Source organism: Muntiacus reevesi, chromosome 5 (assembly GCF_963930625.1).
Source record: "Muntiacus reevesi chromosome 5, mMunRee1.1, whole genome shotgun sequence".
Lineage (NCBI taxonomy): Eukaryota > Metazoa > Chordata > Mammalia > Artiodactyla > Cervidae > Muntiacus > Muntiacus reevesi.
Window position 1 is genome coordinate 97,018,713 of NC_089253.1, and position 125,971 is coordinate 97,144,683.

General features: G+C 53.4%; 9 protein-coding genes and 1 pseudogene across 12 annotated transcripts; 6 read left to right on the top strand and 4 right to left on the bottom strand.

The window, feature by feature from the left end:
* Window positions 1-7,284: 7,284 nt before the first annotated feature.
* SSU72 (SSU72 homolog, RNA polymerase II CTD phosphatase) lies at window positions 7,285-32,087 on the top strand. Its single transcript, XM_065935951.1, has 5 exons — window positions 7,285-7,583; window positions 17,039-17,182; window positions 29,330-29,469; window positions 30,207-30,325; window positions 31,566-32,087. The coding sequence occupies exons 1-5, from the start codon at window positions 7,405-7,407 to the stop codon at window positions 31,665-31,667; spliced, it is 684 nt and encodes a 227-aa protein (XP_065792023.1). The 5' UTR covers window positions 7,285-7,404; the 3' UTR covers window positions 31,668-32,087.
* Window positions 32,088-33,098: 1,011 nt separating this feature from the next.
* TMEM240 (transmembrane protein 240) lies at window positions 33,099-38,880 on the top strand. Its single transcript, XM_065936873.1, has 4 exons — window positions 33,099-33,299; window positions 33,518-33,624; window positions 37,815-38,023; window positions 38,181-38,880. Exons 1-4 carry the CDS (start codon window positions 33,243-33,245, stop codon window positions 38,327-38,329), a joined length of 522 nt encoding a protein of 173 aa, XP_065792945.1. The 5' UTR covers window positions 33,099-33,242; the 3' UTR covers window positions 38,330-38,880.
* A 91-nt stretch (window positions 38,881-38,971) lies between these two features.
* Window positions 38,972-54,886, bottom strand: LOC136168465 (ATPase family AAA domain-containing protein 3). The gene is made up of 16 exons (XM_065935952.1): window positions 54,027-54,886; window positions 50,463-50,539; window positions 49,644-49,745; window positions 49,470-49,529; window positions 48,930-48,999; window positions 48,572-48,737; window positions 48,328-48,397; window positions 47,851-48,006; window positions 47,319-47,375; window positions 47,051-47,176; window positions 46,752-46,876; window positions 46,432-46,483; window positions 46,071-46,141; window positions 45,210-45,377; window positions 43,975-44,083; window positions 38,972-39,797 (listed from the first exon to the last, which is right to left on the bottom strand). Exons 1-16 carry the CDS (start codon window positions 54,226-54,228, stop codon window positions 39,648-39,650), a joined length of 1,761 nt encoding a protein of 586 aa, XP_065792024.1. The 5' UTR covers window positions 54,229-54,886; the 3' UTR covers window positions 38,972-39,647.
* Window positions 54,887-61,012: 6,126 nt separating this feature from the next.
* Window positions 61,013-66,321, bottom strand: VWA1 (von Willebrand factor A domain containing 1). The gene is made up of 4 exons (XM_065935954.1): window positions 66,146-66,321; window positions 64,496-65,053; window positions 62,537-62,815; window positions 61,013-62,426 (listed from the first exon to the last, which is right to left on the bottom strand). The coding sequence occupies exons 1-4, from the start codon at window positions 66,210-66,212 to the stop codon at window positions 62,089-62,091; spliced, it is 1,242 nt and encodes a 413-aa protein (XP_065792026.1). The 5' UTR covers window positions 66,213-66,321; the 3' UTR covers window positions 61,013-62,088.
* A 6,215-nt stretch (window positions 66,322-72,536) lies between these two features.
* On the bottom strand, window positions 72,537-75,336 carry TMEM88B (transmembrane protein 88B). Its single transcript, XM_065936874.1, has 2 exons — window positions 74,335-75,336; window positions 72,537-73,528 (listed from the first exon to the last, which is right to left on the bottom strand). Exons 1-2 carry the CDS (start codon window positions 74,608-74,610, stop codon window positions 73,304-73,306), a joined length of 501 nt encoding a protein of 166 aa, XP_065792946.1. The 5' UTR covers window positions 74,611-75,336; the 3' UTR covers window positions 72,537-73,303.
* A 2,338-nt stretch (window positions 75,337-77,674) lies between these two features.
* ANKRD65 (ankyrin repeat domain 65) lies at window positions 77,675-79,851 on the top strand. The gene is given in 4 exon segments (XM_065938341.1): window positions 77,675-77,919; window positions 78,133-78,667; window positions 79,443-79,703; window positions 79,705-79,851. Coding segments are annotated over 4 exon segments (1,188 nt in total).
* A 2,235-nt stretch (window positions 79,852-82,086) lies between these two features.
* LOC136168469 (transmembrane protein 258 pseudogene) lies at window positions 82,087-82,502 on the bottom strand (annotated as a pseudogene).
* A 3,029-nt stretch (window positions 82,503-85,531) lies between these two features.
* MRPL20 (mitochondrial ribosomal protein L20) lies at window positions 85,532-88,612 on the top strand. Its single transcript, XM_065935957.1, has 4 exons — window positions 85,532-85,690; window positions 85,776-85,886; window positions 86,567-86,644; window positions 88,221-88,612. The coding sequence occupies exons 1-4, from the start codon at window positions 85,604-85,606 to the stop codon at window positions 88,392-88,394; spliced, it is 450 nt and encodes a 149-aa protein (XP_065792029.1). The 5' UTR covers window positions 85,532-85,603; the 3' UTR covers window positions 88,395-88,612.
* Window positions 88,613-90,847: 2,235 nt separating this feature from the next.
* CCNL2 (cyclin L2) lies at window positions 90,848-99,022 on the top strand. Of its 3 annotated transcripts, XM_065935955.1 has the most exons (11): window positions 90,853-91,188; window positions 91,662-91,736; window positions 92,018-92,127; window positions 92,914-93,034; window positions 93,976-94,040; window positions 96,498-96,597; window positions 96,779-96,883; window positions 96,966-97,107; window positions 97,573-97,684; window positions 97,765-97,857; window positions 98,001-99,022. In XM_065935955.1, the coding sequence occupies exons 1-11, from the start codon at window positions 90,904-90,906 to the stop codon at window positions 98,353-98,355; spliced, it is 1,563 nt and encodes a 520-aa protein (XP_065792027.1). In that variant the 5' UTR covers window positions 90,853-90,903; the 3' UTR covers window positions 98,356-99,022. The 3 variants fall into 3 exon arrangements, 2 of the variants coding, with proteins under 2 accessions (XP_065792028.1, XP_065792027.1); XM_065935956.1 differs by lacking the exon at window positions 97,765-97,857 and having other exon boundaries at window positions 90,852-91,188; XR_010663318.1 differs by lacking the exons at window positions 96,966-97,107; window positions 97,573-97,684; window positions 97,765-97,857; window positions 98,001-99,022 and having other exon boundaries at window positions 90,848-91,188; window positions 94,618-96,597; window positions 96,779-96,828.
* Window positions 99,023-100,573: 1,551 nt separating this feature from the next.
* Window positions 100,574-105,161, top strand: AURKAIP1 (aurora kinase A interacting protein 1). 2 transcript variants are annotated; one of them, XM_065935958.1, is made up of 4 exons: window positions 100,574-100,710; window positions 101,064-101,153; window positions 104,432-104,877; window positions 104,971-105,161. In XM_065935958.1, the coding sequence occupies exons 2-4, from the start codon at window positions 101,102-101,104 to the stop codon at window positions 105,070-105,072; spliced, it is 600 nt and encodes a 199-aa protein (XP_065792030.1). In that variant the 5' UTR covers window positions 100,574-100,710; window positions 101,064-101,101; the 3' UTR covers window positions 105,073-105,161. The 2 variants fall into 2 exon arrangements, with proteins under 2 accessions (XP_065792030.1, XP_065792031.1); XM_065935959.1 differs by lacking the exon at window positions 100,574-100,710 and adding an exon at window positions 100,715-100,849.
* The last annotated feature ends 20,810 nt before the right edge of the window (window positions 105,162-125,971 follow it).

Below are 125,971 nucleotides of genomic sequence, written 5' to 3' on the forward strand. Positions count from 1 at the left end.
GGCTGCACCTGACCTGAAGGCAGGAACCCAGGGGCCACATGCACAGACTTCTTTCAATGGCCCAGATTTCCTTCTTCGTTAGAGATGCAGCTAAGACGGTAAAGCATCTGCCTACAATGTGAGAGACCTGGGTTCAATCCCTGGGTTGGGAAGATCCCCTGGAGAAGGAAATGGCAACCCACTCCAGTACTCTTGCCTGGAAAATCCCACGGACAGAGGAGCCTGGTAGGTTACAGTCCATGGGGTCGCAGAGTCAGACACAACTGAGCGACTTCACTTTCTTCACTTTCACTTTAGAGATGCTAGTTCATTTCTACATTGTATTGGCTGTCTTTTCAAGTCTTCATTTTTTCCAGTGGTCTCAGTAAAATGTCCCCTTCATTTCTGATGCAAGGTGTTCTTTCATAACTCCTATCCTTTTCCTGTTTGGCTTACAATGAAATATTTGGTTAAAATGTCTGTTTTGGGGGCAAGTCTTTCTGGTTTATCTTCTCTATCTATAGGGATGTCAGCATGCTTCTTTTTTCTTTCTTAAAATATATTTGGCTGTGCTGGGTTTTAGTTTCCACATGTGGAATCTTTAGTTACAGTATGTGATATATAGTTCCCTGACCAAGGATTGAACCCAAGCGTCCTTGCATTGGGAATTAAGTCTTATCCACTGGACCACCAGGGAAGTCCCTTTTTTTCTTGAGTCTGGATGTGAGTCAGTCACTGCTTTGTCCTCTTGGTCACATATAACAGAGCCAGGTTTCCCTCACTCTTAGGTGGGGAGTGGGTGGGCTGGGATGGTGTCTATAACATCCCAGCTCTGCTGTTAACCATGTGTTAATTACATGGCCTCACCTGTCTGGGACCTGCCTTTCTTTTCCTCCCCAACTTTTATCTGGACTCTCTCCTTCCTTTGCCCCGGTGTCTCTGTTCTGCTCAATTAGGATTCCAGTCTGACAAATTCTCCCCATGCCTGTTCCTGTCCCTCCTGGCAACCACTCTGATGTTACACTGCTCACCTTGTTTTGTTTTTTTAAACTCTATACCATGTCTTTGAGATTTATCCATGCTGCAGAATGCACAAATATTTCGTTTCTGTCCATTATGTGCAATTTCTAGTGTGTGTCCCTCAGGCTGACTTGTCCTCACCCCTGGAGGAACACGAGTGGCCGCCATGCTGATCACTGTGTTGCCATGAAAACCCTTGTCCATACTTCTCAGGGACCTGTGTGAGGATTCTTCTAGGCGAGAGAACCATGGATCTTAGGGGTGTGTGTACCTCATTTCACCAATATTTTCAGCTTGTTTTTAATGGCTAAAGCCATGTAGGGAGGTTTTGACTTACTGTCTCACAGGTGCTCCGCACCAGTGTGTTCTATCTTGTGCTCATCTGTCAGCGGTGCAGCAGGGACTGAATTTGAGTCTGTTCTGCTCACTGGAGAGGCTGCCTACCACTCCCCAGTCCTATCAGCTGTTTGAGTCTCCCCTCGGATGAACTGCTCATTCACGTTCATGTACAACTTCCCATCACTATGGCTTTTCCCCCTTGGTTTTCAAGAGCTCTGCAAATACCCAGTACTGTCCAATAGGACTTTCTGAAATTGTGAAGATGTGCTTTATCTATGCTGTCTTAGTGTCCTGGGGCTGCCCCAACAAAACCTCAAACTGGGTGTCTCAGAACAGGAATTTGTCTTCTCACAGTCTGGAGGCTGGAGACCTGAAACCTTTTGCGAGTCTCACTGTACCATTGAGAGACAGCAATAATACCACTCACTGTATTATTGCTCACTTTAATCCATTATAATTTGATTGCATCTGCAAAGACCCTTTTTTAAAAAATATTATTTTTTGTTGTGCTGGGTTTTTGTTTCTGTATGTGGGCTTTCTTGAGTTGTGGTTCACGGGCTTCTCATTGCAATGGCTTCTCTGGTTGCAGGGCAGAGGTTCTAGGGCACTCCAGCTTCACTAGTAGTGACCCACAGGCTTAACTGCCCTTCGGCATGTGGAATCTTCCCAGATCAGGGATCAAACCCATGTCCCATGCATTGGCAGGTGGATTTTTAACCACTGGATGGTTAAAAATGGATGGTTAAAACCATTTGGACACCAGGGAAGTCCAAAGACCCCTATTTTCAAATAAGGGCACATCCACAGATACCAGGAGTTAGGGTATCAACTTATTCTTTTGAGGAACACAATTCAATCACAGTGGTCACTAGTCAGTAGCTATTAGTCATTGTGGATACTGTGGCTGGTGTAACCAAGAAACTGCATCACAAGTTTTAATTAATTTAAGTGTTAAGTTTAAATATCTGTATATGTTTAGTGGGGGCTGTACTGAACAGCATAATTCTAGATACATACCTTTGACCATTTTAGATGTCACAAATATTTTCTCCTATACTGTTAACATTGTCAGTAGTGTCCTTTGTTGAAAACATATCCTTAATTTTGATGATATCAGACCTATCCTTTTTTCCCTGTAAGTTGTATGTATTTTTTTGGTCTTAAGCAATTCTTGCATACTCAAAGAATACGTAAGTGGTCCCCATAAAATATTTCTTTCAACTGGCTTTATGACTTTACTTTTTATGTTTATGTCTTTAGTTGCCTCGAGGACATCTTTCTATATGGTGTGAGGTAGGGATCCAACATTTTATATCAGTACCCCAATCTGATCTGCAGAAACAATCCATCCTTTTCCAGTATATGGATAGCCCCACATTACATATCACATCCCCACACGTGCATGGGTCTCTTTACGGGCGTTGATCTGATTGCCTTTTCCTATTGTTGTACTCTATTAGTCTTATTGTTATAATCTTAACATCTGTAGGGTGAGTTTCCACACTTCCCCCTCTTTAAAATGGATTCAGTGAGACTTATGATTCCAGCCAAAATGAAGTAACAGGGATCAGAATTACTCTTCACCTGAAGCAACTAAAAAACCATACAAAATATGTGAAACAACAGTTCTAAATACATTGGCTATCATGCAATGAAGGGCCATGACCCCTAATGAGAAAGGAAAAAGATGAACTGAGTTCTGTGACTGTTCCAGCTTACTGTCTGGATGACTTTCAGGATGCAGAGGACAGAGAAGGGACTCAGGCAGAGCCCGGTACTGTCCTGAATTGAGTGGATGGCTCTGGGAGGCTAAGATGGCTGGAGATTGAGGGGGAGAAATTGGAAGAAGAGGACATAAAGATCTGTAGCTTAGGACTGACTGGTGTGTGTGAGGGAATCACCGGGCCAAGAAAGGAAGCAACAAATAGAATTAGAGGCAAAATTCCCGAGTTCAAGCAGGGCCAGGAGCAGTGTCTCTAACAACCAGCCAGAGTGCCAATCCACCCACTGGGGACACTGATTCCATGTATATCAGCTGCTGGAGGCTGCGCCATAGCTCACTGATATTCTGTTCATTTTTTCTGTTTCATTTATACTTTCTATCTGTATATCTTCTATTTAATACCCTTCTCTTCTTCAATCTCTAATCTACCGTTAATCCCATCAGTATATTTTTATAGCAAATATTTTAGTGCAATCTATAAAAGAACAATTGATAAATTATACTTTATCAAACTTAACTTTTGACTTCGAAAGACACTGATCAGAGAACAAGACAAACTGCAAGGAGAAAAATTAATCACGTATCTGGAAAATAACATATATACACACACAACTTAATTGGAGCTCCCCAAGTAGGTTAGTGTGAAGAATCTGCCTGCAATGCAGGAGACACAAGAAACCCTGGTTCAATCCCTGGGTTGGAAAGATCCCCTGGAGAAGGGCATGGCAACCCACTCCAGTATTCTTGCCTGGAGAATCCTGTGGACAGAGGAGCCTGGCGGGCTACAGTCCATAGGGCCGCAAAGAGTTGGACATGACTGAAGCGACTGAGCACACAGCACAACTTAATTACAACACAATGATAAATGCACAAATGATTTGGACACCTCATTCAAAGATGACATAGCAACAGCAAATAAGCTCCTGAAACTATGCTTCATTTCATTAGTAACTAGGTAAATATACATTAAAAACACATTGAGATACCATGAGACATCAGCTATTAAAAACACTTAAAACTGAAAAGATTAATCACATCAAATGCTGGCAAGGATGTGGAGAAACTGGAACACTGCTTGTGGGAATGTAAAATAGTACATCCGCTTTGCAAACAATTTGGCAGCAGTGCCTTAAGAAGTTAAACGTACATTTGAACATGTGATCTAATCATCCTGTGCTCAAACATTAACTGAAGAGATATGAAAGAACATGTCCATATGAAGTTTCATTCATGGATATTCACAGCAGCCTTCACTGTAGTAGCTAGAAGCTAGAAACAACCCAAATGTCCATCAACAGGTGAATGGATAAATGAAATGGGGAACACCCATACACTGGAATACTTCTCAGCAACAGAAATGAATAAACTATTTATATGTGCAATATTATTGGTGAATCTCAAAATTAATGTGCTGAGGGACTGCCCCCCCCCACAAAAAAGAGTACATACTCTATGATTCCATTTATGTAAAATTCTAGAAAATACAAACTAAGCTATACAACAGGAAACAGCTCAGTGGTCACCTGATGAGATTGGGGGAGGAGGTGGCGGGCAGGTGGAGGGGAGCCCAAGGAGGAATTACAAAGGGGTATAGGAAACTGTTGAGGGTGATAAATGTTACCATTGTATTTATTTTATGACATACAGGACCTTCCCCCACTAGGGACAGAACCTATGTCCCCTGCTGTGGAAGCAGAATCTTAACCATGGGACTGCCGTTGTTACTATTGTCACATGGATGTACACATGTCAGAACTCGTCAAACACTACCCTTTAAATGTCTAGTTGTAAGTCATTAAATTGTCTTATTTATCCATCTCAGGTTGTTTTATATTCTCCAGCTCTTGAGGAATTAATTATCCTGCTTGATGAATATGCAAGTTACCTTGTGGGAGCTCACCCTACTTTCAATCTTTTATTGGTAATACTTGCTCATGGAGTGTTCTTTGTCCCATGTGACCCTGGTGATGGATGTGTCCTAAGGGAACATTGGGTCCTCTTTATACTGGGGCCCTGGAGATTCCAATGGTCCAAGACTAAGTATATTTTTTATTTCAGCTTGGGGCTCCCATGCCATGAACAAAGTATAAAATTAAACCTCAAAGAGATGCTGGTAGCCTAAGCACAGAGCGCTCTTTCACCCACCTGGGCACCTTCTCCCTCAGGTATCTGCTATATGAGCACTTGGTGAATGTCTCCAGAGGAACAATATTTCTAAATATACTGGACATACGCAACACAGCCATTTTGGCTAGAAAAGGAGGCCCATACGCAACACAGCCATCTTGGCTAGAAAAGGGGCAAGAGTCTGTGAAAGCAGTGGGAAAGAGAAGCAGAGTGCTTAAAACTGTTCAGAGCCATAAGAGCAAGTTAAGGGTGCTACTGGAAGCATAGAAAGGCCAGGGGGAGAAGACAACAACAAGGGTGAGCTTTCTTGAAGCCCGTGACATCTGTCTGCCACTCTTCAGGGCCTGGACTAAGACCTGAAGTATGAGGTTGGCTTATGCAGAGGCAAAAAAAGTAATGGACAAGCAGTTTTCAGTCGGTAGGCCCTTAAGTTCTAAACAGGAAGCTGGGAAATGTGAGGTAGGAGAGCTCAGTATTGCACTGGGATGGTCAGACCATACTGTCTTTGAATTCAGGAGCATATTGGGAAAGCACATTGGTGGGGGGAGGTGTTGTTTTCAAAATGTAAACAGCGCTATTATTTGTGGTGGGTGTAAGAGAAATACATGTTCAACATAAAACACAAAGTCAACGGTGCTTTATTCAAAGCACCCACAACCCTATCGCCCCCGTTCTCACTGCCTCAGTGTTATGTCCTCCTAGACTTATGCTATAAGTATATTTAAATACATAGAGAGCAGAGGGGCCCTCATTCCTCCTCATTCACCCTTCACACCACCCCCCCAACCCGGTCTTTCCAAGTAAATGATTCCTTGTTGCAGTCATGCACTGTCCCTCCCCCCACACTATGCTCAAGGGTCCTTAAATACTCTAAGGGTCTGGTTCTCAGCCTTTTCTTCCGTGAAAACATCAGTAGTAATAGGACACTGGAACATCAGTAAGGGTGGTCACTCACTTCTCTGGTTTCTGAGTTTCTCCAACAGGAAGACTATCTTCTACTGGTGCCCATGGTCACACTTAGTCTACAGAGATATAAAATACGGTCCCCTCCCCACACGCTGTTTGAAGCATCCTGTTCTACCTCTGTTTGGCTCCAGTGACATTTTTTCCATAGGGATCCCCAATTCAGAACATACAGTACCTTTTCACTGCTGCCACCCCTTCACGTCCTCCTTTCTCATCACTTCTGGATCCATAGTGGAGCATCGCCATTCCCTTGCCCCCTCCCTTTGTTGCGCCTCCATTGCAAAACATCAACTCAGTGGCCACTCCAAGCGGCTGGAGGACAAAACCGAGTTGACTAGTTTCACCGTCATATCATGACCCCAAACCCAAACCTCTGGTCGCACTGCGTGCATGCTCAGTCACCTCCGACTCTTGGCGATCTCATGAACTGTAGCCCTCCAGGTTCCTCTGTCCGTCGAATTTTCCAGGCAAGACTACTGGAGTGGGTTGCCACTTCCTACTCCAGGGGACATTCCCCACCCAGGGATCGAACACGCCTCTCCTGCATCGGCAGGCAGATTCTTAACGACTGTGCCAGTGCCTCCAAACAAACCCAAGGATTTAAGTCAATTTGCTCTCCCAACCCAGGAGGTCTCCTCACACCTCCTACTCTCATTTCTAATTGTCTCTGCGAATACTTTCACAACTTCACTTAAATGTCAAACTTTGCAGGGTTTTCAGAGGACACCCACGCGCTGGTGTTTGCGAGAGGCTAGTAAGAGGCTGGGGCAGTCATCCAAGGGGCACGGGGTTCGCCCTAGAGCGCTGGAGTTACGGCGGCTCCGGCGGTAGGTGTGAAAACAACCGGGGCTGACTCCACGCTAAGGAGAGAAGCCGGCGGAGACCAGCAACCTTCAACATACGTCCCAGCTGCCGCGATGCCTCGTACGTCACTCCCGGCGACGGCGAGGGCGGGCGTGACGTCACTCTTGCCGGCGCGACGTCTCGCGCGTCAGTCCCGGCGACGGCGGCTTGCGACGTCATGACGTCAGTTCGAGGCGCCAGGCGGCTCCCTAGCCGAGTGCGGGCCTTGGCCCTCACGCTCGAAGCGGTTGAGCGCTCGCCGGCCAGCCAGGCACCCAGGGGGTGGGGCCTCCCTCGGTTCGCGGCCCAGCGGTCTGGGGCGGTCTAGGGAGGCCGCAGGGACGCCGCACATACGCCCCCCGCCGCGCGTCCTGACGCGCTACGTCCCGGCGCCCCCGCTTCGCGTCATGACTTCCGGGCGTGGAGGCCGCCATCTTGCTCTCGCGGAAGCGGCGCGGCTGGGTGGGAGTTCTGAAGCGGGAGTCGCAGATTGTGCGGCTGCCGCCATGCCGTCGTCGCCACTGCGGGTGGCGGTGGTGTGCTCGAGCAACCAGAACCGGAGCATGGAGGCGCACAACATCCTCAGGTAGTTGGGGCCTCCGCCCTGGTCCAGCGCGCCCCACGGACGCCGGCCGACAGGCCGTCCTTCCGGCTACAGCCCGTGATAGGCAGTCCTGGTTCCTGGTCTCGGACCTAGCTGGCCCGTGCTGGGCGGTCCAGGTTCCTGGCCCGTGTTGAGTGGTGGCGGCCGCAGTTGCTGGCCCCGGCCCTCCCCGGTCCATGCTGGGTTGCGGCCCCGGATCCTGGGCTCGGACTGACCCGTGCCGGGCAATCCCGGCTTTCCGACCAGTTCTGGGTGACGGCGGTTACCAGCCCCGGTTCTCCCCGACCGGTGCTGGGCATCCCGGGTTCTCAGGCGGGCGGTACGTGGCGGCTCCCGAAGGACGGTCGTAGAGGCCGCGCCGCGTCCGGGCTCACTGGCTCCGGGCCCGTGTGCTGCGAGGACTCGAGAAAGCTCGGTCCGTCTGGTTTCCCCCATATGTGCCTAGCGTCACGAAAAATTCAGAATGTTAGCCGAAATGTTTCCGCGTCACGGGAACCTAGTAAACCTGAAAGGCTTATGCTGTTCGTGCGTCCTTAGTACTCACATTTGTCTGAAAACAGTGACCTCCTTTAAATGCTGTGCAATGAGGTGGTAAGTTTCAAGCCGAAGCTTAGGGTCCACGAGAGGACAGGCCGGCTCTGTCCAGGGCGTGTCGCCTGGTATCAAACGTGGAAAACTTGCACAACAGAACCTCAGGATAGAACAAGTCGTTAAAAACACGAAAGTGGCCTGTTTTAATGCATTTGTGTGTTTACTCCTGTTTACATTTTTCAAGTCCCACGCAAAGAATTCCTTTCTCCTTTGGAAAATCTCCAGTCGACAATTTCTGAACCACACGTGAATTTGGTTTCACGCGTTTAGTTTATATTTCAGTGGTAACTCCCTTTTTGCGACTCTCTTGTGTACGTTTAATAAAAGTTTATTCCCATTTGATAGTTTTTTTCGTTCAAAAGCACTTCACAGAATGTGAGATTGACGCCTTGTATTACAGTTAAAAGTAAGGTGTACATGTCAACTTTGATAGTAAAACAAAGTTGAAATTGCTTTTCTCCCGAAGTTTGCTTACTTGGACGTTAAAGGACAGCCATGCCTCGCTTCCCCTACCGCGGCAGTCGGCTTTGACTCTCCCAGTGAAATCAGTTTTCCTGCACCCCTCATTCTTTATGAAGCTGGACATACCAGGTGTCCATGATCTGCTAGTTAAGAGTTTAATTCTTCCCTAACGTCTACCACACTATCCACAGTATTCAATTAATGTGTTTTTTGGTCGAGTGTGGTATGCTTGGAACCTAACAAATTAATGTGGAATTTGTTTCTAAACTAGAATTTTTTTAATTAAAGTTGTTTTAAAATTTGGAAAATCCGAGGATTACAGTGTGCTTGATCTGATCCCCAAACAGTATATCTGTTCAGAGTCACTAAATATTTTAGTGGTAAATATAAAAGAAAGACTGCAAAGTTCACATTCCTGGAAATTATTCAAGAAAAATGAAATTTAATATCTTCAGTTAGAATAACAAGTGACCTGGAGACCACCTCATTCTGCTGGCTCTGGCTGGTTCTGGATCCTTTGTTTTAAGCTCTTTGCATAACAAAGTTGGGATGGAATCTTACGGAAGGAGGTGTTTTTGAATTTCCTCTAGCAAATTTGTTAAATCATTTCTAAAGTTTTGCCTAGCTAATAGTCCTCAGTCACTGCAAAATACAAGCCCTTCCTTAGTTTGAAGTAGCTGGTATAGCCTTGGTACTCCTGTGGAAAGGAGGGTGAAGAGCCCCTGCAGATAATCACCAAGTAGGAATGCTTGTGTACTTTTACCTGTTTTACTGTCTTTCAAATTTAATCAAGAATGAGGGCCAAAGGAGGTAAGTTTAGAGTAACATACATTATTTACGTCATCAGTGTGAAGTTATCTTAGACATGAATCTTAATTCCTAAGATGTTTACATCTGGGGGACAGTCTTCCTTTTGAAAATAATTGTGTTTACATGTTGCAAAACATCCTTGATATCTAAGATGGAAAAGATAAGAATCACTCGAAGTACCGTTTCAGTGTACATTCGTCTTTCTGGATGTTTTCTGTATATACATACACACACTTAAGAGAGATCAAAATACTGTTCTGTAATCTCTTCACAGGATGTGAACGTAGTTTAATTTGAATGTTCATTTCTGCTTTTATTTTAGTATATTGGATTTAAACATATCTGTTCAGATTGAGTAATGGCAGTGGTTTCAAAACCGTGATTGAGTACGCAGGCAATCCTGTGCAGTAGTCACTTTGGTAATCATCCCCAGTGACAGACGTGGGGTTGTTTCTCAGTTTTATAATATCCAAGTTCTTGTACCATTCATGTCTCTGTACACTTTTCTAGTTATTTCCTTGCCATAAATTGCTGGAGGTAGACTTGCTGAGTCAAAAGGTAGGCATATTTTGTATTTTCATACATTCTGCCAGACTGCTTTCCAGAAAAGTGCCTGTTTACAGAACTCCTCATTTCCTCACAATATGGACGTTATTTACATCTTTTCATGCTGCTGGGGCAAAATAAGAACCTTCCCTTTTCTTTAGTTTTAAAATTGCTATTGAGGTTGAACAAATTTTCATGTCATTTTTCACTTTTGAAACTAATTTATGGTATTATCTCCATTTGGATAATTTACAAGGTTTAATAGCATCTTTAAATAATGTATATGATGACTTTTGTTACAAGCAGGGGAGCTTATAGATTTAGAGACATGAGACATAGGTCTTAAAGATGATTGTGAAAAGTACTTAAAAATGACCATGATACATGGCTGATTCATGTCAATGTATGACAAAAACCACTACAATATTGTAAAGTAATTAGCCTCCAACTAATAAAAATAAATGAAAAAAAAATGACATGATAAGGGACTCCCTGGTGCAGCAGTGGTTAAGATTCCGCACTTCCAGTGCAGTGGGCACAGGTTCCATCCCTGCTGAGGGAACTAAGGTCCTCCTGCCTTGGCATGGCCAACAAAAAATATGATAGTGAAAACAGGAAAATTGCATTTGCAATTTGGTTACAACTGCATAAAACTGTGCTTAGGAAAACTTCTGAAATGAACTGTCAAAGGGAATATAGGTTTTTTAGGCTACTCTGAGTCTCAGTTGCAGCATGTGGGATCTAGTTCCTTGAGCAGGGATCAACCCTGGCCCCCTGCATCGGAAACATGGAGTCTTAACTGTCAGACCAAACAAATGCATGCTAGATTATTTACTACTGAAATCCAGTTTTTTCACCCTGTTGAAAATCAGCTCAGGCTGTGTTTTTCTGACATGTTGAATACAAGTGTTAACAAAGGTTGACATTTTCTAGGGCTAGCCATAATTTCCCTAGGGTAATCATTTTTGATCTTTTGAGACTAAATTGTTTGAAATACTAGTCCTGGGAATTCTTTAGGTTTTTAAAAGGAGTGTAGGAAGACTGTTTGTTTCTACAGAGCCTCCTATTCTTTGTACTCTCCAGATTAAGATGTCTCTTTGGTGCCAATTAAATTACTTTTTTGTTCCAAACTATCTCTGGATGTTAAGGGGCATGTTGATTTTTGGAAACTATATTTTTAATTGTAGTAATTAAAAGCAAATTTTAAAGAAAGATTTGTAAAACCTACTGAAGTGAATTCTCAGTCTGTTTTCAATCGTAACTTCCTGGGTAGTGTGATTTGGGGAAGATAAGCAGACAGGCTTCAAATGTGGAAGAAAGAAGGTTAGAGTCATCTCTTGAGCTCCTCTGTGCCAAGTACTTTACAAATGCACATGTCATTTCATCCTCACAACTCTTAAGATGTCCACACGACACAGGTGAGGGGATAAGACCGAGAGCCAGAAGCCCCAGCTGGTGAGTAACAGCAAGGATCTGGACACGGGGCTCCAGTCTGATGGACAAGTAACATCTGATGGGCTGGAGAAAGATCCGGGGTGTGGGGATGCAGCAGGCACCTGAGGCCCTGTGATGCTCCAATCTTTGGTGGGGCGCTCAACTCTCAGTGTCCTCAGTGGAGTGTGTGGCCCCAACCACAGTGGGATGGAGGTGCTCAGACCTCTTCTCCGAAGAGTACCTGGGATCTGAACCCTGGGCCACTCGACACAGCGCACTCCCCATGATGGTACTGAACTCTCCCTTGTTTTGTCCTAAACCAGAGAGGAATGGTTAGCTCTGCCCAAGGCCCCTTGGGCTTCATTTTTTATATTTCCTTTCTGGGTACACTTGGCAAAGGTGAACTGGAGACCGTTTGGGGAGGTGGAAGGATTTGAAATCGTGTCTTTAAGGATGGCAGAAGAGGTGCCTACAGGGGACACGTTTGCCTTCATAGATCTTAAGGGACGTTGCATTGTGTTTTGCTTTTGTCTTCAGGGGGCAGAAATAAGACCAGAAGGATTGGTTGGAAGAAGGTAGATTTCTGTTTGGTTCTTAACATGGAGACGAAACTGGGTAGACCAAGCATAGTATCGGCTTCAGCAGCTAAAACATTTTCCCTGCCTTAAGGATCATCACCAACCTTATATAGGCGAGAACAGGTCAAGCCCAGAGAAGGGAAGATAGTTGGGCGGGTTCACCATGATAAACAGTGCTTAGTGCAGTGTTGGGGCTGGGATGACTCAAGTTTAGATCTTGAGAACCTACTCTGCTGGCCACCACACTGGGGAGGCCAGCGGTGACCAGAAGAGCAAGTTGACCTTTGAAAAGCCAGGGTGGAGGAAGAGCCGGCCTGGAGCAGGGACATCCAAGCAGGAGTTCTCGTGGGGAAAATGATGTATGTCTGTCACAAGCTCTGTGAACGGTGACCTCATGCTGAGAAGCCTCTTGGTTTCTCCTTGACCTTGTGGGATGGCAAGAATAAAATAAATCCTAGAAAACATTTATTGAGAAGTGTTTTGCTAGTAGTGACATCAACCTTACTGGAATGTTAACATTTCAGGAAGTTGATCTCAAGCTTGCAGCTGTTCCACAGTGAAATTGCAGGCAGACATTGGAAGTGTTTTGGTGTGTGAGCAGTTGATTTGTGTTGGGTAAACATGGAGTCATTGTGTAGCTAGAAACTAGGCTGACTAAGTCGTGGATGATTTTACCTGTACTAAAGGTGACATGGTTGTAAGCACATTGTGTCCTACTTAGAGACAGGTCGTACTTTCAGAAGTTTGGCAGTGGTCTAGGATTTCAGTCTTAGCCAAAATAATGCTTTGAATTAGGTTAATAAGTACACTACAGAAAATAGGGAAAATACCATAACCCATAACCTATGCTGATAATTTGTGTGTTTTCATGATCAGTGTTCGTTTTAACTTATTATTTTACCTTTAGACATCAGAATTATAGTTGAAACAATTCTGTTTCCCAGAATTCAGCATTTTATATGATACTATAATTTTTCTAGCTTAACATTTTTTATATCTTAATATTTAACATTATTAAAGTATATATCTCAGATAGTGATAGTTTTTTGATACCTTTATATAAACAAGTTTGTTAAAAACTTGTCTGGAAGATTTATTTAGCATACAAAATAATTGGCCCTTGAGTCAAAGCTTTTTGGTTGTCAGGAATACTTTTATAGTTCTCAGTCCGTTTATGTAAGAAACACGTTGTCACTGTGCACAGTCACACAAGCTGTGTTGTCAGCTAAGTGAGCTTAGAAGAGATAGCACTTCTGTTGCTAACTAGCCTTTCTGCCACTTGTGAACATTTTGTTGGAGGAAGAACAAGCTGAGTTTCTTTTTTTGTGTGTGTGGTTTAAATTCTTCTGCCAGTGAATTCCTGTTTTGGGGGGTTTCATTTTATTTTTAAATATGTTTGGGTAACTAACTGTTCAGGCAGTTGGGGAGGCAGCGAGGAGAGGGCACAGCTGGCACCCCTGGGCCCCCCCCCGCCCCCCCCCCCCCCCCGGCCGTATAGTCTAGTGGGGAGAGCGGCACCTAGCCTTCAGACACCAGCAGGCATCCTCTGAAACATCCTGGTGGGAGTCAGCCAGCTGAAAGATTAGCCTAGATTATCTTTGGGGTAGTTTACTTTTAGCATATGGACAGTGTTTCCTTTGGGCCCTAACTCCAACCTCAGACTCTCCTGTGATAGGAGAGGAAGAGAGGAGGTGACCCACCCAGGCAGCTCAGACTTGCTGCCCCAGCAGTAACAGGGTAGGTGGGCACAAGAGACCCTGTGCTACGGCCTCACCATCTCCTGGAAACCCTGTGGGCAGCTTTTCAGTGGCAGCCTTGCCCTGCCCCAACCTGACATGACCTGGGGTCCTGTTTGGGGTCTGCATTACAGGTACAGTGTGTACCGGGGCCCCCAGGGCACCCTGTTTCCCACTCCCCTGTCACCCCTGTACCACGGCTTTGCTGTCCCTGTGTTTCCCGCCACCTGGGTCCTGGAGGGTCCCTTTATGCCATGCTCCTAGAGTATCTGAGGAGGGGGTTTGGGTCTCTTGATTGCTGCTGAATCCAGCACATAGCAAGCTCCAGAAAATACTGGATCAAGGTGTTATGACAGACCTACCACTAGTAGAAATGGCGATTGTTTTCCTTAAAACCTCAGACATTGGGGTTTTAATAATCTCTTTTGCTGCTGCCGGGCTAAATTAAGGTTTGTTCACTGTATTTCATTATTAATGTGTTTCAAGAGTAGTTGTACCTGGACCCGTTTTAAGGAATTTGAACTTATCTAAGAGTTGTGTTAGTCATTCAGTCGTGTCTGACTCTTTGCAGCTCTGTGAGCCCGCCAGGCTACTCTGTCCGAGGAATTCTCCAGGCAAGAACACTGAAGTGGGTTGCCATGCCCTCCTTCAGGGGATCTTCCAGACCCAGGGATCAAACCCAGGTCTCCTGCATTGCAGGTAGACTCTTTACCATCTGAGCCACTAGGGAAGCCCCAGATTTAAGAGTTAGGTTCATGTAAATAAGTTCTTTAATAACAGATAAATATTTCAAAAGAATGACCACAAGGAAATGACTGAGATATAGAGATACTTTTTTTTAAAAAAAGAGTGATGGAGGAGCTGTGTCTAAATGAATCTTTCACGTACCTTTGTTGGGAAATGTTTTATTTCTCCCATTGTTCCCCAGAATGATTTTGGGGACCCTTTTTGGAGCTAACTTCATAGGTAGCTAACTGAGAGAAGTGGGCTTAGTCATGGTTTCTTAGTCTGACCTCACAGGCGCACTCGCATAAATTTATCATTATTTGGTCTCAGATGACTTGTTTAAAAGAATCAGGGCTGCCACCAAAGGACAGGCCTTTCTCCCCAGGTCCTGTGCGCACCTGTGCGACTTTGGGACAGACCCAGGGTGGTCCTAGATGGTTGTCCAACAGCTGTGCTCACACAGCCCCCTGGCTTGCCTCCTGATGGTGTCACACCTTAGGCTCTCTCTTTGGGAACTGGACTCAGCCCCAAGTCCCCGGGGACTGTGTTTCTGTGGGTACGTGTATTTTCATAGCACACATCCCTCCCTGGTGGACCTGTTCCCTCCAGGGTATTTCCAGGATGGGGAGAGTTGGCTTTATGAGGATACAGTTATTGTTTTGGGCAGTTATTGTGGAGTAGCGGCCATCGTGAAGCCAGCAAGACCAGGATGGCCCCTGCTCTGTGCTCCTGTGGGGACATGACTGTGACCATCTCTGTCACCATGTTGGGAGGGAGTGGCTCCTGGGCTGTTGTCAGGGAGATCTTCATCCCCAGCTTGTTGGTGCTCTGACAGAAAATATTTTTTCTATTGTATATTTCTGACCTGCTGAGGAAACGGGTTCAGATACTGGTGCCATGGTCTGCGGGCATCTGCTGGGGGCCCTTGCATCCCAGCCACCCTTCTTTGAGGTCTGTTTACATCTCAAGTGGCCATGGCCCTGTATGCTCAGTCATCTTTGCTGTCCTCCATGTTCTCCATCATGAGCAACATCCGGGGCTTGGGTGGGGGCACAGCTTGGGCCAGCCAGGGGTGGAAGGACAGGGCTCGGCTTTTACCAACCTCAGAGGGCTCGGGCGAGGTGTTTGACAGAGACCTAATGAGATGCTTTTAAAACGTATGCCCGTGATGCTCTGTGGTGCCAAGCATGGTGGCTGTGCCCCTGGACCCCTGATGTGCACAGTGGCCCCCCTGAGTGACCTGCAGGTCCTTCCTGCTTCTCTGGGAGAACAGTGACTCAACTGGGCTTCTGGAAGTGCTGTGTCTAGTGGGAAGGGACTGTGGGTCTCGCCCCATGGTCACCACAGCCCAGTGAGGTTTTCCTCCTCCGTCCACCTTTCAGCAGAGAGCGACCGGCAAGGGTGCCCACGTGGTGGGGAGGGACCGCAGGCTGGCACTTCTCTGGGTGCTGGGCCTCGAGTGTCCAGATGCACTGGCTCCTCCGTGGACCTCCCATTGTAACAACCAAAAATCCCTCCAGAAGCAGCCAGACCCCTGAGTTACAATAAAATGTACAAAAAAGCTTGAGACTTTGAGAGGCGGCTGCAGAGCCCACAGCGCTGTGAGGAGGACATCAGTGCTACCAGTCCTGGAGTCAGCTACCAAGTCGGTGGGCAGGGACACATCCACACAGACGTGCAGTGGTGTGTGAACACAAGGTTAGGGTGAGCGGGCTGTTTGATGCAGACACTTTGAGCACTCCCAGCCTGTGAGTTTGAGAGGACATGGGGTCTGCAGCAGAGCCCCTAGAGTGAGGACAGCCATGGGGCAACGTGGGTGCCATGTCCAGCTTGTGGGTGCTGCCTGCCTGACCATTTATCAGGAGACACTCAGCCGTCCCCTTGTCTTCACGCCTCACAGGCGGTGCCTTGAGGCAGGAGGCCATTGTGGGGGTGCTTTTCCTGCCCTGGGGTCTCTGGGGCCTCTGTTTAGGTCCTGGGAAGCCAGCATCAGGGCAGCTGGGAACCTGGGCAAACAATTTCCTTTTAAGAGTCACGTGAAAAAAAAGTCACACAACAATCAGAAACAGGATTTTCTAGGTGAATCTTCGTTCGACTGTGTGTCTGCCCTTGACTTTCACAGATAGCTGCCTCGTTCCCTGGAATACATTAATTCTTTGTCTTGTGCTTGGATTGGCTTCATCTAGCTTGTGAAATGTGCTGCAGGATTTTTTAAAATTTGAGTATAAAATACTTAAAAATGGAGGGACTTCCTTGGTGGTCCAGTGGCTGAGACTTCACCTTCCAATGCAGGGGATGTGTGTTCAGTCTCTGGTCAGGGGAGCTTCGATCCCACATGCCTCATGGCCAGGAATCCAAAACGTAAAACAGAAATGATAATGTAGCAAAATCGATGAAGATTTTAAAAATGGTTCACATCAAAAAAAAAAACAAAAAACTGAGGAACATTTTCTCTGAGAATGGTATAATTGTTCAAGTCCATTTCCTATTCCCTTTTAGCATTTTCTGTCTTGTTTAATCCAACTGTGATTCTTTGTCCTTTTGTGTCTTTCAGCAAACGAGGATTCAGCGTCCGGTCCTTCGGAACAGGAACTCACGTGAAGCTTCCAGGACCAGCACCCGACAAACCAAACGTTTATGATTTCAAAACCACATATGACCAGATGTACAACGATCTCCTTAGGAAAGACAAAGAACTGCATCCCAGTGGTTGCCCTTTAACCCCGAGGGCTTGTCTCTGGCGCGTGTCACCTGTGGGCACTCCTCAGGGGCACCTGTGAGGCGGGGGATGCGGCGGCCCGTGTGAGGTGTGCGGGGTCACTGGGTTTCTGTCCCGTACGGGACAGTCCAGGGGTTGGAGACCACGTGGACACAGTCGGTTAAGGTTCTGGTGCGGTGTTAGAGCAGCTTAGGTGAGGAAGGTGGGAGCCCGAACCCCGTGGCTTCGCGCACTGCAGGTAGGTGTGCGTGCGGGTGTGCCCTGGTCCACAGGGGTGCCTCCCACCCTGGTGGTGATCTGGATATCACAAGAGGGCCGCGTTGGCTGCAGAGGAAGCATGTTAGAAGCAGGTAATCTGAGAGCATCTCATTGCAGGAAGGCACAAAGCAGACTGGGTCTGCCCCCTGAGACTCACCAGGTTCTTGTGCACGTGACCACAGGCTGCGGGTGGCAAGGCCGTCCTTGCTGGCTAGGTTTTGGCCAGGGCCTTCAGGGTCACCCCCAGTGCTTTAGGTTCCTGGGCTTCCTCGCGTTACCTCAAGTGATGGTGATTCTCCGGGTGGAGCCTGGGCATGTTCCAAGTGAAGGAGTGTAGACGCCATGTGGAAAGCTGTCTTCACGTTGGCACCCTTGCAGTTTTAATAAACTACGAATGTCCTCTGTACACCTGTAAGTTAGTTAGGTGCGAGGGACCCCAGAGGCCATTCCAGCAACAGCGCTGGATAGAGGCGGTTGCTGCATGCCCCGTCACTGCACCTGTTCCTTCCCAATTGCAGGGGGAACGTCGGGTGGGAGCATCAGGGCAGAAACAGGTGTTTCTTGTCAGCATTTAGGCCAGGCACTGATGCCTGGGTCTGGGACTCACTCTCTGCACAGTCCCCAGGGCCCCCCAGTGCACCTGCCCCACGTCCCCTTCTCAGAAGCCCCAGAACCCACATTAGAAACAGTTGGGAGCACTTCCGGGGAGCTTCCAGGTGTGTCCTGGCCTCCGTGGTGGTGACGGGCTCTGGTAGAGAGTCTTCCCTGAGGTCTGAGCGGTGAGAGCCACCCTGGCCTTGCCCCAGGGCAGAGCTGGGAGCCTGACTCCACTCTTTTGGTACTTGCACCGCAAACACTCCGTGTTGATAGCTTATCTTGAGACCTTGTCTATTTTTGAAGATTATTGTTCAGTTAGCACCATTCATATTTTAAAAGCTCTTAAACTCAACAAGAGAAATGAAACAGGTAATAGTGCACTTGTGCTCCCTTCGTTACTGTAACTCAGGTTCTCTCACATCAGAGCGCTCTCTGGGAATAAGCATTCACACACGAGACCAAATCTGGAGGTGTCGTGTGTGTGCCCCTGGTGACTTGAGACGAAGGGGCAGGGACCAGCCTCTTGAGTGCTCAGATGCTCCTCCAGGGCGACTGCACAGGCCTCTGCCCCCGGGAGTGTCCAGGGAACGGCTGTCTTCGCTGTTGGCAGTCACACCCAGTGACTGACTGCCTTGTCGGCGCCCTCATGAGGCTCTGGGAGGGACCATTGGTTAACTGTCTTCACTTGGGTGGGATTTCTGCCACCTAACTGGGGTGGGAAGGGGCAAGACATGCAGTGCTTGGCTCTTCCTAAGTCAGCCTTTGACCTTTAAAGGAGGAGTGTGGGGGATCTGGGGCCTCCATGCATAAAGGGAATGGCAGGGTGAGGGTCTGCTGACTTGGGCCGGTTGGTGATCACAAGTGGGACTGGGAACCACGTGTCCCCACGTGTTTGGGACACAGCAGACTAGCTGAAAACCCAGGACTGTAGCATGAATGCTGGGACTGTTGCAGACGTGATGGTTCTTGTAATTTGCAATGAAAAGCTAGGAAAATACTGTAAGATGTAAACCAACATTAAGTAAATGTTCAGATTTTCAGGGGAAAAAAAGCCAGTCATTGGGCAGAGGCGGGAGTTGAGACCAAGGTGCTGGTGGGGACAAGAGAGGGCTGAGGACCCTGTGGTTCTTGAGCCCTCAGTGATGTTAATTATTTGGCTAGAAGTAGAGGTTTTGATTCTGGTTTTCTGTCCACAAACAGGAGTGGGGTTGGGAGCCTGCCTGCTTTAAGCCTCTGGCGACACGTGTGGTGACAGGAGCACCTGCTGAATGTCGCTCAGCCATTGAGTAGAGCCAGACACCTGGTGAGGTGTCCTCAGTAGTGCAGGAAGTCTAGGTTCACCTCACTCTCCCAGACATGGCTGCCTCTAAGGGGGGACCTGTCCTTAACTATAAGGACGTCCGTCCACTTCCAAGTGTGTGGGTCCTAGGATTGTACAACCAGCAGACAGAGAAGGTTCTCACCCCAGGAAGCCCCCACAGCCTCTGGCCCACCCCCTACCCGTCAGGTCATATGACTTTGGTCTGTAGCAGCTGGCTTCTGCCTGACACCTGAAGTTTGTACAAGTTTTAGTGGGTACTCAGCTGGCCTTAAGTGTAAATTCCCCCTTTCCTTAATTTCTTTATCCCCTCTGCCTTGGAGTCCTTTTGAAAACAGACCCACTGCAAACTTGGTGTTCCACGTGGGGCTTTAATGTGGCTCTGGGATCAAGTTGGTGGAGGCATCCAGATTTTTTTCGTTTCCTGCCAGAGCCAGTTTCCACAACTGCACTTCCTCCCTAGCTCCCAGCATCGGCTGTGTGGACTCTGTGGCTTAGCCTCAGCCTGCTGGCCACCTTTGGGGAGAGAGAAGTGGTTTTCTTCTAAATGTAAGGATGGCCTGCCTGCGACCTGATGAACAGGGTCCATGGGCCCAGTCACTGGAGGGGCCACCCAGAAAGGAGAGGCAGGGCTCCTTGGGGCTCCTTAGAGGGTCATCTCTATATATATGTTTCAAGTAATTGCTTTGTGAATTACAAAACCACGTGTCTTAGCACGGAAATGTGTGGCTATAAATGCAGTTAATGTGATTTCTAATATGTGTGACCACTTTGCTCCCCAAATGGTGAGCTGAAGTGCTGGTGTAACTATAACACGTTCCCAGATCCCAACTTGTCTTCGGAGCTGGAGGCTGCCTGTTTAGCTGTATCTAGCAGACTTGCCCAGTTTATCTTGTGGATCTTTTGTAATTAATTACCTTTGGGGTTTAGATTTTTTTTAACAATTCATTTTCATCTTCTCAGTTTCATTGTTTTTTAGGCCTTAGATTTATGTTTACACTCACTTCTCCACTGTGTACTTTTTGTTATCTTGGGATAAAAGATAAAAATAAAGGTGATTTCTAAGATTGTAAATCCCACAGCCTCCAGGACTCCATCCTGGGTTTGAGGTTAGTGGACACAGCAGTTCCGTCCTATTCCAAGGCCCCTAGGCTTTTCCAGAACCTTGTTCTTGTGGTCTCTCAGGCTCTTACCACCTTCTCATGCTGTGCTCGGGGAGGGAGGTGTGGAGGGGTGGCTGCCCAGCTCCTGGCCCTTGCCCTGGAGATGCTCTCTGCACCTGAAGCCCAGGCTCCCTCGGGTTCCCACCGTCGGCGTGTCCCACCTGCCCACCTTGCTCACAGTCCCTGGTCACCTTCCCTGGCCCTGTACCTGCCTGGACACAAACTTGCCTGTCTGGCCCCATCTCATTTCATCCTGGTTGGCAGCTGTGGTCTCAAGTGGTTTTTGAAAATGGTGTCTGTTTAACATGGGAGCGTGTTCCTAAGCCAGACACTGGTCCCCAGGGAAGTTCTGATCCAGTTTTGCTGATACTTAAGCTGTTGGGTTTCAAAAAAGCACTCATGCTTAAAATAAAAATTACGGCCTTAAGGTAGATGAGGCCAGAAGAGTAGCTCTCACGTCTGCCAGATGATGCCCCAAGTTGAGTGGCCAGCTGGGTCCCTCCGAGTGAATACGGAGCCTCAGGCCTGGTCCCTGCAGCCTGCAGCAGGTGTGTAGACTGGGTGACACCGTGGCCCATGCCAGTGTTTTCTCTCTGCCTGGTGTCCAGGGTGGTGAGGCCATTGCAGACCTCAGTGCCAGAGTGCCTGCCACTAGCCCTGGGCAGCAGTGGGACAGGTGCTCGGCAGCTCAGCGGCCTTGGGAGCTTCCTCCAGGACTGGCCAGGTGCTCATTGCAGGGCGGCTGCAATCACCCTGATGAATATTTTTTTCAAGACGAGCAAGTCCCATGTGACGTGCTGAGCAGTCCTCAGGGCATGTTCCAGGAGTGCCCCAGCCATCTTGGCCCCTGAGACCATCCCAGTCTAGAGCCATCTGCTCTTGGCCTTGCTCACACCTATGTGTGGAGGCCAGCCCCCTGACAACGGTGGGCTGAGTGTGTTCTCATGATGACACATAGCAGCTGCACCACCCCTCAACTGCCACCCGTTCCTGGAGCCCTGACCTATCCCCAGCCCCTGGGGAGGAAGGGCTGACTCGGCCACAGGAGCTGCAGCCCAGCCCTGCTGCCCCAGCCCCAAGGCCCAAGGGAGACCCTCCTGCTGCTGTTCAGCGCTTTTCTGTGAAGAGACGGACTGGGTGCCAAGGGGAGAGGGTGCCTCCTGCATCCACAGCAGGTGAGGGGTCATCAGGGCTCTCCAGGGGGAGGGGGCACAGTTAGCCTCTGGTCCACTCCTAGTGGCACTTGACTTGCATCTGGAATCTGAACTCCAGGTAGCCTGTGACCAGCGTCGGAGGGCTGGCTGACTGGGAATCCCAGTGAGCTGTGACGGGTGTGAGGTGGGGGCTGGGTAGGCATCAGCAGTGTGTTCTACCCCTTACCCTGGGGAGAGGGCTGGATGGGCCATGCTGAGGGTGGGTGTGGGCCTGGGCCCCAGCACTGTGTGAACACGGTGGACATGGCTTCCTCTGACCTTGGTGGGGGCAGTCTGCTGAGGAAGCCCTGAGCTGGGGTGCTGGTGTAGCTATGTCCTCTCCAGCACTGATCCCTTAACCGGAGGGGAGAGCACGCCTGAAGTCTCAGGCCAGAGCTGTGTTGCCAGCAGGTGCTCCCCCCACCGGCCCCACATCCCCTGTCCACAGGTGAACCTGTACCTTCCCAACGCCATCCTCTGAAGCGAGGGACCTGTCCAGGGTATCTTTGGAGCACATGTCCACTCCAGGAGCGGGTGGAGGTTGAGGGGTGTCACAGGTGCTCTCGGGGAGGGCTTTTCTCTGGCATGGAACCCTTCTCTGTGACTACTTAGTGGAGCATCTCCCTGACTCATGTTGAGGGGCATAGCTGCCCTGTCAGGGCATGTGCTGTCACCGTGACCTCCAAAAACGGGAGATCTATTGGGACAGGCTCTGCCAGGCCACTTTTGGGTTAGGGTCCCATAGGTACCAGGGAACATGGGGCAGCTCCTCTCCTCGCATGGCCTCCTCTCAGCTTCTGTCCTGCCCTTGGGGCTCATGGCCCTTCTTCCCTTGGCTGCCGTGCTTCCCAGACACCTCCGGACCCTGGCTGCTCCCACAGGTCCCCAAGGGGAGCCCTGCTGGGCACAGGTGGTTCAGTTTGCAGTGACCACTGGTGTCTGGGACCGGCCCCCAACCCTCTTCTTATCCAGACAGTTCATTTTCTCATGCCGATTACATTGTCTCAAGGGCCAAGCTCAACCCTCTCTGAGCAGGCTCAGTTGGGGGCGTTTGGGTCAGAGGCCATCCTGGGCTTGGGGCTGTTTCTGCTTCAAACAGTAACTGGAATTTCAGTGAGGGAGTGGGTCATTTTATTTCTCCTTGAACTCAAAGTGTTTGGGGGCGGATCTCCTGCCCCGTGCTGCTGGGAGGGTGGGCGGTGGTAGATGGCCAGAAGAGCGGCTCCTGGAGTGTCACCACATACTCCTGCCCCCACCCGCTGTATAGTGCTTGGGATCTCTTCTGTTTTCGAATCATTCTGTGTAGAAGTGATCTGATGTTTGTAGACTTAATTCATCATCTGAGGATTTTTTTCTCAAGAAGTTTTTAAAAAATAAGTTAATTATCACTAAAATTCTTCAACCTAGGACTCAAGCTTTCTCTTTTGTTTCGAGTTTAACATTTCTATGATGTTGCACACAGATAGCTGGGGTGCAGGTATTTTTTTTTTTTAGTTCTACCAGTTTATTGCTACCAACCCATCTCCCTCCACCCTCGTGCACACATGCTCAGTCATATAATCCCATGGACTTCAGCCCGCCAGACTCCTCTGTCCATGGATTTTTCCAGGCAAGAATACTGGAGTGGGTTGGTATGTTTCTATTTAAAACAAAACACTAAGACTAAAAGATATATTCCCCATTGCATTTTTATTTATCCAGCTAATTTATTTTTTAAAAGTTCTACTTTCTTGAGCTTTCTCTCAAATGAACGTAGCCTTTTACCTGATTTGGACAGTGGTCGACCTCGTTTAAAAGTCTGCTGATACCAGCTCTGGTTTAACGATAAGCTTGTCACCTGCTCCTTTCAGGCTGACTTAAGAATGAGACCCTGACCTTTGACCTCATGGATCCTTCCAGTTACACTGAGGGTTGCAGTCTGTTCTTCTGGCCCAGTTTTGTTTTTAACACCATTTGGGGTGGGGGGGGCGGATGGCAGTGTTTCCTATGAAGAAGAGATACGGTGGTTTCTCACCCCACCAGGACCCATGCAGAGGTGGCCAGGCGCGTGGAGTCCCTCAGATGCTGTGCCCATTCAGGGAGCGCTGGGGCCAGTGCTGGTTGATCAGACCCCCACCTGTGAGCCCAGGCCGAGTTCCAGGTGTGTGTGTGTGTGTGCAGGGGATGGGGGCAACCATGCCCTGGAGCCCAGGCCTGTGAATAGTGTGGTGCAGCTGGTTACATGAAGGACATGATGACAAATGAAATGTATTTGCTGCTTTCCAGTCCATTCTTTACTGACTTTGGCCCAACCACAACGGCTGTGCTACCAAGTTGCAGTCCGGGAAGCTGTGGCTGGGTCTCTGCTTCCATCTACCCTGCCCTTTCCCGGCTTCCTGTAGCCCCGCCGGCCCGGGCCCAGTCCCTTCGGGTGGTCCCCTCTTGCTCCTGCAGCCTCCAGCTGTTGGGAGCACTCTCTCCGTCCAAGAGGTTTCTGATTTTTATCCTTTTTCTACATAATACCTGTTTCTAAAAATGGCACAGTTAAACTTCCCGTGTTGCCCTGTGCTGTCCTCCAGGGTGTCCCGTTTGCAGCGTGTGTGTTTGAGACACCCATTGTGATCTGAAGTCTTCTCTCGGGATGTGACTGTTTAACAAGCGTGTGGTTGTCACAAATGGTCCCGTGGAGACAGGGTTGGGCCTAGCCTGCCCCGCAGTGGCCAGCACCTGTGCTTCTTGGGTTCGTGTTTTTTTACAGGGCCTTACCAGGTCAGTGACTTTGACACAAAACCCTGGGGTTGTGACAGCAGATTGTAGGTGGCATGGGGAAGCCGTGGGCAAGGGTTGGCCCTGTGCAGCCTCAGTGCTCATCCAAAGTGAAGGTGGCAAGGTTGTCACTATGTAATGAGGCTAAAATTTGAGTGAAATGATTGAATTGTTCCCAGATGCAGTGGGAGGGTCATTTCCCTGTTGAGCTGGCCATCCCTCCGTGCCTGGAGGCTTCATGTGCAGGGAAGGGGCTCCTGGCTGCCTCCCTCAGGACTGGAAGGGGTCTGAGGGTAATCTTGACCCTCTTGAATCAGCAGAGAAGAGAGCAGGGCAGCTTACCAGAGCTCCAGACTGCTGAACTTGGAGTTGGGAGGTTACTGTGGGCTTCCAGGGGTACAAGGCCCTGCTGACCTTGGTGCTGAGCTTGGCCCAGCAGGGTTTGCAGAAGCCTCAGCTCTTGTCCAGGGCGTGGCCGGCCAGTTGTCACCTGTCCGGGGCAGCGAGGTGCCTGAACTCCGCAGCTGGAGGCTGGTCCCTGCCTTCAAGCACCTTCCCCAGAAGCATTGGGCCCCTATGTGAGGGGTTTTGCAGCTTCCGTTAAAGTTGGAATGAGCTCAGAACTGGAAGTCATGTCAGGTAGGAGGATGCCTGGACTGAGTGTCCTCTGGGGTCACAGCCCACCTGGCAAGCCCAGCCAAAGGATCAGGGTTCACATCCCAGGCTCAACTCCAAAACAGAAAATGACAGGTTTGGTCTGGTGGTGTACAGGAGCAGAGGTCCTGATGTAGATGGGCCAGGATGTCCTCGGGCTCTAACAGGTCAGCGTCTGGGGCGCAGCTTGGACAAGGGTGTCCTCTGTTGGCAAAGCTCCCATCATGGTGGTCAGACCGAGTCATCCTTTCTTGATGAAGCTCCCATCACGGTAGTCAGATTGGGACCTGCCCAAGTCGCCCCACCTGCCCGACCCGAGAGCCCCCAGTGCGTGGTCAGAACTGGGCTCCAGAGCCTGCTTGTGGGGAGTGAACATGGGTGGTGGTGGACAGTATTGTCCTGAAGCCCCTTTCCAACTGGTGTTGAGCTGTACCGCCCTGGCCCTCCACCTTCCTCCTCAGGGTTCTGTCTCTTCCTGGAGACCCTGCTTCTCTTCTCAGTGTTCTGAGCTCTGCTTTACCTGGGTTTGTCTCCATCTTGTGCACTGGGTGATGTTTGTGGGAATCCAGACTGAGCTGTCTCACCTCCTGGGAAGTGTTTCTCACCTGGGAAGTGTCTCCATCCCTGGGGAAGCCAGACCCTGGCAGGCCTCTGGGCTGAGTGGGGACATGGGGTCCAGGCTCCACTCTTAAACCCATACCCTTTAGGGGAGTATCTGACCCCAACTTAGGGTTCTTCTGGTGTCTCTACCCTCCTTGGAATCTCTTTGTCTGCTTCGTGCATCTGGCCTGGAGTGTTCCATGGACAGCGGAGTCTGGTGGGCTACAGTCCATGGGGTTGCAAAGAGTTGAACACAGCTGAGCAACTAACACTTTCACTTTTGCTCATCCCCCACCCCCACCCCGCCCTCAGCTATCTGCCATCATGGGCACGTCTCTGCTTGGACCCCTGGCTCCCAGCATGGGCTATGTGCCAGGGCCCTGCTCTGTGTCTGCCCGGCCCCCTCGGCCCACCCCCCTGGGCCCTTGTCTGATGGGAATCTCTGCACAGTTGAGCCGACCCCCCTCCCCACCCCGCTCCTGAGGAGGCAGGAGCAGCCACGTGCTTGCGTTCCACAGGGTCAGCTGCTTCACACTGCTGAGGGCTCAATAAGGTGCTGCCCGTGGATGTCCATCTGTCATGGTTGCCAGGTGGACTGTTGAGATCCGTTTCTCTGAGAATTGCTGTTGAGGCAAAAACGTTCAACTGAACCTGTTTTGTGAGCCGAGGACACATGTGTAAGGGCCAAACCTCACTTCTGAAAAGCTACCTTGAGCTAGAACAGGCTGGAGGCCCTGGACATTCCAGTCATGAGCAGGTGCGGCTCCCCTAGCAGGCGGCCTTCAGGCCAGCCCGTGGTGCCCACGGGTGTGTCTCCAACTCATCAGTGTGCCTGCCTTTTGCTTTTTTTTCCCTTTTGCTCTTGAACTTTGGAGATGAGCCACCCTGTGCCTGCTGTGTTTTATTGCACTGTCAGGACAGTCCCTGAGGACCCCAACCTGAACCAGGTGCTCCCCCGTGGGGTTGCTTCGGTGACCCATGGTTGTTCATGGAGAAGCTGTTTAAAGAGCACATCTCTTTTGACAACAGGGTATGTGTCTTTCGATGACTGAGACCCCCGAGTGTCTCAAAACCACCCTCTGTACTTGTGCTTCCCTTGGCAGGAGGCAGACCCTCCTGTCTTCCCCAGGACCACCCCCCCACCCCCCACCCCGAGATGCCGCTGATCACACAGCAGGGGAGGCGCCCCAGTCATCCTTCACCAGCCCCAGGTGAGAGTAGTTGGGATGAGCTGTCTGAAGGCCAAGGGACTGGGGGTGCATGGCCGCCACCCCTGGAATGGGGTGGAGCTGGAGTCGGGGTGGGAGCCTGGACGCCGCATTCTCTGCCCACACCCACCGGGGCCTCCATTCACCTGAATTGGACTTTTGAGCCTGCTTGGATTTCCCTCATATTTCAGTTGGTAAAAAATCCACCTGTAATGTGGGAGACCTGTGTTCGATCCCTGGGTTGGAAAGATCCCCTGGAGAAGGGAAAGGCTACCCACTCCAGTATTCTGGCCTGGAGAATTCCATGGACTGTAGAGTCCATGGGGTTGCAAAGAGTTGGACAAGACTGAGCAACTTTCACTTTAACTTTCCACACCCGTCAAGGGGTTAGTTTCTGACAAGTGTGTGGGCTCCAGGGGAGGTCCCAGCCAACTTCCCTCCCTCGAGGAGGCTCCCTGCCGTGGCAGGTCAGCTGACCCTTGACCCACTATGCTCAGTCAGGCTCACCACTGCACCTAGGCCCAGGGTCACCACTGGCCACCTGAGGATCTGTGGGTGTAGTCCTAGGGGCCTAACACATCCTTCCCACCTGGTCAGACCCCGGATGGGTGGGCCTTCCCTCAGAAGCCAGACCCTAATAAAGGCTTCATCTTGGTGGCAGATGACTCTTCCTGTTATGTTTCCCACTTTTCCTGTCCCCCATATGTGAAGTGGGAGTTCAGTTGGGTCCCTGTGAATCCAGTGGTTTGCAGTTTCACCCTCAAGGGCTTCAAGCACGTGCTGGCCTTGGTCCTGCCCAGCATGGCCTGGGCCTTGCATCTCAGAAATTTGCTGGATAATAGCCCCAGAGGCCACCATTACCCTTCTCCTGTTGCACTGACCAGGGAGCGGGTTTGACCTCTCAACTCAGCCCTTTCTCCTTAGTTACAGCACCTGAATTTCATCTGTTAGGTCATCTCTCTGAATACCTGAGGGTCGAGGAAAGGAGGAGGGGCTTTGCAGGGCTGCTGGGAACTCTGATGAGCAGCTCCCTGAGTGCCTCATGGCCTTCTTGTGGTTGTCACTGTGAGTCTCAGTGTCCCCCGAAGCTGGGCTGTCTGGCAGCAGGTCTCAGCCAGCGTGGGGATATAGGCGCCTCCTCCACCAGGCTGCCCCACGTAGGGCCTCCCTGGCCTGTGTTCCACAGGACATGGATGCCAGGCTGGCCCATGTTCCCTGGACATGGGTGCCAGGCGTCCAAAAGACCGGGTTCTGGGAAGGCCGACCTCAGTGTGGCAGCACAATCTCAGCGGGCAGTCAGGGAAGCAGGCCAGAGTGCGGTGCCACAGTCATTACACTCTTCTAGAAAATGGCCAGAGCCAAAAACACCACCCCCCGTCCCCCCTCCCCACTAACAGGTATCTTTTCAAGTAAAAACTAAATACATGTTAAAGGTAGTTTTCACCATCCAGGATGGTAGGAAATGTGTTTTGAGTAATATGAGCTTGTTTAAATAAATTATCTTAATTTAAAATCTGGGAAAGACAGTAAATGTACCACTCAGAGTTCATAAATCAGCTAATCTGTGTTCCTGAGTAGAGCGGGTGACATGCTTGTCCCACACTATCCGGAATGACCCTTAGAGACTACAGGCCCTATCTTTGGAGCGGTGAGCCCTCCCGTGGGGCCAAGGACACAGCTATCGGCCTTTGGGTGGGGCCCTGTGTGGATCCCTGGGGAGGCATCTCCAGCTTGGGGCCACCTGCTTGGCACAGACCCTGACTGTGAGATCCGTGTGGCCTATCCAAGCTCTGAGGGACCTGGGCCTGGGCCTCCTTGCTCTGCCCTCAGTTAACCCAAGGCTTCTCTCTCCTGGACACACTTCTTGACACTGACGTGTCCTTTCTTGGGTGGACTTCTGGATCTCCTCACTGCGGTGACTGAGCCAGACTTGGGTGTCCATGTGAGCTCAGTCTTTGCCAAAGGGCTGCAGTTCATCGGGGCGCTGGCCAAGATGCTGTAGGACAAAAGAAGCCATTAGGGACTTTACTTCCGCACTTCCAATACAGGGGGCAGGGGTTCTATCTGTGATCTGGGGGACACAGAAGAGAAGGCTGTAGGCTCTTGGTCTGCTTTCTGGAAAGGTGTGAGTCTAAAGGCAGCCTGGTAGACTGAGGGGCATGTGTCCAGACACTGAGCTGGGGGCAGTCACCCCCACCTGACTAGGCCTCTCCAGGGACTGTAGCACATTCTGCGCGCCACCCCCTCCCGCCCCCGCCCCGCACCTGCACCACCCTGATGCTCCTGCTGGGGAGGTGGCTCTGCCTGGGGTGCTGAGCTCGCTGGGGTGTGGGGCTGCTGCACTTAATGACAAGGGTCTTTATCGAAAGTTCCTTAATTCGAGTACTCAGCTATACGCAGAACGGCATTTTACACATGCTGGACAGAAATAAGAGGATCAAGCCCCGGCCAGAAAGGTTCCAGAACTGCAAAGACCTGTTTGACCTGATCCTCACCTGTGAAGAGAGAGTGTACGACCAGGTGGTGGAAGGTGAGCCAGCCCCAGGGCCAGCCCCTGCACTGTGGAGCTGACCTAGGCCACACCCTCCAGCCTGCTGTATATCCAGTGCTTCTGATGCATCCCAGCTCCTGTGGGCGGTCCCTGGTCCTGACCCAGGGCTGATTAAGGATTCCTGGTGTCTGTCCCTGGAGGAGGGCATGGCAACCCACTCCAGTACTCTTGCCTAGCGAATCCCATGGATGGAGGAGCCCGGCGGGCTACTGTCCATGGGGTCCTAAGGAGTCCATGTGTTTGTGGGCTCCTGAGAGCAGGGGAAGTTGGGTGAGGCCACAGAGAGGTGGACAGAGGATCCTTGACCTTTGTGGGCCCTGGACAGGAGATGGTGTCCTTCTGGATGATTGTGTTCATAGGGGCAAAACCACCCATGCTGGCGACAGCATCATGTGTGTTAAGGGTCTTTTTGGTGCAGAGGAACCGGGGCCTGGTCCTTCGAGAGTGAGGGCATTGCTACTGCCCCCTGCACGGTAGGCTGGTTTGTGTTTGTGAGTGTGACCAAGCAGCTAGGGATCCCACTTGAGCACAAGCTTTCCTCCCAGCACAGCTGTGCTCGGCATGAGGCTCCAGGGTGGCAGGGAGTGTGCAGCCTGGTTAGATGCCTGATGTGGGTCCTTAATTGTAGTCCCCAGAGGCCAGGGCAGTTGGGTACCACAGACCCTTCTGCGCTCTGATTCAGAAGCCTCTTACTTCTGTCCTTCTGTTATGGTCAGATCTGAATTCCAGGGAGCAGGAGACCTGCCAGCCCGTGCACGTGATCAACGTGGACATCCAAGACAACCACGAGGAGGCCACGCTGGGGGCATTCCTCATCTGTGAGCTCTGCCAGTGTGTGAGTATCGGCCTGCCCCGGCTGCCTCCTGCACACCAGGGCTTCAGCAGGAAACTGATGAGCCACTCAGTTCATGTTCAGGTTATTTCCAAAGGTTACAACCCAGAACTGTTGAGGTGCCCACAAGTATGAGGGTCAGCAAATTGGTTCTGGCTACAGAATCCCCCTCTGAGCATTTTAGGCTGATCAGTTACAGTAGAGAGCGCCTCACCAGGGGCTGGTTCCATGGACACATGCCTCCTGCCAGTACCCTAACACCTAGCGAAGCTTGGGGGCCCCAGAGATGGTGTTAAAAGGGTGCTGGTCCTCTTTCTCTGGGCTTATCATTCCAGACATCTGGCCCTCCGCAAGTGGCCTGGACATCCTCCTTTCTACAGGAAACCTCAGAATCTTTCACGGCTGCTGTGTAGCTGTGCTCAGAGCGAGACATTTCCTCTTAGAGGTGCAAAAGAACCCATCCAAGGAGAAACTGCTATGCTTTGTCTTACCTTCACCTGCGGTTTCTGCATTTAGGCCAGCTAACTCAGTGATTGGAAAATGAGGAAAACAAGTGGCTTAACCAAGAAGTATAGACAAGCAGGCGTGAATGTGTTTGCTGTGTGAGGGGCCCAGGCCCCTGCTCTCTTGTTACTGTGCCCAGCACAACTTCTGTTCCCATTGTGTCACATGGTCCAGGGTGGCTGCTGAAGCTCCAGCCGTTGCACTTATGATCTGGCCATCATGCAAGAGAAAGGGCTGAAGGGGATGACACGTCCTAGAAGTAGCACACATGACACCCACTTGGTTCATGCTTGTGAGAACTTGCAGAGGAGAGGCAGTGCTTGCAGGCTGAGACTAGGGCACCAAGCTGCCTTGGCCTTAGGCCAGCCCCAGGCCACCCCAGGGCTGCCCCTGGTCATGCCTCCTCCTCCCAAGGCAGTGGTTCTCCACCAGGGACCATCTCACCACATCTGCAGGCACAGTGGGCCTCAGCCGGGAGACACTAGTGGCAGCTGGCAGGGGGTGCACAGGTGCTGCCCGATACCCTGTTGTGCACAGGGCGGCCTTCGGGCTTCCTCGCAGAGAGACAGCGGGCAGGTTGGGTCTGCCGTTTGTGGGGACAGCGCAGCGGCGAGTGTCTGAAGTGCGTGTTCGCTTGAGCTCTGAGGCTGGCCTCTGGCTGCTGCTGCTCTGTGTCCCTGTCCCTGGCGGGTTCCCCTCACAGCACAGCGGCTCAAGGTGGGTCTCTTGTCCACTCCAGATCCAGCACACAGAGGACATGGAGAATGAGATCGACGAGCTGCTGCAGGAGTTCGAGGAGAAGAGCGGCAGGACCTTCCTGCACACTGTCTGCTTCTACTGAGCCCGCCCGGCGCCCGGGCGCCACCCGCTTGAAGCCATCTTTTTGAACTTCCTTTTGTTAATACTTTTTCCTCCCTGATATTTGTTTTTACCTTTAGGTATTCTGCCGGTGGACGGTAGCAGTACCCAATAAACTGTACATATGAAATGAGAAGATACATACATGCCAGATCACAAACAATCAAGTTTTTCCCATCCCACTTTCACTTAGGAGTGGGATCTCGATTATAGTTTTTCTTTAACTGAAAAAAAAAAAAAACCAAAAAACGGTTGATAGCACATGTCCCCCAAGACATCCGCTTCTCACTGAGCATCCCTTTCCTGGCTACCCTAACTGGCTGGAATGTACAAATCCCTGAATAAAGCAACAGGCTGTACTTTTTGGGAAAGAACCTGCCATTGTCCAATAAATAGATGTTGATGGTCACCTTGGCTTCATCCTGAGTTGCCTGGCCCTCCAGTCAGGGCCCTTGGACAACAGTCCCAGGCATGTGGGTCACGGGGAGTTCCCTGGCACCATCCAGAGGGCTTTCTGTTCACAAGCCCCTGCCCCAGGAATATAGCTTCTGCCCCGGGGGTTTGGGACCACTGTTCTGGTGGGCCCTCTTGATTTCTGCAGCAGTGGAAACTCGAGTTCCTGCAGGAAGCTGGGCAGGGAGTTGGGGGGCGGGGGTAGGGGGGAGTGGTCCTGTGTAAGCAGTGCTGTCCTGGGCTGCAGATGACAGGTTGGCCCAGGGCCCCCTCCTCATCCTCCAGCATAATGGGGCAGCCAGATCAGGCCTCTGACTTTCCAAGTGGACCCCTAAGGAGAGCTGGAGCTGAGGCTGGCCCTGCCCCCCCCCCCCCCCCCCCCCCCCCGCAACAGGGGATTCTTTGGCCTTTTCTGAGCTTGGTCGTTGGGCCGTGTGGCCATGGCTCTGGAGTGATCTAGCCGGCAGCCGCCCTGCAGCCCCTCCGCTAAAGGCAGCCTCTTGCCATAGTGGGCTGGGTGCCGACCAGCTGGTCCGCAGCCCCTCACCCCGCGACCCCGGGCGGCGGGGAGGAGGGGCCTCCAGCTGAGAAGTGGGGAGGAGGAGAGCGGAAGGAAGCCCGGGCCTCTCCAGGATCGCCCCGGCGGGTCGGGACGGGACGCGGCCCGCGGTCCCGGGGCTCTGGGCTGGCAGCCAGGGCCGGCCCTGGCCACATGGGGGCGAGCGGGCCCTGCGGCCCCCGGGGAGGGGTCCGGCCAGCGTCTCGGGGGCGGGCGGCCGCGGGCGGCGAGGTCCCTCCCGGGAGGCGGGCGCGGGGGAGGCCGCAGGGGGAGGGGGCCGGAGCAGCGCCGCGCGCAGGGCGGGAGGCAGGGCCGAGGGCGGAGCGGAGCGCGGCGGGCGCGGCGAGCGCGCGGGCCGGGCGGCCGAGGACCCCAGGAGCGCCGCGTCCCCTGCCCCGCGCCGGCCCCGCGCCTCCTCCCCGGCCAGCAGCGGTGGGTGCGCGGCGGGCTGACCTCTGCGGAGGCGGCGGGGGCTCAGCATCGGGCCGGGGCCGGGGGGGCGCCGGGGCCGGGGGGCGGCGCTCCGGCCCGGCCCGGCCCCGCCCGATGTCCATGAGCGCGAACACCATGATCTTCATGATTCTGGGGGCGTCGATCGTGATGGTGAGCGGAGGGGCTTCCTGCGCGCCCGCTCCCCGCTCCCGCCTCCCGCGCCCGCGCACCGCCTCCCCCTCCCGCGCCTTGTTTACGGGCCCGCGCGGCCTGCGCTCCCCCATCCCCGGCTGCCCTGCGCTCCCCAGTCCCCAGTGCGCCGGCCCCGGCCTGGGGGCCCCGGCCCAGCCGCTCGCTCCTCGGCTCTGACCGGTCATGGGCTCTTCCAGGCCATCGCGTGCTTGATGGACATGAACGCGCTGCTGGACCGATTCCACAACTACATCCTCCCGCACCTGCGGGGCGAGGACCGCGTCTGCCACTGCAACTGTGGCCGGTGAGTCTGCGCCCAGAGGGGCACACGCGTGATCACACATGTCGGTGGAAGTGGTGAGCCCCACGCAGGCCGGGCTGTAGGGCCCAGCTGGGCTAGGTTGGTGGGGGCTGCCGAGGCTCTGCCAGGCTGGGTGGGGGAAGGACCTGCTAGGTTCCATCCGCACAGGGTGTTCCGGGAGGGGAGAGGACCCCCTCCCATATGGCCTTTAGAGAAAGGGCCCGCAGGGTGATGTGCAGAACTGGTCCAAGGCCTGGAGGCCAGGAGAGCAGCCGACCAGCCTGGTGTCCCAGGAGGGCTCCTGCCCACAGAGGACACCCTCCTCCCTGGGCCCCCAGCTCTGTCCCTGAACTTTCCTGGGAGCCAGCTAGGGGGAGGAGCAGAAGGTCAAGGTGGCCAAGGCCTCCCTTGAGGGGCATCTACCCAGCCCCTTCCGTTGTCCAGGAGGAACTGAGGCCGGGGGTGGAGTCTGCTCAAGGTCAAGCAGAGGGAGGGGAGCTCCCAGGCCCCTGTGCCCACTTTGTGACACCCCTCCCCAATTCTGTGCACATGTAGTGATGGAGTCTTCCTGGCCATGCATGTTTGTATGTCCATGTATGAAATAAACATCTTCTCATGAGACGCGCATGTGTGTACCGTCTGTGCATATACATGTGCGCACACGCAGCAGTCCCTCAGCCCCACAGGAAGCCCACACGCTGGGGCCATGAGAGTGGACAGAGGCTGAGCAGACGAACTTGCCCGAGGCCATGTGGCCGGTAGGGAACTTGTGCTCTTGACCCTGCCCTGCACTCCTGCTCCAGGGATGTGTGCACACATACTGGGCTAGGGGTTTGTGTGAGAGATCAGTTTCATGCCTCACTAAACATGCTACACGCCTGTGTGTGCAGACCGGATGTTGAAGCAGAACACGGGCATCAGGGCAGGTGGAGACAGGCGTGTAAGTGGCCCTCACGTGTGCTGTGCGCTGGCCAAGAATCATCTTGAGTGTCGCCTGGGTGGCCACACCCCCTGAGGTCCCTGTATTCCTGCCCCAAGACACCCTCCGAGGCCAAGGAATGGCAGGTCAGCTCCACACTAACTGGGCCAACGTGGACTGGGGTGTGAGCAGGGTCCCAAGACCCTCCCGGACATTGGAGGTGTGCCCGGCACCGGCCCAAGCTTCGGCTCCATCGACATTTATAAGGCCCGTTTTCCATGTGAGGGCTGTGGTAGTGTGACCGGCACATATGTGCCAGGAACATCACACCACGGGCCTGTCTGGGCAGACAGGGTGTGTGTATGCATCATATGTAATGTCCAGAGTACACATGGATGGTGTAAAAGAAATCCCCGTGGAGTGCAAGCCACAGCGAGGCCCGCGTGCACAGTTTAGACACAAACAACACAAGAGTCACCCAACTGTAGCGTTGAGTGTTTCTGCGTGTGTATGTGTTCATGTGTGTGTGCTTTGTACACACTGCCGCATACAGGATGCAAAATTCAGTGTACAAACTATTCTTGTACACTGACAACATGTGTGTGTATGCGCAGTACATGTGTGTAACAATATACAGCACCGTGTGCACCCTGTGGGCGTGGTGAGTGTCTGCACGGCACAGGCTTGCATATGAGGCCTCTGTGTACAAACCATGTACGTGCACTGCCACAATGGAGTCTACCTGTGTGTACACCCCATGTGCAGAGAAAGCGCACACACACTTGTGCCTTCTACATGCCAATATGGAGAATATTATGCAGAGGAAACGTGTATAAATGCTGTGGAGCCTGCGTGCCAATAGGCTTTCTGTGGGCGCTCACCATGCATATGCTGTGGGGCCCACAGAGGAGGGCTGTGTGCAAGCCCAGTGCATGTGCATCTCCATGTGACACGCACCATGCTCGGCCCCAGGCGCGTGTGCCCATGCACAAGTGTGGAGCTCATGGGCCGAATTCATGGTATACACGCCGGGTCCTGTGCATGTGGCTGGCGTGTATACACAACATGCGTCCAACTTCAGGTAGACACATGCAACATGCGTGGCCCAGGCAGGACACATGTATGTACACATCACAGAAATACGTGTGCACATGGGTGACCTGAACCCCCACCCACCCCCCAGGGTCTGCCTGACATGGAGGAAGGAGAAGGGCAAGGGGCAGGGGATGAGTGGCAGATGCCAGACCAACGATGGGGGCACAGGTCATGACCTTCGATCCCCTGGAGATCCCAGGCCCCTAGGTAAAATTGGGGCCCTGGTCTCGTCTTACTTGCAGGGGCATTTCTGGCTTCCTTAGCAATCCCATCTTCAAGTTTCCTGCCCTGTCCATGGGTGGGAAGTTGTGGTCCCGAGGATGACCTTCCTTATGGGGACCCAGGAGGCAGGAGCGCAGGAGGCAGGGGCTCAGTGTTTTCAGCTGCCAGAAGGCCTGGCCTGGTCAAGGCGATGGGACTGCAAACAGGTGACTAAGGGCATCCTCTCCTGGGGGCTGGCCACTGCTACACACTGTGGGCAGTCAAGAATTCTCCATCTCTCACTGATGACTGAGTTATTGGTGAAATGTGATCACATGAGCTATGGCTGCCATGTGTCAGGCAGTCCTTGCCAAATAAGCTGGGTCTGCTTATGGGGCTGTGGTGGCTGAGGTGTCTCCCCCCACCACCAGGCCTGGTCACACTCCAGACTAGCTGAGGGGGATGGTCCCCAGGAGTCCCCAGGGGTAGCAGGGGAGTGTGGAAAGGGGCTGCCGTCACCACTGGGAGGAAGGGGCTGGGTGGCCCCTTCTGGCATGGGGGTGTCTGTGAGGGAGGAACTGTAGGGGCCTGGGGTCAGAGATGACCTGTAGGGTTTACTGTTTTTGAGAAGGTCCTCTGCAGGGGAGGGGGCATGGAGCATGTCCAGTTGTGAGGTGGGGACAGGGACTCTTAGCTGGAGGCAAGCAGAAGTGTCGACATGTAATTGAAGGGAAGATGGGGAGAAGCGGGCTTGGGGAGGGAGGAGCTATTTTTAGGTGCAAGTTTGAGGTGTCTGTAGATCCCACGTGGAGATGCCATGTAGGCAGCTGGAGCTTGGAGCAGACATGGTGGGGGGAGGTGGGGACTTGGTGGGGGTGGAGGGTTGAAGAAGCCAGTTGAGGGGCTCAGTAGGAAGAGAACCAGGCAGGAGGACCCCAGGGTGGCAACGACCCTTCAGGGCCAGAGGAGGGGCCACAGCTGGTGAGGGTGACTGGGGGTTCAGGGTGCACTGGGCACCCAAGGCCAGCAGCTCCTTTTCTCCAGCTCTCCTGTGAGAGTGGAGGACCTGGAGTTCAGAGTCTGGTGTCCTGGGTACTGGTCTCCTGGGCAGGGCCACCTCGCCTAGATCCCCAGGATTGCTAGGCCCAGAGGGCTTCCTGGAGGAAGAGAGGATCTGGGCAGGCTGGAGAGAGCTCTGTGGGGAAAGTTCGTTGTGGTCGTCAGAGGCAGGAGAGGGCCTGGAGGGGTCAGTGACCTCAGATTGGACTGTTGAGGGAGGGAAGGCTGAGGGGAATGGCCCAGCCTTGGTGGGTGCTGGGATGCCAGGGCCCATGGTTGTCCAGGAGGTCGTTTACGGCTCCCATCCCAGGATCAGGAACCTGTGTGGGGCAGGTCCAGGGGTGCCTTTGGGCTTCCAGCACAGACAGTGGGGGCAGGGGAGGTTCCTGAGAGGGATGGGGAACCAGATGCCAAAGGGGACCAGACGCCCAAGGCAGGCTCATCACTTGTGGCTTTCCTTGGAGGAGAGGGCAGGGTGACTGCAGGGTTGGGAGGGAGAGGCCAGGGGGGCAGTGGCCAGGAGCCAGGCCCACAGGTGGGCTGTGACTCACTCGGTGGGGATACCCTGTCTGGGCTCTCATCCTGGAACGCCTTTACCTGCTCTTTGTGCCTGTGACCTTGTAGGGGTCGCCATTGAGCCCCGGGCTGGGGGGAGAAGGGAGGAGGGTATGCGTACGGGCAACTGAACTTCACGCTAACCTCTGACCTCGCACACTCCCAGCCTCTGGGCAGGGCAGCTTCCCGCCTCCCGCCTGGGACCCACCAGTGACCTGGGTCCCAGGCGAGTGCGCTGGCCCCTTCCGATCTCAGCTCCCCACAAGGGCTGCTTCAAAGATCCCAGCAGGTGAACGGGTGCGGCTTACTGCGGGGTCCCCGCCCGCCCCGCGGGACAGGTGCCAGCCCGCCCTGCCGCCCCCAGGCACCACGTCCACTACGTGATCCCGTACGACGGGGACCAGTCTGTGGTGGACGCCTCCGAGAATTACTTCGTGACAGACAACGTCACCAAGCAGGAGATCGACCTAATGTTGGGGCTGTTACTCGGCTTCTGCATCAGCTGGTTCCTGGTGTGGATGGACGGCGTTCTGCACTGCGCCGTGCGCGCCTGGAGGGCCGGCCGGCGCTACGGTGAGTGCGAGCGCGGACACCGGGGCAGGGCTCCGACCGTGCCGTGGCCACGCCCCACCCGAGCCCCGCCCACAGCCCCCTCCTCGAGTCCAAGCCCCGCCCACCCGAGCCCAGCTCACCACGCCCGCACCCTGACCGCGCCCCCCCCGTCCCGCAGACGGTTCGTGGACCTGGCTGCCCAAGCTGTGCAGCCTGCGGGAGCTGGGCCGGCGGCCGCACAGGCCGTTCGAGGAGGCGGCCGGGAACATGGTGCACGTGAAGCAGAAACTCTACCACAACGGCCACCCGAGCCCGCGGCACCTCTGAGCCGCGCGCAGGACTCGCGGGGCCGCCGGCCACCGCGCCCACGCTCACGGGACTGGACGGCCGGCCGGGGCCAGGGCGCCCAAGGCCGTCGGGCGCATCCGGCGGAAGGTGCTGTCTCCTCTTCTTTTTATAAAGGGGGTCGGGGTGGGGCGGGGGCGGCGGCACCTGGGATGCAGGCGGGGCCGCGTGCCCAGCCTGGAACCATGTCTGCCGCTTGAAGCCGGAGGCCTCCTGTGCGCCTGCGTCTGTCTCTCCGTCCATCTGTCTGGTTCCCGGAGCTGGAGCCAGCTCCGCTGGAGGGGAGCGCAGCCGGAGCCGGGCGCGGCAGGGAAGGGGTGGGACACCAGTGCGCCCACGTCTGCACACGGGAGCACGTGCATGAGGCGTGTGCGTTCACAGGGCCCGCAGTAGGGGCGTGGGGCAGGGGACCGGGGTAAGCCCCGGCCCAGCAATAAGGCCCTGAGCCCTGCTGTGGCAAGTGCGGCCACCCTGCCCAGGGCATCCCGGTCGGGCGCCTCACTGTGATTCCCACCCCTGCTGGTCAGTAAATTCTCCAGAAAGCTCCAGCCTCTGCCTCTTCTTTCAACTCTGACCCCGGGACCCCCACGGCAGGAATGAGACAGACACTGGGTGATATCTGCCAGAGTTTTTTTTTTTTTTTTAATTGGATTCTGGATTAAAAAGACACCAACTCCAGTCAGGGAGAGCTGTGGCTTCTGTGGGCTGGCCGGTCCCCCTGCGCTGGACATCCTTGGCCATGACGTCTTGGTGGGCTAGTTCCCGAACCCTGGGTTTACAGGTTCACAGACCTGAGGGGCACACCCCTCCAGAGGAGAGTGGTGGGCACCCCCACTGGGCCGCAGAGGGACCAGCTCTGTTCACAGCAGTACAGCTAACAGCTCTGTTCTGGTCCTGGGTGGGACTCGGCAAAGTCAGGTCCCCTCCCTTGGCCAGGCCGCCACTGCTGTTTACAGCTGAAACAGCCAACACCTGCTGGGAAGCAGTGCTGCTAGCTTGGCTGCTGCCCCTGGGCATGGAGAACGGTGCCTTCTTCCCGTCTAGGCTTGGCCAGGGGACATATCTCCCAGGGGTGTCCTGGGGGTGGCCCCAGCCAGCACCAGCCTGGATGTTGGGGGCAGAGGAACCAACCCCCACCTCAAAGATGCCCAGGTCCTGAGCAGCAACTGGTCCCTAGCAGAGGCCTTTGACACTGCCCCGCTCCTGACCAAGGAAGATGAAAACTGCTAGGAGATCAGGCACCTGGGTGTTTCTTCCCGCTGAAGCCACCTGGCCAGTGTGCCTGGGTGTCTAGGCCAGCTCATTCAGCTTGTGTGTGCGGGGCTGGCGGCTGGCTCCCCTCTGCCTTCAGCCACTGCATCTTCTGCCTGTGTTGCTGGATGGCATCCTGAACCCGGGCGTCCATCATGGCCTCAGTGAGGACCCCGTCCTCAGAGGCATATGCCATGGCCTGGTGAAGAAAAGAGTCCTGACTCAGGGCACCAGAGGGGCTGCCCGCACAGCTTTCCCTGAGGCCTGAGGCTCCCAGGTGACTTGATCAGGGCCCACCAGTCACCAGGAACCACTCAGCCTATAGGCCAGCCCCTTCCTTGCTGCCACTTACCCCCCACCTTGAAGACATGCCCCCACCCCACAGAACCCAAAGCCCTCTTGTGGGCAGGGCAGGCGGGGGCAAAGTCCAGGGTGCTCCCATGGGCCTGTTCTCAGACTCAGGAGGGGCCCTGGCCTCTCATCAGGACACACATGCCTTGACTCCCTATGCACTAGTGTGTGCCACACACGCGTGCTCACAGGCAGATCTGCAGCCCAGTGTGGCCGCCATCCCTCAATTCCGTGGTTCTGCCTGCTCCACTAAGTTTCTCAATGACTTTCTAAAAATAGAAACCCAGAGGACTACTTTCAGGAGGGAGCCCCGCCCCTCAACTGCAGGCCCTGCTCTGTGGATAACCAAGCTCCCCCCAGGCCCAGGGCATGGTCAGCAGAACCACCACAGGCCTGACACTAAAGGGAAGCAAAGCCCTCCAGGGGTCAAATGGGGAACATGCACAGTCCACCAAGACCTGGCCCTCACAGGCCCCCAACTGTCCACACACGGTGCTTCCAGAACTGTGGGGCTGCTGTGGGCAGCGCTGCATTCCCCATACCCAGGACCCCAGCCTTGGCACGTGGCTCGGGGAACCAGAGTTCTGCTAGTCAGTTCCCAGTGTGGTCCACAGCATTACAGCTGCCAAAGCAGGTCCTCTGGCCAGGCCACATGTCGCCAGATGACCTAGTATCGCTTCTGCTCCCAGTCATGCAGCCAGTGGCTGACATGTGCCTATCCTGAGGATAGCACTCAAGGGCCCACCAAGCAGGGGGCTCAAGCCAGGCTGGCTGTTTCTCTCCAGCTCCCTGAGGAGGTTCAGCCACGCAGGACATTGGGAGCAAGCTCCCACCATCTGAAACCACCAGTCATTGTGCTTACCCAGGTGGCCCCAGCCTTGAGTCACGGCTGTCCTCAGCACCTGAGCCAGGCCAAGGAGGGAGGGGCTGCCCCTGCGGCCTCCTGTGAGGTACACATGAGAACAGCAGAGGCGGCAGGCTGGGTGGAGGCAGTCAGAGGAGATCCAATGGTGGGAAGGGGTAGGTAGAGGTATGCGGTGACATCACCATGGAGAAGCCAGGTGGTCACCATGTAACCAGGGGATCCAGGCCAACATCCCTGTGATGTTGTGTGGACATCTGATACCCCAATGTGACATGACCAGATGGATACCTTGCCTTTAGGGTCTCCTCCACAGTCCCACAATCCCAGTCGAAGACACCAGACAGACCAGAGGAGGAACACTCTATAGCACTCCTTGAACCCTGAGGATTATGCTCAGAACAGCCCACCCAGAGGAGCCTGAGACAGTAGGATGGAATATCATGGACATCTGGGCGGGTTCTGGGTAAGATCAAGCCTAAAGTGGAATTGAGGGATGTGGTGAGACATTCACAGTGTGGTGGGGGCTGTGCTGGCCTTGTGACTTGGAATTATTAAAAAATTTAGAAGTTTGTTACCAAAAAACACACAAAACCTTAAAGGAGAACTAACACGAATGTTGCTCAAACTCTTCCAAAACACTGAAGAGGAAGGAACACTTCCCAACTCATTCTGAGGCCAGCATCACCCTGATACTAAAACCAGACGAAACACCACATGTAAACTAAAGGTCCAGATCCTCTGTGAATACTGATGTAAAACCCTCAACAAAATACTAACAAACCAAACTCAGTAGCATACTGACAGGGTTATACATCACAACCAAATGGCATTTATTCCTGGAGTGCAAGGATGGCTCACCTAGGGAAAATTGACCTAGACAAATAATTAACAAAATGGACAAAAACCACATGAGCGTTTCAGTTAATGAGAAAAAAAGTTGGCAAAATCCAATACCCTTTCTTGATGAAAACAATAAACCAGGGGGAATTCCCTGGTGGTCCAGTGGTGAGGACTCCACACTTCTACTACCAAGGGTCCTAGTATGATCTGTGGTCAGGGAAGAAAAAGATCCTTCAAGCCATGAGGCATGACAAACCAATAATAGACCAGAAATATAAGAAAATGTCTTCATCCTAATAGAGGCCATATAAGAAAAACTCACAGCAAACATCATCTCAATGGTAAAAGACTGAAAGTTTTTCCACTAAGACTGGGATCAAGGCAAGGATGCCCATTTTCAGCACTTCCAGTCAACACAGCACTAGAAATTGTAGACAGATCAATTAGACAAGAAAAAGAAATAAAAGACATCACACTGGAAAGGAAGAAATAAAATTATCTGTCTGTAGATGATGTGATCTTATTACATACGGTAAACCCTAAAGATTCCCCCAAAACTGTTAAAAGTAATAAACTCAACAAAGTTGCTGGACACAGCAGTAACACAAAAAACCACTTGTGTCTCTACAGTAACACTAAACAACTGGAAAAGAAAGTAAGAAAACAGGGACTTCCCTGGTACTCCAGTGGTTAAGAATCTGTTTTGCAATGCAAGGGACAGTGGTTTGATTCCTCGTCCAGGAAGATCCCACATGCCTCAAACAACTAAGCCCATGCGCCGCACTACTGAAGCTCATGCAGCGAGAGCCCATTCTCTGCAACAAGAGAAACCACTACGAGAAGCCTGCACCCCACAACTAGAGAGTAGCATGCACAGCAACAAAGACGCAGCACAGCCAAAAATAAATCTTTGTTTTTTTTTAAGTAAAAAAAAAAATCCATTTTTAACAGCATCGAAAAGGATAAAATACTTAGGAACTACCCAAGGAGGTGGGAGGCTTGTACATGAAAAACTAGAAAACGTCACTGTAATCTAGGATACCAGAAGATAGAAAGACGTCTGTGTTCATGCACAGAAGACAATGGTGTAACAACACCAATACTTCCCAAGGCAATCTACAGATTCAGTGCAATCCCCATCAAAATTTCAATGATGATTTTTTTGCATAAATTAAAAAAAAAATCCACCCTAAAATTCATACGCAATCTCAAAGGCCCCCAAGTAGCCAAAACAGTCATGAACGTCAGAATTCTCACATTTCCTCATTTTAAAACCTAACGGACAGTGGTACTGGCGCTAAGACAGACACAGGCCAACTGAACAGAACAGAGAGCCCAGACAGAAACCCTCACGTGTACTGTCAGTGACCTCCAACAAGGGGGCCGAGACCATGCACTGGGGAAACAACTGTCTTTCCAACAAATGGTGCTGGGAAAACTCCAAACTATAAAACTGGTAGAAATAAACATGGGGAGAAGCTTTCAGATATTGGATTTAGCAATGACTTGTCTGTGACACTAAAGGCAGGTGACAAAAGAAAAAAATGGAAAAATTCAACTTCATCAAAATTAAAAACTTTTGTGCTTCAAAGGACACTGGTGGCTCTAGTGATAAAGAACCGGCCTGCAAATGCAGGAGACCCAAGAGACACAGATTTGATCCCTGGGTCAGCAAGATCCCTTAGAGGAGGACATGGCAATCCACTTCAGTATTCATACCTGCAAAATCCCACGGACAGAGGAGCCTGGCGGGCTACAGTCCATAGCATTGCAAAGTCAGATACTACTAAAGCAACTTAGCAGCAGCAGCAGGACACTACCAAGAGAGTACAAAAAGGCAACCCACAGTGGGGTGGAGCCTAGGAAACCCCCATCAGGTCAGTCTTGTCCTGTGCCCACAAACAGCTCCTGGGATGCGCCATGCCCTCCCAGGCTGTAGCCCCAGACTCTGCACCGTGTGCCATCACCTGTGCCGACTGTCCTGGGCCCTGGCTGGAGACAAAGCCCAGTGGTTCCCGGGACAGTGCACATGTTGGCCATAGGACATGCCATTGATCTAGAGGGCCCCATTTGACCTGAACCAGAACGACAGCAGGGAGGCCAGAAAATGTGAAGCTGCAGAGGGCCCTGGCTCATTCCCCACCTTGCAGAGGCCCCAGGACCGTGATGGCAGGGAAGTAGGACTTCATGTCACATCTGTCCAGAAACCCTTCAGAAACGCCCCAGTGGGGGCTCAGGAACCAGCCCAACCGCCTTCCAACCACTCCGAGGGTCCCTGGCTCGGTTGGGCTCTGCCCTGCAGGGTTATGTCTCGGCTCACCTGCCACGCCACGGCGAGCTGAGAGATCTCCCGGCCTGACATGCCCTCCGTCAGCTGTGCAATCTCCGAGCACTTCTTTCCGTAGTCAAACTGGGCCAGCTTCAAGCGCCTGTGAGGAGTTCCCGAGTGATGCCTGGGCGCCCACAAGACCCGGGAGCGACCAGAGGCCCGTGAGGGCCTGGCTCCTATTAATAGAGGCCAGGGCGGAGCCTGCGCTGGGAAACCCCAGGGAGGAGTGTCCGAGCCCCTTGCTGTAATAAGCCACACCCTGACCAATGTCCACAGGTGTGACCCTTCCACCTCCTCCCCTGCTGGCATGTCCCTTCCCTGGGAAGCCCAAGACGGGGCCCCGGCGGGGGCCGTGTAAGGATGGTGGGGGCACAGGCTGTGCTCAGGGGCAGCCAAGGGGTTGCTCAGGACGTGCAGGAATGGGCAGTGGGGGTCCCAGCCTGCTCCGAGCCCCACCACCGGCCAGGGGGCCATGTGCCCTCCCCCTGGACCCCCCCAGCACACAGACAGCAGCTGACACTCCTGAGCCCTCTGCATGCAGATCTCGCCCCACGGGGCTTGGCTGAAAGCCCGAGAGAGACCGCTCAAACTCCTGTGAAAAGCCTCAGCTCCTCAGGTTGCGTACAGTACCCGGGCTGCTGCTGGGCCAGGACGTGCCTTCAGGAGCTTAAGGGGACTGGGATCAGCTGGGGCAAAGGGGGAAAGACGCCCAGGAAACAGAGCTTGGTGGGGGTGGGTGGCAGAGGACTGCAAAGTCTGCCTGAGCACAGAAGATGGCTCAGCTGTGCCAGGTGGATCCAGGTCAGTGGGGCTGAGATCTGGTCCCCGGGGAGGGTTACAAATAGAGCAAGCTTATCTGGAGCACTCCTAAAAGCACAGCTGTGGGGGGCGGGGGGATCCTGGACGAGTAAGGAGGGTTACCCCAGCCAGTGGGCCCCGTTGTGTGCAGTGAGGGGCCCAGAGCAAGGCTCAAAGAGTCCAGAAGTGGGCTGCCATGGCCCCTCACTACCAGGACCCAAGTGTGGCCTTGATCTGAGGAGTCTGAAGGTAGGATGGAGGCAGGGAATCAATGAGTGGATAGGCTAGGAGGACAGGGTCTCCAATAACGGGTGGTTACGACCCCGTGGTGAAACCCCAGGGGCAGGGTTAGGGTAAGTGCCCATGTGGGCACTGGGGGGAGGGACCAACATGACAGGCAGGGGGTGCCATGGTGGCAGGACACTTACTGCTTTCCTTCTGTAGCCGGTTTAAGAACATACTTGTCAAAATACATTCTCACCAGGCGCTCCCGCTCCTCCCGCTGCGGTAGCTCAAAGCTGACCATCTCATCGATGCGGTCGTTGATGGCCCAATCAAACTGCTCGGGCTGGTTGCTGGCCAGGACCAGCATGAACCTGCAGCCGACACACGGCAAGAGAGCGGGCAAATGTCCAGCAGGGTCTACTGGGCAGCTTCTCAGCCCACAAAACTGGGGAGATTGGCATCACCCTCTACCACCTGCCCTCCCTGTCTTGCCCCAATTTCCCACTTCTCTTGACTGATGGCCCAGCCTGGGGGGAGGGCCGTGAAACCTCCATGTGCAGGAAGGGCAGGGACCCAGGGACCTAGGATGGAGACAGACCCTTGCCCCTCCCCAGTGAAGTGCAGGGTCTCAAGGCCTGGCGCTCAGCCCAGCAGAGGCACAACCCAGGAGGAAGTCAACACGCCTCCCAGCGGCCAGACTGGGCTCTCCATGGGCAATAGCTGCAGCAGGCAGGGGGCTGGAGGGGCTCTGCCCACGCACAGCACAAGATTTGGGGCCCAGACGGGCCAACCCGACCCAGGGTCACCTGACGGTGTGGTGGCCCGACAATGTATCTCGGGGGAGGTCAGAAGTGACAAGCGCAGTGGCCTGTGGACGAGCATATGCCACTGGGCTCAGCCTCAGCCTACAGCATGTCTCAGGGGTGCCCACAAATGTTCCCTAGTGCCCAAATGGCCTCCCTACTGCATGGAGGGAGGACATAGGACGCTGTCTGGTCGTGTGGGCTGGCTACCCCACAGCAGCCACATGAGCTGAGGCAGGGCTGCTGGCTACCCTTTCTCACTTGCTGCTGTGCTGGCCCGTGCGGTGCAGGAAGGCATTCAGGGTGGCCCTGAGGTCTTCACTGATCTTCTCCTGTATAGAGAAGGGTCAAGCTGTAAGCAGTCATGCAAACAGTCAGGATCCCTCATCCAGGAGGGAAACATGGCAAGACCTTCACAGATCTAAGCTCAAAGGCTGAATGCAGCTTAGCTTTGAAAAGATACTAAACTTCCACTTTTCAAATGAATCGTATGAACAAAGTGTGACTGTGGAGCAGGCTCCCAACAACCTTCCCCTAAGTGTAGATGCGGCCCAGGCCACCTACCCACCCGCTCCCCAGCAGCCAACCCAGCTCAGGACAGATGGGGCCTCTAGACACTTACAGTTGCTCGCTTCCTGAGAAAGGCATCCGCTTCATCCACAAACAGCAGGAGGCTGCGAGGGTAGGGCGACGTAAGGGCAGGCAGGGCACAGCCCAGCGGAAACCCCTCACTTAGCACTGTCCCCAGTGGCCTCTGGGACCCAGAGCATGGCTACAGATCGGGACGTGTCCAGTGCCGGTGTTGGGGAAAGTAACTAAAAAGGGGCTGGTGAGCCCTCATCTTAAACACTAATAAGTCACTGACACCGAGAGGCCCTTGGACCTCAGGGACAGGCTGTGGGGAAGGTACCAACCCCTTTCCCAGCGGGAGCCCCGGCTCACCCTCGCCGGCTGGTGCTGGCCCAGTCGAAGACCTTGTGCATGGCCGTCACGCCGTCCCGCCCCATGGGGGCCACATCCCCGCCCGTCATGATGGCGTAGTCCATACCGGAGTGCAGCGCCAGTTTCTGGGCGTTTGGGGAAGGGGCTTTAAGGGCTGCTGTACCTACCCTCCACCCCACCTCTCTTGGCCACCAGAGCCGGACCACGTGTGTGGAGACACCTGGCCTGCAGAGCTGGACAGGGACATGTGTCCCAGGCAGGTGAGACGCCACCACCCTCAGTCCCGCCTGTGCCCTCACCTTGGCAAACAGCGTTTTGCCAGTCCCGGGTGGCCCGTACATTAGGACATTTCGGTACAGACTTCTGTTCTTCTTGGTGTTCCTCGTGGCGATGGCGATGTCCCGCACACGAGCCTCCAGGCTGGGCTGCCAGGGGACACAGCGGTTTGGGGGCGCTCTGCTGTCCAGTCCATCCCTCCTGAGGGCCTGGGCTGGTGCAAGAGGCCGCTCTCTCTGGCTGGACTCAGCCAGCAAACCGACTCCGGGGAGGTTGGGCAGCCCCACTTACGCTGAGGACGACGCCCTCCAATGCATCCTGAGGTTTACTGAGGAGGCGCCTGCTGACCTGCAGGGTGGGGGAAGGGGAGGGAGAGTCAACACTGGAGCCCATGGCGCGGTCACACCAGAATGCAAGCGAGCAGCTTTCTTGGACAAGGCTGGCAGGGGAGACTGTCCCCAACGGTGACCTCAAGCGCTGACCTCACAGTACAGCCCAGAAGATGCAGGGGAAGCCTGGCTCCCCTCGAGGGGAGTCGGCCCCAGGCTGACTCCAACACCTTCTCTTCCAGGAGGACGGCTCGCTGCAGCCCCAGGAGTTTATAAACAAGCAGGGGGGGTGGTCCACCCAGGGGGATGGCCACCCTGACAGACCCCCAGAAGGACTGAGTGGACCAGAGTGAGAGTCCCCAGGTGCTGACATCACAGGGCCCAAGAGGCAGCATCAAGGAGGCAATGCAAGTCAGCACACAGGAGGAGGGTGGCATCTGGGCAGAAGAGGAGGAAGGGGCCATTGGGTGTGTGCCCCCAAGACCTGTGGTTACCTGTATGGGGTGCCTCAGCGCCTCCAGCACTGTGATGCGAGACGTCTCCCGCACCAGGGATGGCTTCCCCAGCCGGGACTCAATGTACCGCCCCGCGACGGACGTGGCGTTCTTGGCGGAATAGATCCCAACAGCCAGCAGTGTCAGCCCGGCCACCTGGAGTGGGCAGAGGAGGCAGGTGGTTCACCCCATCCCCTGGCTCCCCCACTGTGGAGTCTTGCCAGGCCCACCAGCACCGGTGCACCAAAGGGCTGGCACCAGGGAGATGAAACGGGCATCTGGCATCCCCAACGCCCTCCCCGCAGCCCCACCAAGGTTGACGCTGAGTCGTTTAAAGTGTCCCAAACCCAAAGGCCAAGTCACTTGTGCCTTTCTGGTAGGGGAGGGGTGAGCACTCAGCACAGGCACCAACCCCCAATGGCTTGCAGAGCCCCTGACATGTGAGAGTACCCCAGGGAAGAAGGCAAAGGCGCTTACCGTGGCTGTCACTTTGTCCCAGTCTGTCACAAAGGCACGGAACCCTTCACCAAACAGGGTGCCTGCTGTCCTGCAGGGGAGCAGTGGCATGACCCGGAAGGTGTCATGTGCCACGTGGCCATGTGCCACGTGGTTGGAGGCCCCCAGGTCAGCCCCAAGAGGCACTGCGAAGGACCAGCCAGGGGAGGTGTAGGGCACCCACGTAGGAAAGGGGCCAGCGGAAGCCTGCCAGGCGGGGCCTTACCTGATGGACTCTAGGATGGTCTGGCGGTGCTCAGCAGCCTTCAGGCGGATTTGCTCACGGATGATATCGGCGTTCTCGCGCTCAGCCTTGGCCCGGGCGCGCGCCTCAGCCTCCACCCGCAGCATCTCATTCTTGTGCCGCAACTCCATCTCCCGCTCCACGGTGGCTGCCCGGGGAGGGGGCAGGGGTGGTGCTCAGCCCATGGCCCCCAACCCAGGGCTGCTACATAGGACAAGTGAGCCAGGGCGCCCTCCACCCCCAGGGTCTCAGCAGGCCCACCCTTGATGCTGCTTGGGGAGTGAAGGGCCTAAAGCAAGGGTGTAACCAGTGGCTGTGAGCTTCCAAGTCAGGGCCCTACCTCGCCGCAGGGCCTCCTGCTTCTGCACAGATTCCTCTTGCTTCCGTAAGTTCTCCTCATTGAGAAGTTGCTGAGAAGGAGCCACAAGGGGAAGGGAAGGGCTTCAAGATTAGGAAACAGGCAATATCACACCAACAGGTTAGCTGCTCTGGCCTTGGAGACGTCCCCACCGCTCCTAGGGCTCCAACCTCCTGGGGACGGTGAGTCACCCTGAGGCCTGCAGGCTGCACAGTCTAAGGCAGGAAGGAACCTTGGTCTCCCACTCAGCTCAGCCTCGGGGTGGCCCTGACCCATGGCTGTCCTCATGAAATGGGCCTTTTGGCGAACTGTTGAATTTAGAAGTTAAAATGCCAACAGGCTCGGTGTTTGAATGCCCCCTACAAACTCACTCATCAGTCAAGTCCCACTTGGGAGACCCTCAGGGCAGCTCGGTTGGAACCCTCCCTCTCCGCCCCTCAACCCAGAGCTTGCTGACAAGAGGATCCCACACTCTGGCCCCCATGCACCCTTGGGGAAGATGAGCGGCCAGGCAGTGCTCACCTGCTGCTTTAGCTGGTCCTCGTAGCGCTGCCGGGCCAGCTTGTCCTGGTACTGGGCCCTCTAGGGAGGGAGAGGGCGGTGTAAACACAGCCCAGCCTCAGGAACTAAGGTCTAGGCTGGGCCCCCGCAGGCACAGTCCCTGATGAGCACCCCTCCCCGGCCGCGCTCTCTTACGGCCTGGTGCTGCCTCGTCTCCTCACTCAGGGTCTTCCTCCGCTCCTCAGCCTGCATTCGGATCTGATCGCCCTTCAGCTGCTCTACTGCGGCCTCGTACTCCTGCAAGACACACCAGCTGCTGTGAGCCAGGGCCTGGTCAGGCCTCCTGCCCCCTCTTCCCCCTCTGAGGGGGCTCCGAAGGGGCTGGACAGCGATGTAGCCTGTTCTGCACCCCCACAGGCCTGTGAGTGCTCAGCTGCAACCACACCAAAGCCCGGGAGGACCCAGACCCATAGGCAAAGAGAAGCCAGGAGATGGACTGGGCCAATGCCAAAGCAGCCAGAGAGTCTCCTGGGGTGCCTGTCCCCCCTCAACCCCAAGCCCCCACATGTACTTATGCCAGCTGCTCACTTCCTGATTTGCTTTACAACAACCCAGGTGGAGCACAGAGCAGGGCCTTTTCCACATTTGCTCACAATGTGCTCAGAGTGAGGGCGGGGCTCACCTATGAGAAACCAGACACCTCATCCACACCTGCCTTCCAGAAGGTTCTGTGCAGAACTCAGGCCACACACCTGTGCTGATGCCCGTTTCCCTCGAACCTGAGGAGGTGCCTGTGCACCCACCCTGCACCCACCGCCTGCCTGTGTTCTCTCACCCTCCCCCAGCACCCACCCTCACCGATCACCCCGTCCTCTCCACCCTCCAACCCCTAGCACCCATCTCGCACCTATTGCCTGTGTCCTCTCTGGGCCCCTCCCCACCCCCAGCATCCACTGCCTGTGTCCTTTCTGCCCGGGTCCTCTCTGCAGCCCCCCAGCGCCCACCTTTACCCACCTTGAGCTTGGCCTGATGCTCCAGTTGAAGTGTTTGCTCCTGCATCTGAGCCAGACTCAGCGCCTCCTTGGCATGTCCTGGGGGAAGGGATGTGCAGGCATCAGGACACCAGGCAAGCATTCATGTGGGCTAGGGGTGCTCAAGGACACCCCAGCCACAACCTGAAAGCACGCTTGGCCACACTGGTTCCTGGTCAGATCTGCTCAGAGAGCCCCTGCTAAAAAGAACACTGCCCCATCTTGCCACTTTTGTCTGTTCCACCCCCAACAGAAAACCCACGTGTGGGATCTGCCCCCAGGGGACCGTCACACCCCAGAGGGCTCCAGCAGAGAGGCTGTCCACTGCTTGTCCACTGACAGCAGGAGAGTCAAGCCTGTGATTATACTGTCTATTTTTCAAGTGCGAATGTTTGTCTTCAGGCTTTGATACCTGTTACTGTTCTACAACTGAGCACAGGCAGGTGAGAATCTCAGTAAGAAGCAAAGGAGGATTAAACCAGAAAGAGGGCAATGCTTGCAGGCTGACGGCTCTTCACAGGCCGCCTGTTAGAAACGTGTGTAATTAACATCTTCCAGGTGTGTTCTCTTCATAAGGGGACACATGTGGAAATATGTGGCAATACATGGATGTTCTAGAACGGACCCCAGCACTCTCCTTGCTAAAAAACCCTCACATGGGGCCTAAGAGACCCCTGATGACACAGTTCTGTGTCATCACTATAAAGTCCACGCTTTACCACAAAAACCTTCTAACGCATAAACGCACAGAGAGAAGCTGGGGAGCCCATGAGCCCACCTCTCTGATGCCACCATGTTCCCAGGTTGCTGACCACATGTCCACCCTTTTGTCCCCCGCCATCTGTCTTATTTTTTGAGGCCTTCAAGGTAGGCTGCAGATCCCAGGACCTGTCACCCCCAAGTTGCAGCCCACACGCCACTGACTAGAACATAACCCCTGGGGCTGCCGGCTCCCAGCATGCCCCACATTAGATGCGAGGCGGGTGGCAGCTCTGGGGCTCAGCTGTCAGCTGAGGCACTCGGTCTGGCTTCAGAGCTTGCGGAGGACCTGCAGCTGGCCTGTTGACTCAAGCTGTGACCTATGGCATCCAGGCTGACCACTCTGAGCACGAGCACCTCACCTGCAAGCAGAGCAGGCGCTCCCTCCCCCGACTCGTGGAGTGAAATGGGTGGATTTGAATCTGGCAATAAGGAGTTCATGATCTGAAAGCAGGTAAACTGCTTAGTGCAGGGCCTGGCACCCAGGAGCCCTGCTAAATCACAAGCTTTGGGCTCAGTGCTGAGAATGACAAATGTCACCTCACGTCATCCCGCACCAGGAGATGGGCCCAGCGTTAACTGCACCCACCACAGGCAAGTTACTCTTCCCAGAACCCTATAAACATGTGGAGCACACAGCTTAAGGCTAAATGGGCTGCTCTGGCGTCCAAGGAGGACTGAGGAGCCCTGGGGAACCAGCAGCATCAGGCTAGGCCCCAAGGGACACAGGCAGTGGCCAGGCTGTGAGGGGCAGCTGAGGGTATCTCTGGTTCGCATGGGAGAGCAATGAGTGAACAAGAGTGGGCACAGGCCAACCAGGGCAGGCCTCCAGCTGGGAACTGGAAGCATCTCCAGAAGACAGGCCTGGGGAGCGGCTGAGGGGCCTGATGCACCCTGGGGAGGGGGGTTTGGGGACAGAGGGGACAGGCAGCTCAGGGTGACACTCCTCCCACTGACCAGCAGAGAAGCCAGGAAGGATGGCATGAACAAAAGTGAAGTAGAATTCACACCTGGGATAGCATCACGAGACACAGAGATGAATGAGGAGACAATGCCTCTAGGTGGTAGCAGGCAGAGGCTCTGCAGGAGATGCTGACTGTGGGGGGATGGGAGAGCAGAGGCCAAGGCCCTGTGGACCCAGGTGGAGAATGTTCTGGGGCAGCCAGTGCAGGAGACCTGGGAGCAGCTCACAGGCATGAGAAGACAGAAGTCGGGGAGTTCCCTTGGCTGCTACCTTGAGGCACACCACAGGCTATTCACACTGCCCTGTGTGAGTGTGAGGGGCCAAGAGTCAGGCTTCAGATTCCCAAGGGAGGAAAACAGTAAAATTCCAGGACAGGGAATGGATGAAGTCCGCTCACCACATGTGTGGGGCACGCGCACACACACCCCTAAGAAATGAGGGTGAACCCCCCCACTCCCCCCACATACACCTAAGAAATGAGGTGAACTTCCCCCCACACACACAAACTAAAGAAATGAGGGTGAACTTCCTCCCACCTCTCACCACACATGAACCTAAGAAATTAGGTCTCATGTCAAAAAAGTCTATGATCACTGAAGTGTATTGAGCAGGGAGATGGGTTTGAGTGCCCTAAGCTTTAAGGAAAATGCATCAGGTTTTCACTTATTGTTGGAGAAGGTTAGCATTCAGATAGGTGAGGTCTGTAAGCAACAAACAAGGCCGGCCCAGGGCAGCAGATGATCTTCTGACCCTCAAGGCATCAGACCTTGACTGCTCTCAAGCCCTTCAGCAAGCCTGTCTTCTATTATCTTGCAAACTTAATGCATCTGTTACACTCAACACCCACTCAGAGGTAGGGAGTGTTCCAGGTAGGTCTAAGGAAACAGGTTGCCCTGGACCCAGGCCTAAATCTCCACAATGTTCCTCCCAGGATTGGAGAACCAAGCAGGCTGGAGACCTTTGCCCGGGGTGTTCTTGTGGCCCCCATGGAAGGGCAGAGACTAAGCCACAAAGTGCCAGTCCACCCCTTGATAGGAAGACTCTGCTCACCTCTGCTTACAAGGCTGCAGCATAGGGTGGTAAGAAAACAGCACCTCTGCTTAAAAGTTTGAAAGTCGTTGTACTCTTTCAAAAACTAACATCTACTCAGCATGTGCTATATTCCAGACTTCTGAGACGTCATCAAATCCACAGGAGAAAAGAAGGTTGGGAGAAAATACATGGGCTTAGTAAAGGCACACTCAAGGGCTGATGTCTTGAGGGTGGGAGCCAAGAAGGTCATCTGCTGCCCTGGGCCGGCCTTATTTGTTGCTTACAGACCTCACCTATTTGAATGCTAACCTTCTTCAACAATAAATGAAAACCTGATGCATTTTCCTTAAAGCTTAGGACACTCAAACCCATCTCCCTTCTCAAATGGAAAACACAGCAACTAGCACAGACGGATCCCCAACCTGGCCTGCCTTGGCCGTCCCACGTGGAGGCGGAAAGAAGCAGTAACCCAGGGTAAGTAAGTAAGTAACCCAGTAAGTAAGTAACTCAGGGTATGTAAGACCAGGGTGCAGTCCCGCCACCTGCTGCCTGTACCCTCTGAATCCCCTCGGCACCGGTTTCCCAAGTGAAGAATGCGTGGCAGCTGGGAAGATGCCAGAAGGTCGGGGATCCCGAACTTCCCCTGCACGCAAGGTGGCTCCGGCGGGCTTATCGCTTCAGGCTGGTTTCCTTCCCCGACCACCACTTGCTGCTCGATCGCTCAGACCACTCACCACTTGCCCGCGAGCGCCCCGCCCGGTCGCCCTGCCCGCGCCCACCCGCCGCACTCACGCGAGTGCTCCAGCTCTCGCGCCGCCTTGGCCGCGCGCTCCAGGCCCGTCGGGTCGAAGTTGCTCCATTTGTCCTTGGGCCCCGGCCGGTCCCCCGCGCCGCGGTCTCCGCTGCCTTCGCCCCCGGGCTGTACGGGCGGCAGGGGCAGAGGTGGCCCCGTGCCTTCGCCCTTGGAACCCTTGATGCCGAAAAGCCACGACATGGTCCACAAGCGCCGCCGCCGCGGGGACTTGCAGCCGAATGGACTAGCGGGGCTCACAGCTGGCTCCACGCGCCGCGAGCCGGCGGCAAAGACTGCGCAGGCGCAACAAGGGCCCTTCCTCCCTGGCAATGGATGCGTGTGAGGGCCCCGTGCCCCATGAGGCCCTCGGATTGGCTACGAGGGTCGTGACATCATGGTGTCTCCGCCGCGATTGTAGAGGCAGGCACAGAGGGCAGGCCGTCGGAGGGGCGGGGCGATGTACCAGGTGACAGGGGCCGATCAGGGACAAAATTAAGGAGCTGGGCGCGTGCGCCCCTCTGAATACGTCAGAGTGGCAATGACACTGGCCCGGTTGCTACGGGCGTCCGGAGTTCCGGCTCCGGGGGCAGCAGAGATGCAGGTGCTGGAGCAGAAGGCTCTTGTCCGGTCCCGACCGAGGGAGCGGCCGCGGGAGCAAGAGTCCTCCACAGGCGCTCGGTCAGCGGGGGAGGAACCGGGCGGCGGGCGATGGGTCGTGGGACCGGGGCAGAGAGCAGATGGCAGCGCCCCTGGCTGAGCGGCCCCCTAGGATGGCAGAGAGCGGGTTGGGCGTGTCCAACGCAGAGCGGACATGGGCCCCGGGCCCATGGGCCGGGCGGCGCGGGAAGTGCCTGGGCCCGGTGCTTGGTGGGTCTCGGTGTTGAAATGATGGAAGGACGGAAGCGCGGCCCTGGCTCATCTCCAGCAACCGTAGGTAGGATGATGGGCTCTCCCAAACCTCCTCTTCAGCGTCTCAGCGCACTGGCTCTCAACAGAGGGGACGTACATGCGTGGGTGTGTTCGTGCTCAGTCCTGTCCGACTCTGCGACCCCATGGACTGTGTAGCCTTCCAGGCTCCTTTGTCCATGGCATTTTCCAGGCAAGAATACTGGAGTGGGTTGCCGTTTCCTCCAGAGGAAATCTTCCCGACCCAGGGATGGAACCCACTCCGACACCTCCTGCATTGGCAGGCGGATTTTTTATCCCTGACCCACGTGGGAAGTCCCAAGTGAGGGGACTGAGTTCTCCAACTCCAGAAGTAAGGGGCGGCAGAGGTCCCGAAGTACCACAGAGGGCGCCTTCATGGGAGGAGAGCTCCTCGGGGGCCCAAGGGTCCTGGCTCTGGTTACTGACTGGTGAGACTTCTGAGGAACTCCAAAAGCCAGGTTTCTGCTTCAGGGACCAAGGTGCAGGCGACACGGCCTGGGACAGATGGAGACAAGGATGGACACAGGGCAGCGCCTAAAGTTAGCAAAGTTTGCTTCTTGGGCCAGTGTCCAAGTTGCCGCTGTGTTCTTTCCTTGATGGAATTTGTAGAGTTCCCAGAATCATATGGACTTTCTCCACTAGTTTGAAAACAGTTTGAAGCCTCAGTAAAAATTGGGGGGGAAATTCTTAGATAATTCTGCCAGGGTTTTGTTGTTTGTTGTTTCCCCAAATGAGAAAAACCAAAGGAGTTTTCCTGCCAGATGTCGCTCATTGGTCATCATCAAGATCCTTATGAACCAGCCAGAAAATATACATCCAGTAGCACTCCTGGCAGGCTGCGCTGGATAAAGAGGAAATGGGGAAGGGAACTGAAGTCCATGTCCACAGGAAACTGTTTAGTTCCATCCAAAGGCCAGCAGTTGGCAAGCTTGTGTACTTTTATGGGGCTTCCCAGGTGGTGCTAGTGGTAAAGAACCTGCCTACCAAAGCAGGAGACTTAAGAACCCAGGTTCCATCCCTGGGTCAGGAAGATCCCCTGGAGGAGGGCACGGCAATCCACTCCAGTATCCTTGCCTGGCGAATCCCATGGACAGAGGAGCCTGGCGGGTTACAGTCCAAGGGTCACAGAGTTGGACATGACTAAGCACACACGCATGCACGTGAACTTTTATATGATAGTGTTAGTCACTCAGTCATGTCCAACTCTGCAACCCCATGAACTGTAGCCTGTCAGGCTCCTCTGCCCAAGCGATTCTCCAGGCAAGAATACTGGAGTGGGTAGCCATTCCATTCTCCAGGGGCTCTTCCTGACCCAGAGATCAAAACCAGGTTTCCTGCACTGCAAGCAGATTCTTTACCATCTGAGCCAGCAAGGAAGCCTGGTAGTTTTATATGACAAGGAATAACTGAAAATAAAGCTCTGCATTTAAAAAGTCAGTTTTCCATATAAATTAAAAAAAAAACATAAAGTCAACTTCACAAAAAAGTCAGTTTTCCTTAACTTGGCTAAATTAAAAAACAGAAAGCATTGGTTGCTATCTTAAGATTTAGGTGGCTACACGCCCTCTCTTCGAGGGAAGAAACTGCTTCCCTCCAGTTTCCCTCATCAGAGTAGTACTGCTGACATTTTCTGATTTCCAATGGGCCGTGCAGAACATCAGTCCACTTGTGTTTGTCACTTAAAGTCTTGGGCTGGAAGCAGACACAACTTTCCTGAAGACACTAAGTTAATAAAAGGAAATTAGGATGACACTTTCCACCTGATCTTTTCATTTTTTTTTTTAACTGGAAGATAATTGCTTTACAATGCTGTGTTGGTTTCTGCCACACCATGTGAATCAGCGGTAAGTATACATATGTCCCCTCCCTCTGCGTTCATGTTTAGTCGACAAACTCAGGGCACTCGGCTGCCAAGCTGCGCTGTGTTGCTGATGGGATTCCCCCAACACCCAGTTCCCTCTGGCTTTTTTGTTTCCCTCTCTGAGGGAGTCTTCCAGCTTTGAAGACCTGGAGGAGAGACTGAAGAAATTAAAGGTGCAGCTTGGCCTCCAACCTGACCTTGAGTGAGAGATGGGGGACACTGCTGTCCCTGAGAGCCCAGGCCAGCAGGAGCAGAGTGGGCCCCACACAGGCCCAGAGCAGAGGACTCTGCCCCCAAAGCCTGCACAGCAGGTGTGGCTTCTGAGTCTGTGCATCTGGTCAGACCTCTGGGGAGCTGGAGCCTTCCTGTCAGGCCCCAGGGCTTCCCAGTGCCAGCTGCCTGGCGTCTCCCAGGGACAGAAGCCCCGTATCCACTTGAACTTGGAGCCCCCGGCCCTCACTCTTCTGGCTTGCTCTCCTAGCTAGGACAGTTGGGCCTGCAGGGGCTGGTCTCTCCTTTTATCCAGCCAGGCCCATCTGGCTCCTGGTCTCTCCCTCGGTTCCAAAAGATGTGCTGCTAGTTCAGTCTCTAGAACCCCTCTACATGCATGCCCCATGCCTGCCCCCCACCTGGCAGGCCCAAGCCCCCCTGAAAGGAAAGCTGCTCAGTCAGGCCCTCCTGTGCCTCAGCCCCCAGGGCAGGGCCCCTGGCTGCTGATCCCCACCCTACCCACCAAAGCAGTGCTGCGATCTCTGGCCCCTGCAACCCCTCCTTCTGGCTCTGGGGTGAACAAGAGCTGAGCACTGAGCCCTCAGACGGGCTGTCTTGGGCTTAGGTGTGAAGAGGGTCCTGGGGCCAAGCCTAAGCTCTTTGCCCCCAGGCTTGTCTTCCTGCTGTTTGCCCTTGGTGAGTGAGTGAGTGAGGTTGCTCAGCTGTGTCCGACTCTCTGTGACCCCATGGAATATACATATAGCCCACCAGGCTCCTCCATCCATGGGATTCTCCAGGCAGGAATACTGGAGTGGGGTTGCCATGTCCTTTTCCAGGGGATCTTCCCGACCCAGGGATCGAACCCGGGTCTCCCGCATTGTGGGCAGACGCTTTACCCTCTGAGCCATCAGGGAAACTTGGTGAGTGGCCACCTACTCAGATGCTCTGACACTGTCCCCCCACCCCGTGGAGCCATGCCCCATCTACCCCCCACCCCACAGCTGGACTGACAGGCTCATCCAACAGAGGTCAGTAGAGCCAGGCTGTCCCCAGAAGCATGGAGGGTGGGGGGGCCTTCAGCACAGGCACACAGCTGCCTGTCCACTCCACTGAGGCCAGGAGACATGCCATGAGCACTGGCTGGCCTGCTCCTTCCCAGGAGAAGAGCAGGGTCAGCTGCATGATCTGGACAGAACTTGGAAGCAAGTTTTCAAGCCCGGTGGCACTGACAGAGCCCAAGCATCATCGGGGGGGTGGGGGGGGGGCGGGGGTGAGTGGCGCCTGCGGGAGTGATTCTCGGAGGAAGAGTCACCCAGCTTGGCCTCGAGTGCCCTCTCATCCAGCAGGGGCTGGCCCTGGAACAGAGGAAGGAGGGAGATGGGAGCTGGCTGGGACCCTGGGCATACAGTGTTGGCTTTCACCCCCTTCCTCTGGGCAGCACCCCACACACTGTGGGGCACCAGAGTGGGGTGGCCGAGGCCTCAGCTCCTGTAGACACTGCCACCATGGGCTCAGGCAAGCTGCTGGCCGCCTCCACTGTCCCTGCGCTTGTGCACACACCTGAGGGGAATGGTGGTGGTGGGGACTTTCCTTCCTGCCAGGCTCTCGAGTCTGTGGCTAGGGTGACATAATTTGTCTTGGGTGTGTTCCTTGACACTTGTGAAATGTGAGTGATGAGTACCAGAGATTTAAATTCCTGGTCAGTGAGCAGAGGTCGCATCTACCCTACTTGGTCCTGCCCAGGAAACCTCAGCCCCTCTCCCTCCTTGAGAAGGGGGCTGTCCCAAGAGCCCCCTGCCCGCTGCTGGCAGCCAAAAGCACACCTCACCCTAACTACTGAGCGCTGGGGCTGCGTCGGCCTCCCCCACAAGGGCTGGAACTTGTGGGGCGGGGTCTCCCAAAGGGTCCCCACCTTACCACACTCACCTCTAGGGAGAGCTATGACTTCCACTGACATTTTTGTTTTAATGGACGTTGAAAAAAATTTTCATCCCAGGAAAAAAGCACAGACACACAGCTGTCGCCCTCTAGCTTCCTGAACTGCCCCCTCACCCCAGCAGGAGGCTATGAAGACTCACACGTCTCTCAGGGCGGCTAGACTTCCGGCCTTGGCCTGACAGAGTTTATTACTGCTGCTGTGGAAACAGCTCCTGCTCCAGGGAGACACCGCCAGCCGTACCACCCGCTCCTGGACATCAACCTCCCGGAGACCTAGATCCAAACCCAGTGGCCATCCAGCCTCCTCACAGGCGGCCTTTGTCCATTACCTGGCTCTCACAAACCCCTGCCGTCAGGCAAGTCCTGGGCTGCAGCGAAGACCCCACACAGGAAATCCTTGTCAAGTTAGGGAGCAGCAGTCACCCGTGAGTGAGAACTGTGCCCACCCAGCACACTAGAGGAGCCTCTGTTCGAGGGTCCCCTAGAAGCAGCAGCTCCTCCCCCACCCAGCCATCTCCCGCTGCATGGACCTGGCCCTGTGGGTCACGACCTCTTGCCCAGTCCTGACTTTCAGGTGCGTGGGCATGCTCAGAGTTGCCTTAGGAAGTGGCACGTGTAAGTCCCTGCAGGCCTCAGCCTGGGCCCTGACCCAAAGTGGTCAGGGGAGGTGGAGGGAAGGGGTGGGGTCGGGACAAAGCTGTTTCCTAGAGACTTTCCAGATGCGGCCTGGACTCTTAAGACCTTTGAGAACTGACTGGGATGATGCAAGGGCCGCACTTCCAAGATAAGGACTTCCAGGAGAGGCATTCCTAGGCCTGGAGATGACCTAGGGCTCCTCTCTCTGGGCCTCAGTGTCCAGCAGAGATGAGGCAAGGCAGGGAGTGGGAGTGCATCTTCCAGCTGTTCTGCCCTCTCTCAGGGATGAAGCATGTTTTGGGAGAAGGGGCTCACCACTCATCTTTAACGTGTGACTGAACCACTGGGAAACTGCCCATCAGCACTCCTGCTTTTTCTCCTGCCCCTGTGCAGTGCGCTGCAAGCTGGGCTTGTGGGTGCAGCATGGAAGGAGGCCCTCTCTGGCTGTCTAGTGGGCTGGCACCTGCAGAGCACCCAGGGATCAGGGTGGGGAACTCAGACCTCCACAGGGGGAATTCTGCCCCTCAGGGGGGATCAGACCCAGGTTCAGGCCCTGGTCATGCTGTCTGGGACCTTGGGACCCTGTTGTTCAGGCTAACCAGCCATGGGACCAGGCCAGCTGCTAAGATCACAGGAGCCTCTGAGCCTCAGCTGACTGAGCACCAGTCAGGATGTAAGCAGAAACCTTCAGTGGCACAGGCCACTGTGGGTGTCAGGCTTCCCTGGGCCTGCCTCAAGGGGATGGGGGGACATGGAGGAGAAACATCTATCCGATAGGCCCCTCAAACCTGGCCTGGACAGGCACTACCATCTGCCTTGGGGTTAACTCACCACCTGAGCCCTGCTCCCCACCCTGCTCACACAGGCAATGTGTATGTGTGTGGGGGGGGGGGGACGCAGGAACACCAAGCACACTGAATTGGTGGGTGGTGCCGGCCTTGGGTGACTGGGCGGGGGCCACGGGATGCTCAGAGGTAGGTGTTTGGGAAAATGGTGGCAGATCAGTTTGCTAGAAGTCACCCCCCCCACCAATACACTCACCAGGCCAGGTGGACTGAGTTGCCATCTGGGGCCCCAAGACCACTTCTCAGCCCTGCAGTTGTTTGGGTTAGGGGTTCTCCTTCCCATTAGCAGGGGGAAGCATAGCCAAACTGCAGCTGAGGGAGTAGCCATGCCAACAGAGGTGGGAATCCCAGCAATGCCCTCAGAAATCAGCCTGGGCTCTCTGAAGAGGAGGTGCACAGAAGGGCCACAGTGGCCTGTGACCCAGTGCTGCAAAGGGACGACTCCCCCCTCCTCCCCAGCACCAGGTGGGGTACCATCCTCTCCTACCAGAGCCCTTTCTTTTTCTTGAAACCTTTCACGGGGCTGGCGTGTTTTAAGGAGTAGAGCACTCTCAGGAGACTGCAGGGCTGAGTTTACATCTGATTTATTGTATTTTATTTCAAAGGCTGGGTCATTAGTGGGGAAGATGAAAAGTGAGCACTGAGTCAGCGCAGGTGTGGAGGAGGTGCCTGTGGGGCCGAGTGGCAGCAGCACTGCCCCCCCTTGGGACTTGTCTGGTGGCCCCAGCACAGAAGGAGTGACAGGAGGTGGACACTGCAGGGATGGCTGGGGTGCAGCACCCAGAGGCACCTTGCTTGTCCCTGCCCCAACACAGAGGTCCTCCACCCAGCACAGGGAAAGCCCCCTGCAAGTGCCAGCCTTGGGGCCCTGCAGGAACAGGCTCTCCTGTATCCAGGGTCCTGAATGCCAGGCTCTTGTCGCATTCTTCCCAAAAGGTGCCACCTCGGTTCCAGAGGCTGTGGCTGGGCCCAGGAGGATTCTGGGTAGGAAGGCAGGGCCACTGTTCCCAGCAAGCAAAGCACTGCCCCCAAGCCAGCTGAGCATGCCAGTGAAGACTGCCTCTCCAGCCACCCAGCTGCTAACCACAGGATCAACTGCCAGCACTTCCCCGCCCCTTTTCCCGACACTATCCCCTCCAGGGAACCTTTGGGACCTGGCCAGAGCCAGCTCCTTCCCTTCCCACCCTGGACCCGAGTGGCTGGTGGGAACTCAGAACTGCCATCTGGACCAAGCTCCTTCAAACAGATGCCAGCCTTTGCCACCAGACGGGCTGGCCTCTAACACAAGTGGGAGGCCCGGCTGCCCAGACGCCCTGTGGCCCTGGGTCCAGAGTCATCTGGAGTCTGATGTTCTTAACGGGTCCCCTGACGCCTTGTCCATCTCCCCGCTAAATCCTGCCCAAAGGACACCACCGAGTGCCCAGGTCTGGACCGGGCAGGGGAGGGAGTCGCAACGGCACGCGCTGCTGCCATAGCTACAGCGGAAGGTGAGGCGAGGCTGCGTCCTGGAGGGCGGACGCCGGAGCGGGGCGCGCTTCCTGCGCGGGGGTCCCGCGGGCCTAAGGCCGGTCAGCATCCCATCCCCGGGGCAAGACCCACCGGGCTCTGGAGAAGAGGGCCCTCGGGTGCGCGGGCGCGGCCGGCTCACGGTTCCCGGCCCCCAGTCCTCTGCGGCTGGGGACGCGGGGCGCGGCTGCGCTCGCCTTCAGGCGTGCAGGCCTTGGCTGACAGCGCCCTCTCGCGGCCCGAGCGGAAGGCTGCGGTCACGGTCACCAGGTAGGCGGTGCCGGGCGCCAGGCCCTGAAGCGTGGTGCTGTTCTCGCCCGCGGGTACCTCCACGCTCTGCGCGGCCCCGCCCCGCAGGGGCCCGACCTGCACGTGGTAACCGAGCGCGGCGTCCGGGCCCAGCGCCGGGGCCCAGCTCACGCGCAAGCTGCGCGGCCTGGCGTGCGAGACGACGATGAGCTCCGGCCCGGTCTCCTCTGCGCGGGCGTGGGGGTGGGGGTGCGAGAAGTGCCCGTGAGCGGGAGGTGGCCGCGGCGCCCAGCCGGACCCGTACCCCTAGCCCGCCCGGCCCTGTGCCCCGCCTCACCTGGCAGCGTGCGCACCCGCAGGTGCTGTGATCTTAAGAGCCGCACGTTCGACTCCGGCACCAGGGCTACGTCGTAGTCCGTGTCTGGGTCCAGACCGGTCCAGGCCCAGCCCGTGGCGTTCCCTGGCAGCTGCTGACGGCGCGAGGCCCCCGGATCCGTGCTGGGCGCCAGCTCCAACACGTAATAGCCTGAGTCTGCCGTCAGTAGGGACGGCCAGGCCAGGTGGAAGCCGCTGGACGTAACCTCGGAGGCATGGAGCTGCTGCGGCCACATTGCATCTGAGGGGGGGTGCAGAGGGTCAGAGGACAGAGGTGGCTTTTCCCGCTGGTCTCTGACTGCTGACTCGGGGTAGACTCACAGAGCTTGGGGAGCGGGAGCGCCGGGAGCAAGGCTAGCCTCGGCCACGCCTACCAGATGCTATGGCCACGCCTACCAGATGCTAAGGATCTGCCAAAGCTGCTGGCGCCAGGCTGGAGGAAGGACGTGAGTGCGACCAGTCTCCCCCCAACCCCGCCGCCCCGCTCCGCCTTCGGTCGCTTCAGGAGCTTCCCTCCCCACCTCAGCTCCAAACTCAGAGCAGTGGAGGGTTATAGCGGCCACCTCTCACCCACCACTCAGTCCAGTGGACTGGACAAAGGGCCCTCAAGGGTGGCAGGATTCAAAATGATGTCAGAGGATGCCCTCCCCACCACTCTGGGCAGCAGGAGTGACCAGCACAGGGTCTAGGATCAGTTCTGCTCTGGAGAGTCAAGGAAAAGAGGGCCCACAGTACAGCCAGGAGATGAGAGACCACTGGAGAATGCCCTGAGGGGTAGGACAGATGTGACAAGCCCAAGGGCAGCTGGAACTGGAGGAGAGTGTGGTGGGGGACTCGAGGGTGGGACCCCCAAACGTTACTCCTGAGCTTTGATGCCAAGCCCCAGAGGGTCATCTCACTGACCTGGCAGGTGGGTGAGGCTAACAGATGTCTACACAGGGTTAAGTCAGGACCCGATGCTGTGAATGCTGGGTGCCCAGCTGCCTGGCTGGCACTCCCCTTGCCCATCGCCACACACAGACCCTGCCCCCAATCCCAGGAGAGCCACCCTACTGCCTCACTGCCCTGCAGCCTTGGGCTTTTCCTGTCTAGCTGCTTGCCCTTTCTCCTGCTGTCCCCTTCAGGCTCAACCCTAGCGGCAGACCCAAGGGCCACCAGGGCCAGGTGCCCTGGAGCAGATCTTCAGAAAGACCCTCTACCTCGCTCCAACCCACAGTCCAGCTCCTTCCACTTTCAGATGGATGATTAACTGCAGGCCAAAATTCAGGAAGACCCTGGGGTTGTTGGCATTTTTTCAGTGGCTACAGCAACCCTGCCAGTGACCAGGCCCTTTAACTCCACCTCCCTCCCCTCCCTGTCCCTCTCCCTAGCTGGGTCAGAGGGATCCAGAAGAAAGTCCGTGGGGAGCTGCTAGCCCCTGCAGCAGGCTCTCCCAGGCCCAGCCTCCTTTCCAGCAATCCCCAGCAGTGCAGTCCCACTCAAACCCCCTTCCCCTGGGGGAAGTAGTGACCCAGCTCTGGTGGGGGGGGGGCACTCTCTGCCCTTCCTGCCCTGGCCCTCCCCCTTCCTCCAGGCATGGTGGGCCCATGGGCAGAGCTCTCAGGCTTGAAACCTCCTTCTCTACCTCTTCACATATCCACAAGCCACATCTGCTCAGATCCAGCCCCTGGGTCCCTCAGCCCTCACCAAACCCCCCACTCTCCAGTAGGAAGCCTCACCTGGAGATGTCTCCTCAGACCTGTCCTCTGTCCCACCTCAGCCCAGGTGGTGGGACCCCTGTGGTGACCAGTTGGAGTGTGTCCCTGGAGAAGCTGGGTGTGCATCCCTGGCCTCTGCTCCAGGCATGCGAGTTCCTCCTGGAGTCTTCCCAGCCCTCTTCCCGAGTTCCCAGCTGGGGTTCCCCAGGCCCCCTCCCACCTACCGAGGATGGAGCCCCTCAGTGCCTGGGTGATGATGTGCAGGTCATCCACATCCACGAAGTGCAGGTGTTTCTCAGCGGGGGCCGAGGCAGCAGCAGACAGCTCCAGGAGGTTGCCCCGGCCAGTGCTGACGATGAAGACGGTGACCCCCAGGTCCTTCAGCTCCTGCATGGGGGGCCCCACGGGGTCGCTGGAGCCGCCGTCTGTCACCCACACCAGCACCTTGGGCACCCCCGGCCGGGCCCCTGCCGCCTTGGCAAACAGTTGCTCCTTGGCATATGCCAGTGCTAGGCCAGTGTTGGTGTCACCCATGCGCTGGGCTGCAGCCCGTATGGCGTCCTGGACAGCTGAGCCTGAGCTGTGCTGGCCGAAGGGGAACTCGGTGTGCGGTCGGCTGCCCACGTGCACCAGGCTGGCACGCAGGGCCCCAGGACCGACGGGCAGCAAGGCTGCCAGTCGCCCCAAAAACTCCCGAACTCGGGAAAACTCATAATGAGACACGCTGGCTGAACTGTCCAACAGAAACAGCAGGTCCCCCTGAAGGGCAGATGCTGGAAGGCCTGGGGAAGAGGGGAGGGTTCAGCCCCTGGTGGTGGCCCCCAGACAGCCCCACACCCAGGGCAGAACCCCCAGGGCCTGAAATTTCCCTAAGCTGGCACTCGCCCTTACCCAAGGAAGCCCAGAAGGCCAGCTCAGCTACACCTCAAAGGTCCTGGGATGGCACCCCAGGGGCAGAGGGGCCCTAAAGCCAACAGGAGGTCCGAACCCTCAGCAATTCCAGTTCTACACCCTGGCCACATAGCAGGGGGTCCCTCTGGGCTTGTGTCTCTTCTGCAAAGGAAAGCTGAACCCTTCAAGCCCTCACCCCCTCCCTGTTTTCAGCGGAATCGAGGCGGGCTGGAACTCAGTGTCCTGGCCCCGCCCCCAGGAGTGGTGGGTGGATAGGTCTGGGCCACCCGGGCCTGGCTTTCTAGAAGCAGTCTACACAGCTCACCCTCCAGGTAAGGCAACCGGTGCGGGGTGGGGTGGAGGCATTTGGCAGCTGGGGAGACTGAGGACAGAGGAGGAGGCACGGGGAAGACAGAGCACTGACTGCAGCCTCTCCCACAGTCCAGAAGGCTGGGTTAGAGTCCTGACCCCACTTACAGATGATGTCATCCCTGCCTGGGCCCCATCCTCGGCTCTGTCCGGACCCAGGAAGCAGGTTACCTGCTGCAGCAGCCTGAGGGCCCGATCACCCCTCAGGCGACTACGCCTTGCTCTCCGCTCCCCAGGGAGCAGATGGGCCCCTGGGTCACGAGCAAACAGCGGCCTGGGGTGTCTCAGGCCGGGTCTAGCCTTGGGGCCTCAGTTTCCCTCAACCTAGTTGAACGACGCCAACCAACCCTCTTACCATCCCTCGTCTAAGGGTCATTCCAAGCAAAGGGAGAACTGAGGCAGGAACAAGCCTCCCAGATTGGCACCGCCCACTCCCCCCATCAGGCCCTAAAATCCCGCCGAGTTGCCGGCTGGGCCTGCGCCTCACGTGGGTGGGGTCCCCTGCCAGCCGCCCCCGCCCCGCAGCAGCGGAAGGAGAGCGTGGCTCAGCGCGGACATCAGAGGGTGGACGGGCACAGAGAGCCGAGCTTGACCCAGCCGCCCGCCTCACTTACCAAGTTCCGCGCCGCTCCGAGCCAGCCGCAGGCTCAGGGCCAGGCCGATCACCGTCCAGGGCAGCATCGCGCGCGACGGGACGGCAGCGCTCTCCCTGCACTGGTGTTTAGCTCGCTCCTGGGCTGTGGGGCGCGCGGCCGCGCGGGTCGGACCCGGGCCCCGCCCCCCCCGGAGGCCCCGCCCCCCGCGGCCCGCCCAGAGGTCCCTCCGAGGCGCGCGCGAGCTGCCCCGCGTGCGGAGGAGCACTGGCTCTCAGAAGGCGCACGTTCTCAAGGCCCAGGCGCGCGGCGACACGCTCCATTCATACGCGCGTGGCATGCACACACATAAACTCTTCGGTTTCCCTTTGGGCTGTAAGGCCTTGGAGTCTGCCCTGCTTCTACCCCCTGCCCCCTTCCCCAGCCAGGAGCAGAGCAGGGAGCCACCCAGCTGGATCATCTCGAGACTTGCTGTCCTTATATCCTCAGCGTTGGGAGTCCCTGAAGCCAAGTCCAAGAGAGCCCCAGGATGTGTGAGAGTGTGGGGGCGACACCAAAAACAAGGCTTGGGAAGGGGCAGGTGTATGAAAGCAAAGATCAGGAGGGCAGAACTTAGAACGCTGGGAGAGGGGAAAAAACCTCAGACATTCAAGAAGGGGTTTCTGAGGGGACACAAAGACCCCACCTCACCAGGCTTCTTGGAGGAAGAGGCATACAGCTGAGGATGGCTGAGTCAGGCCTGGCCTGTGTGACCATGCTGGGCCCATAGCTGTCCCCAGCAAGAGGCCCAGGGCCAGGGCTGAGGCCAAACTCCAGGATTGAGGATAGACCCTCCCCAGCCGCGCACTGGGGAAGCCCTCCTGGGACTCACTGTGACCAGGAACCTTGCATCTCGGATCTTGGCTGGACCAGAGCAGAGGTGGCCACTGGCAGGGGGCACCTTAGGGACACTCAGCCCTTCCCCCCACCCACTCCAGGGCAAATTCCTTGCCCTCAGGTGAGGCGAGGTGGCAGAGTCCTGTGGGCAGGACTGCCCTCCTCCCTCCTAAGATGCCTTCCTGTGGGGTCACCACTGCCCTGTCCCAGCCACTCCCCTCTGAGGAGCTTGGTGGGGGGTGGCGGGGCACAGGTCCACATGGGGAGGCGGCAGGCCATCTCTACCAGGATGTCCCCTCCCTTCCCCCCCGCCAGGAGGTGCTCAGCCCAGAGGACGGATGAAACTCAATGGTTTTCCTTCCTCCCTTTCTGTCAGGTGAGACGCTAGGCTGTGAGACAGGCCGGAGCTCTGACTTTGTCTAAAAAAGGAAGCAGCTCAGCTGAGTCTGAGTAGCTGGGGCAGGAACAAGCGAGAACTGTGTCCCTGCCACACCCCCCCCCCCTTGCCGGGAATCTTGGCAGTGACGGGGCTGGCTCAGCTCCACAGACCTCAGGCCTCAGCTAGGACCAGAGACTGCCTGGTGTTTCCGCCTGGGCCCCGGGGGGCAACAGTGGGCTTGAACCCCCAAAGCTCAGGGTGTACCGCCCAGAGGGATGGCTCCTGGCCCCCAGCCCCTCCAGCAGATGACGCTGAGCAGGGCTGCTCTGGATATGGGGCCATGAGGGGAGGCAGCTGAAGACCATCTGGGGGCCCGGGGGGACTGACCCAGGTACACGCATGCAGACACAACTTGGCTCATCCTTCACCTTGCTGGGCACCCACTAGCAGGGCACCGGGCCATGCTGGGTCTGCCTGGTGGCCTCCCCACTCCTGGCCAGCGGTGGGCCGAGTCACACCTCGGCTGTGCTGCTGGGCTGACAGGGAAGTTTCCCTTCTGGAAAAACTGAGCTCCTCTTCTTGGCCACTACTCAAGCCCTTGAGGAAGCAGGCGTCCTCCTCCCTCCAGCTCTCCATCAGGGGGAGAAAGGACAGGGGACCTGGCCTCGGCAGTGGTGGCAAGGGCCTCTCTCCAGCCTTGGCTGAGCTCAGCCACCTGCTTTGGCTGAGAGTCCCTCCTGATGCTCATGCTGAGCTCTGACTTGATTCCCGAGAGACCAAGACCATCTCACCCTCACTGGGTCAGCTCTGCCCCTCAGGCCCCTTGCTCTGCCCTGTGGCTCAGCCGGCTCCACCACCCCTGCTGCCAGCACCACGGCGAGTCTCCTTTACCCTGCCCCTCACTGAGCGGAGACCTGGGCAGACAGAGGTTTCTAGGGAACGTGGGGGTCAGCCAAAGGTGTGTAGTAGTCCAGGCCAGGGCTGGGCCTGAGGCAGACACCAGAGGAAGCACAAATATAATGGCCTGGAAACCTCCTCTCTGAAGGAAGACAGGCCTGGGGGCAGGAGGGGCAGAGAAGGACCGGAGGGGGCCAGGAAACAGCTGGCCCCAGTCCCATGCCTCTCCCTCCACAGAGCCAGCCCCTGCCTGACCCAGGTGTCCTGGAAAAGAGGAGGAGGGACAGGGAGTCCCCAGTCGTCACTTCCCAGAACTCGCCCACCCCGCCTGTCAGTCCACAGGCAGATGGATGGGGATCCACAAAATCCAGGGACAACAATGCTTTCCAAGGCACTGCCCCTGCCCCCAGCCAGTCCACGGGAATGCGCCCTCCTCCGCACCATCCACGCCTACGCAGAGAAGAAGGGCCTTTTGTCCCCAGCTAGCTGTGGTCATGTTGACCCCAGGGAAAAGGGCAGCTCCCGGGGCCTCTGACCCCACCCCTGACCCCAGCCTAAAGCCCGAGGGGCAGAGTGGCCTGGTCCCACCCCATCCCGCGGGGGTGCCTGTGCTGCTGGTTTTCATGTCAGTTGTATCTCACACAGGCACCCAGACAGGCCAGACAGGCTGGGAGACACAGAAACTGGAAGTGGGGGGCAGCTCCTGTGGGCCTGGAGTGGGTGGCCAAGCACAAGGCCCCCTGACTGCACCCAGCAGTGGGAAGAGCAGAGGGAGGGGGTGGCCTACCACCACTTGCCCCACTGCCCCACCCACACATTCTTTTAGACTCAACCTGCCTGTTTGTGGTCAGGGACATGCCAGGGCCTGAGGGCCAGTCCTGGGGGTCTGATTGTCCCATTGTTTCACTTCCTAAGTGCCCCAGCCTGTCCCTTGTGGCCCTAGAGACAACCCCTACCCAATCTTTCAGCCAGCGACACCCAGGGTGGCAGGTGGGCAGCCTGGTCACAGAGTGGGTGCCAACCCATCTGCATTTATCTTTCATCTCCGTGCTGGGCCCAGTCACATGACAAACTCTGCCCTGGGGATGCACAGGCCCTGGGGACATGCAGGCCCTGGGCACAGCCCATGTCCTCCCAGCCCTGCCAAGCTAGAAGAGAGATGGGAAGTGGCAAGCTTGCAAAAATGCATGTCTACTCATTTTCCTCTTGGAGGATGGGGTCATGTCAGAGCAGGTGGGCAGGAGCTAGAGGAAGTACCAGGGCTCCGGAATGAGGGCCTGCCAGTATGTATGAGGGCAGTAAGGAGGCCTGGGAGGCAGAAGGGCAGTGGCAGTGTTCACTGGGGAGGCGAGGGCCCAGGGGGAGGGTGATATCAGACCTTGAAGACTACAGGCAGAAGGGCAGAGCTTGGAGGCAGAAAGGCAGGAGGGCATCCAGTTGTTCCTGGGTTTTCAGCCTGTGTAAGTGTTAGGGGAAGCACACTGATTGAAACTGCCCACCCTGGCCAGGCACCATAGTAACCATTTGCATGAGTTGTTTTATGACAGGAGATCCTGATAAGGAATACGGAACTAATAAGCCACCACCAGCCGGAAGAGTTCGGGAAAGGTCGAGAGGAGACACTGCCTGTCCGTCCACTTCCCAGAATCCCTCTTGCTAGCATCCATCTTGGCTGAGTGATGCATGCGCCACGAGGAAAGACTCTGAGTTAGAATGATTGGCCAAAGACCACCCAGAAACTAATCCCATCACCATAAAACCCAAGACTGTGAGCCACGCGGCAGAGCAGTTCTCCTGGGTTCCCTCACCTACTGCTCTCCACCCGGGTGCCCTTTCCTAATAAAATCTCTTGCTTTGTCAGCATGTGTCTCCTCGGACAATTCATTTCCGAATGTTAGACAAGAGCCCAGTTTTGGGCCCTGGAAGGGTCCTGCAACATAAGGACTGCACAGTGGTGCTCGTCAAGCGGTGAGACCCCCTCCCTAGTTTGGGTTCCCTGTGCTGGACCCTTCTGCAACAGGGAGTGACCACCATGCCCTGTCTCAGCCCCAAGCAGGGTCCTGGCAGGCTTGTGTGGGGAAGGAGAGAACAGGGAAGGAAGGACAGATTTGTGTCCACACCTTGGTGGGGGGGCTCCCCAGGGGTAGGGGTGAGGCCCTGGGGCAGAGGGAGGGACCTCAGGCCCCAGAGCCAGCAGGGAGCTCTGCCTAGTTCTCCCCAGCCCACCCACCACAGCTCAGTTTCTGGCTGACATGCCTGCGTGGGGGCAGGACTCACAACTGGGGTGCTGACTACGGGGACAGAATGGGCCCCTCCTAGCTGCTCACCACTCAGGGTGTGCCTGCAGACACTTGAGTTGCCAGGAAATATTTTGTGAATGAATACACAGCCCTGGGCAGATCAGGAAACCTCGCAAAGCCCAGACTCTACACCTGTGGGGTCTGGAGAAAACCCCTGCCAGGGGTGCGAGGGCCAGCAGACAGAATGCGGGCATGCCCTCACATGCACACATACGTATACCCATACAAAATGCACACGCACACGCACCCACGGCCAGGTGCACAATGGCTGGGCAAGGGCCAGGGTGCTTGCAGACTTTTTTTCCCAAAGTGAGGGTCTTATCTTGGCCCACCCAGGAGCTCACGGCCTCTACCTTCTACTTTCCCCACCCTGACAGCTAATGCCCTAAAGGAGACCACTAGGCTCCTCCGCCAACCTTCCACAGCCCCCCACAGGCGTTCCTTTTGCGAGTGGGTGGTAGCTGGAGCTGAGGCAGGCTGTCCCTGGGGCCAGCTGGAGGCTATGTGGGGCTTGGGTAGGCCTGGGAAGCCAGGATCCACCTTCTGAAAGGCAGCTCAGCAGCTGAGCTCCCCTGGGTGGCCTCCCCACCCCCACCAAGCCCAGCTGTTGTTTTGATGACTCCAGGGCCAGACGGATCCTCAGGAGAGCCCTTATCCTCAACGCTTGGCCAGAGCAGCGCGACCCTAGGCAGGAGGGGAAGGAGGGCGGCCTCAGACCGGGAAAGCTCTCCTTGGGCATGGGGCAGCCAGCCAGGCTCCCATGTGACTGGTCACAGACAATTGGAAAACCCCAAGGACTCCTGCTGGACCTGAGCCAGCCCCGCTCCAGGCCCTGTTCAAGCCACAGCTGAGCCTGAACCTTGGACACATCTGGACCCTGGTCTCCTGGTCACAGGTGGAGTCCTGCTGGCAACACAGTGTGCTAGGAGCTTCCCAAGGTCTTCCAGCTATTACTAGATTCTGGACAAATTACAACAAACACATCTTTAATACACTGCTGGGCTTACAAGGAAGTAGACCTCTCCAGGCCCCCTCCCCTCCAAGAAACACTAAAAAGAAGTATATAAATAAACAAACAGAAGAATAGTGAACAGAAACCAGGATGCTGAAGTGAAACAAACAGGAAAGCAGAGAATTCCCTGAACACAGGAGGGAGACCCACACCGCATGAGAGCCACAGGCCCATGTGCAAGGTAGGCTACCAACCAGATCCCTAATAGGGACACAGGCTGGGCATGCCTCACAAAGGCATCCTCTCTGGAGGGACATGGCCACAGAATTTTCACAGGTGTGGGCTGACGCTTACCAAGTACAAACATTCAAAGAAACAACATGCAATTACTGAGTCAGCAGAAACAACAAATAACAGATTTAGACCTCAAAGCAAAGGAAGTGTAGTTGCTAAGTGCAGACTATATAGTAACTTTGTGTGAAATGTTCCTGCTGGAATCCAAACACGACCACGCACCAAGAGACCAAATGATCATCAAAAATGATCATATGTGAATAAGAAGTGAGCAGTATAACTTTTGAGCTTCCCAGGTGGCGCTAGTGGTAAACAACCTATCTGCCAATGCAGGAGACCTGAGACAAGGGTTCAATCCCTTGGTTGGGAAGATCCCCTGCAGGGGGGCATGGCAACCCACTACAGTATTCATGCCTAGAGAATCCCATGGACAGAGGAACCTGGCAGGCTAGTGTTCCTAGGGTCGCAAAGAATTGGACGCGATTTAGCACACACGCAGTATAACTTGTAGATGCGTGCTTAGTCACTCGGCCGCGGCCGACCCTTCCGGACCCCATAGACTGTAGCCCGCCAGGCTCCTTTTGGATAGGAAGACAATCCGCAGATTAGACAAAACCAGTGCTTAGTGAACTAGAAGAGGAAGATGAGAAAATTGCCCAAAACACGTGCAGCGCAGGGAGACAAGGAGAAGGAAGACACAGAAGAGAGATGAACTGACAGAAGTAATAGGACGACAGGAAGTATTAATGTAATAGGTGCTTCCCAATAAAGAATATGTGGAATGAATGAGGCGGAATTGAAGAAATAATGGTTGAGAATTCTTCATTACTGATGAAAGATGTAAACCCCTAGAAACGGGAAACAAACACAGTGTGTACCAAAGGAATAAACCAGAAACATGCTTGAAAGCAAAAAAAAAAAAAAAAAAAAAAAAAACACAAAGGACGGAAAAGATCTTAAAATCAGAGGAACTGACAGAGCCCTTGCTCTAACGCTGACGCAGGCCTCCGGCTGAGCCCTGCACACCCTGCTGCTCTGGCCGTTGAACCTCTGGGATCGTGGAGTGTGGAAGTCTCCGGAGCGAGTCTCCCCAGCTCTACAATTCGCTGACCAGACGGCGGCCCGCGGGGTCTGCCCGTTGTCTGGGCACAGGAGCCTTGGGCAGTCCCAGAGGCAGAAGCCAGGAAGGCCACTTTTCTCAGAGTCTGGCCTCGCGCCCCTTCTCTGAGGGCCATTTCCCTGCTCCCTGGGGGGCGTCCCAGCCCCTCGGCTGCTGCGGGGAGTGCGGGGGCGGGCGAAGGCGGGGAAGGACCGCCCGGTTCCGGGGGAGTCCGGTGCCACCTTGCGGCACGTCGGAGCACTGCGCACGCGCTCGCCGGGCAAGGACTTGAACGCAGACCCTCGAGCTCGCCAGCCTGGGGCCACTGATGGGGGACACGGGGTAGTTCGGGGGCCTCCGGGATTTGAGGGGGCGTGTGGGGTCACACCCAGGCGCAGAGCTGCTTCTCCCCGTCGGGCTGGCGGCGGGGTCCGGGGCTCCGAGTGGGGGGCGGCAGCAGCGAGTGGAGGCGTCGGGCCAGGCGGGCGCGAGCGGCCGAAGCGAGCACCAGCAGCGGAGGCAGCGAGAGGAAGCCCAACACGATGAGCGCCGCGGAGCCGCGGTCAGACAGCAGTGCGCGGCACGTGGGGCGGGGCGCCGGGTGGACCTGAGAACCGGGAGGATGGTCAGGCGGGGCGGTGGGGGAATCTCAGTTCCGGGGCGGGGCCCGAGGTCGGGCAGAGCCCAGAGGGAAGTGGGTGGGGTGCGGGGGCTGGGGCTGGCTGTGGGCCAGACATTTCCTAGCCGAGGATGGGAGATGGGGGACCCAGGCGGTAAATGACCCGAGTAGGAGTCCCCTGAGGGGAGGCTCAGAGAATAGCTCTCTGGCTCCCCGACCTCCGCCTTCCTCCCCTCTGTGCTCTCCATGGTCCTTCCCTTCGCTGGCATCTGACCCCGAAGCCCTGCCTCTGGGTGCCGCCAGCAGGTGTCAACCTTCTCTTCTACAGCCAACGTTTGGTCCTCCTCCCCTGCTGTATGCCTACAGAAAGAGGGACAGGGGGCCCACCTGCCTATACCCTCCCCATCCCAGACCTAGCTGTAGCCCATTCCACAGGTGGGGAAACCCATCCCCGGGTAGGAGGGGGTCCTCAGAGGGGCTGTGTTGGGGGGCCTGCGGGGTGGACTGTGGACTGGTTAAATCCGACAATATCTTTATCTCCTCTTCCTGGAAGCCTTCTCCTCTCCCCACCCTGCCCAGCTGACCAGGCCCTGGTGGCCCCTGGTACAAGGCTGAGAGGCCTCAAAGAAGGGAGACAGCCATCCCCTTGATGGCAAACAAAAGCCCTTTTTTTGCTGTGGCTGGTGGCAGGGCGGGGGGCTTGGCAGAAGAAAGGGCCCTTCAGGGAGGAGCACCCACACTCCCCAAGGACCCCGGACAGTTCCCTAGTCTTGCCCAGGGAAGGCTCAGCTCACCCTCGAGTGACACAGGAATCCCAGGTACACGACGGCAGCTGCAGGCAGCAGCACCAGCAGGAACACGGCTGCAGGCAGCAGCAGGTGGAGCAGGAGCCGGGCCACGGCCCATCCTGGGAGCAGCAGAGTCCCCAGGCCTTGGGCAGCCAGGCTTGCCCACCCTGGGGACATCAGGTCTGAAGCCTGGCGGTCGGGAAGCCTCCGGGGCAGCATGGGTGCTGTGTCTGAAGGGTCTCCTCCCTCATCCTCCTCTGTCTCCCTCTCCTGATCACTCATGCCCTCAGCGGTGGGCCTGGTGGGCTCACAGCAGCAGTCACGTGTCAGGACTGAAGCCCCTCACCCCTGTCAGATTAGCAACCTTTTAACCCTAGGTCACCAGGTCAGGTTTCTGCTCAGACTCCAGCAACCGAAGAGTGAACCCCGCTCGAGGGCAGGACCCTGGCCCAGGTAGGTCCAGCCCTGACCATCCGTCTCCAGGGCCACACGTGAGCGGCCAGTCCCTGTTGCCAGGCTGACCCTCTCTCTCTGCCAGGTTCCTACGGCTCTGGCCCTGGCCGGTCTCTCTGCTAGCCCCTGCGTGCTCTGGTCAGAGCCTTCACAGCTGTCCTGACAACTCTGCACTGGGCCCTCCTCCCTCTGGGTCCCGCCCTCTCCCCGCTTCCAGCCCCTGCACACAATGACTTCATTTCACCAGTCTCAACTGGCAATTAATTGCCCCATCAGTAGCTGCCACAGAGAGGTCTTCACCTGACCCACCTCTCAGCACTAGTCCCCCTGGTCCCTTCATCCCCCACACCTGGTCCCTCTCAGCATCAGAGAAACAGCCCCAAAAGATGCAAGCCTATTGAGAAGGCACATGAGCAGTGCATGTGAAATGCTTAGTGTGGGACTCAACACACAGTAGGCGCTCAATAACAGCAGTTGCCACCACAGGCATCCTTTGTGTCAGAATCCAGTCCATCCTGAAAACAGGGGGAGCATGTACTCCATTATTTCAAGTAAGGGGGGGAAAGCATTCCTAGCCCTTCCAAAAACCCTAATTTCTCCAAATGTTACCAAAATATAGTTAGCACCTAACAGTCTCCTGGGGGTTTTGTGCGCAACCCACAGCATTTTAAAGGGCACTTAGAAAAAAATAATAAAGTAAAATAAAGGGCACTTAGGTGAGTAGTTGACACTTAAAACACTGAGTAGGTTGTCTGGGAGCTGGACGAAGGAGGCTGGGTGATACCACATGGGAAAGTTTCTCCTTCCCTTCCCACACAGTCTGCCTCATCCCTTCCATTCCTAACATTTTCCAGGTCTCTCAAGTTCACCAGCACCCTATCACCAGGCAGGGATGCAGACGATGATAGTTACAGTGCACAATTTGTTCAAGGGACACTGGTAGTGACACCATGTGGGGCTTTTGGGCACAAAGCCTTTGTGTCCCCCATTTCTTTGATTATAGGGAACAGCCTTCACTCAGCTTCCATGACCTTCTCTGAGTTCTAATAGGCAGATTCAAGCCGTTGTTCATTAGCGAAGGGAGAGAATGAGAGACCAGAGAGAAACCATCAGGAGCAGCGTTGGGGCAAGGTCCTGTTTCCCCATCAACGGATACACACAACAATTTCGTTGAGTTATTTTGTAGATAACAAAACCCCGTCCAGGTGGGAGAAGTTAACAATTAGCAATGGAATACTGCCCACAAGCATGTAGACCCCAGACCAGTTGGACCTGAAGGTTAAAAATGCTGACTCCTACTTGCCTCAACACCAACCCATCAGAAGAACGTCCACAAACTGATCATGCCCTCTTTAAACAATTACTATAAAACTTGTCACTATTTTCCCCAAGTTGGGACACCTGGTTTTGAGAGCATTAGCCCGCTGTGACCCCCTTTGCCTGGTAAAGCAATAAAGTTATCCTTTTCTACTTCAACCCAAATTCTGCCTCTGAGATTCGATTTGGAACCAAGTTCAGCTGAAAGCTGAGCTTTCAGCATCAGTGAAGACACTCTGGCTGGGAAATCTGCTGAGGTCCCCAGCAGTGCATGCCAAGTCCTGCTGCCCATACGTGTGCAATTGAACTATTTACACTGGTGCACATGTGGAAGATCTCACAGTAATTATTTATTCTGGTAGTGAAAGTGAAAGTTGCTCAGTCCCGTCCGACTCTCTGTGACCCCATGGACTATACAGTCCATGGCATCCTCAAGGGCAGGATATTGGAGTGGGTAGCCTTTTCCTTCTCCAGGGGATCTTTCTGATAGTGAAGTTGGGGTTAAAAAAAAATGTTGCAGATGATAACCTTTGGGTGGAGAGAGTTCAGACAGCAAGGATCTCTGTCTCATCTCCTTTTAAGCCCCACCCTCTCCTCTGGTCCTCCATTCATTCATTCACTCATTCAACAAACAGCTGAGTTCCGGCTGTGGGCCCAGCGTGCTTGAGACCAACAGAGGCCTCTGCCCCTGGGGGACAGCTCCGTGTAGGCACCCTGACATCCAGTGGTCACCTGAGCAAGATGCAGTGCCCTGGCTGTGGCAGAGGCTGTGGGGACAGGCCTCACAGCTCATTCTTGCTGCTTTCTGCCGGCGAAGAGGCCGCCAGGAGACAGTTTTTAGCTTCCCTGGCTCTGATGAGGGATAGGATAGTCCCCCAGTCCCCAGGATACGAGCGCTTCTCCTCAGCAACAGGGTGCCCTTCCCACCTCACCCTGTGTCCTTGTGTCCCGTCATCTGGCCCTGCTGCTTTCAGCATCTTCCCAGTCATCCTGTGCAGACACAGAGCGGACACCCTTGTTTTTCTGGCTTTTGCCGGCTGCTGGCACCTGGTCTACTTGGCCTGGTCTCAGCCAGCACGGACAGGAGTGGGGCTGGGGGGCAGGGCCAGAGGGAGGGACCCAAGGAAAGGCATGTGGGTGCCTCCTGGGGGGCAAATCGTGGCACATCAAAGGCTGTGCTCTGCGAGGAGCTATAGTCCACGGGCAGGTTCCTGCCTGCCTGGCCTTTATCTCCTGGGAGGGAGGACAAGTCAGAGGCCCTGGCGGTTGGCAGGGGCTGAAGGCTGCTGGGACACAGGCTGTGGTCTGCAGGTACCGCCTCCCCCTAAGTTGCTGGGTAAACAGTGTGGAGAGCTGGCCCTTCACCTGGCCCCCAGAAGCCCTCCCTTCCCTGCCCCGCCCCTCTCCCCCCACCCCCACAAATGCAGTTCCAGCTACCTACCTTCCTGGAACAGATCTCCCACCTCAGCTTCTTCGGAAGGAGTTTCAGGAAAGTGCCTGTGGCTGGGCCAGGACAGCATACAGAGGACCCCCAGCCAGAGGACTCGACTGGAGCCAGCCTGGGCCTCCAGCAACCATGCCTGATTCATGTTCTTCCCAGATGGACTCTGGGGTCTCAGAGCCTGGGGAGCAGGACCTGACAGAAGCAGGGGCGGAGCAGGAACTGCGCTGGTTGGATCTGGGCTCTGAGGAGGCTCTGGGACCTGGGACACAGGGGCCCAGCACCCCACAGGCCTGGGGGCACTTGCTGCAGGCTGTGTGGAAGGGTCACACGGGCCTGGTGACTCAGCTGCTGCGGCAAGGGGCCAGTGTGGAGGAGAGGTGAGCCCCGCGGCAGGGCCTTGTATCTTCACAGGTATCTGGTGGGGTGGTGGCTGCTGTCCCTTCAGTGGTAGGGGGAGGCAGGGGTTCCCGGCGGGTAGAGGGGGTCCTTCCTGGGCAAAGGTGGCCAGTTTGAGTTTCTTTCCCCAGCAGGGGGCAGGGGCCTGGCTCCAGATCCAGCCCCCGCCCTCACCGCCCTGGCCTGCCCCACAGGGACCGCACGGGCCGGACTCCGCTCCACCTGGCGGTGTTGCGGGGCCACGTGTCGCTGGTGCGTCTGCTGCTGCAGCGTGGGGCCCAGGTCGGAGCCTCAGACCGCGCGGGGCGCACACCGCTGCACGAAGCCGCCTGGCACGCGCCGTCGCGGGTGGCAGAGTTGCTGCTGCGGCGCGGAGCGCCTGCGAATGCACGCTGCCTGGCCGGCCTCACGCCGCTGCACTGGGCCGCCGCACTGGGCCGCACGCTGATGGCTGGGCACCTGTTGGCGGCGCCGGACCCGGGCCCGACAGCGGTAGACGCGCGCGGCTGGACGGCGGCGCACTGGGCGGCCGCGGGAGGCCAGCTGGCGGTGCTCGAGCTGCTGGGGGCGAACGGTGGCGCGCGTCTAGATGGCGTCCTGTTCGTGGCGGCCGCGGCTGGGCGCGCAACTGCGCTTCGTCTCCTTCTGGCGCAAGGGGCTCCGGTGGACGCACGGGACGGTGTGGGGGCCACTGTGCTGGGCGTCGCAGCCGGCTTGGGCCGCCGGCAGGTAATCCTGGCCCAGCCTCCGAGTGATAGAAGGGTGGCGGAGAGGGGCCAGCCTCCAACCCCCGCTGCCCTTGGATATTGGCTCCTGGAAGCCCAGAGAGGGAGCCCGGTGGCAGCACCAATATTTATTGGGCACCAGGGGCAAGCCTGTTTCAGTCAGCGGGGAGGATGGGCGGCAGGGAAGTCAGGACCATTAGGGGGCAGTGGCAGTCTCCAAGTAGAGCCTCTGCAGGTGTCATGCCTGAGTGCTAAGTTGATTCAGTTGTGTCCTACTATTTGTGACCCTATGGACCGTAACTCTCCAGGCTCCTCTGTTAATGGGATTCTCCAGGCAAAAATACTGCAGTGGGTTGCCATGCCCTCCTCCAGGGGATCTTCCCGACCCAGGGATCAAACCTGCATCTCTTCTGTCTCTTGCATTGGCATGCAGGTTCTTTACCGCAGCGCCACCTGGGAAGCCCACATAGGTGCCATTTGTTGTTGTTGTTCAGTCGCTGAGTTGTGTCTGACTCTTTGCAACCCCATGGACTGCAGCACGCCAGGCCTCCCTGTTCCTCACTATCTCCTGGAGTTTGCCCAAGTTGATGTCCATTGAGTTGGTGATGCTATCCAACCATCTCATCCTCTGCCACCCTCTTCTCCTTTTGCCCTCAATCTTTCCCAGCATCAGGGTGACCAAATAAGGGAGCAGTGTCAAGAAAGGGGAGGCCAAGGGCAGCTGGCTGCTACATGGTTAACACAGCCAGCAACCTAGCCCCTGCCCCCTTCTCTTCCAGGACATGGAGGTGCTGCTTGAGCACGGGGCAGACCCAAGCCTCAAGGACAGGCATGGCCGCTCTGCACTCCACAGGGCTGCTGCTGGTGGACATCTGCTTGCTGTCCAGCTGCTGGCCGCCTGGGGAGCAAAGGTGGATTCTCAGGACAAGTTGGGCCTCACCCCCCTGCACCATGCTGCCCGGGGAGGCCACATAGAGGTCACTGGCCACCTCCTGGACAGGGGTGCAGAGGTCAATGCTGCTGGCTGGCTCCAGAAGACCCCCCCTGCATCTCGCCATGGAGCATGGCCATGGCCCCACTGCAGAGCTTTTGCTGAGCCGAGGGGCCAACCCCACCCTGCGGACACGGTGGGAGGATGTGGCCCAGGACCTGTGGCCTGCCCTCTGTGGAGAGCAGGAGGTGTCCTAGGGGCACAGGGCCCTGGGGTGGCAGGGCCAAAGCAGGACGAAAGGCTCCGGGCTTCCATGGCCTTCAGGACGCACTCAGGCTTCTCTCAACTGGTGCAGGGGAGAAGAGTCCAGAGGTTCCTGGAGGAGACAGAGGCAGTGGCTGGAGCCTGAGCAACAAGTGTGTCACTGGACCTGGAGCAGCTCCACTGACTCCCAGAGCCATTCACCCCTGCAGCTCACGCCTTCTCCACTCTCTGCAGTGGAGAGACTGAGTCATGACAGAACTGACTGAAACCGATGGTCTCCGCTTTGTCTGTCCACTGTGGGTGTGTCACCCCCGGTGTGCCCTCTGTGCACGCCGACACGCTTACTGTGTTTCCTTAGATTCAGTGTTTGTCTGCTGGCACCCACTCACAAATGATGGGGCCAAATGAACGGCCAGCTGTTCTCCTCTCCCCTGCCACCTGACCCACCTCCGAACTGCCTTCTCTCGTGTTACCAGCTGACATCCTCCTGCCCAGAATCACCCAGGGCCAGACATGCTTCTGTGCACCAAGGCCCAGTGGATTATCACACAAACTAGTCCCAAACTATTTCCCTGCCCTGCCCTGCCATTCCTGCCGGAACCCCAATAAAGGCCTGAGCCTTCCCAGAGCCCCTGCTCCTGCCTCCTAGTCGACACCAGTGCTCCTGCCCATGTCTCTGTGCGGTGTGGTGTGCCCTCCCACCTTCAGTGACAAAAGGCATAAGAATCTGTCTTCAAAGGCTTTAGTCTCTCCCGTCACTCCGTCATCTCTGCAGTACAACAGATATAGAGGGACAGCTGTCTCTGATTGCCCACTGCTGTATCCTCAGAGAAAATCAGTGCTCTTATTCTATTTTTCTAGAAGAAGAGCTCTAGAGGACAGATTTTGTCTTTCAAAAGTGAGAGTCGTGCCAAAGTAGCGTCTCTGTGCAGCAGCCCTGGGAGCACTTGGATTTTACTCACAAGATAATGTAAACCTTTGGAGAGTTTGTGTTCCTGTGACATGGTCTCTTTGGTTCCAGGCCTGCAAGTGCCGAGTGGACCATATCTAGGAAGGGAAACCCTGGAGACCAGTGAAATGGTGGCAGCACAACAGTGGAGGTGGGAGAAGCAGGCAGAATCGGGGTGATTCTGTGGGCACAGCCCTCTGGACTTGCTGATGGTTGAACATGGGGGGCCAGGAAAAGGGAGACATAAAAATGACTCCTAGAGAGGTTGGGCTAGGTGGAGGGGTGGGTGGGAGAGCAGATGCACAGGAGATGAGATGTGGGGAAAGGTGGGGCTCGAGTGACATTTCTGGAGTCATCAAAGTAAGGATGGTTGTGCTTTTTCAACTGTAAAGTGTGGCATGTAGGATCTATAGCATCTTAGTTCCCTGACCAGGGATGGAACCTCTGCCCCCTGCAGTGGAAGCATGGAGTCTTAATCACTGGACCACCAGAGAAGTCCCAGGATGGTTTTTAAAGCTGCAGGATGGACCCACAACCAACCTCCAGCACAGCCTGTGGGCTCAACCTCAGAGCACACCCCCAGCCTGACTCTTACCTCTCCCACTGCATCCACCACATCCAGGCCAGCAACAGTCAACTGTGCCTCCCCAGCCTAAACCAATCTTCTGGTTTAACCTGTGACTCCTGGGGAGCTCTTCTCAGAACAATAGCCATAATCCTATGGCATGATCCCCCAGGGGGCTCCCTCTCATGGAGTGTAGACCAAACATAGTGTATGGTGTTCGTTGATACCCCAGCGATCTTGGTTGTTGAATGCACTCCTTCCAGTGGGATCCCCTTGTTCCTCTCATCCAGAGCTGGAGTCTGGGTCTCCTTTTGAGCGGACTTTTGTGATTAGTCCAGTGCCCTAGCGCTGCCAAAGTGATGCTTCCAGGGTGGGCTGAGAAGGTGACCAGGCTGCCTGGTCCTGCCCTGTGGCCACCATACTATGAGGAAGTCCGTGGTACCCAGGACATCAGAGTCCTTCCTCGACCTCCAGGGCCCCTACATCCTCACCAGCCTTGGTTGCTGGCCTCTGGCCGGTGACTTGCTCACTGGCCCTGGACCAGCACTGACTCTGCTCCCACCACTCTGGCCTTTTGCTGACCTTGCCCATACTGGGTCTGGCACATGCTGACCCTCTGGTTGAGTCAACACTTTCCTTGTCGCTGGACCACCACCCTCTGGATGCATCCTTCCAACACTATCTAGAGCCCCAAGGGAAGGCTCTTCTTTTTCTTTTTTTTTCAAGCTGTCACATCTGCCTTTATTGTGAGCAACAGGTGGGACACTTCCAGCAACAGTAAAATAAAAAAAATTAATTTACAAAAGCAGGGATTCAGTGAAGCTGCCTGGTTGGAACCCTTGGGAGCTCATATGTAGATGCCGACCCAGAGCAGCAGGAAGAGGACTCCAAAGCCCATGAAGAGAGAAGCCACCAGGGAGATGAGGAGCTCTTTGTAGATGTCCCGGGTGTACTTGGTGGACGTGACCTCATAAATGAAGAACCAGGCGGTGAAGAACATGCCAATGGCCAGCAGCACCACGGTCAGGTGGGGAAAGACAGCCGGGTTCACGGGGCTGGTGTATCTGCTCATGGCCTCAAGTTCCATTTTGCCAGGCACAGGGTAATCCGCCACTCCCGGGAAGGCTCTTCTTTAAAGAGAATGCCAATAAATATGGAAAGAGTTACAAAGTCAATGATTGCCGGGAGCTGGCACACGAGATCCCACCCATGACAAGGTCATGAGGGAGAAAACCTGACAGGCAAGGTGGATCAGGTTTTCAGGGGTTTTGAAAAGGCCAGCTCACGAGATCCCACCCATGACAAGGTCATGAGGAGAAAACCTGACAGGCAAAGTGGATCAGGTTTTTAGGGATTTCGAAAAGCTGCCCCCGGCGCTCACCTTAAAGATGATATCTGTCTTTCTGATGCCTGCCTCAATAGATTACTCCCTAATTTCTGTGACACAGGCCTTCCCCCTGTGTTTTCCCAAATAAGAATCAATTTAGAACTTTAATCAATAAGTTTCCCAGGTGGTGGTATTTTATGAGATTATCCAGGGTGAAAGGAGTGTCTTAATTTAAACTCCTTTGCTGGTATTTTAGTTTGTTTGGCAAATGCATTTATGCCCTTGGTACTAATATGCATGATTGTTTATATTAATACCCTAATCATAAAATAGCATAAAGAACCTGATCATATAAAGGCCCTAGTAGACATAGAGCCCTTTGAGGAGTGAGGAAGTCCTATTAGAAAACATAAGAAAAATTATTCTAAAGGTGGTTATTGGGTTGACGTTTGCTTGCTGTATTTTGCTTGCTGTGTTTTTGCTTTTAATGTGCTAAGGTTGTGTTATAGAAACCACTGTTAATAGAGCTAAAGATCTAGAGAAATAAGAGCCTAGAGAAATACCACCCTAGTGTGGTAACAATGAGATGGTTGTTAATTGTCAGCCAGGAGTGCTAGGCAGAAGCTGCCTCACGAAGCCGCAGAGTCTGTGTGGGGTAAACTTCTTAAATAAACGCAACTGACAACTTCTGCGGAAGGATTAATTTTTGTGCTAACAAGTTTATACTTCCACTCTGTACTGTTGCCCTATGAGACTGCTACCTTTCAGTTAAGGTCACCATAGAAACAGAAAATAGGTTTACATTCACCTGACCTGCATAAAATGTTAATAGGCACCAAGACTAGAAGATAATGTACAAGACCCTCATAAACAAAGAAGTATGCAGAAAGCACCCTGGTTTTGTGAAGGACAAGCTGACGTAATGTTAAACTATCTTCCCCTTAGAAAGGTACTAACTTAGGGTATAAAAGCTATGTTAAAAAATAAAGCATTGCCACACTCTGCCAGACCCTGCAAACACCACCATCTGGTCATTCTCTCTCTCTCTCTCTCTCCCTCTCCCTCGCAGACTTGGCCCTATCAAGGCTGGTCTCACATGTCTTTCTCTCTCTCTCTCTCTCTCTCTCGCCGACGCCATTCATCCTGAGGGTATCCCCTGGATCCTGGCAAATGATGGACACCCAACTGAGTGAGTGCAAGTGGTCTTAGAGCCTGCTGGCCACAAAGAGGCTGCTCACACATCCATTCAAGCCCCACCCCACACACCTTGTGGAGCTTCAAGTCCATGCTAGCATTTAAGCTGAAGGCATACTTCTCCTAGTGGCCCCAATGCTGGGTCAGCACAGCACAGGTGCAGGGCTCTGGCCATCTCTGCCCAACACAAGGCTTGCCTGCTAGGCAGTCTTTGCTCCAGAACTGTTGTGCTGGCCGAGATGCTGACCAGTCTGCATTCTCCCTCTCTCACACGCGCGACACAGTACACCTCTGTGCTCCTACCTGGCCTCTGCACATGCTTACAGGAAGGCCTGGGATGACTCATGAAGTATTTACCTACAAACTATGTATTAGTTCAAATGTAAACCTGGCAACCATAACCAAGTGGTCAAAGCTGACATTACCTGTGTTGGGACAGGCTGCCATCATGGCCCTGATACCCCATACCAAGGACACAATATAATTTCTGCAGTACTCTGCTGAAAATGTGTAACCTGATTCTAATCACAAGGAAACATCACACAAACTCTGGTTGAAAGGCACTCTGCAAAATAACTAGCCTGTACTCTTCAAGAATGCCAAGGTCAAGAAAGACAAAGAAAGGTTGAGGAACTATTCCAGATTAAGACTGAAAATGCAGAGTGTGATCCTGGACAGAGAAAAAAAGTGGTAAGAACATTAGACAGAACTGAGTGTGGACTAGACAGCATTATTGCTTTACTGGTAAAGTTCCTAATTTCAATCATTGTGCTGTGATTTGTAACAGAATGTCCTTGTTCTCAGGAAACGCACCATGACGTATGTAGCTGTCTCCAACTTCCTCTCGAATGAACCAGAAGAAAACCCCACTAATGTGTTTATAAACAATTATAGAGAGAGTGATTAAAAAATGGAGCAAATGTAAACAATTGGTGCATTTGGGTAGTGCATATTGGGGAGTTTCTGGGACTAGTCTTCCAACTTTTGTGTAAGTTAGAACCAGACATGGAACAATGGACAGGTTCCAAATTGGGAAAGGAGTACATCAAGGCTTATAGTGTCACCCTGACTATTTAACTGAGATGCAGAGCACATCATGTGAAATGCAGGGCTGGATGAAGCACAAGCCAGAATAAAGACTGCCCAGAAAAATATCAATAACCTCAGATATGCAGATGACACCACCCTTAGGACAGAAAGAGAAGAGGAACTAAAGAGCCTCTTGATGAAAGCGAAAGAAGAGAGTGAAAAAGCTGACTTAAAACTTAACATTCAGACAACAAAGATCATGTCATCTGGTCCCATTACTTCATGGCAAATAGATGGGGAAAAATGGAAACTGTGGCAGAGTTCATTTTCTTGGGTTCCAAAATCACTGCAGATGGTGACTGCAGCCATGAAATTAAAAGACATTTGTGCCTTGGAAGAAAAGTTCTGACCAACCTAGACAGCACATTAAAAAGCAGAGACATTACTTTGCTGACAAAGGTCTATCTAGGGGGGGTGTGTCCCACCTGGGCCCTAACCCTTTCCTCCACCGCCCCGCCCCCGAGCCTGAGCATGCGTACAGAGGCGGGTTGGCGCTGCGGGCCCGAAGCGCACGCGCAACGACCTGGAAGTTCCCTTGAGGAGGGCGGAGTTGACCCGGAAGCTCTCGAGGGTTGTGGCGGAAGAGCAACACACGACTTGGTGAACCCCCGTGCGGGCGTCATGGTCTTCCTCAGTGCGCCGCTTTGGCTGCGGAATCGCATCACCGACCGCTACTGGAGGGTTCAGGAGGTGCTGAAGCACGCGCGGGTGAGTGTGCCGCGCGCCCCGCTCCCCTGGCCGGCCCGGCGCACGCGGGCCCCGCCGACCGCCTCCTCTCCCTTTCCTTAACCAGCACTTCCGGGGGAGGAAGAATCGGTGCTACCGGCTGGCCGTCAGGGCTGTGACGCGAGCGTTCGTGCAATGCACGCGAGCCCGCAGTCTGAAGAAAAGGAACCTGCGGACGGTAAGCGCGGCCCTCTCGGCCTCACCCCGCCCTCCCGAGCCCGCGGCGCCCTGCTGCCGTGGGTGGCCCCGACCCGGCGAACTCTCCCGTGCACCCGTCCGCTCGCAGCCCGTGGGGGCCGGCTGTGCAGGACGCTATGTGCGGGTGTCAGCGGTGCGCGCAGAGCCTGTCGAGCACTGAGAGCTCCCGCGTCACCCACCCGCCCTCGCAGCTTTACCGACGCAGTTTCCTGCAGTGCCTACCCCTCGGTGCCCCTGGAGCGGACGCCACTGTCTACGTCACCCCGACCGTTCTCGGGGCTCCCGCTTTCTCCCCTCCAGGCTGCTCACCTCCCTGAAGCTTCCACCCGAGAGCGCTCCGTCCCTGCCTGGTAGCACCCGTCTCAGTGGCCGTCGTAATCCCCACACGTGGATTCTTCTGCACTCGGAGCGGTGTCTGCCCCAGCACCTCTCGCTGATTTTTGTATTCTGGCTCGAATGTGCGAGATGTGAGCTTAACAGCTGGCATTTGGACAAAGGGCATCAGGCTTTGCTCATTGTTGTTTGCAGTGCAGCCTGAATAGGACACTGACTTTTGTATCTGCTTTTACGAAAAAAATTTTTAATTCCGAACCTTTGCTGGGAGGTGTGGATGTGATATACAGCTGGTTCTCAAAACATTTCGACGTTTCCTCATTTCAGCTCTGGATTAATCGAATTACAGCTGCCTCCCAGGAACATGGTCTGAAATACCCAGCATTCATCCTCAATTTGATTAAGGTATGGTCGAGGATGTGGTCCTGGCGAGACATTAACCGTCTTTATAACCCGTCCAGATTTCATGCTCTAGCAGGCTCCACCGTGGAGTGTTAGCAGACTAACACTGTTTTCATTCTTTTTTTTTTTTGGGGGGGGGGGGATGTCTTTATTAATATTAGAGAAATCCAAGATTACAGAGGACTTAAGAGTTGGCATTGGGGCCCACTGCTTTCACTCTTGGGGAGGGGTTCACCTCACTTGCTCTTTCATTGCCCTGCTGGTAGCAGAATTAGTAATAGGGTGTGTGGTACCAAGACAAAATCATGCTGTTTCCCCATCAAGAATGAAAAGCAGAAAAACTTGGCTTTAACTCTGAAGTTTAATGTCAAATTTTTCATGTTGAATAAATTATGACAAGGTTGGCAGATCAAGTTGAAACAATTAAATGGAGCGAGACATTTGGAATGTTAGAGTAAGCAAGTGTCAGAGATCTCAGTTACTCACATCTAGACTGTATGCCACTTCCTCTGCTTTTTTGGCTCCACCCTATGACATATGGAACTTCCCCCCTCAACCAGGGTTCAATTCCTAACCCTAACGCTAACCTGAACCTCCTGCAGTGGAAGTGTGAAGACTTAACCCTGGACCATCAGGAAGTCTGTCCCTACCCCCTCTGCTTTCTTATGCAGTTAAATTTTTTCTTAAAAAGCCCGGGGAGTAGGTGAGTTGGTGCTGTGCTTCTTCCTGTGGCAGGTGGGCCTGGCACTTCAGAGATCCTCAGGGCACATGTAGGTGTGGCACGTCCATTTTCCTCATGGGGAACTGGCTCAGAAAGGAGAGGGACTGTGCACAGGGGTCCTGTAGTAGAATAGGAGGCACTCCTGCACAGCTGCATTTAATGTCACAAGACCACCCCTTTTTTCCTGCACCTCAGACTCACAGGCATTGTTCATTGGTTTTCTATTATCTTACGAGACAGGTGGCTTACTTTGGCTCTCTTGTGGAAATTAGTAATGCCCAGTTTTATTTCTGGCTGTGCTTGGTCTTTGTTGCTGCGTGTGGGCTTTCTCTAGTAGTGGTGAACAGGGTCTAGTCTCTAGTTGTGGCACTTGGGCTTCTCATTGCTGTGGCTTCTTTCATAGGGCACAGGCACTAGGCCAACACAGGCTTAGTTGTTCCACTGCATGTGGGATCTCCCCGGATTAGGGATCGAACCCATGTCTTCTGCACTGGCAGGCAGATTCTTTATACCACTGAGCCACCTGGGAAGCCCAGAATGCACAGTTTTGGTCCTTGTTCTTCTGTGCTTCACATACCTTTTCCATGTCTCGTTTTTCACCATTTATATAATGGGAATTGTACTTTCCTCTTCCCACCTGACTTACAGGGATAACTTAGGCCAGGAATCTGGTATTGGGAGCTGCGCCCTTCCCTTCTACTCATTTGTCCTACTTGGACAAGACTCACCATGCCCTCTCCCCCACTGGTGCTCAAGCAGTATGTATTGGTGACTGAAATCACAGAGTGATTAGCTGCACTCAAGTCATTTTATGTTTCACTGAAATGCTAAAATATTTAACTATGATTTTCTTCCCAGTGCCAGGTGGAGCTCAACAGGAAAGTACTTGCAGATCTAGCCATCTATGAACCAAAGACTTTTAAATCTTTGGCTGCTTTGTCCAAAAGAAGGCGAGAAGAAGGATTTGTTGCTGCCTTGGGGGATGGGAAGGAGCCTGAAGGAATTTTTTCCAGGGTGGCACAGCACCACTGAGGGGGATGCTGATACCAACGGCCCTTTGAGCATCCCCGTGATGATAATACTAAAATAGGGACTACAAGTTATTTGTCAACAGTGTGTAGGTTTGACTTGCATTTGTGTTAATTTACATGTCAGTTACAAGCCTGAGAGAAAAGGACTTGTCTTGCCTCATTGGCACAGGTTCAGAAATCTCACATGGATTGTGTAAATAAAGTTTCTGTGGTGTTTAAGTTCTTCGGTATCAACAAATGCCTTGGGTGGGCCCTGACTGGGTGTTGATGCTACCAGGGCGAGGCTTCCCCTGGGAACCTTAGATTCTCCTGAAGGCTGTAGAGTGTGCACCAGGTCTTACACTGGCCTTGCTAGTGCCCGCCCCACCCCATTTTGGTTTCCAGTAGGGACTCCTGGCCCAACTCTTCAGCCACTGAGCAGCAGCAGGTTTCCCTCACTGTAGACCAGCAGTGGCAGCAGGCAGGGTGGTTCTCCTGATCCCTGACTCACTTTAGCCTCCACAGGTCACCTGGGGAGCCTTAATGTAAGGCTTCTGGTTCCTCACCCAAATACTTGACTTCATTAGTTCCAGAATCAAATCAGAAATCTCTGCTGATGGAGGCTGCTTCACAGGTCAGCCCTGTCCACCTCTTCTGACCACAGCCACGCAGAGGTGTCTCCCCTCCTGCTCAGTGATGGGGCCTTCCACTGGTCCTCTGTGGGAGCCTCATCTGTTGAGCCCTCTAGCTTTGGCCTCCTGTAACTGGGTCTCTGATCAGCCCCACCACTCCCTGACAGCTCTCACCAAAACCATCTCCTAGTCCCCCAACCTAGGGACACTATCAGCCCTGGGTGACATACACTCTCTTCCCACCTCGGGCTCACTACCCTCCAGGACTCTGACCTCACCCTCACACCCTCTGCTCTAAGAGAGCTCTTCAGGCCCACTATAGTAGTTGCTGTGTGTGGACTCCTACGCTTACCTGCCTTCACCTCAAAATTCCCACACTAGGTCCTGTGCAACACCATCCTTTGTCAGCCAACCCCTGGAAATCACTCCTTCCTCAGACACACCCACCTCCAACTCAATAAGGGGCCAATCAAATCCTGGCCACTGACTGCCTGGCAACCTTTACAGTCTGCCCACTTCCCTCCATCCTCATGTGGCAAGTATCTTCCAGCTGCAATTACTGCACTGGCTTCCTAAGAGGAAGCCTCTAGCCCTCGTTATATCCAGTGATGGCCACTAGACTAAGCACTGGAAGGCAGAGAGCTAAGTCCTGTTCTGCCACACTGTATGCAGTTGCCGGACTCCATACCTCGTCAGTAAACGGCTCTTGTTGAAAGACAACGGGGTGGAGGATACAGGGAGCTCTCTGGCGTGTGGACGAAGTTCTGTGTAACAGGCACTGTTACGGAAGAGCTGCTTTCTCTTTGTTCATCTTGATAAAGGAAGGTGGGGAAGTGGCAGACAACTGTGGGCTGTTCCTGGCACACATTCCCGCACCCCCACCCTCACCGCCCACCAGAAGCTGGCAGTCACTAATCCTGAGAGCGCCTGGTCCAACCAATGAGAAAATGGAGGGTCAAACCCCTGGATGGCTCCCCACTGTTGTTAAGACAAGAGTCCAAGCCCTTCCCGTGCTGCCCGCGCCCTCCTACCTCCGCATCGCAGCCTAGCTCTTCTGCCAACCTTGGGGGAACTCATGCTTCATGCCTCTTTGCAGTTGCTGTGCTTTGTAAAACATCGAATTAAACGTTTCCAGCTACCATCTCTCTCCTTTCTAGACTCAATTCTGAAGGCGGGATCTTCGAGAGTCTGGCGTTAATACCTGTACTCCAAAACCTCTACTCAGTAAACACCGTGCCGGCAGCCACAAATTAACTGGGGAAACAGCATCTCGTTGCTGCTGGGCGCGGGCTGGGAAAACTTAACACGCTTGCGCCCATCCTTTAAGGTCGAAGGCCTCGGAGACGTCTGACAGCTCCACTCAAGTCCTGGACCACCCGCCCGAAAGACTCAAAAGGAGACCTGCCTCCCGCCCCCGCCCCGCGGGCCTTCGCGGCAAGCGGCGTCTCGCCTGGCTCTACTTACCAGGGGCTGCCCGCGGGCCCCTTCAGATTCCCTTGGCACCCGCCTGACCCCTAAGAAGCCTGGGGCTGCGGTGGAAACTTCGCGAGCTCCCGGGTCTCTGCGCGGACCCTACAGACAACCCCGAACGGTTAGACTCGGAAAGTCGCCGGGAGCTGGCCACTGCGATTACTACTTCCGGGTCGGGATCGAGATGACGGTATCTCCAGGGCGCCGCAGGGCCTACTGGGTAACGAGCCCTTTCCCCAACCCGCGCCGAGTTGCGGCGTCGGTCGCGCCGCTGACGGACAGGCAGCAGAGCCAATCGGGGCAAGGGAACCCCGAACCGCCCGCCAGTCGAACCAATGGCACGCGGCGGGGCGGGGCGGTCGCGGTCGTAGAGCGTCGCGAGGAGCCGCCCTGCCGGGAAGGAGCCAGAGAGGGAGTCGGCGGCACAAAATGGCGGCGGCGGCCGGGACGGGGGCTTCAGGGTCGACGGCCCCCGCGGTAGCGACTGGCACGCCGGGCTCCGGAGGCACAGCCACCGGGTCACAAGGGGTGCTGATCGGGGACCGGCTGTACTCCGGGGTGCTCATCACTCTGGAGAACTGCCTTCTGCCCGACGACAAGCTCCGCTTCACGCCGTCCATGTCGAGTGGCCTCGACACCGACACGGAAACCGACCTCCGCGTGGTGGGCTGCGAGCTCATCCAGGCGGCCGGCATCCTGCTACGCCTGCCGCAGGTGAGGGAGCTGCCGCGAGCCTCGGGCCGAGGTAACCGCCGCGCCCGCTCCGGGAAGGCTGCCAGGCCCTTTGTTGGCGGCGAGGCCGGAATCGGACCCGTAGCTCGCTTCGTGTCCCTGCCCGGAATCCGGGCCCAGCAATGACCCCCTACCCGGATCCCAACCCCACTCCTTACTGACGTCGGGTACCCGGCTCAGATCATTTTCCTTATTTTCACCGACAACCCAGCCCCCACCCCGTTCGTGTCCCCACTCGGGACCCGGGCCCAGCGCATACCCAAGGCCGGAGAGCCCCTGCTGCAGCCCACCAGAGGTGATAAACGAGGCGAGGCAGCGGGATGCAAAGAACTTTTGTGGATGCAAAAAACGTTTCAGCTTCTGGTTCTTTATCAGGAGTTTCGCGAAACCCAGTGGTTTAATTCGAGACCCATGAAGTGGGCAATTGAAAAGGATGGAATCTTTCTCTTGTGCAGGTGGCCATGGCTACCGGGCAGGTGTTGTTCCAGCGGTTCTTCTACACCAAGTCCTTTGTGAAGCATTCCATGGAGGTGAGACTTCCTCCCCGTCTTTCCTCCCCACAGAAACGTGCTGACAGGAGACCTGGGTTTGTGGTGTTGCCGGTCTCTCAGAGGAAGGCGTGCTGGCCTTGGCAATTGTAATGCTCGGTGTATTTGGGGTGGGGTGTGTTGGGAAGCCACCTGTGCTGTAGAGGGGTCTCTCCCAAGTGGCCTTTTTCTCCCGGTGTATCTCCTCTGCTCTTAACCGCCGTTCTTCAGCTGTTGCAGACTGGTCCTTAGAAGGAATCTCTGTCCCGTTGCTTACATTTCAGCACGTGTCAATGGCCTGTGTTCACCTGGCCTCCAAGATAGAAGAGGCTCCAAGGCGAATACGGGATGTTATCAACGTGTTTCATCGCCTTAGACATCTGCGAGAGAAAAAGTGAGTCCATCAGCGCTGTCATAGACATCTGCCTCCGTGTTTTCGCAGTTATTCAGTTACACTAGTTTTGGGGACGAAATTTAGGGTGTGAGGTTTTACACTTGTGCCCAGAAGGAGACCTGACAGCTGGGAGGTACCCTTCAGATTCTGTTAATTAGTGAAGGAACCATTGTCAGCAGGAAGGGGACTGTGGCTGTTGTCTGGCTAACATCGGTTGTCTGGCTGACATCGGTTTCCTGGTTGCTCACCAGGCTGTTTGGTCAGCCTGGATGCTCTGGAGCTGGTTCTCAATCTCAGCACTGTTTACATTTTGGGCTGGATGAGGCTTTGTTGTGGGGACTTTCATGTGTATTGTAGGGTATTTAGAAGCATCCTTGGCCCAGGCTTTCCAATGTTCCAGGTAATGGAGGTCTTTTGTGAAACACAGTTTTGGCTGTTTAAGCATCGTGCTTCTGTGGGTTCTTTGGATTTCCATTCATCCACAGCACATCTGCTTATGTCTTGAGCCCAACAAAGGACGTGCAGTCCTTGTGCAATGAGATGGTGAGACCCTCCTCTCTTCAGTCCACGTTTATCATCTGTAAGGAAAACAGGGAGGGGGTTATTTTGAAGAGGCATAAGTAGGTTAGCATGGGGTTTGAGGAAGACTTTGTAAGTTAAAGGAAGTGAACTTCCTGACTCCATCTGTGTTGTGTGTATGGTAGATTGTTACTGGAGGTAACTGTGGGATTTGATAGACTCTGTTTTGTTTGACTCTTATGCAGACTGTGTGTTTTGTTTTTGTAGAAAACCTGTGCCTCTACTCTTGGATCAAGATTACGTTAACTTAAAGAATCAAATTATAAAGGCGGAAAGGCGAGTTCTCAAGGAGCTGGGTTTCTGCGTCCACGTGAAGCACCCTCACAAGGTGGGTGTGAGGCCCAGCTGCCACGTGGGCCCACCAAAGTGACTGCTGTATTCCTACCCAGATTGGGAACTCCAAAGGATTAAATGTGTCCCTGATTTGGTTTTCCAGTTTATACCTGTACTCTGAAAGATAACTGTTTTGTCGTCAGCCTGCTCATATTATGTTAATTTTACTACTATATTTTTTAAAGGTGGAAGTTATCTCTTTTTAGTTTGAGCTTTTAGAAATAGTGATAAGAACTTTTAAGAATGAAATCTGTCAGTTTACTGTTTCTTTCTCAACAGCTGATTTTCTAAAGCTGCTTAAGTAATAACTTTATTTTCTTTTATGGGGGGATTGGAAGAATTCTGAACCGTTTATTTGGAAGTGAAGGAGGAGAGTTTTGCAGCATGTATCAGTTGAGCATATGATAGCACACATATCTTCCATGTTCCCCTCAAATGCAGAGTGCTGTTTTATCTCTCTCTCTCCCCTTTTTATTGGGGGTTTCCTCATAGCTTCTTTCTCACTTGTGTGACTTTCTGGCATTATCTCAGAATCTTGTTAAATAATTCACCATAGATTTAAGAGCTTTTTCTTCATTTGCTGAAAGTATTCTCACGCCATGCTTTGTATAAGTTAGCGGCTGGGGTACAGAAATGTTCCAGGCAGGCTACTCTCACTGGCGGAGAATGTGTTGAAGATGAGAATGAGCCTGAGTCCTGGCCGCAAGAAGCTCAGTGCAGCTAGGCCCTCCTGTGTTTCCCTGGTGCCTGGCTCTAAAGCAGGGAGCAGGCACGTCAGCAAAAACTCCCCTCCAGCTGAACTGTGCACCGGGCGTGTGACAGGAGCCAACCCTGGGATCTAGCACGAGGCTCTTGTTTGCTGCATGGACGCCCTCAAAATCTGAATTCTGGGTTCTCAAGGTTCTCGGTAATAACTGCCTGACCCGTATCTTCCAGATAATCGTTATGTACCTTCAGGTGTTAGAGTGTGAGCGTAACCAACACCTGGTCCAGACTTCATGGTGAGTTGACCTTCCTTGTTATATGAGACCAGCCAGGGCAGTGCAGGAGTATGTTGATTTGAGACACCTGGGCAGTGGGTAGTCGGTCCCATGACTTGCTTGTGGGCTGGAGTTGTCCAAGTGCCCAGTGTTCCTGCCATGTAAATTCCAACCAGATTCCCAAAATATCAGGCACTGGTGGAACGGTAAGGTGACCCATCCCCCCCACCCCCCAGGAGAACAGTCAGCGGGCTTCCCTTTGGGGGCTGTTGACTAGGCACGTCAGGATCTTTCCCACAGCTGGCAGTGTGGACTTGGTGGTTTCATATCTAATGTGAACTTGCTTCTTACTGCCTCAATTAAGCAAATCGTATGGGAGGAAGAGGGGGTGTAAGGCCTTCCTACAATTTGGGGACTGATTTTAACAATGTGCTAATATACTAGAAATGAAGCCTGAAGTAACAGTTCAGTGCTGGGTGCTTTCCCACAGAGTTAGGTCTGTAAGGGTCATGTTTTTGCTGCCTGAATTGTCTGGTGCTGTGCTGTGCTAATGGAGAACCTATTTTGACTTTTCTTTTCTGTACTCTTTCAATCAAAGGGTAGCCTCTGAGGGTAAGTGACTAAGACTTCTCCTCTCCTGTCCAAGCGCTTCGGTGCGGGGACAGCGGCCGTCCTCAGCCAACCCCGTGCAGGCTCTCCACCGAAGGCTGGCTCTAGATGGTGGTATGCGCACGATAGTCTAGTGCTGGCCCACTGCTGCTGTGGTTCTCTGACGGTTGTGCTTCTTGTTAATCCTCTGTCGTGCTTGGTAATTGTATTGATTAGAGTTGATAACTGTCTTGACTTAAATTTTGTCCATTTGAAACTGCTCTACCTGTGCAATAAAGATGCAGTACCTTTCTCTTAAAAAAAGCAAACTAGGGGATACTGTGAAAACTGGCTGGTGGGAGTTGAGACTGTAGTGTGGGGTGGTGTTATTTATTTCTGGAAGTCCTGAAGTTGCTCTTTTCAGCAGCTAAGGGTTGACACATTTTTGTAAAAGGTGTGCATCTTTAAATCATTCCATGGACACTGTTTATATTGTAAAATTTTAAAAATAGTAACTTTAAATATATGTTTTGAGGACTTTTTTTTAAGGACATAAAAGTTAATGGTTTAATAATATAACTGAGTACTAAATGTTTTTTTATTAGAACGAAATAGTTACTGATGGTTGTGTTTATTAAATGTTTGAACTGTTTACTTGCAACTCTCGGGACATATGGCCTTGGCTCCATCACACAAGGTTCTTTTGGTCCCCTCTGGGTACCTGGAGCAAGATCTTAAGAGCCAGGTGCTCCTAGTGGGCAGATGTAGAATTTATCACTGAGAAAGCTCTCCATGGGTTTGTAAGTCACCTTCTCCAGGATTTGGGGCAGAGATAACCAGGGTGGGGGGGTGCATCAGTTAGGTCCCAGCATGACTTGGCTGCCCCCGTGGGTGTAGCCTGCTATCATTGGGGTATGTTAGAAGCAATGAATGTATGAACTGTTCAGCTGTTCTCTTGTGCAATGAATCTCTGCAATATTTTCTGTTTTCTTGTGTTTTTGCAATATTGATAAAAATTAATGTGAGGTTTGATTTTTGGTCTTTTAAATCTTAGAGAAACATAGCTAAATGAAATTGCTGAAAATGTAGCCAACATTAGAATTCTAACCTTTTAAGAAATGCAAATGTTTTGTATTTTTATATCTTCTAATATATTTTTTTTTAATGTACTGATTGTGATGAAACTTGTAGTATTTTGTTGCTTTTATCTGATTTTATGAATGTTCATTTTAAGACTCCTTATTGAAATGGGACAATTTGGAAACAGTTCTTTGATAAACCTGAGAAGAGGATTTCCCTTTGGGCACTGAGCCCTCTGCATGACGTTCCCATGTACCCAAGGGAGTTTTTCCCCCTTGTCAAGTGGACTCCCGTGTGGAAGAAGCCACGTCACGAGTACCTCTTCCCGGAAAAGGAGCGCAAGAGGACGACTTGTCTCAGAAAGGCCCTCGCAGGCTTTGTGCTCAGCCCGTTCATTTGAGTTTGCATGTTTCTCTGCACTATGGATTTTGAGCATTTAAATTTTCTTAATCAAATATGTTGAACTGCCACAGTAGACATCTTTCTGAGGCACTGTGTTTTGCATGAGAGCAGGCCAAAGGTTGAGAGGGAAAAGTAAAGTTAAAGTTGGTTCTCTTTCATAGCAACATGTACTCTGACATTCAGCCAGCTTTAAAAGATTTTTTTCAGTAGTTTCCCTATCTTCCTATCCTGTATTCAGAAAAAGCAGTTGGGATGTTTCTCCATGAACTTGTGAGAATCACAGGACTGTCTAGCTCTTAAGTCCTGGCTGTAGTCTAGTTAGTGGAGTAGTGACTTTACCTCGACAGTGCAGACGGGTGTCATGTGTGTGCCCCACCGGTTTCAGTTCTTCCTGTGTTTGGTTTTTAGGAACTACATGAACGACAGCCTTCGCACAGATGTTTTTGTGAGGTTCCAGCCTGAGAGCATCGCCTGTGCCTGCATCTATCTCGCTGCCCGGACGCTGGAGGTCAGTGTGGGGCCACCTGGGGAGTCACCAACCTCAGTAAACTGTGTACTATGCTTCAAGTTATGTTCACTGGTGTCAATAAAAAGCCTACTTGTTGGTGACCATCAGGCTTGTTTTTATTGCCCTGAGAATCTTGTTGGTTATGAAGAATGGTTAATGGTGACGGCCTCTGTGTTTACAGATCCCTTTACCCAATCGTCCCCATTGGTTTCTTTTGTTTGGAGCAACTGAAGAAGAAATTCAAGAAATCTGCTTAAAAATCCTACAGCTGTATACTCGGAAAAAGGTTCTGTGTCTTTTCGTGTAATGTGTGTACCTGTGTTTGACTGGAAGCATCTGGTCTGAATCATGCACTCTGGCTTTTCTAGGTTGATCTGACTCACCTGGAGAGTGAAGTGGAGAAGCGCAGGCACGCCCTCGACGAGGCGAAGGCACAAGCCAAGGGCCTGCTGCCCGGCAGCACCCAGGTGCAGGACAGTGCATCGCGGTTCTCCCCTGCCCCCAAGCCTGGTAAGCGTCTCCTCCCAGGGGTGGCCCTCTCATCCTGAGTTCTCTCGGATCACATCTGCAGCTAGTCTTTGCGCTCCTGAGGGCTCCAGAGTCCTCAGCAAGCAGGAGATAATCTTTGAAGTGAGGCAGGGGCTCCTATGAAGTCCGTTCTTGTGTTTTCATTAGTAAGGGGTATGGACAGGCTCCTGAAATGGCTCTCCTTACCCAGCCCACCCAGGTAGTTTGCCTTGATGAAAGTCTCATAAATCTGGAGGAGTAGATCCTGTTGTTAGATCGTAGAGTTAAGCATGATGCCTGTCCCCAGTCCCAGAGGCCTGCATCTGGAGGTCCTGAACTGGGCTGAATCTGGAACCAGAAGTCAGAGTTGGCAGCAGCAGTCCCTTGGGGAGTGGCCTCACCTTGCTCAGCTTTCCCGTTTCTCACCAGAGCAGTTGTTGGGTTGTAACTTCTTGTGATTGATTCTAGTGGAATCCCCCAAAGAAGGCAAAGGAAACAAGCCTTCCCCACTCTCTGTGAAGAACGCCAAGAGGAAAGTGGAGGGTGTGAAGAAAACCAAGGCGGACAGTCCAGTGAATGGGTGAGTATCCACGTGCCCAGATGGCACTGGGGTTGGCTAGAGAGACTTGAAGTCTCAACTGTTCTCTGCCCTATTCTCAGCTTGCCCAAAGGGCAGGGGAGTCGAAGTCGGAGCGGGAGTCACGAGCAGAGCTACTCAAGGTCCCCGTCACGTTCCGCGTCCCCTAAGAGAAGGTGTGTGCTGCTTGGGTGCATGGGGCTGAAGCAGGCACCAGGATGTTTCCTGGGACGTGGTGTGGCCTCGCCTTGGGGACAGTTGCTCCTGACCCTGAGATGGTCGGGATGGGTTGTCACCTGCCTGGTGGTCTCCTTCACAGGAAAAGTGACAGTGGCTCCACATCTGGTGGATCCAAGTCACAGAGCCGCTCACGGAGCCGGAGTGACTCCCCACCACGACAGGCCCACCGGGGCGCCCCCTACAAAGGCTCCAAGGTGCGGAGCTACCGGAGATCCAAGGACTGCAAGTACTCTGCCCAGAAGCCACACAAGTCCCGGAGCCGGAGCTCCTCCCGCTCTCGGAGCTGCTCACGGGAGCGGGCAGATACTTCTGGAAAATACAAGAAAAAAAGTCATTACTATAGAGACCAGCGACGGGAGCGTTCCCGGTCTTACGAGCGAACAGGCCATCGCTATGAGCGGGACCACCCTGGGCATAGCAGGCACCGGAGGTGAAGGGGTGGGGCTCCCCGGAGGACTGTGCTTTGGCCCTCGGTGTGGACACCTCAGCTGCTGGCCCTGGGGTGTGACCCTTTCTGGGTATAGCTGTTGACTCTGGACCGTGTGATGAATTTGGAGATGGCATGGAGAGGCTGGCAAGGTGCCCTTTCATCTGACCTGGGCCCGGCCCCCGGCTCTTGCCCAGAGCCTCAGCAGCAGCCCTGCTAGATGTGAAGGCGGGGCACGTGTCCCAGCAGCGGGGTTTGGTGCTACGACAGGCTGTCTATTCACCCCCGAAACCCATACTTAATTACGTTAAACCAAGAAAGTGACTTTTCGAACCTTTGCCTATATTAGGTTATACTATGTATGTATTTTGCAGTGTTTCACAATGAGAAAATGGCCTTAATAGCCCCTTACTCTGTCCGCGTTGTAAATAAATGTGTTTAATACGAGTTAAAGCTATATATGAAAACTGAGAACTTGAACTGTCAGCTTAAAACTTGTGTAGAGAATTCTGATTTTTAAAATGTGAAGGTATTTAGATCTGTGTTGAAAGTCGTATATTTTTATCTGTGTGATGCTGAGTGCAGGCCACCAGCTCCTAGAGAAGTTTCCTATATATGCATTTTACGTTGTTAAATAAACAATTCTCTCTACTCAGGACATTTGGAAAGTTAAAGGGCTTGTCGTTTGTCATTCTCATTGTTTGCGTCCCTGCAGAGCCTGCAGCACCGATCTAGCAGTGTGTCTGCGCTCCCCTCTCTGATCTGATCCCAGTGTTGGGTTTTGTACTGAATTCTGTGCATCTGCTCCTCTCTGAGGGTTTGTGAGGGCTCTGAGCTGTCTGCTGCCAGCAGGGTAAATGGAGGGTTTGCAAAGGACGAAGAGCATCACCCTGGAGGGGTCCTCTGTGGGAATGGGTGAGGATAGCTCAGTGGTACTGGAGAGCAGGGTGGGTCAGGGCTGTCTCCCAGTGCTGCGTGCACTCTGTAGATCAAAGGCACTCGGGGGGCCTGTCTATGCCCCGTGTTGGCTCTCTCCAGACTGGCACTTAATGGGTGAAGGCACACCCTTCTTGGTGACAGTGGCCTGGAGAAAGGTGCCTGAAGTCAGTACAGCCAAGGTGTGAAAGCAGCAAGATCAACATCCAGGGTCCAGGTGGCTCACTCTTAGAACCAAACCATAAAAACCTGAGGAGGCTGAGAGGTAGGCTCCTGGATGTGTTCAGAGATCTTTCAACCTGGGAACTAGAAGCTGTGCCTCAGGCTGAAGGGTAAATCCTCTGGTGACTAAGTTATAGAGCTGGGCCCAGATCCTGCAGTTTTGCCCTCCCAATGGCCTATCCTCTACTCCCTGCTTAGCTAAGTTGGGGCCTGGGGGTTGCTAGGCCTGGCCATTTCGTACTAAGACTCACTGGTAGACCCTTCTACAGGGCAAGCCTCAGAGGAGGACCAAAGAGACTCCCTACATCCTTGTACCAGCAGGAGCTCTTTCAGGTCCATTCTGGGGATCCTGTCCATCCTAGCCAACCTCATGACAACAGAGCCTTTCTGTGTTACACGGGTTATGTGGGCCCTTTGAACCCCTTACCCTGAGGAACAACACTGGGTCTGAGCTCAACCCCATGCTGCTTCTGGTTTTCAGACAGAAACTTCTCATTGGCACAACATAGAAGCCTGTTTGCTTTAAGGAAGGAATATACTCCACCCATGCAAAAAGCGTCGTACTATCTATCCCACGTACATGCGGGACGTCCTTCGCTTATCCAGACTGGCAGAGCGGAGGCTGCAAGCCAAAGCGGAGGGGTGGCGGGTCCGAGACACCCAAGTCACTCCTGACGACGCCCCGGCTCTAGCCCAACGCCTGGCACCTGTCTACCACCTTTCCCGCCCCAAGAGGCGGGCTCGAGGGTGAAGACAACGTCCCTCAAGACGAGTAGCTCCGAGTCCATCTCCCGCCCGGCATCTGCAGTAGTTAGGGCCACTTCCGTCGCTCCCGCAAACTCTTCTTCCGTCGCTGGGAAAACGCCATTTCCGGCTTCCCGGGGCGACTGACTCTTGACCGTCGAGGATCGACCAGAGTTCGAGCCACACAGGCGCAGAGGGAACACCCTTGGGATTGTGGTAAGTGTAGTTTTCTAGCCTCCGCGAGGGACAGGCGGAGTCGGCGAACTGTGGGAGGGGCTGGGCACGGGGGGCGGTTCCTTCGACCGGAAACCGTCGCTTTCTGGGTCCGGCAGTACCTGCGCCGACTGGGAGTGGGGCGCAGAGGGGCGCTAGGGGGAGCTGGGCGTAAAAACACGCAGGCGGCTGCGCTCGGGCTGGGGCGGCCTTAGGAACGGACCGGAAGTGCTTGAGCGAGGCGAAGGTATGGTTTATCGAACTTCTTGCGGTGTCTGTGCAGGGTCTGTGTGAGCACCCGGCGAGCGGGCTCCACGGACAACCCAGGAGGCCGCGGCTGGCTGGGGCTCGGGGCCCGAGACCCGATCGTAGACACAACCTGCGAGGTGGGAGACTTGGGGTGAAGCTGAGGCTCAGGGACGGCCAGTACCTGCCCAGAGTCGCACTGCTGGGGACCCTCGGAGGCAGAGGTTTTGAGGGAGGAAGCTGTACTCGAAGTGGCATCCTCGTGGTGGGAGAGGGTGGCTACGGAGACCGGGTACGAGAATCGGAACGAGACCAGAACCCCCAGAGTGACCTCTGCGCACACCTGTGTTCCAGCTCCGCTGATCGCCTGGGGCCACAGCCACGCACAGACCATGTTTCTGATGCGCCTGACTTCCCAGCTGCTCAGGGCTGTTCCCAGGGCAGGTAAGAAGCCCTGTGGGGGGAGATGGGCGGGATACACACCTGGGTTAGGAGTATGGAGTTAGCAACTCTGTTACCTGCGCTGCTGTTCCTCACCACCTGAAGGCGGGGCCAGGCCACACAAACTGCCCTATTGTTGTTCAGTCGCTCAGTCCTGTCGGACTCTTTCTGACCCCCATGGACTGCAGCATGCCAGGCTTCCCTGTCCTTCACCATCTCCCCGAGCTTGCTCAAACTCATGTCGGTGTGCCATCCCACCATCTCTTTCTCTGTCATCCTCTTCTGCTTTCAACCTGTCCCCAGCATCAAGGTCTTTTCCAGTGAGTCAACTTTTCACGTCAGGTGGCCAAAATATTGGTGCTTCAGCATCAGTCCTTCCAGAATTTCCTTTAGGATTGACTGGTTTGATCTTCTTGCAGTCCAGGGGACTCTCAAGAGTCTTCTCTAGCACCACAGTTCAATAACATCAATTCTTTGGCACTCAGCCTTCTTTATGGTCCAAATCTCACATTTGGAAAAATCATAGCTTTGACTAGACAAACCTTTGTTGACAAAGTAATGTCTCTGCTTTTTAATACGCTGTCAAGGTTTGCAGAGTACATCATGCAGAATGCCGGGCTGGATGAAGCACAAGCTGGAATCAAGATTCCTGGAAGAAATATCAATAACTTCAGATATGCAGATGACACCACCCTTATGGCAGAAATCAAAGAAGAACTAAAGAGCCTCCTGATGAAAGTGAAAGAAGAGAGTGAAAAAGTTCACTTAAAACTCAACATTCAAAAAACGAAGATCATGGCATCTGGTCCCATCACTTCATGGCAAATAGATGGGGAAACAATGGAAACAGTGACAGACTTTATTTTCTTGGGCTCCAAAATCACTGCAGATGGTGACTGCAGGCATGAAATTAAAAGACGCTTGCTCCTTGAAATGAAAGCTATGTCAGACCTAGACAACATTTTAAAAAGCAGAGGCAATTACTTTGCCGACAAAAGTTCATCTAGTCAAAGCTATGGTTTTTCCAGTAGTCATGTAGGGCTATGAGAGTTGGACTATAAAGAAAGCTGAGTGCTGAAGAATTGATGTATTTGAACTGTGGTGTTGGAGAAGACTCTTCAGAGTCCCTTGGACAGCAAGGAGATCCAACCAGTCCATCCTAAAGGAAATCAGTCCTGAATATTCATTGAAAGGACTGATGCTGAAGCTGAAACTCCAACACTTTGACCACCTGATGTGACGAGCTGCCTCATTGGAAAAGACCCTGATGCTGGAAAAGATTGAAGGCAAGAAGAGAAGGGGACGACAGAGGATGAGATGGTTGGATGGCATCACCGACTTGATGGATATAAGTTTGAGCAAGCTCCGGGAGTTTGTGATGGACAGGGAAGCCTGGCGTGCTGCAGTCCATGGGGTTGCAAAGAGTCGAACATGACTAAGCGACTGAACTGAACTGACTGAAGGTCTCTTCTGGGTATTCTTGCCACCTCTTCTTAATATCTTATGTTTTTGTTAGGTCCATACCATTTCTGTCTTTTATTGTGTCTATCTTTGCATGAAATGTTCCTTTGGTATCTCTAATTTTCTTGAAGAGTTCTCTAGTCTTTCCCATTCTATTGCTTTCCTCTATTTCTTTTCATTGATCACTGAGGTAGGTTTTTTTATATCTCCTTGCTGTTCTTTGGAACTCTGCATTGTCAGATGGGTATATCTTTCCTTTTCTCCTTTGCCTTTTGCTTCTCTTCTTTTCTCAGCTATTTGCAAGGCCTCCTCAGACAACCATTTGCTTTTTTGCATTTATTTCTTGGGGTTGGTCTTAATCACTGTCTTCTGTACAGCGTTATGAACCTCTGTCCATAGTTCTTCAGACGCTCTGTCGACTCTAATCCCTTGAATCTATTTGTCACTTCCACTGTATAATCATAAGGGATTTGATTTAGGTCATACCTGAATAGTCTAGTGGTTTTCCCTACTTTTTTCCATTTAAGTCTGAATTTGGCAATAAGGAGTTCATGATCTGAGCCACAGTCAGCTTTAGGTCTTGTTTTTACTGACTGTATAGAACTACTCCATCTTCAGCTGCAAAGAATATAGTCAGTGTGATTTCGGTATAGACCATCTGGTGATGTCCATGTGTAGAGTCATTTTTTGTGTTGTTGGATGAGGGTGTTTGCTATGACCAGTGTGTTCTCTTGGCAAAACTCTATTAGCCTTTGCCCTGCTTTATTTTCTACTCCAAGGCCAAACTTGCCTGTTACTTCAGGTATCTCTTGACTTCCTACTTTTGCATTCCAGTTCCCTATGATGAAAAGGACATCTTTTTTTGTTGCTAGTTCTAGAAGATCATGTAAGTCTTTATAGAACCATTCAACTTCAGCTTCTTTAGCATTAGTGATTGGGGCATAGCCTTGGATTACTGTAATACTGAATGGTTTGCCTTAGAAACAAACAGAGATCATTCTTTCATTTTTGAGATTGCATCCAAGTACTGCATTTCAGACTCTTTAGTTGACTGTGAGGGCTACTCCGTTTCCTTTAAGGGATTCTTGCCCACAGTGGTATAAATAATGGTCATCTGAATTAAATTCTCCTATTCCGGTCCATTTTAGTTTACTGATTCCAAAAATGTCGATGTTCACTCTTGCCATCTCCTGTTTGACCACTTCCGGTTTACTTTGATTCATGGACCTAATATTCCAGGTTCCTGTGCAATATTGTTCTCTATAGCATTGGACTTTAACTTTCATCACCAGATATATCCACACCTGGGCGTTGTTTCCATTTTGTCTTAGCTTCTTCATTCCTTCTGGAGCTTTCTCTCTGTTCTTCTCCGGTAACCTATCAGGCACCTCCTGACCTGGGGAGTTCATTTTTTAGTGTTCTATCTTTTTGTCTTTTCATACTGTTCATGGGGTTCTCAAGATAAGAATACTGAAGTGGTTTGCCATTCCCTTCTCCAGTGGCCATGTTTTGTCAGAACTCTCCACCATGACCCGTCTTGGGTGGCCCTACACGGCATGGTTCTTAGTTTCACTGAATTAAACAAGTCTGTGATCCATGTGATCGGTTTGGTTAGTTTTCTGTGCTTGTAGTTTTCATTCTGTCTGCCCTCTGATGGATGAGAGCAGACAACCCTGTAGACATCCAGATGTCACAGAAGGCGAGTCTTGGTCTGAGGATGTCAGCAGGGCTTCAGGGGGTTCTGCTCCACAGGCCCCATGGTTGTGTAGGTCGTGTAGCCCCACAGGCAGTAATTAACTGTGCTCTCTTGTCTCCTACAGGCTGCCATGGACCCTGGCCTGTCTTAGGGGTGTTGGGCAGGCATGCCTGCAGGCCTTGCTATAGCACGAAGCCAACAGACCCAAGTGGGGTTGCCTCTCTCCCTGGCAGGCGGGTCCACATGGAACTTGAGGAGATGCTGGTCCCAAGGAAGATGTCCATCAGCCCCCTGGAGAGCTGGCTGACCATTCGCTACCTCCTACCCAGACTGAACACTGGGGTACCAGGGACTGTGTCTCCAGCCCAACTCTATGAGTGTCCACCCAGTCAGGTGGGCGAAGGGGTCGAGCAGGGCGGTAAGGAGGTCTGGGATGCGCCCCAGATGCAGTGCAGAAACGTGCTCAAGATCCGCCGGCGGAAGATGAATCATCATAAGTACCGCAAGCTGGTCAAGAGGACCCGGTTCCTGCGGCGGAAAGTCAGGGAAGCACGTCTGAAACGGAAGCAGGTGAGTGTGGCCCTTGGCTGCAGCTACGTGGGGTGGCTGGGGCACGTGGCTATGCCACGGTCCTATTTGTGGTCACTCCCTCTGCCCTCACAGATGAAGTTCGAGAGAGACCTGAGGCGCATCTGGCAGAAGGCAGGCCTGAAGGAAGCCCCCCCAGGCTGGCAGACCCCCAAGATCTACCTGAAGGGCAAATGAGTCTCCAGTCTCTGTCTCCCGCCCCCATGACTGCTGATGCCTGACGATAATAAATGCTCTGGGGACTCGACTGTCCCTACTGGCCTGGACCCTCTTCTGCTTGGTGTGAGCTGTTCTGAGATGAAGGCTGGTGCCAGCTTCTGGTTTTATGGGAGCGCAAGACCCCTGGGGCAGATTGAAAGCCCCTTTCCTCAGCAGGCCCTGTCCTGGTGCCGCGGCTGCAGGAGGGAAAGCCAGTGCTATGGGACATCTGTGAAGAGTCACAGCCCTGTCCCTGGTGATCACACAGTCAGGGAGCGTGGCACGGGGACCATCTGGGGATTAGGGAGTGAGTATACCATTGATCCTTCTTGCAGTCAGAAACCTGAGCAGAGCTTATAGTCAGCACTCCATCTCTTTGGTTTCGGGATCAACCAGCTGTGGCTCGTGTGTTGCTATAGGACCTGATGATTGAAAAGAAAAAAACAGTGGACCTACACAGTTGGGGGGTCAGGGAGGCCCTCACTGGGCAGATAGGAGGGAGGCAGCAAAGGCGCCTGTCCTCAGGGATGGTGGGCAGGTCCTGCTCAGCTGCAGCAGGGGACTCCTAGCCTGCTATGAGCTCCTTGGCCTCTGCCGCTTTCTGGGGCTCATCAGGAAGGGATGGCCTGCTCTGGCAGGTTCAGGGTGTGACCGGCTGAGAGGGAGCGCCTTATGGATCTGGGGAAGCCTGGAGCCTTATCATAAGCCAGTTGCCCCCAGGGATTCCACAATCTGTCTGTGTGGAGAAGAATGTGTTGTGTCTAATAGTAGGGGATTAGGTGGGGAGCCTGGGCCTCTCATATCCAGGCTTGGGGGATTGGGCTGCAGGTATGGAGCCTGGTCAGAGTCTGAGCTCAGGTGAGCATAGATGAGGTGTCTGCCTTGCTCTTGACAGCCATGTGCAAGGAGGGGAAGGTGCACCTCTCCTGAGCCCTGGAGATGCCCCTGTCCTGCTTCCCACTGGGCTGTGGAGATGTGTCTGGGGCCTGGGGTGGGTTCCCTGCAGATGTGGTGGGAGGGAGTGTGCTTGGACGCAGGCTTCCCAGAAGTTCCCCTGGAAGGGCGCTGATGACCCCAATGCTTTGGTGAGCCTGGTGGGCCCTGTCCTGGTGTGTGCTCCGCCGGCCAGGTGAGTCTAGCCAAGGGGCCCATCTCGGTCCCTGCCCATCAGTGGGATGGGCTCATGGAGCAAATGTTCATGTTGGATGTCAGAAAAGTGAAGCTGGCCCTGACTTTGAGGGGAACTGAGGCCTTTGGGGGCACAGAACTGCTTCCACCAGCAACCACTAGGGGGCACTGGTTGGGCTCCTGGCAGCCCTAGGGGTTTTTGCTGAGGATCCGGACACAAGCATCCTGCGGTCTCAGTTTCCTCAGCTGCGGGTGTGGCAGGGCTCCCAAGGTCCAGGGTTCGGCAGTGGGGCCTCACTGGGGTGGAGCGGACCATGCTCTCCTGGTAGTCAGTCTGGCCCCAGCTCCACCGGGCTGTGCAGCAGGGCCTCAGCCTGCCAGTGCTGCCCTTGGCTGATACCCATGGCTGCCGAGCAGCTGCTCCCAGTGTTTCCTTCCAGCCCTGCTCCGGAGCTGCCTGCGGCTTACTCCACCCTTCCCTGACTGCCGGGGGAGAAATAGATGCTGAGTCTGGAGACAAGGCCTCTGTCCGTCAGAAGTTCGACTGGGGCAGTGAGTGCCGGTGGTGCAACCGGCTGCCTGTACAGAGAGGCACGGACCCAGATGCCAGGAGGCAGCCACCTGGCAGAGTGCTGCAGGGCCCCTGCCTCCTCCACGCTGCGGGGGTGCCAGCTGGGGCACCCCTAGAAGGCAGGCTGCCCAGGGGCTCCAGACTGCACAACCTCACCATTCTTCCAGAGCAGTGGTTCTTAAGTGGACATTTGGCCGCGTCTGGAGACAGTTTTGGTTGTCATGGTGGGGTCACAGTGGGCAAGGCTGGGGATGCTGTGAAATGCCCTACAGCACGCAGAGCAGAGCAGCCCCTGACTGAGAGCAGGTAGCCTGGATGTGTGAGTGGGACTGCCGTCCAGGCCCCTGCTCCTGATGTCACTGATCCTTTCGGATTGTCTCCTGAGCTGGCCCAGCACTCCTGGTCTCCTTAGTCCCTTCCCCTCCCCTGCCCTGTTGGGCCTGGACCTGGCAACCGCTGCCCCGCCTGGCTCACGTGCAGACCTCGTCCTGCCTGTGATTCGGTTGCCCTGGGCCCCAACCATGACCTCAGGAGGTGGTTTGAGGGTTTTATTTTTACTCTTTAGCTCCTCCCAGACCGCAGGAGGCTGCCTCTCGCTTCTTCCCTGTGGGGCCTCCACCCTCTCTCAGCTCCTCTGTGTTGGCTCCTATTCTAGCCCTGGGCACCCCCGAGAGGGGCACAGAATGAGGGGCCCGCGTATGTGACGTGGTTCCGGCCTGCAGTCAGTCCCCCCACAGCCTCTCGGTGCAGTGCTTTGCACAGCCAGAGGAAAGGCTCCAGGGCTGGAGTGGCTGCCTTTTGGACCCAGGGCAGGCACTGCAGTCAGCTCTGCTCCACGCCTGTCGCTCTGCTGCTCCTTCTGGGGCACGGCCAGGCTCTTCCAGCCTGGGCATTTGTGCCCACACCATGGGCCAAGGAAGGAGCCAGGCGGTTCAAGTCCTGGGGGAAGACGTGAGGCTGGACGCACGGGGCGGACACAATGCACACATACATATGCGCCCCTCAAACCCTGCATGTGGATGGCTGTGCTCCCTGCCACCCAGGGGAGCACACAGGCTGGCGAGGGTGACAGAGGGACAAGGCATAGGGCAGAGGGAGGCCTCACTCCCCTGGCCTGGCCATGCCCACTGGACCTGCTGCAAGAATAGTGGAACCTGGGGGACAGGGAAGCAGAGAAGGTTCCTCTCTAGGACTGAGATTTGGAGAAAGCCCCTGAAGGGCTGAGGCTTCCCTGATAGCTTAGTTGGTAAAGAATCTGCCTGTAATGCAGGACACCCTGGTTTGATTCCTGGGTCAGAAAGATCCGCTGGAGAAGGGATAGGCTACTCACTCCAGTATTCTTGGGCTTCCCTTGTGGCTCAGCTGGTAAAGAATCTGCCTGCAGGGCAGGAGACCTAGATTGGATCCCTGAGTTAGAAAGACCCCATGGAGAAGGGAAAGGCTACCCACTCCAGTATTCTGACCTGGAGAATTCCATGGACTGTATAGTCCATGGGGTCACAGAGTTGGACACAACTGAGCAACTTTCACTTTCCTGAAGGGCTGTGGAGCTGCAGCCCCTAGGATGGAGTGAAACAGTCCAGACCTGGGACTGGAGGTAGCCTGAGGGTGGGGTTTGGAGGGTGACAGCCCTGCTGCCTGGCTGGGCACCCAGATGCCCTGTTGAATCTTCCTGGCACTGACCTCAGCCCCACAGAGCACTGCTGGGCCAGTGTTTGGATGAGGAGGCTGAGCTGTGGCATTGGGCCCCTCACTTGGGGGTCAGTTGAGCAGTAGGCCTGGAGCTAGAGTTAACCTCTGCAGAGACTTTGCCGCTCACAGAGGTTGGAGTTCTCTGTGTGGGGTGTGGGGTGTGAGGTAGCCTGTGTGTGATTTTGAGGACCCCTTCTGACTGAGTAGGGAGGGAAGCACTGGAGGCCCCAGTGGGGTAAAACCAGGCCTGCAGCCCCCTCATTTCAGTGATGGCAGCGACAGGACTGTCAGGACCTCTTGAGGCCAAAAGAAGGGGAGACAACACTTGGGCTGGTGGGGGGAGTTGTGCCAAGTCCTTAGGAGCCTCTTGGCAATGGCCAAGACCCAAGATCAGGGTGAACTGGGTCACTGGCATGAATCATGCATGTGCCATGTGGCATGTAGGTTGACCCAGTGAATTTGGGAAAGTAGGACAGGGGTCACCCTGTGACCTGATACTGTACACCCTTGCCCACGTGGACTGACCTTGCCCTAGTGTAGATGGTCTGTGGTGTAGGGGAGGGAACTGATTCAGCCTGGCTTCCTGCTGAGTGAACCTGGCCTCCCTCTGGCGCCTCTGTGGGTGGAGGAAGCCCCAGAAACTACCACAACTGGGGCTCTGGCCTGGAGTCCCCAAGGGCTTGGGACACCAAAGCTGTCACATGAACGGGGAGGGGGTGCATCACCCCATGGTTGTCTGGAACTCAGACCTGGGCTTCCCTATGAACCCTGCAAGAGGAGCCTGTTCCCTTTCTCTTGTTGGTTTTGTTACTGTGTATTTACAGTTGAATTCTTATTTCTTAATTTTATGGAGCAGGTAGGACTGTATGGCTCAGCATACAGTTGAGTTCTCAGCTTCTGCTCACTCCACCCAACTCACCTCACCTACCCTGAACCTGTCCCAGAGGCACCAACTTCACTACCTCTGCATGCTGGCCTCAGCCTTTGCCTCCTCCCAGTGTCATCATGGCAGTGTAAATGGCCTCAAAACTTATGCTGAACAAAGTTCATATATTTCCTTTGTTCAGCATTTTCGCCTTGTTTTGCTTTTACTTTTGCAAGTTTTTCTGTGTCACTGACTCAGCCCCAAACATGCTGACAGAAGTTGAAAACTCTCAGTCCAGTCCAGCTCCTTGAGTACCTTCTTCAGGTGGAGCCACCCTCCTGAGCCACGTCTGGGCTGCCCTGGGTCCTCAGTGGCACCAGTAAGGTCTCTCTGGGATACCCTTGGCCTCATAAGCTGGAGCCTCTGTTTCTGGAATGCTGCGTGTTCCAGTTTTGTGGTTTATTTCCTTTTCTTCATGGAGCACATCCTATAGTAGCTTTCCAAGAGTAGGTGTCCGAGAGACAGTTGGCAGAGTAAGAATTATGTTTTTAAACAATTAATAACTGATGTAGGTGTGATTCCTTCCCCTACAGAGTGCTAGGTTCTTCACAGGACTATCTCATTTCACAACAAATCTATAATGAGCTTGGTCTGATAAGGAAGGACCCTTAAATACACAGATGAACTTGCCCACAGTCACATGACTGAGAAGCCATGAATTAGCTCTCAGACTGATTGACTCTAAAACTTATTTTTTTAAAAGTGTTATCACAGAAAAAGCAAGAGAGTGCCAGAAAAACATCTACTCCTGCTTCATTGACTAGGCTAAAGCCTTTGACTGTGTGGACCACAACAAACTATGGAAAATCATGGCATCTGGTCCTATTACTTCATGGCAAATAGATGGGGAAACAATGGCAACAGTGAAAGACTATTTTCTTGGGCTCCAAAATCACTGCAAATGGTGACTGCAGCCATGAAATTAAAAGATGCTTGCTCCTTGAAAGAAAAGCTATGACCAACCTAGACAGCATATTAAAAAGCAGAGACTTTACTTTGCTGACAAAGTCAAAGCAATGGTTTTTCCAGTAGTCATGTGTGGATGTGAGAGTTGGACTATAAAGAAAGTTAGTGCTGAAGAATTGATGCTTTAGAAGTGTGGTGTTGGAGAAGACTATTGAGAGTCCCTTGGAATGCAAGAAGATCAAACCAGTCCATCCTAAAGGAAATCAGTCCTGAATATTCATTAGAAGGACTGATTTTGAAGCTGAAGCTCCAATACTTTGGCCACCTTATGTGAAGAACTGACTCACTGGAAAAGACCCTCCTGCTGGGAAAGATTGAAGGCAGGAGGAGAAGGGGACGACAGAGGATGAGATGGTTGGATGGCATCACCGACTTGATAGACAGGAGTTTGAGCAAGCTCTGGGAGATGGTGAAAGACAGGGAAGCCTGGTGTGCTGCAGTCCATGGGGTCTCAAAGAGTTGGACATGATTGAGTGACTGAACAACAATTTTTATAAAAATCACATCAGTGCATATCTACATATGTAAATAGTTTAATAGTTCAACAGTGCTGCTTAAGAGAACAGCAGTCTCTCTTCCTTTCCCCACACCACCTTTCCCAGAAGCACATCAGCCCTTTTTGGATGATTCTTTTGGTGTTTAATGTCATTTCTCTAACTTGGTGGGTTTTGGACTTTTTTGAGCAAAACTCAAATATATTTTATATATCACTACCTGGTAGACACTCACATCTACAAAATTAGAAAAAAATACATAGCCCTCCAAGCGCAGTATGGATGCTCAAGCTGGATTTAGAAAAAGCAGAGGAACCAGAGATCAAATTGCCAACATCTGTTGGATCATCAAAAAAGCAAGAGAGTTCTAGAAAAACATCTACTTCTGCTTTATTGACTATGCCAAAGCTTTTGACTGTGTGAATCATAACAAACTGGAAAATTCTTAAAAGAGATGGGAATACCAGACCAACTGACATGCTCCTGAGAAATCTGTATGCAGGTCAAGAAGCAACAGTTAGTTAGAACTGGACATGGAACAACAGACTGATTCAAAATTGGAAAAGGAGTATGTCAAGGCTGTATATTGTCACCCTGCTTATTTAACTTATATGCAGAGTACATCATGCAAAATGCTGGGCTGGATGAAGCAGAAACTGAAATCAAGATTGCCTGGAGAAATATCAATAACCTCAGATATGCAGATGACACCACCCTTATGGCAGAAATCAAAGAAGAACTAAAGAGCCTCTTGATAAAAGTGAAAGAGAAGAATGAAAATGTTTCCTTAAAACTCAACATTCAGAAAATGAAGATCATGGCATCCGGTCCCATTACTTCATGGCAAATAGATGGGGAAACAATGGAAACAGTGACAGACTTTATTTTGGGGGGCCCAAAATTACTGCAGATGGTGACTGCAGCCATGTAATTAAAAGATGCTTGCTCCTTGGAAGAAAAGCTATGACCAACCTAGACAGTATATTAAAAAGCAGAGACATTACTTTGCCAACAAAGGTCCATCTAGTCAAAGCTATTTTTTTTCCAGTAGTCATGTGTGGATGTGACAGTTGGACTATAAAGAAAGTTAGTGCTGAAGAATTGATGCTTTTGAAGTGTGGTTTTGGAGAAGACCCTTGAGTGTCCCTTGGACAGCAAGGAGATCCAACCAGTCCATCCTAAAGGAAATCAGTCCTGAATATTCATTGGAAGGACTGATGCTAAAACTGAAACTCCAATACTTTGGCCACCTGATATGAAGAACTGACTCACTGGAAAAGACCTTGATGCTGGGAAAGATTGAAGACGGGAGGAGAAGGGGATGACAGGATGAGATGGTTGGATGACATCACTTACTCAATGGACATGAGTCTAAGTAAACTCCGGGAGTTGGTGATGGACAGGGAGGCCTGGGTGTTGCAGTCCATGGGGTCACAAAGAGTCTGACATGACCGTGTGACTGAACTGAAGCACAGTAATCTCAGACATTTTCTATTGTAGTCAACTTCATTAAGAAATGGTGTTTGTGAGCCACTAAATTGACTTCACACTCGTTCGTGGGGCCTTTCACTCTGGAAAATACAGCACTAAACATGCTTGTTTCTCTGGTTCGTTTTCCTTGTTAGGTGTCCTCTGCTGTCCCCTCCCGCCCCTCCTCTGATTTGTGAGTTGGGGGCCGTGAGTGTGTTCATGTCCCTGTAACCATAAAAAGGAGACACTCACTGCTCTTCCTTCCCTGTTTTTCTTTTCCCTGGAAGCATTAATTGTCTTATTTTTATTCTTTTTGGTTGGTTTAGTTTTCTGTGCCCTCATCACTATGTCAACACCAAGTTTTTAGCCCACCTCTCAGAGCAGTTGAGCTTCACTCACCTTGAGTTGAAGTCTCTCCTGGACCACTCATCTGTCCAGCTGGCTGCTTGCCGATCACCTCTGGGCCCAGCTTTCACCTTGGGGATTCTCTCAAACTCTCTGCTCCCCTGACCCCTCGTGTTCACTTACGTTTTTAAATTCTTTTTCCTTCCTTCACTTTGAAAGAGCATATCCTTTATGGTGGGTGGTAGTTTAGTTGCTAAGTTGTGTCCAAGTCTTATGACCCCACGGACTGTAGCCCACCAGGCTTCTCTGTCCATGAGATTCTCCAGGCAAGCATACTGGAGTGGGTTGCCATTTCCTTCTCCAAGAGATCTTCCCAATCCAGGAATTGAACCTGGGTCTCCTGCACTGCCGGCAAATTCTTTACCAACTGAGCTATGAGGGAAGCCCACATTTCCATAGTTTCCTGCAGAAAAAAACACAGGAGAAATTCTGAAACTTTGTAAATCTGTACATGACTTTATTGGATCCTGTTTCTTGGCTGACAGTTTGGCTGGATATAGAATTCTAGGCTGGAAATTATTTCCTGCCAACCTCTGCAGATGTCATTCTCTCCTGTTCCCTTTCCCAGTGTTGCTGTTGAGAAAACTGCACCTTTTGCCTCCAGAGCCTCTGTGACTTTTTCAAAGCTCCTCTTTCCTCACTGGTGTGAACTCTCCCATGATGTGTGCTTTGTTGTGGGTCTGTGTCTGCCCCACGGGAGCCTAATCCTGTCTGGAAACGCCTAACCCTCCTTCAGTTCTAGGACATTTTCTTGAACCATTTTGTCATCATTTCCTTCCCTCTACTTCTTTTCTTCTGAAACTCCTGTTTTTTGGGTCACTTTCTATATTCTATCTCATTGGCACCCTCAACATTAGTAATGAAATTTTTTGTTTCTGTTACTTTGTTCTTCATTTCTAAGACCCCTTTGTTTTCTGTGTGTCTGTTTCGTGGGTGTGGTCAGGTCAGGTCTGTGAAGATACTGATGTTGTGGATTTCCTCCATCCCCCTCCCCCACCAAGTCCCATTACCACTTATTCCCAGTTCATCCCTCTGTCTGTGGACTGTAGCCTCTGCTTCCCATGATAGTGGGCTTCCTCTGGTGGCACTTGGCTGTGTGCTTATGTTTGAGAGTGGGGTCTACAAACTGAGACCCCCAGCAGTGGCTTTTAAGTGCCCTCCACCCCACTTTAGGTGGAAGCCAGGACTCTGGGGACTATGGGTGATTCCAGGAAGGTTGCCAACTTCAGCAAATAAAAATACATGTCTCCCAGTTAGATCTGAATATCAGATATACAGCAAATTTCTCAGTATAAGTATGTCCCGTGTGGTATTTACCTGGCAGCCCTAACGCCAGACCTGTGGCAGGAAATTCATGAGAGCCCACCATGTCTCTTCATGGCAGAGGCCATGGGAGGAGTTGGGAGGGCGCAAAGGGCTTTGCTGGCCGAAGATGAACTATAGGAGGGCAGTAGCCACACTGGACTGAAGCATATGACGTGTTGAAACCCGTTCTCTGGGCAGCCATGGAGGACGAGGCCCAAGTCCCAGGGTCTCCAGATGCCTGACTGGAGGCATTCTCTGGGTGTTTTAGTGTAACTCCCTATCTTCCTGGAAACCAAACCAGATTAAAAAGCTAAAAGAAAAAAAAGCTAGAGAATGTGAGAATTCCAGAAAGAGAAGAGAAACTGAATTTCTAACAACAGCTTAGAGCTTTCCAGGTAGCTCAGTGGTAAAGAATCTGTGTGCCAACCAGATGTGGGTTTGATCCCTGGGTCGGAAAGAGTCCCTAGAGAAGGAAATGGCAACCCATTCCAGTTTTCTTGCTGGGAAATCTCATGGACAGAAGAACCGGGTGGTCTATCATCCATGGGGTCGCAGGGTTGGATGCAACCTAGCGACTGAAGAGCAAACAGCAATGCCTTAGAAGTGTTCACCTTTTAAAAGAAAGTCATTTTCATGGAGAATCCACAGTTTAAAAAAACAAAACACCTGAGACAGTGGTTGATCATTGGATAAGAAGCAGAGAGATGTGAATTCTGGCAGAGAGCAAATATTGCCAAAGAGCAAATATTGACAAAGACTTCATGGCATAGAAACATTGATTTAATACTGTTTAACTGTCAGGGTAGAAAATGTGGAGTTTAGCAACCTATATTATAAAAAGTTTAGGTAATGTTTTTAATCATGATGAATCCTGGAACAAATTAGACTGTTATTGTTGTTTAGTGGCTAAGTTGTGTCCGACTCTTTGCGACCCCATGGACCGTAGTCCACCTGGCTCCTCTGTCCGTGGGATTTTCCAGGCAAGAATACTGGAGTGGATTGCCATTTCCTTCTCCAAGGGATCATCTGGACCAGGGACCAAACCTGTGTCTCCTTCATTGGCAGGCAGATTCTTTACTACTGAGCCACCAGGAAAAGCCCCAAATAAGACTGATTCCATAATTTTGACTTAAACAACTATTTATCTTTCTCCTGATACATAACACTGAAAAGATAATGTAACATTATGGAAGAATTAGGTTTATTTACATATGCAAAGCTTAATTAAACTTTCCTACATTTCTTAGTCTGCTTTTATGGGTCAGGTAAGTTATTTTTTTCCAAGAACTATTTAAGATCATAAAAATGTAAACACATGTGTCTCAGTTCAGTTCAGTCACTCAGTCATGTCTCTTTGTGACCCCATGGACTGCAGCAAGCCAAGCTTCTCTATCCAGCCCCAACTCCCAGAGCTTGCTCAAACTCATGTCCATCAAGTCGGTGAAGCCATCCAACCATCTCATCACCTGTCATCCCTTTCTCCCGCCTTCAATCTTTCCCAGCATCAGGATCTTTTCCAGAGTCAGTTCTTCACATCAGGTGGCCAGATTATTGGAGTTTCAGCTTCAGCATCAGTCTTTCCAATGAATATTCAGGACTGATTTCCTTTAGGATGGACTGATTGGATCTCCTTGCAGTCCAAGGAACTCTCAAGAGCCTTCTCCAACACCACAGTTCAAAAGCATCAATTCTTCAGCACTCAACTTTCTTTATAGTCCAACTGTCACATCCACACATGACTACTGGAAAAACCATAGCTTTGACAGGATGAACCTTTGTCAGCAAAGTAATGCCTCTGCTTTCTAATATACTGCCTAGGTTGGTCATAGCTTTTCTTTTAAGGAGGAAGCGTCTTTTAATTTCATGGCTGCAGTCACCATCTGCAGTGATTTTGGAGCCCAAGAAAATAGTCTTTCACTGTTGCCATTGTTTCCCCATCTATTTGCCATGAAGTGATGGGACCAGATGCCATGATCTTAGTTTTTTGAATGTTGTTTTAAGCCAACTCTTTCACTTTTATCAAGAGGCTCTTTTAGTTCTTCTTCAGTTTCTGCTATGAGGGTGGTGTCATTTGCATATCTGAGGTTATTGATATTTCTCCTGGCAATCTTGATTTCAGCTTGTGCTTCATCCAGTCCAGCATTTTGCATGTTGTACTCTGCATATAAGTTAAATAAGTAGGGTGACAATATACAGCCTTGATGTACTCCTTTCCCAATTTGAAACCAGTTTGTTGTTCCGTGTCTGGTTCTAACTGTTGCTTCTTGACCTGCATACAGATTTCTCAGAAGGCAGATAAGGTGGTCTGGTATTGTGTTTAACTATATTTGATTAAATTAACTGATCTTGGGCTTCCCTGGTGGCCCAGTGGTTAAGAGTCCACCATACAATGCAAGGGTCACAAGTTCAGTCCCTGGTCCAGGAAGATCCTACATGCCACAGGGCAGCTGAGCCCACATGCCACACCTACTGAGCCTGCTCACCCTAGAACCTGTGCTCCACAACAGGAGAAGCCACCACAAAGAGAAGCTTGCATTCTGACTAGAGAGTAGCCCTCACTTACCACAGCTAGAGAAAGCACACAGAAGGGAACAAAGACCCAGCACAGCCAACAATAAATAAATAAATATTTTTAAAAAGAAAAGCAATGAGGTCCCTATACCCCCTTCCCCTTAAAAAGAAAAAAAAAAAAAAAAAACAGCTGGTCTCTTTTGCTTATTATTTTTGACTGCACTGAGTCTTTGGTGTTTTGTGTGGACTTTCTGCAGGTGTGGCGAGCAGGGACTACTCTTTGTTTCAGTGTTGGGGCTTCCCATTTCGGTGGCTTCTCTTGCTGCTGAGAATAGGTTCTGGGCGCCCAGGCTTTAGTTTTTGTGGCTAGAGTGCTCAGCCCTAGAGTGCTCGGGCTTCAGTAGTTGCAGCACGTGGGTTCTGTATTTGTGGCTGGGGGCTCTAGAACACGGGCACAGTAATTGTGCCACATGGGCTTCGCTGCTCCACCACATGTGGAATCTTCCTTAGGCCAGGGATCAAATCCATGTCCCCTGATTTGGCAAGTGGATTCTTGTCCACTGCACCACCAGAGAAGTCGGAGCTGATCTCGTTTATAAGGGATTTGTTCAGGTAAGCCTGAGCCGTGCTCTGAACTACCTGCGTTTGGTGGTGCTACCTGCCTCTCACCTCTGGTACCTGGTCACTACGGATGTCAGAACCCCTCCCTGTACACAAACCCCTCGGCCTTGTGGTCCTGCTTGGTCCCCCCACCAAAGCCAGGGACTGTCTCCCTCCCCAGGAATCTGGGCTGTAACCTGCTTTGACCAGTCGGAAGTGGCAGATGCTTTTGAGCTTTGGCCTTAAGCCTCCCAGAAGCTTCTGTCAGGAAGGAAGCCTGGTTTAGACTGCTGAGTGACAAGGGGCCACATGGACAGAGGACCCAGTCTATGGCCACACCAAGACCCCAGTTCCTGGAGAGAGGCACGTGGATCGTCCAGGCCCCGTCGAGCCATCCCAGCAATGCCATGTGGAGCTACTCCCGAGCCACAGAACCGTGGGCAGTAGAGGATGACAACATCAGCCCTGCACCCCACTGTGCTTGGTGTGGGTGAGAGTCCTGATCCTGTTCTGTCTCCACCTCAACCTTGGGGATTCTCCTGCCTGGAAAAGCTGTGTTTATGTCTAGCCACTTGTTCCTGTGGGTGTGGGCATGGATGGTCACTTCCTGCTCTGGGTCACAGTCCAGTACCCCTGGACTTCGTTGCTCCTCTGGTTCCAGCTTTGGGCCCTGTGACTTTTGACACCCCATCATTATTTTTGGCACTACAGACTTCTTTTGTGTATTTTTTCACACAACCCTAAAATCAGACATTTCTCCAAGGAGCCCTGGTTCCTGTTCTTTCTTAGAAACCAAGATCTGGAGCTGGGTGTGCACACAGCTGTGGGCCCTTCTCAGATGGCAGTTGACCATGTGTTCACACAGAGGAAACTGCTGCCACAAGCATCCATCAGTGTTTTTGTTAGGTTGAACACGAGTTCATAGCAGCGTCTCCAGCTGTGATCCAGACCTTGTGGTTCATCCCAGCCCCTCTCTTGCTTTTCCATAATCTCTCATCTAATTGTTTAGCCCACATCCTATAGGCAGTAGCGGAGCTGATAAACCATAGCCAGCAGGAAACAGCTTTTCCAGCTCAAACTCAGTGCTGTGTGCAGGCCCCTCTTCCTTTAGTCACAGGCTCTGTTTACTCCTGAGGTTGCTCAGGCTGGTGCTCGCACACCCCTTGCTTGATGTTACTCCATGTGTGACTCAGCAGGTTTCTTGGCCACATTTTAGTTTCCTGATCACCTGTGTGAGTTTTTTTAGACTTTTCACAAGTTAAGGTTCCCTCCTTGTGCCATGCAGTTCATTGGATCTTGATGAATGCATGGTGCCATATGTCCCCTGATTGTGGGTCATGCAGTACAGTTCCCTGTTCCCTGTTCTCCTGCTTGGAGAAACCCCCTGTGCTCCACCATTCATCCCTCCCCCAGCTTGTGGTTGTGTTGCTTATGCAGCAAATATCTGGATCTTTTCTAAAGATATTGAGATTATTAAGACATCTCTTGCAGGCTATGCCAGAAAACTCATCTAACACAGGACATGGTCTTGCAAATTGCTCTCCATACACTGGTGTCCCGTAGAAGCACTCTTGGATAGAGCCCTTATGAAATTATGTACAGGAGACCACTCTCTGGTCCTGAGTAAAAAACATTTTTAACAGAGGAGGTAAAGTTAAACACTGTGTTCACAATTGTTAAGCGCTATGCATGAGTGTGTGTCCCACAGATCTCCCCATCATCTGGAGGCTCCCTTTTATCCCTCCAACACAGGAAGCCAGGTACTGATGAAAGTGAAAAAAAGCAATGACCTGAGCAGCAACCTAAGGAAAAATGGAAGGGATCCTATGTCTGCTCCTCAAGATCATTGTTCAGTTGCTAAGTCATGTCCAACTCTTTGCAACCCCATGGACTGCAGCACGCCTGGCTTCTCTGTCCATCACCAACTCTTGGAGCTTGCTCAAATGCATGTTCATGGTTGGTGATGCCATCCAACCATCTCATCTTCTATCACCCACTTCTCCTGCCTTCAGTCTCTCCCAGCATCAGGGTCTTTTCCAGTGAGTCAGTTCTTCATATCAGGTGTCTAAAGTATTAGAGCTTCAGCTTTAGCATCTGTTCTTCCAATGGGTATTCAGGTCTGATCTCCTTTAGGATGAACTGGTTTGATCTCCTTGCAGTCCAAGGGACTCTCAAGAGTCTTCTCCAACATCACAGTTCAGAAGCACCAGTTCTTTGGCACTCAGCCTTCTTTATGGTCCAACTCTCATATCCATATGTGACTACTGGGAAAGCCATAGCTTTGACTAAACAGACCTTTGTCAGGAAAGTGATGTCTCTGCTTTTTACTATGCTGTCTAGGTTTGTCATGGCTTTTGTTCCAAGAAGCAAGTGTCTTTTAATTTAATGGCTGTAGTCATCACCTGCAGTGAATTTTGAGCCCAAGAAAATAAAATCTGCCACTGCTTCCCCATCTATTTGCCATGAAGTGATGGGACTAGATGCCACAATCTTTTTTTTTTTTTTATGCTTAGTTTTAAGCCAGCTTTCTCACTCTCCTTTCAATGAATCAAAGTAAATTGGACATGGTCAGGCAGAAAATAGCAAGAGTGAACATCAACATCTTAGGAATTGGTGAACTAAAATGGATAGGCATGGGAGAATTCCATTCAGATGACCATTATATCTACTACTGTGGGCAAGAATCCCTTAGAAGAAGAGGAGTAGCCCTCATAGTCAACAGGAGTCTGAAATGCATTACTTAGGTGCACTCTCAAAAATTACAGAATGATCTCAGTTCGTTTTCAAGGCAAACTGTTCAACATTATTTTAATCCAAGTCTATACCCCAACCACTGATGCCGAAGAAGCTGGAGTTGAATGGTTCTGTGAAGACCTACAACACCTTCTAGAACTAACACCAAAAATAGATACCCTTTTCATCATAGGGGATTGGAATGCAAAAGTAGGAAGTCGAGATACTTGGCAGGTTTGGCCTTGGAGTACAAAATGAAGCAGGGCAAAGGCTAACAGTTTTGTCAAGAGAACATGCTGGTCAGAGCAAACACCCTTTCCAACAACCCAACCAAATGGTCAAAACTGAAAGCAGATTGATTATGTTCTTTGAAGCCAAAGTTGCAGAAACTCTACAGTCAGTAAAAACAAGACCTGAAGCTGACTGTGGCTCAGATCATGAACTCTGTATTGCAAAATTCAGACTTAAATTGAAGAAAATAGGGAAAACCACTGCATCATTCAGGTATGACCTAAATCAAATCCCTTATGATTATACAGTGGAGGTGACAAATAGATTCAAGGGATTAGATCTGGTAGACAGACTCCCTGAAGAACTATGGACAGATGTTTGTAGCACTGTTCAGGAGGCAGTGACCAAAACCATCCCAAAGAAAAAGAAATGCAAGAAGGCAAAGTGGTCATCTGAGGAGGCTTTACAAATAGCTGAGAAAAGAAGAGAAGCAAAAGGCAAGGGAGAAAGGGAAAGATACATCCAACTGAACGTAGAGTTCCAGAGAATAGCAAGGAGAGATAGGAAGTCCTTCTTAAGTGAATGATATAAAGAAATAGAGGAAAACAATAAAATGGAAAAGACAAGAGACCTCTTCAAGAAAATTGGAGATATCAAGGGAACATTTCATGCAAAGATGGGCATGATAAAGGACAGAAAGAGTAAGGACCTAACAGAAGCAGAAGAGATTAAGAAGGGGTGGCAAGAATACATAGAACTGTACAAAAAAAGTCTCAGTGACCCAGATAACCACAATGGTGTGGTCACTCACCTAGAGTCAGACATCCTGGAAGTCAAATGGGTCTTTGGATGCATTACTGTGAACAAAGCTAGTGGAGGTGATGGAAATCCTAAATGATGATGATGCTGTTGAAGTGCTGCACCCATGTCAGCAAATTTGGAAAACTCAGCAGTGGCCACAGGACTGGAAAAGTTTAGCTTTCATGCTAACCCCCAAAAACGGCAATGCCAAAGAATGTACCACACAATTGCGCTCATTTCACATGCTAGCAAGGTTATGCTCAGAATCCTTCAAGCTATGCTTCAGCAGTCCCTGAAACAAGAACTTCCAGATGTACAAGCTGGGTGTCAAAGAGGCAGAGGAACCAGAGATCAAATTGCCAACATTTATTGGATCATGGAAAAAGCAAGGGTGTTCCAGAAAAACATCTACTTCTGCTTCTTTGACTATGCTAAAGCCTTTGTGTGGATCACAACAAGCTGTGGAAAATTCTTAAAGTGATGAGAGTACCATCTGTCTCCTGAGAAACCTGTATGAGGGTCAAGAAGCAATGGTTAGAACCAGACATGGAACATAACAACTAACTGGTTCAAAATTGGGAAAGGAATACATCAAGGCTGTATATTGTCACCCTGCTTATTTAACTTATATGCAGAGTACATCATGCAAAACGCCAGGCAGGATGAATCACAAGCTGGAATCAAGACTGCCAGAAGAAATACCAACAACCTCAGATATGCAGATGATACTACTCTAATAACAGAAAGTGAAGAGGAACTAAAGAGCCTCTTGATGAAGGTGAAAGAGGAGAGTGAAAAAGTTGGCTTAAAACTTAACATGCAGAAAACTAAGATCATGGCACCCAGTCCCATCACTTCATGGCAAATAGAAGTGGAAAAAGTGGAAGCAGTGACAGATTTTTCTTGGCCTCCAAAATCACTGCAGACAATGATTGCAGTTGCAAAATTAAAAGATGCTTAATCCTTGGAAGGAAAGCTATGACAAACTTAGACAGTAAAAAGCAGAGACCACTTTGTCAATGAAGGTCCATATAGTCAAAGCTATGGTTTTTCCAGTAGTCGTGTGTCAGGAGCCGCTGGGACGGGCCCAGACCGTGATAAGGTCACGGGACAAGAGAGGAACCTGCAAGGCAGTTCTTCACCGGGACTTGCCCAGACCACCTGCAAGGCAGCTCTTCCCCTCAGGGTCACCCTGGGGGCCCAGTATGTCCCCTTCCTCTTTCTGTCTTACTGTTGTTGGGTTTTCTATTAATTCTTGGGAATGTAACATACAGTATCAGGCCACCCCAGAAAAGTCCAATCCTATTAAGAAAGATTCCCTAAGGCCAAGGCCTACTCTGCCTCCTGAGCATTGGGAACCTTATGACCAACCAGGAATGAAAGGCCTGTTTAGGTCTGTGACAGACCATTCACCACGCAAGTGACGTTATGCTTGGGAGGGCATCAGAAATGCTCATGATTGCTTTGGCCCAGGACATGACCATAAGCACCGTACCAAGCAGAAAAGGAAAAGGCCACAGGTATAAATTTGCTACTTGCTTAGAAGAGTATAATGTTCTAGATTAAAAAAGAGTAAAGGCAAAAAAAAAAAAAAAAGTAAAGTTATTTAGATTCAGAAGCAGATGTACGATAGGTTAATGTTCTTTGGTCAAGAGGGTTTTCATTGTTGTTATTTCAGTGCTGCTATTTGTCCACTGTTTCCATTCCCTTAATAAACATAGAATATTTCAGGTATTTTTGTAGAATTAGAAAATGTGTAACATAGGATTTCAATAGAAGATTTATATTAACTAGCCTCACTGCCATTACTTCACTATTATTAGAGGTGTTTTGCTGCTTCATAGTTAGACTGTAGACTGAGGTTTTGTGGTCTTAGACAAAGAAAAATATCAAGGTTTTCTCATGGTACTATTCTCAGAAATGTCAAACATGTTTTTCATAACCCTTCCCATGTATTGTTTTATTGTCCAAAGAATTCATACTATAGCTGGAATCTATGGAACATTGTTTTTGTCAGAGTGAAAATGTTAGGCCATTGAGGCAAGAAGACTATGTATGGGACATTCAAGGAAAAAACCCTGTAAGCGGGATTGTTCCAGATGAAGTCACTGGGAAAGATATGAGGGAAAATGTTGACGGGAGTATGAAACCAACATCTGATATAACATGGGGTGATGGTAAGGGGGAGGCAAGAAAAACAATTCTATATAATCTGAGCTGTTAAAAAATAAAGTAGACGAGTTCTTGCATTGCAACCAGAGTCCGTGCACTTCTTCTTGCTGACGCCATTCATCCCTTATATATTCCTGGACCCGCCGGGGCTGGACGCCAGCAGTCATGTACAGATGTGAGAGTTGGACCATAAAGAAGACTGAGCACTAAACAATTGATGTTTTTGAGTTGTAGTGCTGGAGAAGACTACTGAGAGTCTCTTGAATAGCAAGGAGATCAAACCAGATCAAACCAAAGGAAATCAACCCTGAATATTCACTGGAAGGACAAATGCTGAAGCTGAAGCTCCAATACTTTGGCCACCTGTTGTGAAGAGCTGACTCTTTGGAAAAGTCCTTGATTCTGGGAAAGATTGAGGGCAGGAAGAGAAAGAGGCAGCAGAGGATGAGGTGGTTAGATAGCATCACCATCTCATTGGACATGAATTACAGCAAACTCTAGGAGATGGTGGAGGACAGCCCTGTCTTCTCAGCCAAAGAAGAGAGCCTCCACGGGATTCATGGGTCCTCGGACATGAGGGCTGCAGAGTCCCCTTGCCTCTTGGGGCCAGGCAGGCCACCAGGAACCAAGAAGAAGGGCCAAACACAGTCTCAAGTGACTTTTTTTTTAATGTATTCATTTATTTGACTGTACCAGGTCTTAGTTGGACCTTCATTGTGGCCTGTGGGATCTAGTTCCCTGACTGGGGATCAAACCTAAGCCCCCTGCATTGGGAAAGTTGAGTCTTAGGTAGTGGACCACCAGGGAAGTTCTACAAATGGCTTTTAGGAGAACTGCTCAGACCAACAGAAAAGCAGTGTGAGGTCTGTTTTCTTCTTTGGGGAGGGAGTTTCACTGTTTCAGAAGCTGAGGCTCCTTGGCAGCAATGCAGACTCTGCCTCAGGAGTGCCTGGCAGGCACCTGTCATCTGGACACTAAGGGCTGTCTGGCCACAGGCTCCCTCAGGGTCGGGTGCCCTGGGGAGCATCTAGGATTGCGTCCACCACCTGGTCCTCAGATGTCCATTTTCCTGGTGTACTCTTGTAAACCCTGACAGCTCTAAACTAACCATTTGGCATTTCTTGCATCACCAGACCACCAGGCCCCTTCAGGCCTCCCTGTGCAACACATGAGAGCCTGGGTGTGGCCCACAGACCTCCGCACCCAGCATGCCTCCCCCCTCCAACCCTTATGGCAGGCAGCTTCCTGAGCCCCTGCCTGGCCATTCACTGTGGGTGTGGGTCCCTCAGAGGGTGTCCTGGTCCATCCTCAGAGGAATGGGTCCCTTGGAGGCTGTCCAGGTCAGTTCGCAGAGGGTTTAATCTTGCTGCTTTTAAAATGACCTCATTCCTCAGTGAGACGGCTGCCTCCCCACTAACAACTCCCAGAGGGCAGGAGCTTGGCCTCTGTGAAGTGCTGAACCCCAGGGCCTGGCACACAGTAGGTGCTCAGCTCTGCTGGATGACAGAACAGCACATGTTAACACGTGTCTGTGTCGGGTTGTGCCTCTGAGTGCCTGTGGTTTTTCCTCCCAGTGAGCTTGGCTGCCTGGAATGTCCGGGTCCCCAGGACTGGAGCCAGAGGCTGAGTCTCAGTCTCCATGGGGCTGCCTGGCTGACCCGCCTTGTCCGGCCTGGACTTTCGGGAGAGGGGATGTGGTCATTTAGTTCTGGTCTGTCCTCTCCTGGGCCTCTGTTCTCACTTGTATTTCCTGCCAAGGACGGGGGAGGTGGGCTTAAGCAGAGGGAGGGAGCAGGGAGGAGGGTGTTGCCGCCTTCCATGCCCTGTCCATCCTGCCCAGTGGTGCCACAGGGTTTGCTTCCTCCTTCAGGCTTCTGCACTGGGGCTGAGCCAAGGGCTGGATCTGCGGTGCCACGAACCCACCAACCGCCTTGCAGGCCTGGTCGCGGGTGGGGGTGGAGGGCTCTGCAGGGAGTTCAGGGTGTGGACCCAGCACCTCCAGGTTCCTAGCTCAGTGCTGGGAGCTGACCCTGTCCTCTTCCAGATTGAGAGGCCAGACCTGGGTGTCTGCCTCCCTGCCTGGACAACTTCCTTCTGTGGAAGAAAGACAGCCCGGCAGCTAGAGGCGGGGGCAGAGGGCTGAGATGGAGGACAGAGCGGTGGAGGCACATGGAGAGAGACAGACACATGGCGGGGTGGGTAGGTGGGGGGAGCGCAGAGGAGGGAGTTGAACTGGAAGGGAGGCCACCGGCACTAATATAAACCAGTTAGAAAAACAGAAGGAGCGGCCAGGCCTCAAGGCCAGCCAAGCAGGGCTTGTTTTTCCAGAATGAAAGGCCCAGGAGGAGCTGGGGGTGGGGTGTGGAGACAAGTCCTGATTCCAGTTTGGAAAGAGGGCTCCGCCTACCAGAGCCTGGATCCTGCTGAGGAAATGGTCCGTTAGATTGGGGGTGGGGCGTCCTCACAGTCCTGTGTCCTCCCAGCCGGTCCTACCTGCTGTCACCCCTCATTCCTTCTTGCTGCCGCATCAGCAGCCTCCTCCCCTTGCCTGGAGCCCAGGAGTCTGGCTGAGCTGGGCTCCTTGCTTGTCTGAGAACTTGGGGACCATGTCTGGGTTCAAGAGTGAGACTCCAGCCCACCAGGGCCTGGGATCTGTGACCATAATTCAGTCCAAATGGGCAGTCCAAAAATGCACCGTGGGTTTTGCGGTTGTTCAGTGGATTTTTCCTTTCTTTTTCTTGAGGTTTGCTTAACTAGAAAGAGTGGGTTTGGTACACAGTGCATGCTCTGTTATTTCACATTTGTTTACGTGACTTTGTAAGTTTTCCCAGAGCTTCAAATTTGTGCCTTCTGTTGGGAAGGCTTCCATACCCC

What these genes read in the sequence shown, in the direction of transcription:
- TMEM240 (XM_065936873.1), top strand. Translation starts at nt 33,243, where the DNA reads ATGTCCATGAGCGCGAACACCATGATCTTCATGATTCTGGGGGCGTCG. An exon ending in TGCCACTGCAACTGTGGCCG is followed by an intron (nt 33,625 to 37,814) that starts GTGAGTCTGCGC and finishes TGCCGCCCCCAG; the next exon opens with GCACCACGTCCACTACGTGA. An exon ending in GAGGGCCGGCCGGCGCTACG is followed by an intron (nt 38,024 to 38,180) that starts GTGAGTGCGAGC and finishes CCCGTCCCGCAG; the next exon opens with ACGGTTCGTGGACCTGGCTG.
- MRPL20 (XM_065935957.1), top strand. Translation starts at nt 85,604, where the DNA reads ATGGTCTTCCTCAGTGCGCCGCTTTGGCTGCGGAATCGCATCACCGAC. An exon ending in AGGTGCTGAAGCACGCGCGG is followed by an intron (nt 85,691 to 85,775) that starts GTGAGTGTGCCG and finishes TTCCTTAACCAG; the next exon opens with CACTTCCGGGGGAGGAAGAA. An exon ending in AGAAAAGGAACCTGCGGACG is followed by an intron (nt 85,887 to 86,566) that starts GTAAGCGCGGCC and finishes TCCTCATTTCAG; the next exon opens with CTCTGGATTAATCGAATTAC.
- AURKAIP1 (XM_065935958.1), top strand. Translation starts at nt 101,102, where the DNA reads ATGTTTCTGATGCGCCTGACTTCCCAGCTGCTCAGGGCTGTTCCCAGG. An exon ending in CAGGGCTGTTCCCAGGGCAG is followed by an intron (nt 101,154 to 104,431) that starts GTAAGAAGCCCT and finishes TGTCTCCTACAG; the next exon opens with GCTGCCATGGACCCTGGCCT. An exon ending in CACGTCTGAAACGGAAGCAG is followed by an intron (nt 104,878 to 104,970) that starts GTGAGTGTGGCC and finishes CTGCCCTCACAG; the next exon opens with ATGAAGTTCGAGAGAGACCT.
- CCNL2 (XM_065935955.1), top strand. Translation starts at nt 90,904, where the DNA reads ATGGCGGCGGCGGCCGGGACGGGGGCTTCAGGGTCGACGGCCCCCGCG. An exon ending in TTGTGAAGCATTCCATGGAG is followed by an intron (nt 91,737 to 92,017) that starts GTGAGACTTCCT and finishes CTTACATTTCAG; the next exon opens with CACGTGTCAATGGCCTGTGT. An exon ending in ACGTGAAGCACCCTCACAAG is followed by an intron (nt 93,035 to 93,975) that starts GTGGGTGTGAGG and finishes CGTATCTTCCAG; the next exon opens with ATAATCGTTATGTACCTTCA.
- VWA1 (XM_065935954.1), bottom strand. Translation starts at nt 66,212, where the DNA reads ATGCTGCCCTGGACGGTGATCGGCCTGGCCCTGAGCCTGCGGCTGGCT. An exon ending in TCGGAGCGGCGCGGAACTTG is followed by an intron (nt 65,054 to 66,145) that starts GTAAGTGAGGCG and finishes CCTCTTCCCCAG; the next exon opens with GCCTTCCAGCATCTGCCCTT. An exon ending in ACTGAGGGGCTCCATCCTCG is followed by an intron (nt 62,816 to 64,495) that starts GTAGGTGGGAGG and finishes ACCCCCCCTCAG; the next exon opens with ATGCAATGTGGCCGCAGCAG.
- LOC136168465 (XM_065935952.1), bottom strand. Translation starts at nt 54,228, where the DNA reads ATGTCGTGGCTTTTCGGCATCAAGGGTTCCAAGGGCGAAGGCACGGGG. An exon ending in AGCATCAGGCCAAGCTCAAG is followed by an intron (nt 49,746 to 50,462) that starts GTGGGTAAAGGT and finishes TGTGTCTTGCAG; the next exon opens with GAGTACGAGGCCGCAGTAGA. An exon ending in CCGGCTACAGAAGGAAAGCA is followed by an intron (nt 44,084 to 45,209) that starts GTAAGTGTCCTG and finishes AACTCCTCACAG; the next exon opens with GCGCTTGAAGCTGGCCCAGT.
- SSU72 (XM_065935951.1), top strand. Translation starts at nt 7,405, where the DNA reads ATGACTTCCGGGCGTGGAGGCCGCCATCTTGCTCTCGCGGAAGCGGCG. An exon ending in CTTAGGAAAGACAAAGAACT is followed by an intron (nt 17,183 to 29,329) that starts GCATCCCAGTGG and finishes TCGAGTACTCAG; the next exon opens with CTATACGCAGAACGGCATTT. An exon ending in TCTGTGAGCTCTGCCAGTGT is followed by an intron (nt 30,326 to 31,565) that starts GTGAGTATCGGC and finishes TGTCCACTCCAG; the next exon opens with ATCCAGCACACAGAGGACAT.
- TMEM88B (XM_065936874.1), bottom strand. Translation starts at nt 74,610, where the DNA reads ATGAGTGATCAGGAGAGGGAGACAGAGGAGGATGAGGGAGGAGACCCT. An exon ending in GATTCCTGTGTCACTCGAGG is followed by an intron (nt 73,529 to 74,334) that starts GTGAGCTGAGCC and finishes CCCGGTTCTCAG; the next exon opens with GTCCACCCGGCGCCCCGCCC.